Raw genomic sequence first — 144,179 nt, 5'->3', positions numbered from 1 at the left:
AGGGTCCAACCCCATGCTCTGTATGTTCCTGGCTTCTGATTGGCAGAGGATGGGAATGGATGACTCAGTGAGTGTCTGTTCTCTTCGTTCTTTCTGAAGCACCTGGCACTGGCCACAGCTGGAATAATACCAGCCTAGCCACAGAAGGATCCCGGGCTAGACTGACCATTGATCTGAGCTAATATGGCCATTCTTTATGTTCTTCAAATTTTCTGTCCATCACAGGTGTATGCTCTGGACATTCCACTAGAAGCTAACAGGGAAGATGGACTTCTGATTTTCAAGTCACCAAGGTCAGAAATGATAAAGGCAATTCATTCAGGGCATGCGAGGATGGAAAAGAGAGTTTAGAGCCAACAATTTGCTTTGGCCTGATTTCAGTTACACTGGACACACTAGTCTACATATTACACGGGACACTTAAATCTTACCTCTCCTCTGAGAAGCAGAAGGAGTGGGCATACAAAATTCTAATGAGCAAGTGCCATCTGGCATCTCCAAAACCAATGGAGGTTCTGTCCAGTGCAGATGATAGAGAGATTCATCCAACAGGGTCTGACTCAGAAAGTGCTATTTCTGTCCCATGTGATCATTGTATTCAACAGGAAAACTTTACATCACATTTAACCACTGCTAAAGTTTTGTTGCAACTTACAGAAGCAGCAAAATAATAATAATAATAATAATAATAATAATGGAAATTCATTAAGTTGCTCCTGGTGGCTGTGTGTTCAGACACTACAAATCTGAATCCATAAACATGTGTTACAGAGGTAATAGCTGAGTACAGAACTTTGTAGTTACGTGGAAATATTCAAACATATTTGGTTAAAAAATTCAAATTTTTAGTAGTACATCATTTAGTACAATTTCTTTTTGCTTTATAATATAAGGGTGCAAAAAAATGTGGAGCTCGCTCTGACACAGTAGCAGATTATTTAGATAACCATATAAGATAATTGTCTTCATCTGACTGTATAAGCTGCTAGGCTCTTGAAGAAATGCATATTGTCAGCTGTGTCAATCATCTGTCTGTCTAACTTTTAGAATGCAAGTGGAGGTGTTCCAAATTTTTACACAGAATTTTCACCAAATGTTATTTTTATATACACACACACACACACACACACACACACACACACATTTCTATTTTAAAAAAATGAAATTATAGGGTTTCTTTCATTCCTCTTTTCTATCTCTTGTAGTGACCATGCATAAATAAAAGGAGGGGAAGGAGAAAAAGAAAAAGGGAAAGGAAGATAAAGCTCAAAGTTCAGAAGAACCCATATTTCCCTCAAAAACAAATCAGAAATTCACAAAAAAAGTGAATGTCCAATGTCTTTTCCTCAAAATCTACAGAATAAACATCTTGCCATGGTCACAAAACTGCATGAAAGTGCTGCCACGGTTGCACGTTAAACTTTCAAGTGTAGACAAAGCCTCGAGTCACAGCCAGTCCTCTTGGGTACTCTGGACCAATCTTGACAAGTAGGCAAACCTGCCTTTGGTGACAGATGGTTCCTTACACCAGTGTTTCTCAAACTGGGCCACAGACCATAGGCCCGCTTTGAGAAAACTGCTAATTGGCCACTCCAGTTTGTTTATGTAACAGCTCTGAAGCCACAGAGTCTCACAGATCCCATTGGCTCTGGTTTACCTTTTCCAGCCAAGGAGAGGCATGGGAGATTTTTATTCCCTTTTCCCAGAATTCAAGCTGATGGGATGAGTTCACATGCAGGTCTCCTCTTTGTGAGTGGGAGAGAAAAGTGATTAACAGAGTCTTTGTTCTTGATTTTTCACAATGGCTTATTTGGTTTCAGTGGCCTTCTTAGTGGGTAGCACTTAACGCCTTCTGTAAGAAGCCAGCTTTTACAATATGTTTCTTTCCCGTTTGTTGAGTTACATAGTTACAAAGGTTTAGAATGCAAGCACTCAGATCAGGTCTACACTAGACTTGGCAACTCGGCTGGAAGTACGCAACTCCAGCTATCTAGAACATGCGGATGGAGTTGACTTACCTTAAGCCAAGCTGAGCAGTGTCCCCACAGTGGGAGGCTGACAGGAGCTAAAGTTTCTGTCAGCTTCCCTTACTCCTGGCAAGAGCAGGTGTACCAGATGTCGGTGAGGGTGCCCTCTGAGTTTGATTTAGTGAGTCTTAACTAGATACGCTTAATCGAACTCCAGAAGATCGATCATAGCAGCTTTGATCTTCCAGAAGTGAAGACATGGCCTCAATACAGGTTGAGCCTCTAAAATCTGTGACTCCGGTCCAGAAACAACTGTGGTCATATTTTTGAACCAGAGAGCCAGCTTCAGATGGGCAGCTTGGGCTGGGCTGGCAGTGGGGAGCAGAGGGAACACAACCCCAGCAAGGCCAGCACAGTCGGGAGCACAGCCCTGGTCAGGGCAAACAGAAAGAAGCATAGTCCCAGCCTGGGCTGGTGGGGAATGCAGCCCCCACCGGGAGTGAAGAACCTGCAGTCAGGAGTACAGTCCTGGCCGAGACCAGCAGCTGAGTGCACAGCTCCGGCCAAGGCTAGAAGTAGCCAGGCCGGCCCTTGTAAGGGGTTAGAATAGCGAGGGACACAGCCACAGCCAGGGCTGACAAGGTGGGAAGGCTGGAGGCAATGGGGCAGGTGGCACTGAGTGTAGGCCCAGCCAGGAGCAGAACCTACAGTGGAGTAGAACCTCCCCTTGTCTGGCAAACTCAGTGATTTGGGATCACTCAGGTCCCCCAGGTGCCGGACAAGGAAGGTTCGACCTGTATAACCTTATGGCATGGGAGCATGGATGTTATAAGTGATATGAATACATGCAGCATCCTACAAGTATTTCATAAAGTCTAAATGCTAAAAACATCCTTACAAACTCAACTTCTGGTTTAATAATGCTAACACACAAGTGGGCCAGACTGCTTTGCCGCTGTCATTCAGCTGAGGCCTACGGGCCCTGTCATGAACTGGCACCTCGTCTGCCAGCATCACAATCCCGATTTTATATATGAAGAGTTAAGCATCAGAGTTTTAAAACTGGCCTCAAATGTCGGGTCCCCAACTAGTCACATCTTCAGCCAGTGGAGCAAAGCGATCATAAACTTGTCAAACGGCAACATGAGAATCCCTCTGACACAGAGGAATCTCCATGTGGTATTCGGCTGGCATAGTAGCTCAATGCTTTCTCTTCTCATGGCCCTCGTTGTGTGGGCATGGAGAGATCAAGGAGTATGGTGGAACACTGTCACACACTAGCAATCCCTGGCTACTAGAATAGCTTCTGAGAACCCTCAGTGGCTGGAAGCAATTAAGAGATCAGAGCAAGCCCCCAGTCCTGCCCCCAGCCCCACCTCTTCTGCCCATGCCCTGCCTTCCATGGGAGCCAAGCCCCCTCCCCAGAGCACCACGGGGAGGTGGAGCAGTGTGCAGTCCAAGCCGCTCCGGTCCCAGAGCATGTAGAGGGTGGGCACTCGGGAACAGCAACACTCTGTCTCCAGTACACCTATGGTAGGCATTCGGGGGTGGAGAATGGGTGGGGCCAGGCTAGCAGTGCTTCCCCCGGCCTATTATAACTACTGCTCCTAGACTGAAGCTGCTCTAAATTGCTTAGGAGCCTGGCCCTGCAAATCAGGAGTGTATGAAAAGTAGCAGAACGCCACATTTCTTTAATGGACCCTGAATTTAGGACTTACCTGTCAGAGGAGCTGAGCATCCACTTCTCTCATTTACTTAAGTTGAATTTGTAAGTGTTGAGTGCCCTTGCTCATCAGGCCCTGAGGTACAAAAGTTAAGTATCCAAAACTACAGATCACTTTTTAGTGTCTATACAAGATCCAGATTAGAATTCAGGAGTAGAATTTGAAGTAGAGCTATCATAGAATCATAGAATACTAGGACTGGAAAGGACCTCGAGAAGTCATTGAGTCCAGTCCCCTGCCCTCATGGCAGGACCAAATACTGTCTAGACCATCCCTAAAAGACATTTATCTAACCTACTCTTAAATATCTCCACAGATGAAGATTCCACAAACTCCCTGGGCAATTTATTCCAGTGTTTGACTCCACTGACAGGGTACGTCTACACTACAACGTTAATTCGAACTAAGCTAATTCGAACTAACGGATCTAGACTAAAAAACTAGTTCGAATTAGCATTTTGCTAATTCAAACTAGCATGTCCACATTAAGTGGACCCTGAACCGGCTTAAGGATGGCCGGAAGCAGTGCCGGCAGGGAATCAGAGGAGGACTTAGAGCGTGGAGATGCTGTCTCAGGCTAGCCGAGGGCTGTGCTTAAAGGGTCCCGACCCCCACCCCGGACAGACAGTTCTCAGGGGTGTCCCGCTTGCAAAGCAGTCCTGGCTTGGAGTGCCCGGAGTACCCACACTGGGCACATCACAGCATTCGGCCATCAGACTGGCTGCACTTGCCGCAGGCTGCCATCTGGGGACTGCAGGAGAGCTTCCACCCCAAAAGCCCGCAGAGCCAGACCAGTCCTCCCCATCAGGGCGTGTACCCCATTCCTCCCTCACCTCCTTCCACTTACCCTTCCCTAGCCCCTTTTCTTGATGTACAAAATAAAGGACAATTGTGTTCAAAAATGGAATCTGTCTTTATTGAACAAAACTGGGGGAGACTGGGAAAAGGAGGTGGGATAGGGGAAGAGAGAGGCTGGAAGAGGGGAGGGCAACTAAAATGATCAGGGGTTGGGAACAGGTCCCATATGAAGAGAGGCTAAAGAGACTGGGACTTCTCAGCTTAGAAAAGAGGAGACGGAGGGGGGACAGGACAGAGGTCTCTAAAAGCATGAGTTGGGTGGAGAGGGTGCATACAGAAAAGTTCTTCATTAGTTCCCATAAAGAAGGACTAGAGGACACCAAAGGAATGGAATGAGTAACAGGCTTCAAACTAGTAACAGAAAGTTGTTCTTCACAAAGCACAGAGTCAACCTGTGGAACTCCTTGCTGCAGGAGGCTGTGAAGGCTAGAACTAGAACAGAGTTTAAAGGGAAGTGAGATCAAGTCATGGAGGTTGGGTCCATGGAGTGCTATTAGCCAGGGGGTAGGAGTGATGTCCCTGCCCAAGGTTTGTGGAAGGCTGGAGAGGGATGGCACGAGACAAATGGCTTGGTCACTGTCTTTGGTCCATCCCCTCCAGGGTCCCTAGTGTTGGCCACTGTTGGCAGACAGGCTACTGGGCTAGATGGACCTTTGGTCTGACCCAGTACGGCCATTGTAAGCTCAGGGCTCAGGGTCGGGGGTCTTAGTGGACCACCTTGATTTTCATGCACTCCTGCTCCTGGGTGGCCAGGCTGGCAGCTCTCCTGCCCTAGCCGGCCACGTTCCTGTGCCTAGTGCGGAGATCGCGGACGAGGTCCACGATGTCCGCACTAGCCCAGGCGGGTGCCCGCCTCTTGCAGTCCCGGGCAAGCTCCCGGGAGCCGCCAGCCTGGTCCCGGGAAGAGGGGGAGGGCTGGGGGGCATCGGGTGGGTGGCTCGATCTGTGCCAGGTGCAGGGTCTGCTGGCTGGGTGCTGGCAGGCTTGCACCTGGCACGGGCACCGTAGCCAGCGCGTGCCCCTTTAAGGGCTCTGGGGCCGGGAGGGGGGCAGATGAGTTTCCCTGGTGTTGGCCAGAGTGGCCACCAGGGAAACCTGGGGAGGGCTAGCCTCCCACTAGTTCGAATTAAGGGGCTACACAGCCCTTAATTCGAACTAGTAAATTGGGGATTGGTAAATTGAGGATTACCTAGTTCGAACTAAGCGCTCCGTTAGTTCGAATTAAATTCGAACTAACGGAGTGCTAATGTAGAGCCTATGAAAGTTAGTTCGAACTAACTTTGTAGTGTAGACATACCCACAGTTAGGAACTTTTTCCTAATGTCCAACCTAAACCTCCCTTGCTGCAGTTTAAGCCCACTGGTTCTTGTTCTATCCTCAGAGGCCAAGATGAAGTTTTCTCCCTCCTCCTTGTGACACCCTTTTAGATATCTGAAAACTGCAATCATGTCCCCCCTAACTCTTCTCTTTTCTAAACTAAACAAACCTAAATCCTTCAGCCTTCCCTCATAGGTCATGTTCTCTAAACCTTTAATCATTCTTGTTGCTCTTCTCTGGACCTTCTCCAATTTCTCCACATCTTTCTTGAAATGCGGTGCCCAAAACTGAACACAATACTCCAGTTGAGGCCCAACCAGCGCAGAGTAGAGCAGAAGAATGACTTCTTGTGTCTTGCTCATAACACACCTGTTAATGCATCCCGGAATAATGTTTGCTTTCTTTGCAACGGCATCACACTGCTGACTCATTCAACTTGTGGTCCACTATGACCCATAGATCCCTTTCTGTCGTACTCCTTCCTAGACAGTCGCTTCCCATTCTGTATGTATGAAACTGATTGTTCCTTCCTAAGTGGAGCACTTTGCATTTGTCTTTATTAAACTTCATCCTGTTTACCTCAGACCATTTCTCCAACTTGTCCAGGTCATTTTGAATTATGACCATATCCTCCAGATTAGTCGCAACCCCTCCCAGCTTGGTATCATCTGCAAACTTAATAAGCATTCTTTCTATACCAATATCTAAATCGTTGATGAAGATATTGAACAGAGCCAGTCCCAAAACAGACCCCTGCGGAATCCCACTTGTTATGCCTTTCCAGCAGGATTGTGAACCATTCAGAACTACTCTGTGAGTACGATTATCCAGCCAGTTATGCACCCATCTTATAGTAGCCCCATCTAAATTGTATTTACTTAGTTGATTGATAAGAATATCATGTTAGACCGTATCAAACGCCTTACTAAAGTCTAAGTATACCACATCCACCGCTTCTCCCTTATCCACAAGACTCGTTATCCTATCAAAGAAAGCTATCAGATTGGTTTGACATGATTTGTTCTTTACAAATCCATGCTGGCTATGCCAATAATGATTTTTTTTTTTTTTTTGGTTTGCTAGTAGTGCTAAAAAATCCAAAAATCTTTCTGAAGTAAAAAAGTAACAAACAAACAAACAAATGAACACCACCCTTATTTTGGATCAAAACATTTCATTAAATGCAATAAAATCAAAAAATCAAAACGTTCTGTTTCAATGTTGACCATTTACACAGGTTTTCAGTTCTTTCAAAATGTAACTGAAGGAAGTTTTGAAACACGGTGATTTGGAATTGACACGTTTAATCATTTCATTTTGAAAAAGTCTAAAAAAAATGTTTTGATCGGGGGCGATTTTTTTAATGTTATTTTTGGCCAAAACAAATCAGTGACACTGACATGATTTCACAAAAAGTTTCACCAAAACCCAGCTCTACTCGGGTGTTCTTGACTCCCAGTCTTCTGTTATTCTCGCTACACTATTATTTATTAATTATTTTTAATGTGATAGTGCTGAGGGACTCCAAACAGGATTTAGGATCCCACCCCACTATGCACTGTGGAAACAAATCAGTCCCTGTTTCAGAGTCCCTGCCTCAGTCCCTGCCTCAGAGAACCCACACACAGTTTAAGCTCAGAAGAGATGAATACATGGAAAATAATAGGGAGAAAGGACAAAGTGGGAAAACAAAGTAAGAGCACCGTCAGGTACATTAAATAAGTTAGTAGCTGAAGTGGCTGCCATAGTGTGAGATGGCCAATGCTAGATACGACTGATTTGTAGATGTCATAACAAAACTGGTTATAAAAGAGAGATTTAAGTGGCACTCAGTGAATTTTGACAAGGAGTTCTTCTCAAGGATAAGGATGATAGGGAGAAAGAATGAAGATGCTTGCAGAGAAAGTGGCTCATCAAGGCCTATCTGATAGATCAATGGTAGGGAAGGGTAGAGTCAACATTACATTAAAGAGCTAGTTAAATACGTTCAATGCTCTGTATTTAGGTAAGGAGGTGTTATCACCCCATTTTTCAGATGAAGAAAGTGAGCCACAGACAAGATGAGTGAGTTGTCCTGGAACACACAGGAAGTTAAGAGCAGAGATGGGAATAGAACCTTTGTTTTCTGGCTACCAGTCCACTACCATAATCAGTAGACCTCCCCAGAAATGCAGTAATTTGTGACAACTAGTGCTGACCTATTTCATGCATCCCTCCTCTGCTAGCTCTAAAGCTATTAAACCTGAAAATAAGCAAATTGATACTTTGAAAGTTGATAATAAAATGGGAACATCAAGCAGATAATTAGAAATGCACTAGAGACAACTGATTTATTATACCAAGGCATTTTGCATTCCATTTGAAAATGTACTTATGTTTGCTGGTCACGGTATATATTTACTATGCATTAAAAATAGAGCTTTAAAAGAGCTTCCTACCAAACCCAAATTGTTTGGATTTTCTCTCACACCGGCACAGTCGTGCCGACATTGATAAATTCTTACTACAAGTAGCAGTGCTCTCACACTGAACAAGAAAGCTTTTCAGAATGATGGAACTTCAGTCAAAGATATAGCATACCAAGGACATAATTAGCCAGTGCAAACACTTCAGGGTAGTTTGTGAAACTGCCTGAAGTAGGGTACTCTGTTGTTTTAGGGGTTGGGGTAGTCGGTTTTTGTTGTTTTTTTTTTTTTTAAATCACAAGCAAGATATATGTTTACATGGCAGACTTAATTGCTGTTTTCAGAGGACTAATGCTGTGTAAAATCATAGTCATCAATACAGCCATTTATTTCAACTATAATTAACAAATCAAGTCACAGCACGTTTTACTTATTTGCCAATCTGTTGAATATTCACACTGGCCCCTAGTAGCCTATTCATTTAGCAGTAAACACGTAGCCTAGCAACTGAATGTCAATATCAACAGTGGCTGATGAAGTTGTTATTCTCTGGAAGACTGACAGGGTTAAGCCAAATTCTCCTATGCAAAACTTGTATTGTTTAAGACTTACATATGCCCACAAGGATACCTATGTTCCAAAGGCACCATGTCTAGTTCTACTATTAAAATTAAATGAAGTGTGTTGTAGGCAGGAAAAGGCTATGCGCTCTGCCTGCCATACACTGCCTGCCATACACGTTTTGCATGCACCACAGCATCCAGCATTGTGTTTGCAGGATGTATTGACCATTGCTAATTTCCAGAGACAATTAAGGACACTTTTGCATCTGTTCATCATCCTGGAATAAGCGATCATATAAGCATTCATTGTGCACCAGAATATTGACAAGGTCAAAAAAACCACAAATATCTCCTTTGCTATGCAAAGCAGCACTTCAGCTGCAAACATTAAACGTGTGTAGGTATGGATGAATAGTTTTAATGGGATGCAGTGAGAGACAGGAAGACAATGGATGGGTTCAAAAGGGGTGGAGACAGGATTATCAGAGTAGCCAGAGGCTCTGGAATATAATTTAGTTTGCAATAAAGCTGAAAAGGTGAAGGCACTCACTACTCACCCACATAGTGCACTGACTGCACAGCAAGACTGGTTAGATAGCCACAAACGTGGGGCAAAGAGTTTATCAGACCAACAGGAAAATGGATTCCTGTTTTATTTGGCCTGTTTCAGGCACTTTTTTTCCCAAGGGCCTTAAGTATCTAATTGGGTCAAGTCCTACATTGAAAATGTGTTTGTTTCACTTAGGATACATCTACGCAGCACCATAACTCGAAATAAGATCATAGAATCATAGAACCATAGAGCTGGAAGAGACCTCAGAAGGTTATCAAGGCCAGCCCCCTGCTCTAGATACGCAAATTGCGTATCTTATTTTGACGCTATTGCGAAATTGCTTATTTGGTCGTTTGGCACCGGCTATGCAGTGCTAAATTTCAAAATAAAGCCCTATTCCGAAACTTCCCTTACTCCTCGTAGAATGAGGTTTACAGGAACATCGGAATAGCGGGCCCAAAATAAAGGACTTGCTGTGAAGATGCAGGATAGCTATTTCGTGATACTCTGGTATCCTGAAATAGCGTCGCAGTGTAGATGTACCCTTAGATATTAACGATTATGTCAAGCAGTAGCAGGTATGTCTGAAGCAGACAAACCTAGCATGGCAGAAAAGTATTGCTAAAATGAATGTGCTCCTTTACATAACATTTACATCACGGGGATTTGCATCCAACATTAGCACAGTAATATTTGTATTTACACTTCATCGCCCCTTTTAGCTGCACATTTCAAATCATTTCACAAACATGAATTATTATTGGAGTGCTATATGGATAAAAGCATAAAACAAAGTCACATGGTAGAGGAAGTCAGGAATAAGATCCAAGATTATCTGATTCTTAGGCCTTAGGTGAACCACTTACTACTGCTTTTCCAACAGATTTCTTGCAGAAAAAAACATGGTGTTAAAAATATCTTGTATTAAAACTAAAAAGAGCTTGAAATTTTAGTTTCCATTTCACCATTGATGCTATTTGTTCACAGTGTGTGTCTTATTTAGGCATTGATTGCCAAGAGGGCTGTATTTATAAGTATCTACACAGACAGAGCTAGAGCTTTAGATAAATTCCAATGATCACTAAACTATAAGGATCAGATTCAGTTTTGTTGATATTTTCATTTATTTAATATTGTAGATGTATAAAAAGAAATAAAGGTGCTAATTCCAGGCTTCAGGTAGTCTGGAAATTAATTGATCTCCAAAACAAAGACAAAACCAGCCACAAACACGTACCATACTGTATAGTAACCATATCTAACTCATTCACATGCCAAGCCCACCTTCCCCAGATATTTGTTCCTTGGGCAAAATTTTCCTCCCCAAAAATCTCAGTGAAAACAGGAGATTTGCAGAGTGCCTAATGGTGTTTTGGACCAAGGAGTGGGCCAATGCAAAGCCAAGCTCCCACGTTCTAGCTTGACCACTACAGTCATCTCAACAATTGCAATGTATCATTGGAAATGAGGAGGTATCTCACCTAGCATGTTGCAGGCTTCTAGGGCATTATAGGTAAACACCAACAATTAAAACATCTTCCAGAAAATCTCAAACAGCCAGCATAATTGCATAGCACCAGTGTAACAGGCTTGCAGCAAGACACCCCACAGGAGAAGCAGTCTGTTGCATTTGCACCAGTTCAGTTTCAACATGAAGCATTTCAGTAAATTAATCTTAACACGATAAATGCATAAATCAAAACAGCAAGGTCCACATCCTAAAGAGAGACCAAGACTGAAAGAAAGAACTATAACTTTCCGGCCAGAAGAAATGAAAGAAAAAGTTCCTGCCCCAACTGAAATCTGAGCAACAGCCAAGACTTCCAAATTGCAAGCTAAGACAGCAAGCAGTGGTCCCTACCAGAGAGGCAGAAATAATCTTCACTGTGTCTTCTCATTGTTTTCCTCATCTCACCAATGTCATCTCTGGTTTACCAGGAGCTTCAGCCAGCTCATGCTAGTCCATGCCCTTGTCTCTTTGCTCATGTGCACACATGGGGTTTTTGCGGAATACCGCATCCAAGGAACGCGTTTGCGCTTCTGCTTTTTTTCGCGGAAGAGCAAACACACCCTTTCAGGGAGCCTTGTATACCTTGTTTCACAAGGCATAAGAGCTGAGCTGAAAGAGGAGGCTTTTCTGCCATTTGGCCCCATCTAAATGGGGCCTCTTCCGAAAAAAAAAAAAGCAGAAAAAGCGACACAAAATGCAGAGTGCATTTTGCCTAGCTTTTTCTGCAAAAACACTACAGTCTAGACCTAGCCTCATACAAGTTGAGAGATATAAAAACTGGATGCCATTTTGCTTCTGAAGGCACCACCACCATGCTCCCTCACAAACCTTCTAGCAGAATTCCCCAGTCTCTGTAGAACTACCCAGGGAAAAACGGTCATTTTGTGCTCCCTCAGAGGGTCTAGAGGCACCCCCATCTCCTACCTGTCAGATAGGATCTGAAGCTTCAGAGGGGTAGCCGTGTTAGTCTGTAACTGGAAAAACTTCAACAACGAATAGTCTAGCAGCACTTTAAAGACTAACAAAACATGCAGATGGTGCCATGTGCTTTCGTGGGCACAACTACTCGTCGAAAGCTCATGATACCATTTACATGTTTTGTTAGTCTTTAAGGTGCTGCTAGACTATTTGTTGTTTTTTTAAGTTTTTCCAGATAGGATCGGGTCATATATTGGGTCTTATCCACTCTCTCAGTTCAGCCATTGTTTGGATTCACAACATAATAGGGGAGATATTTAAATATTTTCTTTTTCAAATAAACTGAAATGATGGAAACATACATACATTTTCTAAACGAAGCTAAACTGACCATTTCTTGTTTAAGATCAGTAAGCTAGCAATCTCTCTTTAAAGCGTTTTCTGACCAGTTACCTGTTTCAGTGTATGGGACTACATACAGCTCCATGCAACATTTATCCATACAAGAGGTAAACGCCTTTATCAGTTATTCATTTACTCACTTAAAAGAAATTCCATTTAAAAATAGCAGTCTTTCAGATATCATTGCAGCATACATTTGTTCCTTTTGTATAGGTTATTCTATGAAATATTCATTCAAGTGGGTGCTGCTATATTTAGAATGCAGAGACACGTGTTTTATGCACATAGATGCTTTTGTATTCCTGATATGTAGGCAACATTAAAAAAATTCCATGAGTTACACTCCCATTGTGCTTCCATCTCAACCCTTGTATTTTGTCAGGTTCAACCAATAGTACAGAACCAGGTTTTGCTTCAGGGCAAACAACTCCTTCAAAAGAACATCTTTAAAAACCTGGTTGTCCAGTCATCAACAGCTCCTGGATCACATGTGTGTGTGTTTTCAATATCTTCTATGAAGATCTCTCATGTTTAAGTGGAATTGCTATGCTATACAATTTAAATTGTTCAGTTAATTAAAATGTGCCCATAACCTTTAAATAAAGATCTCTGTGTATTTACCAAAAGTTTTAAATGAGTGCAATTTTATTTTAATTTTAGTTCTTCCCTTTATGATTCACAGACCAGACCATCAATGCTCTGGCACCTAGCTAACAGAGCTATCCTAAGCCAAAAATAGGATTATTAACATAACTTTTTGGGAGTGTAATCCTATGACATAGCAGCCTATAAATTAATTGAGCACATAGTAGAAATAAATCAACAGAACATTTAACTATGTAAGTTAAAAGAAGCTGTGGAAATTAACTAATGATAGAACTAGGCGCGGAAAGTAAAAGAAGCTTCTGTAAAGTTAAGACTAATTTGTAGGTTAAATAAAGGCCTGGATGTCCCAAGTGAAGTAATGTTTCCTTTATATAGCCTCTTAGGATTGCCCACTAGAGATGAGCTTTTGACTCAGCTACATTTTTTTTTAAACTGCCATTTTTCTTAACCATAGCTCAGAAAATATAACCGCACAGTGGCAAACAGTAAAATAAATGCAGCAATCAAGAGTGCAAAAGACTGACCAAAATAATTACAGAATAACTGGAAACCTCCTCACTGGAAACAACAAAAGTATCTAGATAAAGAAATCACAGAAAATAGAGATGGAAAGGAACTGGGTTGTCTGGTGCACACTATGCTAGAATATGATAATTTCCTGAGCTTTTTCCACCCCAAAGTTTAATGACTGAAGTCAGAGGTCTTTCAACACCCACTCTATTCTATCAAATGTAAGTGTTAGGGGGAAAGTCAGTCTGAAGAGACGTCCTAAAAGTAATTTTAATCCCACTATTCCTAGTTCATAACACTTTGGACAACTGTAACCAACCTTTTTAATTACTACAACAAGCAAACACATAAAGGGTGTAAATTTTGACCACCCAAAAATACCAAATATCCCACTGGTTACTTATGATCATCTTAAAGCTACAAAGGCTTCAAGACCCCACCAATAAGACAAGAAGAAAAATTTCAGCTTCCAAGCTAAGTAACAGAATGACATTTTGTATGGTTACCTGATCAATGCTGTGATGGTCGATCTTCTGGAGTTCGATTCAGTGGGTCTAGTAAGGACCCACTAAATTGGATGCTGCGGGCATCCCTGTTGACGCAGGAACTTCTACTGCTCACGAGGAGTAAGGGAAGTCAATGGGAGCATTTCTCCCATTGACCTGTTGCTGTGGGGATGGTGCCAAAGCTCAACTTAAGGTACATCAACTACAGCTATGTTTTTTACGCAGTTGGACTTGTGCTCCTTAAGCCAACCTTTGGCTGTAGTATAGACTGGCCTAGTCTGCAGAAGAGTGAGCTCAAAAAGCAGGATAAACAGTGGAGGAGAGAGGAGGTAGTCCTGATGGATTCCACTCCGTAAAGGACTCCGACACTATACTGATAAAGACTGTGGAATAAACTCCTACAGGTAGTAACACCCATCACAAACCTCACAACCATCCACTCCAAGCATAAGGTGTATTTCTTAGACCTTGCCTTCTCTAACAAATACATAGCAACAGGCATATTTTAAAAATAAACACCCTCCCATCAAACAAAAAAAATGAAAGAAAACATTCTACCCAAACAAGACAATTCAGTGTGCACATGCTCCCTCTGGGGAGAGGACAAGTGAACAAACCACACATGACAGATGTTAGTCACATGTCTTAAAGCTAGAGTGACCATATTTCCCATTGACAAAACAGGACACTGCACAAGGGTGGACTTAGCCAACAGGGTCAATGCTGAGGCCCCATGCTCCCTTGCGTTGATGGCCTAAGCCACTTGGCATTGCTCCTTGTCCAAGCTCTGTGCCATCTAGAGCTGAGTACCTGAGTCCCATACCACCTGGGACTGACTGCTCAAGTCCCCTCTACTGGAGTTAGGGCCAGGGTTGACTGCCTAAGTCCCACACTGCCCAGGACTGACAGCTGGAGTCCTGCTACCCCACCCCTTGCGTTCCCCCACCGCACTTTTTTTTTTTTTTTTTTTGGCAAACTGTGCATTTGTTCTATTTGTTCTTGTCATCATCATTTGGCAAGGGCCAATGGGACAAATGCCCATTTTTGCCACAAAAGTCAGGACATCCGGGTCAGGACTTAAAAAGGGGACTGTCCTGGCCCAAACAGGATGCATGGCTTCCCTATTTAGTGAACAGCTGGAATGACAGTGATGACAGTGGAATAAGAACCTCTATAGAAGAGAGGAAAGATTCCAAAGCTCTGAGATTCTCTGGACCTTTTCTTACACACTCAAACATAAGCACATGCCAATCTAAATCTCTGGAGTCCGGTAAATAAAAACTCCAACTTGACACAGCCACAAGCGTTTCCTTCATTACCGAGTGAAGGATGCAGGACATACAGTTCTTAAACCTGCTATGCTTTGTCTACCTGCCCAGAGGCTGCCATTTATAAACCCCATTTTGTCAGGATGCTGTAGAAGACCCAGGAGTATGTATTGATCTCACGTCTGCAAATATATGAGCTTTTCCAATGACTTCAGTAGGATGTGGCCTGAATGTATCACCGATATTTAGTAGCTAAGAGAAGGAAATTGGATTGCATGGTATAAACTGTAGTCAGGCAACTTGTGATTCTTCTTTATCACTAGTTAGGCTATTCAGTGCTTGGGGGCTAAGAATGGGACTATGAGCCCCATATTTGTGAAGGTCACTTTAGGGTAGATGCATTTAAACACCTCGTATCTCAGTTTCCCCATCTGTAGAACAAGGATGACAATTCTTAACTATTTCACAGGCACAGTCAGGGATTAATTTGTTAGAGTATTTTGAAAATGTAAAGTAGTATGGAACAGCTGGGTAGTAATAGCGGGACATAACTGACAGCATAGCCCAGAACAAATAGTGTCACATTTGGCTGAAATTTGAGGCAGTTTCTCACTTAAAAAAAAAATCTAGGAAGAACAAGCAATATGGTTTCTCCAGGCCTGATCTCATTCAAGTCCACTGAATTCAATGGGAGCCTTTCTACAGCAAATTAAAGAAACCATATTTCTAGATAGCACTTATGGTTTTAGACCACAAGAGTATTAGTGGCATCATGTAGAATTCGTTTGTTTGGTTAATGTTGTGCAATACATTGACAATGCAAAGTGCTGCTGTAAATAAGTGCCAAGTATTAGATCATTTGTATAAGCTTGTGTTGTGTGATCTTAGAAGAGGTTAATAAAAGGCCAGTTTGACATGTGATCAAGCCTCAATTTGGTAAAGCCCAAGCAATTTAAGTTTAATGTCATTGGAGCGTGAACTCAAAACAAAGCGTCCCAAAGAGATCTAGGTAAGGTTTAAGGCTGAAGCTGTGGATACCTCCAAGTCAATGTTTATTAAAGTCCGCAGCAAAAGTAATTTAAAATTTCTTATGGGTACTGTCCTGTTGCAATCCGGGTCCCTGCCAGCTTTTTAAATAGCTCCCAGCTGGCTTTTGCCAGAGTTCAGCCAGATCATGCTGGAGCTGCGCACCAGGGTGCACCCCCTTACTTTGACCTCTGATTCAAGTCAGTTGGACCTATGCTTATCTGATCAGAATATCTACATTGTCCTACATTGTCTATTGTACCAAAGATTTCAGCTAAAGTAAATATTAAAGCTGACCCGGCATGGAAACAGGATTGATCAAATAGGCATATAATCGCACGAACGAATGTGTAGAGCAAAAAAGGTGGATTAGGCCACACAGACCATGTCCAGTCCAATGCAGCATTGTTCCTTATAGTAAATGTTCTAGTGTCTCTCCCGTTTGTTTTAATGTTCCAAGTGACAGGGCTTCAGCGCTTTCCTTAGATCAAGCACAGCCTAATGGGTCTCACTGGCATTATGATTTATTCCCTGATACTCATCTTCAGTTTTTCCTTTTCTCAATTTCAACCCTTAAATAAAAAAATATTATTTAGTTTTAAATGCCGTGCCTGCTAAAATGTGTCTGTATATCAGCCTAGCCTGGATGCTTTTAAACAATTCATAAATATAGTGTCCAAGCACAACCTGTAAGAACATTGAAATGCTTTGTACATTTATTTTTCTTTGGCTTGTCATTTATTTCTCTTAGAGCCCATGTCATAAGAATTCTCATGAGAGTTAATCTGAATTAACTAAAGATGTGGATTAGGTAAGCTGCATTAAACCCCCATGTGGACACTCATTTTAGATCAAAGTGGATTCAGTTTGGTTTCATTTACTGATTCAGAATCCTAAAGCCTGCTTTCCTTGTTGCATTTAGTGTACTGTAGCTGTCTATTAAGAGGTTGTAATATCCTTCTAAATATTTCTGCAACGCTACCGGAAAAATTATTTTCACTTTCAACAGCTACAGAGTCATAATCCCCAAATTCAAATGACTCAGCGCGTAACACAAAACTTCAACTTCTACCCTCCCCCCCCCCAAAAAAAGAATGGCTTCTCTGTGCATGGAACACCTCTGTGTTCTATAATACTTCATGAGATGCAAAAGGGTTTTGGGGGTACGTATGGTGTCAGAAACCAACCCTGCCCCCTTATTTCCCTGCTCACTAAACTAAGGCTGGAAAGTGAACCCCTCAAAAGTTTATGTTCTTCAAGATCTGGTAATGGAATATTTCATGGAGGCGATGTGATCCAGTTCATGGAATACTGAACAGAGAAGCCAGAGGCTTTGGATTCTGATTCCAGTTTTGTTATCAGCTCATTGTTTGATCCGAGGCAAATGGCTTTGGCTGAAGTTTCCCAAGGGAAGACTCCAAGGTTGTATGCTTGAACTTGAGACATCAAGGATCTGACACTTTAGGGATGCTCACTCAGCATCCACAACTCTCAGGCTACGTCTAGACTGCAAGCCTCTTTCAAAAGAGACTTTTTCAAAAGATACTTTTGAAAAAGCCTCTTTCAAAAAAGAGCGTCTAGACTGCAACCAATACTTTTGAAAAAGTGAGCCGCTTTTTCGAAAGAGAGCACCCAGGCAGTCTGGATGGTCTCTTTTGAAAAAGCCCTGTTTGCAATACATAGCACCTTTTTTCGAAAAAGCACTTTCAAAAAAAGGCATTATTCCTCATAAAACGAGGTTTTCCGTGGTCAAAAAAACTGCCGCGTACTTTCAATTAACTTTCGAAAGAACGTGGCAGCAGTCTAGATGCAGAGGAAGTTTTTTCGAAAAAAGGCCACTTTTTTTGAAAAAACCCTGTAATCTAGACTCACCCTCATTGACTTCAGCTGGGAATTTGAGATAGGCATTCAAAACCCAGTGATTTGCACATCTGGATCCCTTCAGTTCTTTGGACTATTCCGGCCTTTAGCTGGCTATCAGAACTCTTCCAAGACATTGGGTTCATTCATTGTTCATTCAGAACAAACTCAGTCCTCAGACAGAGGGCCTTACATCTCACTTGGTTGTGCCTACCCTGCCAAGGACAGAATCCAATTCCACAACACCTCTGAAATTAAATGGTAGAGCAGACAACATTCAGAAAGACTAGTCCTCCAAACTAATGCCTACACACACAAAGCTCTTCAGAATCCCTTGGTAGGTTAGGGAGTGGTATACAGATTAGTAACCTTTTATGAAATTTCATAGGACTGCCTGTTTACACAGCAGACTGTAAATGATCTGAAGGAGCTCTTAGGCTCTGCTGGGTAGTTTAAAAAAACACATATTTACACAACACACTACAATAGTTCTTAACGTTCTGATCTGTCAAGTGCATAATAAAAATTCAATGTATGTATTATGACAGAGTCAGGCCAGATAGCTACCAGAAAGCAACAAAAAGCAGGTGTATTAGCCCCAGGTTAAACAAGTGCCTGTTTCCCTGGTAACAAAGCAAGGTCTACCTCAGGTTAATTAAGACACCCGGAGTCAATCAAGAACCTGCATTTACCAGTGGACACAATCTAGAACCTGCTAGAATCAGTTCAGACAGTTTGGCTCCGGGTGTCCCAATCAAACCTATTAAGGACCATCTGGAATTAGTTATAAGCTTCCCCTTTAATTAGTTTAGTTGTGTGCAAAGAGTGGTGGGAGAAGCGTGCTGCTGGGCTATGTCGACACTACAAGGTTTTTGTGCCAAAACAGCCGCTTTTGTGCAAAAACCGACAGAACGTCCACACCTCAAGCGTGTTTTTGCGCAAAAAAAAAAAAGTAAATTGACAGGACAGAGGGCTTTTGCCGGAAGAGTTATTCCTCTCCCCACAAGGAATAACTCCTTTTTGTGCTATAGCTCTTGCTAAAATGGCATGTGTGGCTGCTCCACAGGGGTTTCTTACACAAAAAGAGCCTATCTGAAAAAGCACAGGTGCTCTGATGGCCATTCTGTCCATAAAGTCCAAGAAAAGTAAACCCCTGTTAGATGGGGATAGACTGAGTTAGGAAATTGAGTTTGGTTGCTCCATGTCCAGAGAGGCCAACGGAAACTGAGAGGTTTTTTTCCCTTCCTTTCCCCCTGTGATGCCGACGATGATAGTTGCTAAATCAGACTGTGGCTTCCTCCTGAAGAAAAGGGGTTAGACTGAGGGCATGTCTACACTGGGGGTATGTCTACACTACAAAGTTAATTCGAACTAACGGACATTAGTTCGAATTAACTTTGATAGGCACTACACTAGCGCTCCGCTAGTTCGAACTTAATTCGAACTAGCGGAGCGCTTAGTTCGAACCAGGTAAACCTCATTGTACGAGAACTAAGCCTAGTTCGAAATTACTAGTTCGAATTAAGGGGTGTGTAGCCTCTTAATTCGAACTAGTGGGAGGCTAGCCCTCCCCATCTTTCCCTGGTGGCCACTCTGGCCAACACCAGGGAAACTCTATTGCCCCACTCCCGGCCCCGAACCCCTTAAAGGGGCACGGGCTGGCTACGGTGCCCGTGCCAGGTGCAAGCCTGTCAGCACCCAGCCAGCAGACCCTGCACCTGGCACGGCTCGAGCCAGCCACCCAATGCCCCCCAGCTCTCCCCCTCTTCCCGGGACCAGGCTGGCGGCTCCCGGGAGCTTGTCCAGGACCGCAAGAGGCGGGCACCCTCCTGGTCTAGTGCGGACATCGTGGACCTTGTCCACGACCTCCGCACTAGGCACAGGAAAGTGGCCGTCTAGGGCAGGAGAGCTGCCAGCCTGGCCACCCAGGAGCAGGTGTGCATGAAAATCAAGGTAGTCCACTGAGACCCCCGACCCTGAGCCCTGAGCTTACAATGGCCGTCCTGGGTCAGACCAAAGGTCCATCTAGCCCAATAGCCTGTCTGCTGACAGTGGCCAACACTAGGGACCCTGGAGGGGATGGACCGAAGACAGTGACCAAGCCATTTGTCTCGTGCCATCCCTCTCCAGCCTTCCACAAACTTTGGGCAGGGACACCACTCCTACCCCCTGGTGTCCATGGCTAATAGCACTCCATGGATCCAACCTCCATGACTTGATCTCACTTCTCTTTAAACTCTGTTCTAGTTGTAGCCTTCACAGCCTCCTGCAGCAAGGAGTTCCACAGGTTGACTCTTTGCTTTGTGAAGAACAACTTTCTGTTACTAGTTTGAAGCCTGCTACCCATTCCTTTCCTTTGGTGTCCTCTAGTCCTTCTATTATGGGAACTAATGAAGAACTTTTCTTGATGCACCCTCTTTTCTAAACTGAGAAGTCTCAGTCTCTTTAACCTCTCTTTCATATGGGACCTGTTCCAAACCTCTGATCATTTTAGTTGCCCTCCCCTCTCCCACCCTCTCTCTTCCCCTCTCCCACCTCCTTTTCCCAGTCTCCCCAAGTTTTGTTCAATAAAGAGAGATTCTATTTTTGTCCACACGTTTTCTTTATTTTGTACATCATGAAGGGGGGCTAGGGAAGGGTAAGTGGAAGGATTTACGAGGAATAAGGGGTCTTGCAAAAATGGGTTTTTTTTCTGATATTTGGCCCAGTTTACATGGGGCCTTTTATTGACAAAACCTCTTCCGCAAAAAGAATGGGAAGAAGATATGCAAATGCGAGCGCAATTTGCAGGTCTTCTTCCGCAAAAAACAGCAGTGTAGCTGTAGCTTCAGTGTGCATCTTGCTGCTTTACAGTATTTCCTTCATTGGAAATGAATTCTTTAGGGTCAGAGTCTGACACTGTTTCAAAGGTTCCAGTAGTGGCTCATTCAACATGTAATTCTATTTGTTGCATTGGGTCTACTTATAAAGCATAATTCAATATGACGAAAAATACCAGAATTTGGCCTTAGAGTCCATGGGCTCAGTTCCACTTCCCCTGATCTTCTCCACGGTATCAAAAATGTTAGCCAGTAGAAATGTTAGCAGCTCGATTATTTTCTAGAGGATGCATTTCATAGGTGGAATATGGGGAAATCGGTAATGCCAGAAGAGCCTCATGGGAAACTTTAAAACTTAGAATGGGTCTAACCTGCAGCAGGAAGCATGCATCCCAGAATTGCATTTAGCGCTGCTCAAGCTAATGTACTAAAAATATCCATGCAGCCAAGATAAAAGAGATATAGGTTAGTTGCCCAGCTATATACCCAGAGGCTGTGTCTACAATGAATCATAGAATCATAGAATAATAGGACTGGAAGGGACCTCGAGAGGTCATCGAGTCCAGCCCCCCACCCTCAAGGCAGGACCAAGCTCCGTCTACACCATCCCTGACAGATGTCTATCTAACCTGTTCTTAAATATCTCCAGAGAGGGAGATTCCACCACCTCCCTTGGCAATTTATTCCAATATTTGACCACCCTGACAGTTAGGAATTTTTTCTTAAATGTCCAATCTAAACCTCCCTTGCTGTACTTTAAGCCCATTACTCCTCGTCCTGTCCTCAGAAACCAAGAGGAACAAATTTTCTCCTTCCTCCTTGTGACACCCTTTTAGATATTTGAAAACCGCTATCATGTCCCCCCTTAATCTTCTTTTTTCCAAACTAAACAAGCCCAGTTCATGAAGCCTGGCTTCATGGGTCATGTTCTCTAAACCTTTAATCATTCTTGTCGCTCTTCTCTGTACCCTTTCCAATTTCTCCACATCTTTCTTGAAATGTGGCACCCAGAACTGGACACAGTACTCCAGCTGAGGCCTAACTAGTGCAGAGTAGAACGGCAGAATGACTTCACGAGTTTTGCTTACAACACACCTGTTGATACAACCTAGAATCATATTTGCTTTTTTTGCAACAGCATCACACTGTTGACTCATATTCAACTTGTGGTCCACTATGACCCCTAGATCCCTTTCCGCCATGCTCCTTCCTAGACAGTCGCTTCCCATCTTGTATGTATGGAACTGATTGTTCCTTCCTAAGTGGAGCACTTTGCATTTCTCTTTATTAAACCTCACCCTGTTTACCTCTGACCATTTCTCTAACTTGCTAAGGTCATTTTGAATTATGTCCCTATCCTCCAAAGAAGTTGCAACCCCAACCAGTTTGGTATCATCTGCAAACTTAATAAGCATACTCTCTATCCCAATATCTACGTCATTGATGAAGATATTGAACAGTACGGGTCCCAAAACAGACCTTTGCGGAACTCCACTTGTTATCCCTTTCCAGCAGGATTTAGCACCCTTCCGGAAAAGGGATGCTAATGAGACCAGTCAGAATTGCAAATGCCGCGGGGGATTTAAATATCCCCCGTGGCATTTGCATGAACATGGCTGCCGCTTTTTTCCGGCTCGGGGTTTTGCCGGAGAAAAGCGCCAGTCTAGACGGGGTCTTGTGGAAAATAAGCCCTTTTCCGGAAGATCCCTTATTCCTACTTGCTGGAGTCAGAAGAGACATTTTTCACTTTTGACTCACTATGCATCAGTACTTTGCCATATTTCCAGAAGGATAACTGCATAACAAGCAGTCCAGAAAACTGTTTAGCATCTGCATTTTACTCTAAACATTGGCAAAATAATCACAGAGTCCATTTTCTACTTGAAAATTGTGTGCAGGCAACTCCTCACAAACAAGTACTAGTAAACTTTACTGAAGCATCTGATAGAGGCAACTTAATTCAACAGTCCACAGGTGCAGAGGTGGGGAAGAAAATTTTGTCTCTCAAAGTAACCCCTTCAAATTAAGGTCTATATTTTCAGCTGCAGCCTCCAGCTTTATGTTTACAAAATTGCTTATGAAAAAAAGCACATTTGCATGCACAAATGCAAATTCTGCACGTACAGCTTGGCCCCTGAACAAAATTTCCATGTATAAATTTAGAAGCTAGTGTGAGACCAGATTAATAATTTGACTGCAAGAGCTTTATATAAGTATTTACAAAAAAGCAATACTTGGAGCAGAGCCACTATTAAAAATGTATTTGCTAAAATAAGTTAAGAAAAAACGCCTGTTTTAATAGCATTTGCAGTCCTTTCTAAACATTTTCTATTAACATTGTTTAGGGTTGTTTTGAATCATAAAGCTTTTCATACAAAAGTTTTGAAACACATACATGTGAGAGTGCTTGTAGCAGTAATAAGCTGTGACCTGTCCCTTCCTGGGCACACACCTTGCTCAACACATGTCTCTGGGTCACTTTTTACCCCACAAATCTTCCTCTAAGGCCACTAGTTTGTAAGTATTACATGATACTGATTGGTTTTCCCACCTCTATTTTGAAGGTCCTTCAGACCTCTTAAAAAAACCACAAAACCCTGACTACAACTCTGACATCTGGATTTGAAAAACCACTGAACTGTTATATAATCAAATATACAATAGCTTACAGTAACCCTTCTTACTCCCAGAGGAAAACCCATATCTTATAAATGCCTGTCAGTGCTTCTTTTTCTCTGCACAGTCTAACTCCTCAACTTCGCCTGTGTACCTATTACCTCTTGCTTCAGACACCAACCAACAAAACTTCAAATTCACAGCCTTCAAAGTTCCAAACTAGCAATCTGGGTGGACGTTCCATCCCTGAATCCAAGCTTCTGTGTTTCTGTGTGCTCAGCAGCCTAAGTTCCTTTTGGTCTTTGTCCCACAACATACATCCTCATGCAATTTCACTCAGCACTTAACTTAGAATACCAGATATCAAAAAATCCTGACTAACAATCACTTCTGCTCAAAAGCTCTCTCTCCAATCTGCAGTTTCCCTCCTGTTAGAAATCAGGTGATCCACCATCCCATACAACATCAAAACAACGTTTGGGACCAAATTCTTTTACATAAATTTGCTAAAGCAGCAAGCTGCAAGGTGAACAGTAGATTATACTGCATAGCAATACATCTTGTGACATAAAGCAAATTTTCCTTACAGGCATTTTATAGATCACCATAAGAATGCATGGAATTTATAGTCGGAAACATTTCAGCCACAAAGTTAGAAGACCAATAGGAGCTGACCACTACTAGAGCACATCAGGGGAAATCGACCTGTTCCTCAAAAGGATACGCTGAGAATTGAGGGGAAGGATTAGTATTATTCCTATGAACTTCAGCAAGAATGGCAGATAAGCCAGTAACCCTGGAAAGTTGAAGAGTCAGAAATGAACCAAACATCTCTTGAAAGTACATTCCATTAAAAAAAAAAAACCACCTAAGACATTCAGCTCTGCTTGGAACTCAGAAGTTCTGGGTTTGAGTCTCAGTTCTGCAACCGATTTCCTGTGTGACCTTGGACATAGAATCATAGAACACTAGAACTGGAACGGACCTTGAGAGGTCATCGAGTCCAGTCCCCTGGCCTCATGGCAGGACCCTGTTCCATCTAGACCAGTGTTTCTGAAAGTGCTCCACAAAGCTACTTTGAGAAACACATTAACTGGCCACCCTGGTTTGTTTATTTACTGGCGCCACGGCCACAGAGCCTCGTGGTTCTCATTGGCTCCGTTTCACTCTTTGCAGCCAACTGGAGTAGCGGGAAGTGGTGGCCTGGTCCACACCACTTCCCACAGCTCCCCTTGGCTGCAAAGGATGAAATGGAGCCAATGGGAGCTGCAAGGCTCCGTAGCCACGGCACTAGTAAATAAACAAACCAGAGCGGCCAGTTAATGTGTTTCTCAAAGTGGCTTTGCAGAGCACTTTCAGAAACACTGGTCTAGACCATCCCTGATAGAGGTCTATTTAACCTACTCTTGAATATCTCTACAGATGGAGATTCCACAACCTCCCTAGGCAATTTATTCCAGTGTTTAACCACCCTGATGGTAGGAAGTTTTTCCTAATGGCCAACATAAACCTCCTTTCCTGCAGTTTAAGCCCACTGCTTTTTGTCCTATTCTCAGAGAGACCAAGGAGAACAATTTTTCTTCCTCCTCCTTGTGGCACCCTTTTAGATACTTGAAAACCACTATCATGTCCCCTCTCAGTCTTCTCCTTTCCAAACTAAACAAGCCCAATTCTTTCAGTCTTCCTTCATAGGTCATGTTCTCTAGAGCTTGAATCATTCTTGTTGCTCTTCTCTCAACCTTCTCCAATTTCTCCACATCTTTCTTGAAATGGGGTGCCCAGAACTGAACACAATACTCCAACTGAGGCCTAATCAGTGCAGAGTAGAGCGGAAAAATGACTTCTCGCATCTTGCTTACAACACTCCTGTTAATGCATCCCAGAATCATGTTTGCTTTTTTTGCAACAGTGTCATACTGTTGACTCATATTTAGCTTGTGGTCCACTATGACCACTAGATCCCTTTCTGCAGGACTCCTTCCTAGACGGTCGCTTCCCATTCTGTATGTGCGAGACTGATTGTTCCTTCCTAAGTGGAGAACTTTGTATTTGTTCTTATTAAACTTCATCCTAGACTTCAAGTCACTTTATCTCTCTCTGCGTTAGCTTCCCAACAATAATGGGAACAATAATGCCCCCCTACTTCACAGGAGGAAAAAATTATTGTCTGAGAGACACCCGGATGCCATAAAAACATAAAGACCTAGATAGAAAGAACTGCAGTTTGTGGATGTAGTAGAACTCCAATTAGTTCCAAGTTCCAATGTATTCATGCTACAAAATGTTTCTTGCTATGCTGTTGCAACAACTGGATTCAGAATTCCATGTCGTTCTTATACTGGATGCCGGCACAGTCAGATACTTTGCCTGCTAGACTCCCCTCTTCATTATGTCTGTACTGTTCTGTGATTTAGATTGGTTTGTGCTGAGATTGTTAAGAATATACACACCCTATTTGAGTGTGATGGCTTTTCCCCCTCAATAACAGAGCTCCTTCAACATGTGCCATCTGCTGTGCCAGTGAGACCTGGCATAACAGCAGTGTACAAAAGAACATCACTGACATTTAATGAATATTCATGATTTATGAATATTCATTAAGTTGGCGTGTCTAGGACCAGGCCACCAGATTCACAACTGGAAAGCGGCTATTGTATTTTAATGAAATACCAGATGATTATTAAACACTTACACTTACTAGGATTTAACTGCTATGTGAGGGATGAATATATAGTTCCAAATTTTAAGGTCTACTCTCTGCTGATGAGAGCTGTGCGCGCACACTGGAGCTAAATAAATGCTGTATGTGAACATCCAAACCAGCGTAGATTCACGTAATATAGGACCCTTCAGCATTTCCCTGGGACATAACCAGAGGAGGTTAGCAAAGCAATTAATATATCCATCTTCAGAGAAAGGACCACATTCTTATATGTATTTGTACAGCACCTAACAAAACTGAGTCTGGGTTCTTCTGATACTAAACATTATATTGCAATAATAATGGCATAACAATCTGTCAAATGTAAACAGTGCATTTTCTTTAGATTAGTTACTAGAAAGTATCTAATTAAATGTCCCTTTAAAAAGCTATAAACTATTTTAGAGTTGTACCGCCCTTAAAAGTACTTTAAGCCATTAATGGCTTCCATAATATGGGTTGAATGTTCAGCCTTGAAAACTAGACATACAAGCCATGTTATTGTTAATGTGAATTGTGCCCCAATTTTCACGCTTGGCACTGAAAGTTTACCCCTTGCAAAATATTTACATAATTTGCAAGCAGATTTGTAGTATCTGTTGCATGTTAATTTCACTTCAGTAACTATCTTTTGAAAAAGTTCAACAGCTGTGCTATGAAATTTAACCTTGATGTTTGTTAGAAAGGTACTGGATCTGAAGTTGTCAAACTAGGGGGCTACATTAGTAAATAGATACATGATAAATCTGAAAGAACATCTCAGTTCAGTTAAGTAATAGCTGTACTGTACAGCACAATCCCGTACTGCCAGTGGATGGAACATGATAGGCCTTCGATTGTTTAACATATCAAATTTGTCTGAGTCTGTGCTGCAGTGCTACCATACATATGGCTTACCTCTGACTCAACATTTTTATCATGAATTGATAACCACTTAGTTTTCAATTGATAACTGAATTGATAATGCACTTATTTTAAATCAATATTTTATTAACAAAACCCATCAGCTCTTCTCCCCAATTAGACACACACACAAAATGGGCTGGTTTTCAAATCCCCAGCATCCCCCAGGACTTCATCCCATTACCCAGCCAACATGCATTGTTTGTGATAGGGAGGTGGACTCATGCTAGAGATTGAGAATTTCACACAGCTGATGCTATGCATGAGAATCTGGCAATCTATGTTTCAGGCATCTGTCAAGCATTGGCATCTGTCCGCTGGGCAGATATCATAGGTTGTTTGGGTGGAAATGGATCTTACATGTGCATCCTAAGAAGAAATACGGACGGCCCGTCTGGCCCTTTCTTTCCAGACAGACGCCCTTTCTTTTGCTGCAGAGGAAAAGAACTTTGTACCCACGCATGCACATCCAGATGTTTTCAGCTGCTCCAGAACACTAGCACCCGTATAGCTCTGAAAAAGCAGCAGGATGGAAGAAGTGTTCTGGGTATTGATATGCAAATGAGCACACTAAGCCCTTTCCCAAAGGAAACTCCACACTGACCTTTTTAAATATGAAGTTTCACCCAAAGCACTTGGGGCCCAACTGAAGCCCTACCATGGTTAAAACGCCTATGGAGCTACATAGGAGTTGCATGTAAAGAAGAGAGGTGCGCGAGAGAGTCGGAGCCCACAGCAATTTTAAGGATTAAAAATAAAGTGCTTACTTTTCAGGGCACTCATAGAATCATAAAACACTAGAACTGGAAGTGACCTCAAGAGGTCAAGTTCCGTCCCCTGCCCTCACGGCAGGACAGTACTGTCTAGACCATCCCTGATAGATGTCTATCTAACCTGCTCTTAAATATCTCCAGAGATGGAGCTTCCCGAGGCAACTTATTCCAGTGTTTAGCCACCCAGACAGCAGGAAGTTTTTCCTAATGTCCAACCTAAACCTCCCTTGCTGCAGTTTGAACCCATTGCTTCTTGTCCTCTCCTCAGAAGCCAAGGAGAACAATTTTTCTCCCTCCTCCTTGTGACACCCTTTTAGAGGCCTGAAAACCGCTATCATGTCCCCTCTCAGTCTTCTCCTTTCCAAACTAAACAAGCCCAATTCTTTCAGCCTTCCTTCATAGATCATGTTCTCTAGACCTTGAATCATTCTTGTTGCTCTTCTCTGGACTCACAGCAAAACAGTCCAAGATTTTGGTACACATACGCCACACAGCTGATTGAAGTATTGAGTTGCAATGAGCAAGTGTTTCCAAGTCAATGCCGGAAGGTGGGCAGGACACACTGGCAGGGCAAAAGCTGTGGTTTCGTCACTTTGGACCAGTTCAGTAGGTGGATGGGGGTGCTCGCTCAAACACTATGTTTATTTAGAGGTCTATGTACTAAATTTTGACCACTTAGGTTCTGGTTCCTCCCATTTTCTGTATTTCAAGTTGTCATGGTGAAAGATAAACCTTACAGCTGTCTGCATGCCTTGCAGCCCAGCATCTTCCAACCACCCTGCGAATGAATCATGTAAATAATCTCTTTCTGAATAGCAAAGGTAGAGAAAGGATTTCCTCAGATCAACTTATCCTGCATGCTTATTTGGGCTCCTTTAAGCAGTCATTTGTACAGTGTTGTAAGTTAATGCATCTGAGCATTGCACGTATTACTAAGATAGTTGGTGATTTACAAGCTTGCTCTTCAAATAAAGACTTAAATGGGTATTGTGGGATGCTGCCAAGAGTCCATCCAAATGAGATGGAAATGTACATAGTTAACTTGATACCACGCAACACAAATGAAATTTGTGCACAAGTTAGGGGTCAGATGTGTGCATAGCTAGGCTGGAAATGAAATACAGGCATGGAAAAGGACTTGGTTTCTATAAACAGAGTTCACAGTAAGCAACGTTTTACATTGCATAACGCATATATCTGATACACACCTCTATACTATCTTCTAGACACACACAAGGCTCCCCATCTCTTAGAGCTTGTGCCCACACCAACAACCAAGTTCACAGCAAGCTGTGTGAACCTACCCCATGCTACCTTACCATGCACCGTGTCCTTGTGGACCTTGCTGCTGTGCACTGCCAGTTATCTAGCGTGCTGTGATCTACTCTGCTTTGAATGGGAATAGACTGAAGTGCACGAGGAAAGGTTTTGTGCATGGCAATCTGGTCCATAGAGACACTAAAGTCTGCAGCAGACATGTCTTTGCTGAATCAAATCTCAGTTCCTAAATCCTTCATTTCTGCCTCGAGTCCCCCTTCTGTTTCCTACTCAGTTCTCCAGCCCTTGCTTTTCCTTATATCACCACCACCCACCTCCTCACAAGCTTCATGCTTTCTACCTTCTTGCCCCTATGCCTGGAACAATCACAATTAAGAAACTACTGCCTCCTCCTAACCCCCTTCTCATCATTCCAAATTCTCAGTCCTGAATTGTTGTCCTGTTTCTAGTCCTATTTCACTGGCAAGCTCTTTAGGGCCGGGAATGAATTTTTACCTTCGCCCCTATCCTGTAAAGGTTTAAGCATATGAGGGACCTCATTGAAGTTGCAAGCTTTTCACTTACGTGAAGTTCAGTGCATGTATTGTATGCCTGGATGACATCAGGCCCATGCTTATAACGTGCCACGTAAGCCTATGTTGCTGTTGCAGACAATTATTCAGCAAATAAAATATTAAATAATAAAATAAAATCTGCCACTCCGTGCACACATGCTCCCCAGCTTTATGCAAGATTTACAAACACCCCAACAGAATGATAGCATTGAAAACATGCTAGCCTTTTCCCCAAAGTAAACACAGTTTTCACATTGCTGCTATTTAATACAGGGGGAAAATGTTCACTGCATTGAAAAACAAAAAAACAAAAACCACCCATCTTCTTCCTCCTCCCTTGTACCTCACACTACCCCTTTTAACTTTTACTTGGAGTGTTTGAGGATCAAGAGATCTTCCCCACTCATCATGAAATAAATCTGACATCACACTCAAAGCTTTTCAGCACTTATCCTGATTATCCAGATAGTAAGATGTTCTGAAGTGGGATCTGACAAGGATTAGCTGTTGTTTTCTAGTTTCTCCTGTGTGCTACGTGCTGAACTGTGGCATGCATTGCCTTTTATCGCTCAGGGCAGACAAGAATGATTTTCTCCCGCCTTGAGTTCAGGCTTCTGCAATATAAATATCTCAGTTGTTGCCTTCCATTGCAAAGAATGTGGAGCCCTATTCGTAAACAAAAAAAACCCTAAACCTTTCATTACCATGACAATACTGTGCACTTCATAGCCCCCAGTTGGATACAGTATGTGCTTTAGCAACTCTCTCTTTCTAGGGAGCGATAGGGAGGTTCTTCTTTACAAATATATTCACCTCATCTGAAATTATTGGTGTTACTTTAACCATGTGCATCCAGATCCTTAGTTTGTGTAAACAGAGCTACGCTGCAACCAGATGAGCATTTGGCCCAAGAGCATGTTACTCATATTGCCTTCAACATCTCCTGCCTCAATGCAACATTCTAATACAGGTTGGACCTCCAAAAAATTGGACTCCCTCATCTGGCAACATCCGTGGTCCAATAGGACCACGGATGTCTCTAGACCAGAGCGTTCTGGCTGGGAGCCCCAGTGGCAAGAGGGCTGGTGGCTCGGAGCCATGCAGAACTGGAGCTGGGACCAGGGCGGTGGCACAGACAGGGCCGCAACAGCCCTGGTAGTGGGGCCAGGGACGTGGCATCCACGGAAGCCACAATAGTGGGGCCAGGACCATGGAAGCCCAGCAGGGGGCAGTGGCTAGGGCCAGCAGTGGGGAAGGGAGGTAAGAAGGGGAGGGGAGTGGTAGCAGGGGAACACCCCTGGTCTGGCAAATTCCCTCCTTCGGGACCGGTCAGGTCCTGACGGTGCCAGACCAGAGAGGTTCAACCTGTACCTGGAAGCCAAATAAGAGTCAGAGTGACACACTTCAGCAAATAAACTCACCCTTAATCCGCGGTTGCATAGTCAGACCTTTAACCTTATTTAAACTTCTCTTTTGTGGGTTTACTTCTTATGCTAGAAGACAAAAGGGGAAAAGAATGACAGATTCAGGGAGCTGTATCTACAAGTCACACTTTCTACTGCCACCAGCTAGCCAATCCGAAAATGGACTAGGAACTCCCACGGGATCTAAGAACTCCTTCAAACCCCTGCCCATACCAACTGCAAGGCACTCTTCTTTGACCCTGCCTCTAACAACATGTACACAGCACAGCAGATGTAAAGTCCATCCATTTCATTTAACTTCAATAAATTGGTTTTTCCCTAAGAGAGAAAAAGGAGAAAGAGTCGCTCTGCTTTTCCTGGAAGGAGTTCACGTACCACAGTGACGAGGCTGGTATGAGACCGTGGGGACAAGAGACATCATAGAAAACACGCTGGAAGATCCTGCACACCTAGTCTCATCTGAACGGGTCCTTTACAATTTCATCTTAGATGTATGTGATTTTTAAAAACATATTCAAGGCAAATACTCTTATGGAAATGCTGAAGGAGTTGGAACAGGTTTGTCTGTTCAGGATACTTCATTTTCTCCTCTCACCTCACCCACCTTCCCTTCAGTATCCCTCATCCCTTTTTTTCCTAAGGTCAGCCTTGCATGATTGCCCTTCTCCCTCTCTAGTCCTCCTCTTCCCTCATCTAAACAGGGTCTTTAATACTGCTTAGATGGTCTGTGTCACTTTCAAAATCACATTTTTAACTGTGAGGCTATAATCCTTTGGAATCATCCCACAGTCAATATGGCACCATTCTTCATCACTTGGCATCCTTAAAACAAGACAATACCTCTTTAAGCCACATGCTCCAGCTCAGCCACAAGTTCCTGGGTTCAATGCAGGAGTCATGGGCGAAATTCCATGCCCTCTTTCATACAGGTGTACCCCAGAGTCCCTGAGACTGCTCTGGAGAGTGAGTCACACAGGACATAAATAACCATAATGTCTCTTTTCAGCTTTAAAACCTATAAACTCTCAAAATTAGGGCCCCTCTCTGCCACCTGATGTGGACACGCAAGTGCAACAATTGCAGAAAAGGAAACATGCACGTGTAAGGTGACCATATGTGCCTATGCTGAACACAGGACACCTGGTAAAATTACTTGTATTTAAGCAAGTTCAATGGTTATCAGAACAATGCAGTACAAATGTTCAAACAACATGTTGACTGAGCCCCTGTTAAAGAAATACCACATAGCTGGATTCTTTTTTATTTAACTTCTTATCTTTAAGGCTTTAGGGTTCACACGGGGAGAGGTCACAAACACACAATGTGCATTTCCAAGAGCAGGGGAGGGAAAGCTATGAAAGTTTCTACAGAATCCACACTTACAATTTTAGAAAAAAATTACAGTCAACATTCAAAAAAAAAAACCAGTGAATTTGGCTGCTTCTATTTTTGGATGCCCAACTTCAGACATTTTAAGGGGGTCTGATTTTCAGAAATTAAAGTGTCTCAAATCGAACAACCAAATCACAAACTAGTTTTGAAAATCTTGGCCTACAGAGTTCTAATTTGGAACCTTGCATATGTAAATATTGATAGTAATTTAAAGAGGGTAATACTGAGTCATGTACAATTGCATTATACCGCTCAGTAAAAATGTAGAAAATGAATACTTTGTTATATTCATAACTCTGAACATAGTAGGTTGATACTTCTCTGCATTATCTACATCGTTATTTAAGCAAAACCTTAAAAAACAAGAAAATTAGGTTTTACAGGATGTGTTACATAAAAAAAATTTTTTTTTTAATAAAATGCAAAGGATTCTGGGATACAGAGTCAAAGAGGGTGATTTTGAGGTCATGGGTTTAAAAAAAAAAAAAAGCTTGGGAATCTCCACCGAAGTACGTTTTCCGTCTTCCAATTACTTCAGGAGGGTATAATTAGCCTGCAGCTATATACATGGGTAGAATCTAAATAATCCAGGAATCTGTGAGGTCAAAATATATTGACCATAAATGCAGATACAAATAAGTGTCAACAAAATGATGCGGTTGGACAGTTGTCACTGATGTTTAGAGATAAAGTGGTTTTGAGAAATTTATTGTATTCTCTCCACTCAGTTGTCTCCAGGGACAGTGAGTCTAGATAGTGCTAGGTCAATGCTTGGTCAAGCCATAATGCCTCATGGTTCTTCACACAGCTCTGAAATAGCAGCTTTTACTCCAGAGTAAAATATGCAATTAGCATGGAGGAGATACATGGGGTTTCTTTTATTTATATCTCAATACAGGAGGTTTTCACTATTCTTTATTGCCCTGTCTTCCAAGTAGTCCAATGAGAGTTTTGGACTTCAAAAGTTGGTTAATTTTGGTTGGAAAAAATGTGTATGTGCAGATATGCCTTCAGAGTCTATTTATCACAATATTTATATATTTTAGTCTCTTTACATTTTGTCCATCACAAGATCAAGTTGCAGTATGTACATTAAGTAATAAATTTAATTCAAGTACAAATATATATTCACCAAGCCCTAAAGAAGCCCCCTGAAAAATAGTTCTCAGCCACTAACATGACCTTCATCTCAAATGTCATCATAAATCCCCCAATACTCCTTGAACACTCATATCAATGAGCAGGTCCTGAAAAAAATCACTTTGGATAGATGAAGATGGTTCAAGATAAGTTCCAGGCAAGTAATTCTCCCACAAGCATCCTATGGCTACTCTCAACTCAAAGCCTGAGTGTGCGCATTCACTCCCTACAGTTGGATTCCCTGGCAAAGTTTCAAAAGAAACAGACCCACCATTTATGAGCGCTGGAAGAGGGACAAAAACAACTTTTTAGGGTCTAACATCAACATGGTTGAGGATGGTATTTTAGACTTCTGTTTCTGGTTAGTTCTCAGTGGTGGCATGAAGTCTGACACCCAGCAGCAACACCCTGGGCCAATATTAATTGACATCTATAGGATTTTTTCTACTGATTTCATTGGGTGCCAGATCAGAACCTATACTGGCTCCTATGGAATAGAAGCAACAATAAAGTCATGAATTTAAGAGCAGCCATATTGGGTCAGACCAAAGGTCCATCCAGCCCAGTATCCTTTCTTCTGACAGGGGCCAATGCCAGATACTCCAGAAGGAAGGAACAGAACAGATAATCATCCAGTGTTTCATCCCCTGAAAAAAATTAGGAATAGGGGTTCTTTCGAAAAAGGGTTTTTTTTTTCCAAAAGTCTAGATTGCACTTTCACTTTCGAAAAATCCTTTTTCAAAAAAGCACTCAGATGTGAATATGCAAATGAAGCATAAGATATTTAAATCCGCGCTTCATTTGCACTTTCTATTTGCTTCATTTACATTCCTCTTTCGACAGAGGAATGTAGTTTAGACATACCCTAGGTAATTAAAGATGCTCTCGTTAAGAGCAGAATGGGATTTTTATTTATCCTGTTGGCCTGGCCAGTTACATCACCAATACTCCCCATAATTTCAGTAAAAATAAAATCTCCATGTCCTATCCTGAGCCCTGTTGTATACTTCCAAAATATTTGTTGTATTTCATCCCAAAGCTGACTACACAAGAGTAAGGCTGTGTCTAGACTGGCCAGTTTTTCCAAAAAAATCAGCTGCTTTTCCGGAAAAACTTGCCAGTTGTCTACACTGGCCACTTGAATTTCCGCAAAAGCACTGACTTCCTACTGTAAGAAATTAGTGCTTCTTGCGGAAATACTATTCTGCTCCCGTTCAGGCAAAAGTCCCTTTTGCGCAAAGCTTTTGCACAAAAGGGCCAGTGTAGACAGCTCAGATTTGTTTTCCGCAAAAAAGCCCTGATCGCAAAAATGGCGATCAGGGCTTTTTTGCGGAAAAGCACGTCTAGATTGGCACAGACGCTTTTTCGCAAAAAGTGCTTTTCCATTAAAAGCATTTCCGGAAAATCATGCCAATCTAGACGCAGCCTATGTGTTCCTTCTGCATTTGTATGTTCAGTTTTTTAATATCCTTTTAGTATGAAAAGTGTTGCATACATTCAAGATCATAACTTTATTTAAGAAGTATTTTTTGTAATTTTTTAAAAAGACAACCTTGCCCGGGCATTTCTGGAAGAGCAAATACTCACCTTAGCCGTACTTGGGTGGATGGAATAACTCAGAAAATGTATTCTCTGAGCACAGAAATGTTGCCTCTTTCCAAGTTCCATTTACTGGGTTGTTGAGTGATTATTAATTATGTAACAGTGACATTTTTGTAAAAGGTCATCTGCAGATGCTAGTGAATTGGAAATAAGAGAATGTCTTCCACAAAAATGAACGTGTCAAGCCTGCTCACTGGTTGGTTTGTGGGACATAGGAGATGAGATATAATCATGCAGTCATTACAACAGTGGAAAGTGGAAGGCAGCTTGGATGAAAGTGATTATGAAATCATAGAGTTCATGATTCTAAGGAGTAATAGAAGGGAGAACAGCAAAATAGAGACAATGGATTTCAGGAAGGCAGATTTTGGTAAACTCAGCTGGTAGTTAAGGTCTCATGGGAAGCAAGATTGAGGGGAAAGGCAACTGAAAAGAGTTGGCAGTTATTAAGGGCCCAAAAGCAAGCTATTCCACTGCATAGGGAAAAAAATATGGCAAAAGACTGCCTTGGCTTAACCAGGAGATCTTGCATGATCTAAAAATAAAAAAGGAGTCATATAAAAAATGGAAACTAGGACAAATTACAAAGGATGAATATAGGCAACTAACACAGGAATTCAGGGGCAAGATTAGAGAGGCAAAGGCACAGAATGAGCTCAAACTAGCTACAGGCATAAAGGGAAACAAGAAGACATTCCATAAATACATTAGAAGTAAGAGGAAGAATAGGGACAGGGTAGGCCCACTGGTCAGTGAGGAGGGAGAAACAGTAACAGGAAATGGCAGACATGCTTAATGACTTCTTTGTTTCGGTCTTCACTGAGAAGTCTGATGAAGGAATGCCTAACATAATGAATGCTAGTGGGAAGGGGGTAGGTTTAGAGGATAAAATAAAAAAAGAACAAGTTAAAAATCACTTAGAAAAGTTAGATGTCTGCAAGTCACCAGGGCCTGATGAAATGCACCCTAGAATACTCAAGGAGCTGATAGAGGAGGTATACTAGCCTTTAGCTGTCATTTTTGGAAAATCATGGAAGACAGGAGAGATTCCAGAAGACTGGAAAAGGTCAAATATAGTACCCATCTATAAAAAAGGAAATAAGAACAACTCAGGAAACTACAGACCAGTCAGTTTAACTTCTGTGCCAGGAAAGATAATGGAGCAAGCAATTAAGGAAATCATCTGCAAACACCTGGAAGACAATAAGGTGTTAGGGAACAGCCAGCATGGATTTGTAAAGAACAAATCACGTCAAACCAATCTGATAGCTTTCTTTGATAAGATAACGAGTCTTGTGGATAAGGGAGAAGCGGTGGACGTGGTATACCTAGACTTTAGTAAGGCCTTTGATACGGTCTCTCATGATATTTTTATAAATAAATAAACTAGGCAAATGCAACTTAGATGGGGCTACTATAAGGTGGGTGCATAACTGGCTGGATAACCATTCTCAAAGACTAGTTATTAACGGTTTACAATCCTGCTGGAAAGGTATAACAAGTGGGGTTCTGCAGGGGTCTGTTTTAGGACCAGTTCTTTTCAATATCTTCATCAATGATTTAGATATTGGCATAGAGAATACACTTAAGTTTGCAGATGATAGCAACCTGGGAAGGATTGCAACTGCCTTCGAGGATAGGGTCATAATTCAAAATGATCTGAACAAATTGGAGAAATGGTCTGAGGTAAACAGGATGAAGTTTAATAAGGACAAATATAAAGTACTCCACTTAGGAAGGAGCAATCAGTTTCACACATACAGAATGGGAAGCGACTGTCTAGGAAGGAGTACGGCAGAAAGGGATCTAGGGGTTATAGTGGATCATGCACTAAATATGAGTCAACAGTTGCAAAAAAAGCAAACATGATTCTGGGAGGCATTAACAGGTATGTTGTGAGCAAGACACGAGAAGTCATTCTTCCACTCTACTCTGTGTTGATTAGACCTCAGTTGGTGTATTGTGTGCAGTTCTGGGTACCACATTTCAAGAAAGATGTGGAGAAATTGGAGAAGGTCCAGAGAAGAGCAACAAGAATGATTCAAGGTCTAGAGAACATGACCTATGAAGGAAGACTGAAAGAATTGGGCTTGTTTAGTTTGGAAAGGAGAAGACTGAGGGGACATAATAGCGGTCTTCAGGTATCTAAGGGTATGTCTACACTACCCTCCTATTTCGAACTAGCGGGGTAATGTAGGCATACCGCAATAGCAAATGAAGCCCGGGATTTGAATTTCCCGGGCTTCATTTGCATAAGCCGGGCGCCGCCATTTTTAAATCCCGGCTGGTTCGAACCCCGTGCCGCGTGTAGCATTCCACGAGGAGTAACGGTAGTTCGAACTAGGTTTCCTAGTTCGAACTACCGTTACTCCTCGTGGAATGCTACACGCGGCACGGGGTTCAAACCAGCCGGGATTTAAAAATGGCGGCGCCCGGCTTATGCAAATGAAGCCCGGGAAATTCAAATCCCGGGCTTCATTTGCTATTGCGGTATGCCTACATTACCCCGCTAGTTCGAAATAGCGGGGTAGTGTAGACATACCCTAAAAGACTGTCAGTAGTAGGAGGGAGAAAAATTGTTCTCCTTGGCCTCTGAGAATAGAACAAGAAGCAATGGGCTCAAACTGCAGCAAGGGAGGTTTAGGTTGGCCATTAGGAAAAACTTCCTACCTGTCAGGGTGGTTAAACACTGGAATAAGTTGCATAGGGAGGCTGTGGAATCTTCATCTCTGGAGATATTTAAGAGCTGGTTAGATAAATGCCATCAGGGACAGACAAGAGTCAGGGTTAGAGAGCAGGAGACAAGGGACGGTTGACAATCGCAGCAGGCCAAAGTCTGTGTGGTTGCTCAGACAATTCTGTAAGGCAACCCCTGAGGGCTATGTAGGACACTTGGACGATAAGAGGGTTGCAGGCTACTGTCACTCTGTGTCTTGTGGCACTAACTCTCCATAGTGCTGGTTGGCTGGGGTTCTGCCTCCTACCCCTGGGACACTCTGGGAACATCAGCCCTCCCAGGCTCTGCAGACCTGGCTTCCAGTCCACAAGCCCCAAATCCACTTTTTAAGACATTCTAGAGTACTCAAGACTCTAACTGCTGCTAGGATGTCATCAGCTCCTCCAGAGAACCAATAACGACACTAATGACACCTGCTCCGAAATGTGCAGCGAGTACTCCGATTGTTCAGCACAAACGTTAGCTCTCCAGTCAAGATAGTACTGAATCTGAACCCCAGAGAGCTTTGGGAGCTGCATTGCTGGATTTAATCCATATTTCACAGCTGGTGCCCATCTTTATAATGAACCAGATCTGTAGACTTTAGTGCCAGAACTGAACTTTAAGCCCATCTTAGTTCCCAACCCGCCATGGCCCAGGTGTGCTAGAAAATGAATGTCTCTATTACTGAACTAGCTGTACCTCTGACCCCTTTCTCTGATCTCTTCAAGTGGATCCTCTCAGGTGTCCAGCCTTGTGCCTTTCGGGTGGAATGGCACTTTGCTCATTCAGATACGAGTCCCCTGGGATCAACTGGTTCCCCCAACAAGTCCAACAGGGTGTTTTGCTTTCCTTTAGGAGACTGCAATCAGAAGTAAGTGCAGTGACAAGACAGCCCCTCAAGCTGGAGTACAGTTTAACACTGACAGTAGAAAGAAGAGACAAAAATAAGAGAGTCCTGTGCAAGTCTATCTTGCTTTGAGGCTTGCCATCCCTAGGTAGACCTCCCATCGCTCTCTCCCAAACCCAAACAATTGGTTCTTGACTAGGCAGTCACTCTTATCCAGACCCACCAAAAGGACAACTGCCCTGGGGCCTGGTGATCCACCACCGCACCACTGTGCGACACACTCAAGGCAGTGCTAAGGGCTGGAGCGCTCAGTAGTGCTGAGGGCTGGCTCCGCCCTTCCCCTTCCAGGAGCATGGCGCCTCCCCCATACATATTGTCCAGGGGCCCAGCCTGGCTGCTGGCTCCCATGTTTTTATCCAGTCTTTTGTCTCAGTTTCCCAAGCCATTTGGAGACACCGCTCAAAATCAGTCCAGGGCTCTTAGCAGGGCATTTGAGGTAGACGTCAAAGTAAATAGGTCTTCCCTTTCCCTTGACGTGTTGGTAGATAGATGGCTAGATGGAGCCATTGTACTCTTTCCTGTCTATATGCAGTCAGATGCTTATTGAATTAAACGCATGCATTCATACAGTAAACCCTCTGCCAACAGACATACTGTACATACACTAATTATAGCCTACAGAACAGCACCATACTCTTGGGTTCTCTGGTGAAAATTTTCCAAGGGTCACATTTTGTTCTATGTCAGAGCAAAAACAGCTTTTGAAACCTGTAAAATGTTTCACAAAAGGGAATTGGGTTTTGGTCAACCCTAATATGAAATGCCATAAAAGCCAGACAAGTTCACACTAGAAATAAGATGCACATTTTTACACTTACCAAGTGTTGTTACCAGAGCCGTTACTGGCCCTGCACTTCTGGGGCCCCAGAAACGGACGTCCACAACTGTCCTATGGACCAGAGAGACCCAGGGAGTCACGGGGGCCTGCCCCAGGCCCTGAGCCCCGCTCAGGGTGTCCCTGCTTGTCACAGATTCTCTATCATTGGAAGTTTCAATCAAGATTGGATGTTTTTCTAAAGGCTATGCTCTAGCTCAACCACAGTGACTGGACTTGAAACAAAAATCTGGCCTGTATTATGCAGGAAGTCAGACTATATATATATATCTATATATATATATATATATATAGATATATATATAGACACACAAACTGGACAAACAGAATTCATTCTGTTACATGCTTCAGATAAGAAAACACCGAAGGTTTAACTGCATATTTAATTGTGTGGTGCAGTCCAAATGATGACTTTTATCCATGTCATGAACCTAATACCTGAGCAGTCTGCAATATTGGGAATAACTTTATAAATAACACAGTCAAATAGATTCTGGGAGAATGACAATAGCTTCACACACACATTCATTCTTTAGAATAAGTTGTAACTTTCCAAGATTTTTCCATTATTGGTAGGATCTGACCTACGTGCAGTCATGCCAAATACCAGAATTAACCTTCCAAATCTAAAGAAGATCATGAAATCAAATATCCATCAGGTAATAATCTGCTGTTTCTCTCAAGCACTGTTCCACCGTACATAGGACTGACTGCCATACAGAGCATATTGTAGGATCCAGGCCAGTATAAAGGTCAGACATTTTCTCATGGTGACAGAGTCAGAAACAAAACTCAGATCTCCTGATGCACATCCTGGACTTTAAACACAGGGATTTACTCTTTATTTTTTTTTTCATAAACACATCAATCTGATATATGGTTATTTAGCAAATGTATATCATGAAAATGAAATCACTAAGGTAGAACAATCAATTTCATTGTTTGTTTGTTCCTGTTAATAAATTTTACTTTGCCCCAAGCTCTCTTCGTTTTCTGTTAAATGATGTTTTCAGACATGACAGAATTGCACAAGAGGGATAAAGTCTGTGTTCCTTAAGCTGATTACACTTATGGGAAAGTATGTGCACCAGGCAATTAAAGAACTTCAGTGTTCAGTTTATACAACATTAGCTCACCTCTATCATCTTTGTTAAAGATATCTACAGTTTCCAGCCATCTCTATGTGTCACAACAGCAGGATCAAAGATTAACTTGTCTAGCTTACAGCGTTAGGGTTTTTGTGGGGGGTGTTTTTTTTATTTGAAGGAGAAAAAAACCCCACCACCTCTGAACTTTTACACTCCTGTGTGTTTTAGCTGCAAGTCCTAGATGGAGTCTCCCATAAATAATTCAAGTTCCTCGGTTTCTTATTTTAGCCTGAGCTGTCTAGTAGTACAGGACTTAAAAGAACCTTAGCCCAAGAGTCTATTAAATCCTCTAAGTCAAAGGGGAAACGTAAGAGATTTAATAGAGGATTGTAAAAGAAATATTTTATGAAAATGATGCTAGTTAGTGTGATTAAATGACCTTATTTAGCTCTCTGACTTGTTTTATAATACAAGTTAAAAACTAAAATCTACTCTACATTTGAGGGAGTTTGTGAGCAAATGAGCAAGCCTGTTTGACTGTCTGTTCCTTCAAGAACTCCTCCTAAAAGGTAAGACCTGGATCCAGCAAATTTGCTATGCAGCTTCCTCCTATCATAACTTAAAGCAATATAAGGGCTTGGTTGTGGGGGGAGGGGCTGAAGTGCCCCCCCCCCCCCACACACACACACAATGTATATGGGGAAACATAAAACCATACAGAAGAGACACCATCACTAGGCAAGGTGAAAGAAACTGGCTGGGGATGCACCCCCCCTCACCCTCCATCTAGGACTACCCTAGCCCTGACCCTCCCACCCCTCACAGGCCCCCAGAAGAGAAGGGGGGGCTGCAGCTTCCCCTCCCCCCCTTCCATATTCATACAGGAGTTTTGCTGGCTGTTCCCCTTCATCGGGGAGCGAGGGGAAAGTGCACAGTTTGCAGCATTCCTTAATCTGACTGGGGAGCACAGGGGCAGACAAACCGGGACCTGCCCCAGACAGGGACATGCCCCCCTCCTCCAGCCGTGCCCACTGGAGCAGCAGCAGCCCCAGAAAAGTGCTTCACACCTGGCCCCAAGCTACTGTAGTGAGAGAGGCCTGGGGTTGTCCTCTCTCCCCAGGGCAGCCTGTATCCTGAACCACTCACCCCAGCCCCGGAGCACTGCTTTAAATGAAGAAAAACAAAAATTGAGTTACTGACCCAAGCAATGCCAGGTAAATCTTCTAATTAAACTATAATTAGACAGACGAGGTTTTGAAAAACACCACAGACCATTTTGCAATGTTTCTTCCTTGGGATGGTTCCCAACAACAGCAAAGAGCAAAAGGATACAAAAAAGGCGGGGGGTTGTATTTGTATTACGTAGAGACTATTTCTTCACAAACGATCTCAGAAAACAAATAAAGAACAGTTTTTCTTCCCTTTCATATTACATCATCTTCAGGATTGGGCCAGTTGATCCAGTTTATTCCAAGGAGGAAATTAGTCACATTTCATCATCACAGGCTGATTCAGCTTTTGTTTTTATGTTTGAAAGAAAATACGCCTCATGCAATTTCTAGCCACATCTCTTGAAAGAACTTGATCCTGTTGCTGTTGAAATCCATAGGGCAATTTGCCTTACCTTTACTGGTAGCCAGATGAGGCCCTATAAGAGAGGGTTCTGATACATTTTTAACTATTTTAAGTCTGATATCTGCAAACCTGAATCTTATGGAGTAGTCCTGGGACCCTGACTTAAGTGATCTTTTGGGTACTGCTTAGAGTGGCATTTCTGGGTTCCAGAAGGACCTGTATCCAACCCTCTTCAGAAGCCATGATATATGGGCTGATGATGTATGTAGAAGAAATAGGGCACACGTCCGCCAACAAAACATAATATCTGTGTCTAGACTGGCAAGTTTTTTCAGAAAATCAGCCGCTTTTCCGGAAAAACTTGCCAACTGTCTACACTGGCCGCTTGATTTTCTGCAAAAGCAATGACAATCTACTGTGCGAAATCAGCCGCTTTTCTGGAAAAGCTTTGCTGCTCCCGTTCGGGCGAAAGTCCTTTTTCCGAAAAACTGTTGCCCAAAAGGGCCAGTGTAGACAGCAGAGATTTCTTTTCTGCAAAAAAGCCCCAATGGTGAAAATGGCGATTGGGGCTTTTTTGCGGAAAAGTGTGTCTAGACTGGCCACGGACACTTTTCCGCAAAAAGTGCTTTTGCGGAAAAGCGTCCTGCCAATCTAGACGCGCTTTTCCGAAAATGCTTTTAACGGAAAACTTTTCCGTTAAAAGCATTTCCGGAAATTCATGCCAGTGTAGACGTAGCCAATGATAAAAAGTCCTCTGGATAGGCAATGTACCATCCCGTGGTAACTGGGGAAGAGAAAAGTCTTTAATTGCTCTGCAGAAACCCATCTGGTAGATTCAGCAGCTGGTGAGGTGGCCTCCAGAAAGAGACCTTGATAGCAGAGATGGCGGTCATTACACTATGTCATCTGCAAATGCTTCCTTCTCACTACTCATCCTACTTTTCCAGATCATTAATGAATATATTAAACATAGATCCCAGTACAGAATCTCAAGGCCCCTCTTTTTAACTTTTTTCCATGATGAAAATCGACCACACTTTTTGCTTTTGGTCTCATGGCCAGTTTTGGATCCATGATACTATTATATGTCTAATTCATTACAAGTCAGTTTTTTTAGTAGCTCCTTGTATGCTACCTTGTCAAATGCTCTTTGGAAGCCCAAAATGCATTATGTCAGCTGCTCCTCCTTTATCCACTACTTTATTGACACATTCAAATAATTCCAGGAGATTCGTTGTTATTTTGCTTTTCATTATCATTTCAACCAATTTGTCATATACAGATATAAGGCTTAAGGGTGTAAAATTCTCAGGATCACCTCTGGGCCTTTATTAAGTTTAGGTTCAACATTTGCTACCCTCCAATCACCTGGAACAGGGGCTATTTTAAAAGCCGATTACTTATTTTTGTGTGCAGCTCAGAAACTTCATATTTAAACTGCCTCAGAAATCTTGAAGGCATACTATCGCAGGCTGGTGTCATATTGCTCTTTAAATTATCAATTTGCTCCAGCACCTTTTCTTCTGATACGCTCAGTCACCCAGGGGAACTCACTTTTGTTGTCAAAAGAAGAACAGGCCTGGTTTAGGTATCTACCCAATACCCACTGCAGCAAATACAGGTGCAAAAACAAAATCATGTATCTGATCATCAATGCCTTTATCTATTTAATTAATCCCTTTAAGCCCTCATGGCCCAGCAATTCTTTTGTCGACTACCTGCTTAGGATATACTTCAAGAATCTTTTGCGCTGTGTTTTTACACATTTAGATATTTGTTCTTTTTAACTCAGTGTGACTAATTCTCTTGTTTTTTGTTGTTCATAAGTTTCAGAGGGGTTGCCATGTTAGTCTGGAACAACAAATAGTCCTGCAGCACCTTAGAGGCTATCATGAGCTTTCGTGGACACAATCCACTTCAACAGATGAACGGAGTTAAGGTGTCCAGTTTCCAAAAAAATAACAGAGAAAGAGAGGGGACTGGGGGGAGGGAGGTGGAAAGAGAAGAAAAAAAGAAAGAAAATCATCTGCCAACTCTGTCCACGCATCTATACAAGCAACATCATCACAGGACCTAACCTCATAAACCACCATATCAGAGGCTCATTTAACTGCACATCCACTGGTGTGATCTATGCCATCAAGTGCCAGCAATGCCCTTCTGTCATGTATAGTGGCCAAACTGAACAGTCTCTATGAGAAAGGCTTAATGGACACAAACCAGATTGTTGAAAAGGTAACACAAAGAAACCTGTTGGGGAACATTTTAACTTGCCCAGACACTTATTAATGGATCTCAAAGTTACCGTGTTATTGCAAGCCAATTTAAAAAACCAGCTTGAAAGGGAGACTGCAGATCTTAATGTCATTTACAAGTTTGATACCTGCAACAGCGGTCTAAACAAAGGCCTTGTGTGGATGGCCGTCTACATTCCACATACTAATGACATAAAAAACCAAGCACAAAGTACTTAAGAGCACTGAGCACCCATTCTATCAGCTTTCTTTAGCACAGACACTGACAATTTCCCCCCTTTTTTTCTTTCTTTTTTCTTCTCTTCCAACTCCCGCCCCCATCCTCTCTCTTTCTCTGCTATTTATTTGGAAACAGGACCCCTTTGCTCCAATCATCAGAAGTAGGTTGTGCCCATGAAAGTTCATGATAACCAACTACCTTTTTTGTTATTCTCTATGGTGCTGCAAGACGATTTGTTGTTTTTAACAGTGATAGAAATGTAGCCGTGTTAGTCTGGTGTAGCTGAAACAAAAAACAGAAAACAGGACTATGTAGCACTTTAAAGACTAACAAAATGGTTTATTAGGTGATGAGCTTTTGTGGGCCAGACCCACTTCCTCGGATCAAATAGTGGAAGAAAATTGTCACAACCATATATACCAAAGGATACAATTTTAAAAAATGAACACACATGAAAAGGACAAATCAAATTTCAGAACAGAAGGGGGGTTGGGGGGGGGGGAAGCTCACAGACATTTACCTTTTTTTAAATTGTATCCTTTGGTATATATGGTTGTGACAAAAGCTCATCACCTAATAAACCATCTTGTTAGTCTTTCAAGTGCTACATAGTCCTGTTTTCTGTTTTTGGTTGTTTTTAACAGTTTTTCTCCTCTTATTGATTGCCTGCTGTACTTTATACTCCTGTTTATTGGCGTCCAGATTTCGTAGGACTTCTGGTCAGTCTTGAATAGCCTTCTGCTCCTTGCCTTTTTGTTTAGCAGTACACAACTTCTGAGATTTTTTTTAAATGCCACCTCTAAGAAGTTGCTTTTAACTTTAGGACCTTTTTAATTCACCTCGTTTTACTGACATGCTCCTTTTTGGTACTCTACCTGCCCTTTCCAATGTTTAATCTAATTATATTGCAATCACTCACTTAGTGCCACAGTTATCATGACTTCCTGAATTTATTTCTCTGTGTTACTGAAGACTAAGTCAAGAATAGCCTATATTTTTTGTGTGCACTAGAATTAGCTTTTTATGAGAAATTGTTTCTCTACTTTTGGCCCTGTTGTGCCACTTGACCTGTGGTGAGTAGGTGCAGTCCCTCATTAGAGACATTCTTTTAGATTTTGCTGCCTTTCCTCTCTCAGTATTGTACTCTGAATTTCCTTTAAAAAAAATCAGAAGCTAGTAGTACAGTGCTACTAAAATATTTACATTCTAACAGCTTGGGATTTATAGCCATATAGATTTAAGCATGTGATCCTGTTCGGTGGGACTTTTTAATCACACTACTAGATTTTATGGAATCCTTTAGATACGGCACTTTTTCCTACTCTGCCTTTCAAGGCCTCCGCTGCCCTCCTTTTTGCCATCATTCCATCAAATTTATGTAATGCCTATTATATCAAAGTCTTCATCCATTGCAAGGCATTCTAGCTCACCGATTTTTGCCTTTAAGCTTCTTGCAAGTGTGTATAGACAACTATAGCTTTTATTCTTGACTAAGTGCGTGTTTTCCTTTAATTTCTTGATCTAACATTTGCACAGGATCTTTCTTTAATAGAAGTCTCATTTGTATGCTCGTCAGCTCCAACTGGCTTCCCTTAGTTGTGTGTATAAACATTCCCTCCCCCAAATCTTATTTATTTTACTTGCCAGCAGCCTGGTTCCATTTTGATTAATATGGAGACTTTCCCCTCTGTATCAGCTCCCGTCAAAATATTCTCCTGTGCCTAATAAACTTAGATCCTCTCTAATATATGATCTTTTCAACTACACACAAAGGCCCTAAACTTCTCTTCAGCTAGCTGGATCTCTGCAGTAAAATGAACACGTTTCAGAGAAAGCTGCCACAGAGGCCTTAGACCTAGAAGCACTTCTAGAATCTTTCTCCTACATCACCGATATACACCACGATCACAAGTTCCTTCCCGGCACTCATCAACTTCACACCAGGCTGTTCTCAGTCACCAAACATCCATCTGTAGGTTTCTGATGATGAAGTCCCCCACCAAAATAGCCTCTCCTTGGCATCCCACTGTATTCTATTTCCTGGAGCAACCTTCTCGCATGAGGAATTGTCAGCCTCCACTATCCCAGTTGGAAGAAGGATCCCCTCTAAAAGGCCATGTCCTCCATTCTATCTAACTGTCCTTCCATCATTAGACTGGTTTCCCCAACTGGAGGATTGGAGAAATCTGTTCCGAGGTGGACCCAGTTCATGATGTCCCTCTAGGTCATGTTTAAACATCTTTTTCTCTGTTGCTGCCTGCTCCTCAACTTCTCTGGCCTCATGATACTGCCCCTGGGTGCTGAGGGCTGAGAGCTGCTTGCACGTGTAGGCTACTTGACCACAAACCAAGTTGTCACATGCTCTGGATAACAATCTAGGTAGCACTCACCCTGATCAGTCTGCTGCTATCTTCCGGCATAGTTCGGCTGGCTTTAAACTCCAAAATGGAGATTAATCGAATTTACCCACAGTCTGTTAATTATTTAGAGAACAGGTTTTATTATTATACTTTGAATCCTTCAGTCTGCCAGCCTATTCAGTTACATTTAGAGCCAAACTTCCCCCCTCGGTGCCTAACATCTACTCATTCCAAGTTCCCCTTGCGTACTCCATCTGTTGTCTTCTCCCTCACTCTGGGGCCTCTCCTCACTAAGACAGACTTCTCACTGCCTAGCTCTGTTGCTACCCAGAAAAAAACCCAAAAGCTTCAACTCCTCCCACCCACTTCAGGTGCTGATGATTAGTTTCCTGACATCTGGTTTTCAAGAGCATCGCAAAAAACGTAGAGTCCCCATGTCCTTTGGATTAAATGTTCACTTCCACAAGTTGAATTTCTGGAAGGAAATACATGAAGACATTAGTTCTGGGGGTGGACATAAGAGGATGAATGACTGAAGAAAAGTGAAGGAAGGATATTTATTTAAAACAAGAAAAAACACCAAACATGTGCCTATCACCATACTAATTACAGTGGGTATATTTTGAATCCCTTTCCACTCCATTTGTCATCTTAGAGTACACGTATTCAAGAACACGGATTGTACCTTCCTCTGTGCTTGGAAAGCACATACCACATATTGGATGTTATTGCCACTGAAACAGTAAAAAAAATAATGACAATAGAATTATAGGATACTAGACCAGGAAGGGACCTCGAGAGGTCATCAAAACTAGTTTCCTGCCCACACAGCAGGATCAAGCACCATCTAGATCATCCCTCATAGATGTCTGTCTAACCTGCTCTTAAATATATCCAATCATGGAGATTACACAACCTCCCTAGGCAATTTATTTCAGTATTTAACCACCCTGTCAGTTAAGAAGTTTTTCTTAATGTCCAACCTACACCTCCTCTGTTGCAATTTAAACCCATTGATTCTTGTCCTAAAATAAAAATGGGTTAAATCAGCCATGCTTTGGTCCACTGTATCCAAATCACAATTTGGCAAGAGCAATGTCAGAAAGAACCATCCTCCAACATTAGACCTGCCGTTCCTTTTTACAAGGGGAGGTCAATTGCTTCCCAACAGATAAGCAAGAAAAATCTTGATTATGAAGTCAATGGGATTGATGATGATGGGTGATCACTCATTGATGAGTATGACCATCTTTCATGGGAGCCACGGACCCTCAGATGGCTGATAAGGTCAATTCTTGAACCACAAGTTCTATTACAGTGAGGACAAATGTTTCCAGGTACAGCAGGAGGCTGTTGACCATGACTAGAAGCCAGTCTCCCCTTCCTCCTGCACCTCTTCTTCTCCTCAGTATGTCAATGGGCAAATTCAAAATGCAGAGAGCCGCTGCGTACAGCTTGTCTCCATTTTGAGTGATCCTGAGCTAGAGTCTCCCAACTGTCAATGTCAGTGTTCCACTTTTTTAAGTTATCTTTAGCAAGTCCTTATAATGCTTCCATTGTCCTCCCATGTTATGGTATCCTTTCAGCTGAGAAAACAGGATAGCTCAGGGTCTTAAAGTAAATCACATGCTTAAGTGCTTTCTTGGATCAGGCTCTATCAGGTCTACATGCAGCAAGACTAGTTTTTTTAAAAAAAATAGAACATGTTTTCTTCAAAAGGTGAAGATCTAGTTTAGCATCTAATATGTCATCTACTAGGAGACAATCCTATATTTCATAGGTAATTAAAATAATTTCCTAAGGGTCGCTATAAAAGTTGAAATCAGCTTGAAACATCTGGAGGCTTCTGGTAGGTTCTACTTGGGCCGTTAACGCTAAAAAACTTTCCCTTTCAGTTTGCTGACTTTCAGATGAAAGCTGCAATATGTATATAACTTATAGATGAGGTTGACATCATTTTGTTGTTGTTGGAGCTGGCCAATGCATGATAAACATGTTTTGATATTTGCCATAGCATTGGGCACATTATAGATCTAAAAATGAATGGGTCTGAGGACTTTTAAAATCAAAACTTCCTGAAACGTTACAACATTTACATAATCCATGAACAAGCCAAAATCTGAAAAGCCCTTACTTTGCCAGGAGATGAACTGGGTGGTCTAATAAAACTTTCCCATCTCTCACGAATAGGTATCCGCTCCTTAGTAGCATATGCTCAATGAATCATGGGCAAAATTAAGATTCCAACATTATGGGAAATCTCAGGGCCCAGCCTCATCGGAAAACTACAATTATCTTTTAACACAGCTGTAATGTTTAGTCAAGAGCTATTTGAAAATCTGATGTTGCCTGATATCATATTGAGCTGTCCAAAAAGAGCAAATAAGATTTAAACTGGGGTGTGATCATTTCTGTTTCACTTTCTACTAACTCAAAATGCAGAATGTACTCTGTTTGATTGATCATTATAATCACTGATTGATCAGATGCCCAGCACAGTAAATAGGAAGTTTAACGTATTTTAAAGGTATAGGTAAATATTTTTCCAATCACAATAAACATGAAAGAACAGTGGGAAATTATTGCTCAAAGGTCTACAGAAATGATCTTATAGTCACCACTCTCTCATATGAGTAAAAGGTCACAGTAAAGGGACTTTAATATAATTTCATTTTTCTTGAAGAATCTACCATGATGCCCTACTAGACACATTACATAACCGGTCACGGAGTTATGTGCCTTTAGATCACACTTAATGTCTCATCAAAATTGCATCCCAAAGGAAAGACAATCATGATTTATTAAATATGAATACATGATGTTAAAACTGATTTTAGTGTAGTTGTGAAATATTTATTGTTCTGTAGCTAAGATGATGCATAGGTCATATAAAGATCACATATGACAGGTAGTGTATTTTTATTACACTTGTGTCAGATACATCCATAATAACCTACTTTAAATGTCCTTGTCTCCTTGTTTTAGAAGGCATTTAAATCACAGTGTACAGAGGAGATGTTACATACCAAATAATTTAGAAGCCAAAGGAAAAAGAATTTCCAAGTTTCTCTTTGGAGATCTTGGTTCGGTATCTAAATTCAGGTGGCAGGACTAATTAATGATCTCCATTTCCATTTAGTCTGAAATATCGTATCAGCTATTGGTGCTCCCCTCCCCCTTCTCAATCTACCGTGTATATTCAGCCCTAGTAGACTGTGGAACTGTTTCAACGCTGAAAGTATTTGGTGGTTTCAGCTGACTTCTATGACTATTTTAAGCCACTGCACCAGTCAACATGATCGTCAGAATCCTAATCCGGGATGCAAGGGAATGCAAGAGAGATCAGAGCTGAGGAACATGGCTACAGCTGTGTGGGAAGCTTGCATATGCCTTACTCAGTGAAAAGGGAAAAACAACAACAGGAAATTTGGAAATGGCAGCGGTGCTTAACGACTTCTTTGTTTTGGTTTTCACCAAGATGTTTGATGGGAACGGGATACCTAACATAGTGAATGCTAGTGGGAATGGGGTAGATTTAGAAGTTAAAATAAAAATTTTAAAAACCACAAAATAAAAATTACTGAGACAAGTTAGACATCTTCAAGTCACCAGGGCATGATGAAATGCATCCTAGAATAATCTAGGAGCTGATAGAGGAGGTATCTTAGCCATTAACTATCATCTGTAAAAACTCATGAAAGTCAGAAGAAATACCAGAAGACTGGAAAAGGGCAAATCTAGTGCCCATCTTTAAAAAGAGAAATGAGAACAACCCAGGAAACTACAGACCAGTCAGTTTAACTTCTGTGCCAGGAAAGATAATGGAGCAAGTAATTAAGGAATCCATCTGTAAACACCATAAGATGATAGGTAACAGCCAGCATGGATTTGTAAAGAAGAAATCATATCAAATCAATATGATAGCTTTCTTTGATAGGATTACAAGTCTTGCGGATAAGGGAGAAGCGGTAGACCTCGTATACCTAGACTTAGTAAATCATTTGATACAGTCTCACATGACCTTCTTATCAATAAGCTAGGGAAATAAAACCTCGAGAGGGCTAATACAAGGTGGGCACATAACTGGCTAGATAACTATTTTCAGAGAGTAATTATTAACAGTTCACAGTCATGCTGGAAGGGCATAACAAGTGGAGTTCCGCAGGGGTGTTTTGGGACCAGTTCTGTTCAATATCTTCATCAACGATTTAGATATTGGCCTAGAGAGGATGCTTATTAAGTTTGCAGAAGACACCAAGCTGAGAAAAACATCCCACATGCAGATGGAGTACAAGCTGTCAGGAACAGTATCCCTGATGATGCCACAGTACAACTGGTGGCTGAACTCTGTGAATTTATCCTCACATACAACTATTTCAGATTTGGTGACAACATATACCTCCAGACCAGTGGCACTGCTATGGGCACCCGCATGGCCCCACAATACGCCAACATTTTTATGGCTGACCTGGAACAACGCTTCCTCAGCTCTCGTCCACTTACACCCCTTCTCTACCTATGCTACATCGATGACCTCTTCATCATCTGGACCCATGGGAAGGAGACTCTGGAAGAATTTCACCAGCATGGACCAATCTACACGGGAGGTCCATTTCCTGGACACCACGGTACAAATAAGTGACGGTCACATCAATACCACCCTATACTGAAAACCTACTGACCGCTATACTTACCTGCATGCCTCCAGCTTCCATCCCGGACACACCACACGATCCATTGTTTACAGCCAAGCACTGAGGTACAACCGCATATGCTCCAAACCCTCAGACAGAGACCTACACCTACAAGATCTTCAACAAACATTCTGTAAACTGCGATACCCACACGAGGAAGTGAGGAGACAGATTGACAGAGCCAGACGTGTACCCAGAAGCCTCCTGCTACGGGACAAGCCCAAGAAAGAAACCAACAGAACACCACTGGCCATCACCTACAGTCCCCAGCTAAAACCTCTCCAACGCATCATTAGTGATCTACAACCCATCCTGGACAATGATCCCTCGCTTTCACAGGCCTTGGGAGGTAGGCCAGTCCTTGTCCACAGACAACCCGCCAACCTGAAGCATATTCTCACCAGCAACTACACACTGCACCATAATAACTTGAACTCAGGAACCAATCCTTGCAACAAACCTCGGTGCCAACTCTGCCCACATATATACACCAGCAACACCATCACAGGACCTAACCAGATCAGCCATACTGTCACTGGTACATTCTCCTGCACATCCACCAACGTAATATATGCCATCATGTGCCAACAATGCCCCACTGCTATATACATCGGCCAAACAGGACAGTCCCTACGTAAAAGAATCAATGGACACAAATCTGATATTAGGAATGGCAACATACAAAAACCTGTAGGGGAACACTTCAATCTTCCTGGACACACAATTGCAGATCTAAAAGTAGCCATCCTGCAGCAAAAAAACTTCAGGACCAGACTTCAAAGAGAAACTGCTGAGCTACAGTTCATCTTTAAGTTTGACACAATCAACTCTGGATTAAACAAAGACTGTGAATGGCTTGCTAACTACAAAAGCAGCTTCTGTTCTCTTGGAATTCACACCTCCAGATCAGCTGCTAGAAGTGGGCCTCATCCTCCTTGATTGGATCCACCTGGTCATCTCCAGCCTGATCCTGGCCTGCATATTTATTCCTGCCTCTGGAAATTTCCACTACATGCATCTGACGAAGTGGGTCTTTGCCCATGAAAGCTTATGCTCCTACACTTCAGTTAGTCTCTAAGGTGCCACAGGACTCCTCGTCGCTTTTGCAGATTCAGACTAACACGGCTACCCCTCTGATACATGGCTACCCCTCTGATACTTGACACCAAGCTGAAAGGGGTTGCAAGTGCTTTGGAAGATAGGGTCAAAATTCAAAATGATCTGGACAAACTAGATAAATGGCCTGAGAAAAATAGGATGAAGTTTAATAGGACAAAGGCAAAGTAATCCACTTAGGAAAGATCAGTTTCACACATACAGAATGGGAAGTGACTGTTTAGGAAGGTGAAACAAAATACAGGACTATGTAGCACTTTAAAGACTAACAAGATGGTTTATTAGATGATGAGCTTTCGTGGGCCAGACCCACTTCCTCAGTGGGTCTGGCCCACGAAAGCTCATCATCTAATAAACCATCTTGTTAGTCTTTAAAGTGCTACATAGTCCTGTATTTTGTTTCAGCTACACCAGACTAACACGGCTACATCTCTATCACTGTCTAGGAAGGAGTACTGCTGAAAGGGATCTAGGGGTCATAGTGGACGACAAGCTAAATATGAGCCAACAGTGTAACACTTGCAAAAAAACCAAACATGATTCTGGGATGCATTAACAGGGTGTTGTGAGCAAGACATGAGAGATCATTCTTCTGCTCTACTCTGCGCTGATTAGGCCTCAAATGGAGTATTATGTCCACATTTCAATAAATATGTGGAGAAATTGGAGAAGATCCAGAGAAGAGCTACAAAAATGATTAAAAGTCTAGAAAACGAGAGCAATGAGGGAAGACTGAAAGAATTGGGCTTGTTTAGATTGGAAAAAAGAAGACTGAAAGGGGACATCATAGCAGTTTAAGTATCTAAAAGGGTGTTACAAAGAGGAGGGAGAAAATATGTTCTCCTTGGCCTCTGATGATAGGACAAGAAAAGTGGGTTTAAATTGCAACAGGGAGGCTTAGGTTGGATATTAGGAAAAACTTCCTAACTGTCAGGGGGGTTAAACACTGAGATAAATTGCCTAGGCAAGTTGTGGAATCTCCATCACTGGAGATAATTAAGAGCAGGTTGGATAGACATATCAGGGATGATCTAGATGGCGCTTGGTCCTGCCATGTGGGCAGGGAGCTGTTGACTTCATGATCTCTTGAGGTCCCTTCCAATTCTAGTAGTCTATGATTCTGCTCTTGGCAATAGCTGGAAACATGCATTCCTCTATTTCAAAATTACCGAATTTGCCTTACCCTTTTTTCTACTATCCGGAAGCAGACTTAGTGCCATTGATTGAAAGCAAGATACTGCTCTCCTATTTATCCACCAAATAGCTAGAGCACAAGCAAAGCAGTGAAGTAGTAGAGAGTTCTTAGCCCTGCCCCATCAACATGTTTCAGTCTTGACCTAGGTGGTGACAGCAAAATTTAGATTCAACTCCTGGCTTCTGATGGGACTGCCAACAAGAGTGACTGAGGCCTTGTCTACACTACGCGGTGACTCAACACTGTAGTGATCAATCCACCAGCCATCGATTTATTGTGTCTGCTGTAGATGCGATAAATCGATCTCCGAGACCACTCCACCAAAAGGAGAAAAGTATCCGGCATTGATGGGAAAGCAGCCCATGCTGATCTCAGTGCTCTCAAAAAGCTGCAGTAAGTATGTCAGCTTCAGCTACACTATTTGCATAGCTGAAGTAACTCAAGAGTTGCAGGTAAGTGTAGACAAGATCTAATTGTGATAATGCCATATACATTGTCTCCTCTATAATAAAAAAATCTTCAGTGCCTACAGAAAGCACAATAATGGAGTGATTCATTCCCTGGAATATTTTATCTGCATAACAAATTCCCTGGAATATTTTATCTGCATAACAAAAAACCACAGTCAAAACTAATAAACCACAGAAAAAGAGGATGTTCTTGTCCGCATTGACTAGGTCTCTGTATTCGGGGGGGGGGGGGGAGGAACAACTCCTTTGATACAAGCTTACCTTCTGATGGCCATCATCAGGAAGTAGGATAACACAAACTGTGTATCAGTGATGATAACAGTACTTAGTACATACGCTTGCACTGTACACATCAAGGAGTTAAACTTCACAATGCACAGTAATTCCATAGACTTCAAATGGAGAATAAGCCAGGTTGGACTCCACTGAAACCAATGGCTTATTCCCTTTTGAAAACCTTGGGATGCAGAGCGGGCCCTTGCTCCGCATACGCAATGGTGTAACACTGCAGAATTTTACTAACAATGGATGAGCCTCCAAGAGTTTAGAGAATTTGGGGGGTTGATTAATCAGATTAAAGCTTTTTCTTACTGTGAAACTAATCCTGAGCTTGCATTGTTGGGTAAATTTTCAAGGTACCACTTGTTCATGCCCAGTAGTTAATTACTGTATTGTACAGTATCAATGACTGGAAACACAGTCAAAATATTTAAATGGCTTGTAAGCATCAGTGCAAATTCTTTCACCCTGAAGACAGCCAATATGCAAACTTGGGTTATTTATTAATTTTTGGCATCCCTGATTGATATCTTGATTAATTGCCAGAAGGCATTAGACCAGGTGTTAACTATGTGCAGATTGGAGGCACTGTTCTGTGAACTTCATGCTGTATTAGGAGGCACAACTATGCCCAGTTGGAGCAATAAGCCTTTGTTTGATCTGGCAGAATTAGCAATTCCCCGGGGCCAATGCCATAAAGAGGTTTCTGTTAAAAGCAGCAGCGTTCAATGTAGAAAAATTGCCCCTCCAAAATTAGCATAGTACAATGAAGAATGCATAATGTAGGCAAATGACATCTGCTCAGCTGAAACAATAGCTAGAAGATGGCTTTTGCTGAAGTGCTTGTCTCATGTAAATTAGCTTAATAACTGCTTTGAGATAAGAAAAAAAAAACAGTGGAAACCCAAACCCTTAAAATCAATTTATGGATCCATCCTGCAATTCTTGTATGCTCCAATCTCCACTAGTATCAAAGAATGTAGGTTTCGACATTTAATCTGTAGCCTTCATAATCTAGGTCACTAGGCAGCGATGGGGTGAGTATAAAACGGCAGCAAAAAATTTCATCTACCATAGCCAAAATAGCTGCAAAGTATTCAGAACCAAAAGTTAGTTATAGCAATGTAAATCCAGAGTAATTTCACTGATATTGACAAATCTACAAATGCTAACCTACATGGATATGTTGCTATCACCTTCCCAGCTATAGAAAACAAATTCTGCATTAACCATTCTCTGAGATTTCTGACTCCATGTACTTTCACCTGGTTTCTCTCCATTTCTTAGAGCATAAACTGGCAATGTTGATCTCACACTACAGTATGTCACACTCATTTTCTCCCACTAATTTTACTGAAGAGAAAATCCATTGATTTGACAGGGATTATTCCCAGTTTACTCTAGTGTGAGTGGAAAAATCAGGCCCACTGGAGTTAAAACTCTTTAAAATGACATCCGAATTAGACTCCGTATTTCTCTGTGTTTCTTCCACAGAAAAAAATATGCTGGTATTGCTTAACAGATTAGAAATACTAATCAAAATCTGGCCCTGGAATGCAAACCCAACTAAAAGATTGCAATGCACAAAACACCTAACAACTTAATGTTAGAAAAATAATTAGCAATTAGCTCTGTTTCGGTTCATCTGGTGCCAATTTTGGATCTTCAAACCCAGATCCTAAATAATTATAAATGTATCTTGTTAGGACCTCAAAGCAGAATCTGTGGGAGGATTGGGGGGGAGGGCGGTGTGCTTAATTTAACATTGACAAGCACAAGGGTGATCTTTTTTTTTTGTCACGAACCAAATGTGTTGATAGAAAAAATAAATTAAAGCCCTGATGCTTGGACTGTAGAAAGCACCTGATGACAGCGCATGAGGCAACCAGTCAGTGAAAGGAGACAGAACAATCAGTTAAGGGTGAAGTGGGAAGTGAAGGAGAGAATGAAGCATTGGTTTGATTTACAAAGCCTCCCCCGAAAAAAGAATGAGAAGTCCAAAAGCAAACATGATGTTCTGGATTTCTCAGAGCCGGCCCCACGATATTGCAACTGTGGATCATCACATTAGCAATGCGGGAACAGAAAAAACCTGCTATAAAAGGGGAGGGGGGACTTGACAGCAACTGAGGCAATTAAAACCTAAAATAAGAGGTGGTTGTGAAATCTTCTTTGCATTAAGGGCACAGCCAAGAAAAATGTTTACTTTGAAGCACATCAAGCATAGTTGCTTAAATAATAAATTGAAACCAAGGAATTACTCATCACTTATTTGGATATGAAAAAAAAACCATGATGAGGGGACAAAAGGCTTAGCTCTGAGGAGTCCAGCTGCATTTAGAGAGAACTTAGCTTCTACTGCTGGAATTTAAGTTATAGCTGCATAATACAGATATATGTTTCCCACCCACAGCATCAAAAGAAAGGTGCCTCTTAAAGGGATAAAAATAAAAGATAGACAAAAATATGTCTCCTTTAAATCACATACCCTTACCCATAGGACTCTAGACATTCCTCCCCTTTCTACATAAGTATCAGCCATCTGGAAATCTTTATTACTAAAGCAGACTCTATGACACTTATTTTGGATGGCACTTTGGATTATTGACTGTTCCAGATTTGAAAATGCATCCTCTGAATTACAGCTGCTGGGTGGTAGAATTACTACTATGAAATCATGTTTCACTGTGACTATTTAATACCAACTAAAATTCAACATAAAAAAGGCTATAGTTAGCACAATTTCTGAGCTCCTTGAAAACCAGACCTACTCTAAAAATCTCATGAACTTTGAAGTCCCTGAAGTTACACATTTCTATCAATTTGTTGACCTAATAGAAACCACAATTCCAGCATGGTGGATGTGACCTTAAAGAACTCAGTTTATATGGTAAACTGCTATAGAGCTCTCTGAGAAAATCTTTGGGCAGGCTCAAGCCAGAGCCTGTGGATTTTGTAGTCAGCCAACTTACAAGTTGTAGTAGCTTTGATCCTCTTGCCCTGCATTCTATTTGGGAGCCCCCAGAAGGAGTTTAGCTCACAGAGCCCAATTTACAGTTCTCTTGTCTCTATCCCTGGCAGTGCTCCCTAGGATGGACACACACACACACACACACACACACACACACACACACACACACACACACACACGTTTGAAACAGCTCTCTTGGGTCTTTGCTCTTACCAAGCCTGCAGTATCTGACTTCCTCAAACAGGGGATTGATGGAAGAGGTTATCAACTGCCTCAAGCTGAACTCCCCTTACTACTGAAGCTTACTAGCACTCCCTGACAGTATCTCTGTTCCTGAGAAAACTTCCCTTTTCTATGGCCAATCTCACCCTTCTCCAGGTAGTGCACATTCTGCAGGTGCATCTAATCAGCTCTGCCTGAATGCAAGTATTATTAGTAGCCTTTCCACCAGAGGTATGGGAACGTGTCCAATTGTAGGTTACCATTCCAACAAGTATTGGATACAGGGAAATTGATATAGCTCTGTGGATTTTAATCTACTCCAATTTACATCAGCTGGGACTCTGGCAATGCATTCCAAAACAAAATTTTCCAGCTTTATCTTATTCTGTTCTCCCATAAGCATTGCTTCACCTGATGTCATTTAATTTTAGTAGACAGTGAGTTCTGTATAATCCAGTCTTGAGAGAGAGCTAGTCCACAACCCTGTGGGTTAGTGCTACATTGAGAAGGGGCCCAATCCCACAAACATTTCTGGGCTTAGTGCTTGCTACTATGAGTAGATGAATTCACTGGGGCACAGCTGACTTCAATGGGCCAACTCAAAAGCAGTATGTCTTGTGGGAAGTGTCTAAAGGTTAGGGTTCATGGTGGATATGAGAGGAATCTCCAGATATGTTACTACCCATGTCTTTGGGCAAGCATATGAAAATTATTAGCAATCTACTTTACCTACCCATTCACTGAAGTGCATCACTTTTAGGTTTGTCAAGACATATGGAAAAAATGATTACTATAAATACAAGATGAAAACAGAAAATAATGGGAACAATATTGTTACAGTCACATTGCCTTCAATATAAATGAGACTATTGTTCTTAGTAAGTCTCTCTAATAATTTACTACCCTTGGAAATTTTCAAATGCATTTTTTATCTACCAAGTTTTCCCTTTGTTCTTAATATTTAACTAGAGCTCATGCTTTGATAGCATTCATGCAGAAGTAGTTCTAGTCCTGGAAGTAGGTGTATAACTGAATTCAGGACTGCTGTGAGCCTGAAAGAGACAAAATGATCTTTAGAAAGCTTCATACAGAATAAAGTCTTGCCTAGCTCACTCCAATATATCTTTAAGCAGGGAAATACAATGATACTATTTATACCAATGGATGTTGGTCTATCGGTTCTATGGCTTTGTCAGACTAATGCCCACAAAACAGGAGAGAAGTGAGAAGAGGATCTGCACGAACATGAGATGGCACTGTTACATAGACATACTAGTTCTTTTTCTTTGCTTGCAAGCAGAGTAGAATCTTCGAAGAAATGCTGCATTCTTGGTTGATTACTGATGAAATCTGTCCTTGGGGAAACTTGCAAAAAGCAACGGAGGATGTTTTCTTCCCTAGTGTCTCAATCTAGCATCAATTCTTGGGTCAGAGTGGCTTCCTGTGACAGAGATTGGCTCAGATTTCTAAAAGAGGCAATTGCATGGGAACACCTCTGTTCAGGGGCCGGTTACCACGTGGCAGTAAAAATAGACCCAAAAGTCACATCCCTGAATTCTCCTCTAACTCTAAGACCCACCAGAAGTACATTTCTTTTAAGAGACAATTTGTGAAAGTTTGGCCTTTGATTTGTCATCACTGAATGAATAGATGGAGTTTCTGCCTGTCTTAAGGCATCTCCGATTGCTAATGGAATATGGGAACCAGCTCCCCTAGAAAGGGACGACTGGGGCTGCAACTCTTTCTCCTAAAGAATCCTGTGACACACAGCAGGAGTTTGAAAGGAAGCCGACACTCATAAGAGCATAAGAGCGGCCATCCTAGGTCAGATGGACTGATCTATGTTGCTCAGTATCCTGCCTTCTGACCATGGCCAGTGCCAGAGGCTTCAGAGGGAACAAGGTAATTATTGAATGATCCATCCCTTGTCATTCAGCCTCAGCTTCTGGCAGTCGGAGGTTTAGGGACACCCAGAGCATAGGGTCAGGGCCATTCCGAGGGGGGAGGGTGACAGTGCCTGGGGCAACCCCTTTCTAGCGCCCAGGCTTGGGGCAACTCCCACACCACAGGCCCAGCCCCCACCCCACTTCTGCTCCACCCCTCTCCCCAAATCCTACTCCTGCTCTCCTCCCTCGCCCAAAGCCTCGTCCCCCGAGCGATGCGAGCCGGGGGGTTACCATGAGGCCTAGCGTGGGACAGCAGCAGGGATCAGGCCCCCTGCACTCACCATGGCAACAGCACCCAGAGCAACCCAGCAGCCTGCACTGTTCCATCCTGCCGCCCATTTTCCAGCCCGCCGCAGCAGCGGGAAGCGGGGGGACCTAGGGCCAGGGTGCTCCACTTCCTGCAGCCATGGGGAAGTGGAGCACAGCGGGCTGAAAGATGGCAGTGGAGCGGAGCAGGCTGCCAGGTGGTTGCACACCCTCCTCCCCAGCTCCCGCCGCCATGTTTTGTGGAGGGCCAACCCCCGCTCCTGCCCCATGCGAGGACCCCCAGCTAATTGTCCTGGGCTGCCATGGGTTCTGCTAGTCCTGTCCATAAGATAGTTGAGGCAGCCACTGAGAGGCCCCCCCAAAGTGCAGGGCTTGGGGTGGCAGCCTCAAACCAATCTATGGAGGGGATGGCTCTGCATAGGCCTCATCCCAGTCCCTCTTGACTAATAGCTATTGATGGACCTGTCCTCTGTGAACCTATCTAGTTATTTTTGGGACCCACTCATGTTTTTGGCCTTCCCAACATCCCCTGGCCAACATGTTCCACAGGCTGACTTGGCATTGTGGGGAGTAATACTTCCTTTTGCTTGCTTTAAACCTTCTGCCTATAAATTTCATTGTGTGACACCTCCTCCCCAGCATCCTTGTGACGGGGTAAACAACACTTCCATATTCCATATCCCTGCACCATGCATGGTTACACAGACCTCTCATATCTCCCCTTAGTAATCGCTTTTTTAACCAATCCCAGTCTTTTTTAATCTCTCTTTATATGGAAGTTGTTCCATATCTCTAGATCGTTTTTCTTGCCCTTCTCTGTACCTTTTCCAAATCCAATATATTTTCAGGTGGGGCAACAGAACTTCATGCAATATTCTAGGTGCAGGCCATATTGTGACTCCTTGGCACCCCCATATTCACCGCTGTCATATAATTATGATATATGTTGTATAAGGTATGTCTTCTGAGATCATTCTAAAAGTCCTGTTCTGCTTAAAATCTTATTCGATTGTATGTGAAGTTAGGCTCTGTAGGTGCTATTGAAACATGCTGAGAGGTTGAGAACAGCCACGAACAGCCTTTCAGGGACAAGATACAAAAGCCAAACCACATTAAGAGCTTAGTGAGGAAATGCACACAAGCAGAAGGATTTCCCAGAACCTGTGTACAACAGAAACCTCTCAGCAATAGCATGACATCTGGGGAACTATTTGACCCTGGTCATAGCAAAAGAGAGTTGAAAGAAGTTATAAAAGGGAGAGATGACATCATGACTGCACCTCACTCTCCATCTAACAACACAGTTGAAAGTACCAACGGCAAAAGCCTGAACAGGGGCTAAAGAGATTTCTAGTCCATGTATGGAAACTTGCTGAGCTGTGTGCATCATCAGTTAGGGTGAGAGATTATTGATTTGGATCAGATCTAGTATTGTAAGCTTGGTTTGCATTTTGTTTTTATTTCTTATGATAATTTACTTTGATCTGTTTTCTATCACTTATAATCACTTTTCTATCACTTATAAAAGCTCTCTTTCTGTACTTAATAAATCTATTTTATAGTTTACCTAAAACACTGTGGTCATTTGAAGTGCAAAGAGGATAAATCTCAGCTCATGAATAATTAGTACATGTCCATTTTTCTTTATAGAAGTGAACTGGGAAATAAATTCATACCAGTCAGGTTTTGAACACTGCAGGTGAGTTAAGAACATAAGAATGGCTCTACTGGGTCAGAACAAAGATCCATCTAGCCCACTATCCTGTCTGCCGACAGTGGCCAATACTAGATACCCCAGAGGGAGTGAACACAACAGGTAATCATCATATTATCTCTCTCCCATCATCCATTTCCAGAAAAACAAAGGCTAAGAACCCCATTCCTACACATCCTGGCTAATAGCCATTGATGGACCTAACCTCCATAAATCTATCTAGCTCTTTTTTAAATCCTTTTAAAGTCCTAGTCCTCACAACATCCTCTGGCAAGGAGTTCCACAGGTTGACTGTGTGTAGAAAAGCTTCCATTTATTTGTTTTAAACCTGCTACCTATTAATTTCATTTGGTGACCCTCCTAGTTCTTATATTATGGGAACATATAACTTTTCCTAATTCACTTTTTCCACACCAATCATGATCTTATAGACCTCTAACATATTCCCCTTATACTCCTTTTTTCTAAGCTGGGAAAGTTCAAGTCTTTTTAATCTCTCTTCATATGGGAAGTGTTCCAAACCCCGAATCATTTTTGTTGCCCTTCTCTGAACCTTTTCCAATACCAATATATCTTTTTTGAGATGAGGCGACCACATCTGTACACAGTATTCAAGACATGGGCGTACCATGATTTTATATAGAAGCAATAGAATATTCTATGTCTTATTCTCTATCCCTTTTTTAATGATTCTTAACATTCTGCTTGCTTTTGTGACTGCCGCTACATACTGAGTGGATGTTTTCAGAGAACTATCCACAATGACTCCAATATCTCTCTCGAGTAGTTGTAGCTAAATTAGTCCCCATTATATTGTATGTATAGTTGGGATTATTTTTTCCAATGTACATTACTTTATATTTATCAACATTGAATTTCATTTGCCATTTTCTTGTCCAATCAGTTAGTTTGGTGAGATCTTTTTGAAGCTCTTCACTGTCTGCTTTGGTCTTTGGTCTTGGACTTAATATGGGCCCATCATGTCCCAACACTAGCAATATTCCAGGTCTCTCCCCAGCCCCACCTGATACCCTCTTGTACTCCCCCAGGTGCATTCACCAGCCCTGCCTACTGTCCAGTGTCTTCCCGCCATCCATCCATTGGCTTGGTGGACACAAGGCCCAATGAACCTGACAGTGAACACATTAAGTTTGTCAAAATTAATGGGGGGAGGAATATGGGAGGCCAGGACCTTATTTAGACCCCATCATGTTGTATGTAATGTTGGGATTATGTTTTCCACAGTGGTTTACTCTGCATTTATCAACACTGGATTTTATCTGCCCTTTGTTGCTAATCACCCAGTTTGTGAAATCCTTTTGTAACTTTTCACAGTTGGCTTTAGACTACGGATGTAAGTGACTAGTCGTGTCGCTACTCAACTATTTGCTCCCACCCACTGCCTGCTGCCTCTGTATCAGAGGCAGCAAGGGGGAGGGAGCAGGAGCCAGTGCCGGGGGGAAGCCGGCTCAAAAGCCAGTTCCTCTGAGCACCATTTCCATGGGGAGGGGGAACAAGAGAGACAGAGACACAGCCTGAGACCCAGTGCGAGCTGGGACTGAGCAGTCCTGGCTTGCGCCTGGTCCCAAACTACTGTGGCTCTGCTTTTTAAATGTAGTAAGAGCCAGGCAGCATGAGCTTGTCCTGATTGACTATGACAGATGTGAAGTGCTCCTTGCTTGCCCTTGTGCTGGTCAGTATAGGCTGTGATGACTGTCTCGGGGGGAACTGAAGTTCCATGAAACATTCATTCAAGCCGACAAGGAGGCCAGGAAGTGGTGTCAGGAAAGATGTTCTAAGTGCAAATCCAACTCCATGGATCTTGTCTTCATCCTCTGCTTAGCCACTGATAGAACCTTCCCCAGCCACGTTTGAGTTACGAAGTGCTGCAAGAGCAATATTGTCACGGACAGGTTCTCTGGAGACATGAGCTGTTCTTCTCTCAGGTCTTCATGCATCGCCTCCCTCCACGAGGGTATCGACATTCCATGCACCTAGCAAGAGTCTTTTTTTCTTTATTGCTTCTTGACCACAGTAAGATAATCTGCCAGCTGTAGTAGTTGCTGTAGTAGCCTGGTGTTATGGGGCAGGCAGTGATTGGTGCACCTTGTCTAGTTCTCTCCCATAAAAAGGACTGAGAAGTGCTTTCCTAAAAAGGGCTGTTCAGTTGCCTAGGATGCTGCCAAACTTTTATGCTGTCTCAGGCATGGGTCTGACCATCCACTAGACCCAAACTTCCTATCGACAGGATTGTGGCTATAATTGCCAGTGGTCATCGCCATTTGTTGCTTCATGGCGGCCCCATGCCGCAAGATCTGGGTTAATGCTATAATGTTCAGGAGGAGGAGATTTGATAAAACGATGTTAATGGGATGAGATGTCTGAGAAAAACTCAGAAGGTGACAGCACAGTAATTGCTAAGGACTTCAGAATCTGATCTGAAAGGAGAACAAAAACCATTTATGCTATTAGAAGAAAAGCACTGTGGAGAATAAACAAAATAGACCATGCGAAGTACACAGTGACATTAATACTAAGTAATATTTGCATTTATTATTTGGGATTGGATAGGCTAAAATAGATTCTGAGACTGAAAATACAGTGAAACTTTTTGAACACGCTTTTCAAATAGTATCCCTCTGAGCCTCAAGATGTCTGGGTCTGGCCTGCAGCGGCCTTCGGACTTTGGATTGGGCTTCTGTGGACTTTGGATTGGGCCCTACTACCTCTGTTTCAGGAGGAACATTATGGTGCACTGGAAGGATCTGGAATGTAAATATACAGGAGTTAGGATAAAGGTGTTTCACTATATTCTAAATAATCAAATATTTCCTTTGATGATTGAAGCGTTAATATTTGTGAGTCATCTGAATGTCATAGCCCAGTGTTAATAAAAGATAACTGCACCTCCACTTAAAGTGATACAATTTCTGAAAGCACCTTATCAGGTGTGTGACATTTGGCAAAATCTTTAAAGCTTTTAGATAGACAAATGTTCTCCATCTCTTTTGGCTTATCTTATATTTACCCTATTAGGTATACAACTGAATTGCTGCTTCTTCAAAGCAAGGACTTCACAGCTGATTAGCAGTGTTCAGCTGGCTAAGCTTATTAAAGATGATGAATGCCTTCAAGTATGTGCGTTTTTTCCCCCTCATTGGTTCTGTTTCTTGTTTATTATGCTATCTTTTTATATTAAAAGAGATCTCCTGCAAAGCAGAGATCTTCATAATCAGTATCAAACATGATCAACACCTGTTACAGGAGTGCTGCAATAAATCACAACACACTAGCTTGTGGTCAGTTAAGAGACGGAAGAATGTCTGTGGACAACAGAAGTGGTGCTTTGTGTTAACTCAACGAGCCTATGGATCCTCCAAGATTCAGTTAAAAATCAGAAAAATGAGTATAGAAGGGGCTTCATATGTCTTCTCTCTCTGTCATTCTCTATGGCATTTGTGATGTTTACAAGTCAACATACAATTTTCCAAACAGCCAGTTCTAAAAATTCTGCTTGTGTTTGAAAAGTCCAACTATAATCTTTCTGCTTCAGACTTTTCACTCTCCGTTTGGAAAACAGGGGAGGGTTTTGGATGCTCTGTTAGGCACAGTAAGGACCCAGAAATGCAGTGCTGTCTAGTGGAGCGAGTATGAGTTGAGAACAAGGACCTTGTCTGAATTTTCCAACCCCGTGTCTTCCTTCAGCTCACTGTGTGAGTTGACTTAATCACTGACTTTAGTTTTTCCATCTATACAGTATGGAAAATGGTACTTACCAATCTAGTGCAACAGGATGAGAAATAATGCATATAACATATTTCCATTAGTAAAACATCTGATGTATATAATTAACCCAGTGCTAAAAAGAAAAACCTCTTTGTCTTAAGTAATAAAGCAGGCAGCTATACCTCTGAGTCACCCAGAACACGGAGAAAAAAAAATACATTTTTTTGCTCAGAATTAGTGTTTCAAATCTGGTGTTTCAAATTTAAGAAGTACATTTAAAATGTAAGTATTTTACATGGCAGAAGTATGGGCTGTTAAGAGGCTAAATACGCAGCATGACCAATGTATAAAACTGGTACATGAGTTAGTTCTGAGGTTGAAGTACGAATACATATAAAGGATATGTTAAAATGCAGTTTTAGCTATACAGCTATAGGCTCTTATGAGATCAGAAGTGTTGTGGTTTTTATCACGCTAGCCTTCAGTTGAACAGGTGTGAAGAGATTCATCCCAAGATGACTGACCTTCTCTAGTGCTAAGATCATACACGGTCTAACCTCCTGCCTGAGTTTAAACTCATAAATCTGTTTTGCTGAAAGTGCAGCCCACACAAAGGGCTCACGACAGCACCGCTTCCGCCTTGCCTGGCAGCTGCCCGGGGTTGCTGCAGCTATTGAAAGAGCTCACGGCTCCAGCCTCTGCTGGAGTAGCACCATGACTGAGAGCTGTCATGAGCCATTTAAATAGCATCCTGCTGCCTGAGCCACTGCCTGGAAATTCAGTGGCATGGGCAGCAGGATATAAATTGAAAGCAGCCAGATGCCATCTGCAAGCTGGATCAAAGTGTTAGGTGGGTGCATCTTGCCCAGCCCTGGATTAGAGTATACCCTGGAATGTGGAAGACTATGGTTCAACCCCCTTCCACCCCTCACCCCATCGCATGATGAAAAGTAGGGATTTCACACTGCTCAAGTGAGTGCCCTAACCACTTGTTTAGAGAATCATTTTCACTTGGTCTCTGGTCCAACTATTTAATTAATGATGGCACTTTCATATTTATTCACTTCCATCCATGGATCTCAGTGCCCTTTGCAAATATTAAGCCCCATAAGTGTTGGCGACTCAAGTGCTGTAATTCACAGGGTGCCCTATACCTCTGAAAGCCCGTTCCAGAAGGATCCAAAATCAGAGGCCATTTTTGAAAATGTCAGTATAAGTAAGTTGGTCACACAGTGATTTAGGGGCAAAACAGAATCTAGGAGTCTAGTGATTAGAAAAGGGGCCTGGTATTCCCAACAAACTCTCTTACTATATCTTATAGGTAAACCTGTCAAGGCCAAAGTTTTCCAATCCATATACTGATTTTGAGTGGCCAGTATGAGTCAATGTTATCAGTGGACAAGTATGTCGTAAATTGAGGCAGCCACTAAGGCCTGGCATGTTCAGAAGTGTTGACGGTAGAGTTTTGCTACTAGATATTTATAATGTTCCCAGACGCTGGATTTTTGGCCTTAATCATAGCATTATAACTATGATGCTAAAATAAGTGCCATCAGAGACCACTGAAGAAAAATTGAATGGGTTTTGCAGATTCATTGAGTACTCATTAGCATCAGTTTAAACATTCAGCTGTGATTAATTCCCCAGCATAATACTAGCTTAATTCTTAGAGTGCAAAGATAGCATCTATTTATTTTTAGCCATAATTTGACAACGACAACTGCAAGATTTATCTCCCTGCCAAAATCAGTTTACATATGAACCAAACGGGGCATTTGTGCTACCCAACCATATGAAAAATGAAAGTTGGCAAGTAATCTTTGTCCCTAGTTTCTTAACTTTCCTGACTCTATCAATCCATCTTGGAGGGGTAGCCCTCTGAGCTCAATCAGACCTCTCAAGCTAAGCAGGGTTAAGCCAGGTCAGTGCTGGGATGGGAGACAAAGGGCATATCTACACTGCAAACAGAAATATGGATGCAGAATATGAAAGCATACCTTAGCTAGCTTTGCTTACAATAGCAGTGAAACTGCAGCATCACATGGCCGTCACTCAAGTATGTAACCATGGTCCCAGGTTGGCTGGCACTTTGGCTCAATCAAAGCTTGCACGAGCAGGACTCCACATGGTGTTGCTGCCATTACACCTGCGTAAGAAAAAGCCAGGATGCTGCAGCAAGTGGTAGTGGTGATCCATTGGAAAGCGGTACCAAATAGAGAGCGTATTCTTCGTTTCCTGTGAGGAAGTATTACCTGCTGCGTTCTACCCAACTACCCAACTGGTAGCGTTGTGTCGGCGGCAGGTGATCAGATTCTGGTATGGAACTGGTTTCCTCAAAGCTGCGTGGGGACTACATTGATGGGAAGAACTGAAATGCCAGCAGGAAGTTCACTGCTCATGCTGCGGAGATGCATATTGACTATGCTCCATAGCACTAAGATCCCTGGAGAATCAGGCTGAATCTCCCATTAGTGCAGTGTACGATTTCCCCCACTTTTCAGTTCTATCCACGATTCTCTTCTCAACTTAATTCACATACACCCGTTTGGAACATAGGCCTCCTCCAGCTTCACGGGGAGTGGCGCTTTCCCGGTACACACACACCACAGGTAGCATGGCAGAACAAATTGGGTGGTGTGGGGAGGAGAAACAAGGAAACTTGAATCTTGGGTGTTTTCGCAGGACATCTGAGATGTGCTTCAATTAGCCTTGTTCCTACCTAGAAACCACTGTATGTAAAGCCCTTTGGGGGCTTTGAAAGATGCACATTAAAAGTGTGGGGTAGTCAAGGGAACGCCCTTACGTCAATACTTCACTTTGATTTCTGTCAGTCACCTCAGTCTGTGCTACCCTTAGCCTTGGGCCTGGTTGGACTAAGCCCATTGTCGCTGTAATGATGCATCTGCAATGGAAAAGAAAACAATACAGCTTCATTCTAACCCTTTGTCTCTCTCACCTATCACAGCACAGCACTTATCAGTCACCCCCGCCCAGTGAGCTATGAGCTGTACAGACACCTCAGCCTAGAGGTGAAAGTAAGGGCATGCACCCTGGTGCACAGCTTTAGCAAAAGCTGGCGAAGCTCTGGCAAAAGCCAGCAGGGAGCTATTGAAAGCTGGCAGGGATCCAGGTTGCAAAAGGACTGTACCTGCAAGAAATTTTAAATTACTTTCGCCGTGGCCTCAGCATTATATAAATTAGAAGCTCCTTGAGACTTCAAACCAAATACCTCCTGACAACGTAAATGTTCACTGAAATTAACGAGATGATTTGGGGGTTGCCAGTGATGAAACGAAAATCCCACCAATTAAAACATGCCAAACTGCGAGAGCGGTGAATTACGATCATCACAGAGGCAGACGCTACTTAAAACTTGTCTTCTCTTTCATCGATATAAAGGAGGGAGTCTTGAACCCCTGCTTTTGATAGCACAATTAATAATGATAATAATGAAAAAACCCTTCACACTTATTCAGTGCCTCTCTGTCCAAGCGTCTCAAAAAAAAAATCAAATCGCCTGCATTCTGTGAGCTTGATAAGCACATACCAACTTTACGCAGCACACTGCAACAGAGAGACACTGGGACACATCAAGTCACTTGCAAAGCTCGTTAGCAACCCAAGCATCCTGGCTGCCAGTCCTCAGCTTTAACCATTAGACAGTGCTACAATGTTACCTGCCCATCTACTGAAACCACACAAAGAACTTTACATGTACAAAGACCAACAAATTCAAAAATCAGGGTCTGAGTCCACATGTTTAGACACCTAAAAAACTGGCCTGATTTCACAGAAGTGCAGCGCATCCAGCAACTCCCATAGACTCACAGGAACTCAGCCCTTTTGTAAATCTCTCCCCTCCCCCAATGGTACTACAACAGTCCTAGCTAATCCCTTCAATGAGCATTTCTAGCTATCCTTGTGAACTGCTTCTACAATATTTTCCCATGGCTGGATGGTATGGCGTATACCTAGGTGGCTTGATTATGGAATCATTTTCTGAGGGTTTTAACCCCTTCCAAGCCCTCTTCTCCTACAGCTTTTTAAAAAATATACAAGGGAGAGAATAAGGCAGCCTGGGTACCCCTGACAAGAAGCAATGGGCTTAAACTGCAGCAAGGGAGGTTTAGGTTGGACATTAGGAAAAAATTCCTAACTGTCAGGGTGGTCAAACACTGGAATAAATTGCTCAGGGAGATTGTGGAATCTCCATCACTGGAGATATTTAAGAGTAGGTTGGATAGGCATCTATCAGGGATGATCTGGATGCTGCTTAGTCCTGCCGTGAGGGCAGGAGACTGGACTTGATGACCTCTTGAGGTCCCTTCTAGTAGTCTATGATCTCCATAGCTGCAGCTGTAAATCTCCTAGCCCAGGTCAACAGATTCAGGCCGGTGGGATCTGTGGTACGGCTCTAAAAATAGCCGCGTGGACATTTCTTTGAGACTGCAGCTCGGGCTGGATTTGGGGCTATGAAGTGGAGGGAAGGGGTGGGCTTTAGAGCTGTCTGTGAAGGCCTGTCTACACAGCTATATTGAAAGCCCTAGCACAAGTCTTTCTAGCCCAAGTCGTCAGCACAGCAGATGTACCCTTGGGGATTCCTAGGCTGCCCTTCTACGTACCATCCCCCTCTTCTGTGAGGAAGCAGCATCCAGGTGAATGACTTAAACCCTAATTGTGGGCAGTTTTGAGTGAAGCGTTTGCATGTGAGTCAAGACTAAAGCTCAGGCATTTAGGACCCTGGATCCTGGCTGGAGTCAGTCGATGAGATCAGAATCTCAGCTTTCATTTAAAAAAAAAAAAATCTAGTCTCCCCTGGCTGTGAAGAAAAGCTTGAAAAATGTGACATAAGTGTTACCAAGGTCTGCCTATCCCTGCATCCTGAAAAAACAGCTCTGAGAAGCGTGACTCACCCTGTATCTTAACTCTGACACTTACTTCTCTAGGGAAGTGGGGGAGGAGTTCCCAACAATGCCATCCCAGCATAGGACTCTGTGTATGTGAAGAGTGATAGGGCATGGGGCGGGGGGACATGTTTCAGCTCAGAGTGTCCTTCACCCACGGCATCCTCTGCACAGGTGGGCAGGGACCAAGTCTGCCCTCTTCCAGAATAGACCCAAGTCTACCAGAAGATGATAAAGGGTCCAAGGAGGAAGGAAGGACAAACCTGCTAAAAAATTATAAACTGCAAGTCACCCAGCACCCAGCTCTTCTGTGGATGCCCTTGCTACTGCCAAGTCAAAAAGCAAGTGGATTTTGGGGTGGGTTATGGCCATAGCGCAGGAGTGAAGCTTTGGGGAGCTTCACATGCCGTTCTGCCAGGGCCTCATATTGCGTTGCGTGTGTGCACAATGTCATTAGAAACAACAGCGAGTCCTGTGGTACCTTAGAGACCCAACACATTTTTTTATATATAGGTATCATGAGCTTTCATGGACAAAACCCACTCTCAGATGAACTTGAGCACAGAAAAAAAGAGAGGACCCTCAGAATATATAATAGAATAAGAAGAGAGAGTGGAAAAAAACTCCTGTCAATCGTAGTGCCAGTGCTAATGAGGCTGAGTGGGCTGGAAGTGCTTTTGAGGTCAGTGAGGTGTTGACTGTAAGGAAACCTTACTTTATAATGGGCCATCAAATTCAAGTCTTCATTCGATCCCAGGGAAACAGTGTCAAATTTGTATGTGAAGGTCAATTCTGCACACTTTCTCCCTCTGAAGTTGGCTTGTGAAATTTCTTAGTAGAAGAATGGCTACTTTTAAATCCATGATTGAGGGACCAGGCAGGTTAAAATGTTCCCCTACAGTTTCATGTATGTTACCTTTTCTGATATCTGACTTGTGTCCATTTATCCTTGTCAGAGGCTGTCCAATATGGCCAATATACATGGCAGGGGGCATTGCTGGCACTTGATAGCGTAGATCACAGTAGAGGATGTGCAGTCTTACGAGTCCTTGCTGTTGTGGCTTGTGTGGTTAGGTCCTGTGATAGTGTCGCTTGGATAAATGTGCAGACAGAGTTGGCAGTGGGTTTTATTGTAGGGGTAGTTCCTGGATGAGTGTATCTGAGTTGTGTTGTGAGGCTGCTGAAAAGAATTTGCTTCAGGTTAGGGGGTTGTCTGTAGGCAAGGATTGGCCTGTCTCCCAAGGCCATGAGAATAAGGGATTGGTTTCCAGGATCATTTTCCAGGGTATAGATTGTCAATGATGTGCTGAAGGGGTTTAAGCTGGGAGCTGTAGGTGATGACTAGTCTGTTATTTTCCTTGTTGAGCCCATCTTGATGAAACAGATTCCTAGGTATTCATCTGGCTCTGTCAATCTGTTTCTTCACTTAGCCAGGTGAGTATCTAAATTTTAAGAATGCCTGATAGAGACCTTGTGTTTGTCTCTGTCTATGTGATTGGAGCAAATCCGGTTGTATCTTACAGTCTGCCTGTCAACAATCAATCTGGTAATGTGTCCTGGATGAAAGCTAGAGGCACGTAGGTAAGAATAGCGGTCAGTAGGCTTCCGGCATAAAGATGGCGTTAATGTGGCCATCATTTAATTGTACGGTACTGTCAGGAAAGTGGATCTCTTGTCATCAGAGGAATTCCAAGGATTTACACTGTCATGAGCAATCACAACCCCTAGGAAAACTCCCAGAAGGATACTGATGGAGAAGCCATCATGTCTCACCCTGAATGTCCTCAGTGCAAGCATAAAGCTTTTGACCTACTTATTTTGCTTCAGAGGACAGGAACAAACTCATACATGCTTTCTACGTGTGTTAACTTGTTGGTGGATTTGTCAGTATTCTTGCTCAAGTTACCCAGGATTGTTTTTCATATCAGACTAGCTCGCCGACATTTTGCCAGCAATTTCAGGATGGGTTTATTTTGGCCATTAGCAGAGCTGAGCAAATAATTTATAATATAAAATTAATGTCTCTTATGACTTGCCCACAAATCGGTTTGATGTTTTCTCCTATTTACTCATTTTTCTAAGTTACTCAATTATTTCTGTAAAAAATACATCTATGTCTGTAGACTGGTCATGCATAAGCTGATTGTTACGAGCATTCATTATTCAATGCCTGTCAGTCACTTTGATTAAACATACAAGTCACATTTCTATTCTCTGAACATAACTCTAGAAAGTAGGTTCCAGTGCATATGTTCATGTTCACAAATACAAAGTTTCCTCTCTGTGCATACTCTCTAAAAAATGTAACCCCATGTCTGTGAGCATTTATGCCATTAAACTCAATTTAATGTGAAAATGGATCCATTTTTGAGCCAAAGAGAAGGTGATATTTACAAAAATGGGTGAAACTTTGAGGAAAATGAGGTCAAAGTTTAAGGAAAGGTGGCTATGCCAAAAACAATCAAGAAGTCATATTTCTACATATTCTTTAAGCATCTGGCCTTCACCACTATCAGATTCAAGATAAAAGGCCACAGCAATCTGGTCAGACGCCTTCATCAGAAACTTTGGTAAGTGTATTCTGTCTTCTTCCGGTCCATTCCATTTCAAATTTCACTTAACATTTGTGCTCCCCTTTTATGCGGTGACATTCCACCCTAGTAGAGGCATCATTTTCATTTTGGATGAAATTATATCGCTACAAGATATAAATACAGATATGTGGATATATAGTTTGTAAAGTCCTTTGAGATCCTTCAAGATTCCAAGATACATAAATGGAGGATACAATTATATAATTATTATTTTGTTCTAGCCCAGCCACAATAAATTATATATTATAGTTTAATAAACAGAGGATGTTCCTTGGAGAGGAAGGCTAGTAATGTTTACACCTTTTAGCCAAAAATTGATCAGTATTATTTTTAGTAGTTGTTTTTAATTCATCAGTTGTACAGAATTTAAGTATAAATGTAATTTCTATGCAAGCTGAGCCTTAATTTATAGCAATTTAAAAGTTGAATACATCCTTTTAAGTAGATTACTTGCAAGATGGCACCTGCAAAAAGTTTCCCCAAAGGTCAGCTTACTAACCAATGTAAATGAGCTAACTCACTCAAATTATTGCACTAGGATTTCTAGTGCATAATTAAGTTTTAAGAAGATTGTTCAAGTTGTTGACTGGGGATATGCAATGGACCCAGTTTTCTCTGCATGATAGCCAGAGTAGTTGTTACTTAGGGCACGTCTACACTGCAGGGCAGAAGTTGAATTAAGATACGTAACTTCAGCTATGTCAATTGCGTAGTTGAAGTCGAAACAGCTTAATTCGTTTTTTGGCTCTGCCTATACAGCAGGAAATCGAAGGAAGAGCACTCTTCTTTCGACTTCCCTTAGTCCTCATGAAATGAGGGTTTCAGGAGTTAGAGTAAGAAGTCCTCCAGCTCATCATTATTTCAAAATAAAGGCTTGCTGTGTAGACACACATAACGATATTTTGAAATAGCGTCAGTTATTCCAAAATAACGCTGCTGTGTAGATGTGTCCTTACTTCCTCCTGGTAGAATTTCATTAATACTCATGCTTAAGGTTATAGGTCAATGGCCTAATCCTACAAGATGCTGAGCACCCCCTAAAAGATTCTGTGAGCTATACACTCCCAGCTAACTCTGAAGGGGCTGAGGATGCTCTGTCATCTGCAGGATTATGCACTTATCCTCGGGAAAGGTAGGATTTCTTCCCACGGAATCATTTCTGGATTCTTTCCATTTTAAAACTCTCTCAGACAACAAACTTACTGCCCTTTGTAACTGGCCCAGTTGCCATTAATATATATGGTGCAAAATAGCTGCAAAAATATGACTAGATGAGCTGACTGGACACGAGATGTCGGTGGATATGAAACAAAGGTTTACAGTTCCCCTGGGCTTGAAGTTACATATTTCTATAGCTCCAGTAAATCAAATCCTTCAGCCCTGTCACCACACTTAGTATGAATTATTTTGGAGCTTGGAAACTAATTAAGAAAACAGAATCAGGATTCCCGGGTCCTATTTCTTACTTTGTCACAATTTTAGGCCCTAATTCATCAAGGGTCTCCCTGAAAGCAAGCCCATGCATCTGTGCAGAACCCCAGTCAAAACAGCTGTAGAGCCACAGAGATTTCCTTAAGGGACGAGGCCCTTACTCTGTGACCTTTAGTCATCCTAAGAAGTGCACAACCATATTAAAGTGACTGTCTACACAGCACCCTAAACTCGAAATAAGATACACAATTTGTGCTACACACATTGTTCATCTTGTTTCAAAACTATTCTGAAATAGCTTATTTTGAAATTTGGCGAATCAACACAGCGCCAAATTTCAAAAGAATGCACTATTCCAAGCCAACCCTCATGCCTCATGCAACGAGGTTTACCGGGGTAGTGAAATAGCGCCCCTGTTATTTCAAAAAATATTCTGAAATAATGGGCGTCTTGTGTAGACATGGGGTAGCTATTTTGGGATACCTCCGGTATCTCAAAATAGCCACGCAGTGTAGACGTACCCATAGAGAATTCAGCAACAAGATGTGTTTGTTTTCTCCATAGAATGAAAATATGAGATGCAACAGCCTGGTTGGGCAGAATTGTGAAGTCATCTAGAAAGTCTCCACTGGTGATGAGTCAGCATCATGCGGAACTACATAAATCAGAGAACTCTCCAGGAATCTTGGAAGGGAGCTGAATGAGAAGAAAGTTGCAGTGATTTTCTCGGTGATCCTTCTGGTCCAAGTGAGAGAGAGTAGAAAATACGGGAGGGTTAATAGTTAGTTGCATGACTGGTGTGAAGTTGGAGGTTTAGATATTGTGGAACACTGAGTCACATTCCAATGGAAGAGGGATCTGTATCAATAGGATAGCCTGCATCTCACAGATGGGAGGAGTTAATCTTATTTGGAGAGTAACTGCATTGGCCAGGAGGACATTAAACTAACAAAAGATATGAAAGGTGGTAAGAAGACAAATTGAGTGCAATCTCAAACTCAGTATGTCACAACAAACTCAAGTGATGTGGCAAAGAATATGACAAAAAGAAATGTTAGTATTTTATATCAAGGGTAGGCATCTGTGTAACCAAGAGGAATTGAAAATTCTCACCGATCAAAAAAAATTAGATACAACTGGCACTACTGAAACCTGCCAGTATAATTTATGAAGGGATGTGATATATCTAGTTATAACCTGTTCAGATAAGTTAGGGTGGTTATCAAGTTTGGGAGGTGGCGTGCTATATTAAAAGAAGGACCATAAGTGATTTAAAAAATTAATCGCACTCAAACAATAAAGAATACCATTTATTTAAAATTTCTGGATATTTTCTACTTTTCAGATATACTGATTTAACACAAAACACAAAGTGTATAGAGCTTGCTTTATATTTATTTTTTATTACAAATATGTGCACTGTGACATACAAAAGAAATAATACTTTTTCAATTTACATAATACAGCTATTGTAGTGAAATCTACATCTAACTCAGATCTGTCATGAAAGTTGAATTTATAAATGTAGAAATATATACAAAAATAACTGCTTTCAAAAATAAACAAACGTAAAACTTAAGTGACCACAAATCCACTCAGTCCTACCTTTTGTTTAGCCAATCACACAAACAGACAAGTTTGGTTACAATTTGTAGGAGATAATGCCGCCCACTTCTTGTTTACAGTGTCCATACCTCATCCCTCTCAGATTTTGAAAGGAGTTCAGATTCTTAAACCTTGGGTCAAGTGCTGTAGTTATTTTTAGAAATCTCACATTGTTCCTGTGATGAATACTACCCTTTTTCTGGACATTCCAGCCATTCAGTTAACTAAGGGTACGTCTAGACTACAGGGTTTTGTCGACAGAAGTTTTGTCGACAGATACTGTCGACAAAGAGCGTCTACACTACATTCAGTTCTGTCGACAAAGCAAGCTGCTTTGTCGACATGGCAGTGTAGACGCAAGGACAGTTTACATGAAATAACACCTGTCGACAGAACTCTGTCGACAGAAGGCGTTATGCCTCGTAAAATGAGGTTTACCAGCGTCGACAAAACTGCTGAGTTCTGTCGATGTTATGTGAGTTGACGTTCTGTCGACGTTATGTCAGGAAGTGAGTTGGCAGCAGCCAGGAGAGACAAAGGAAACTGTGTATGGCCTTTTGAATGGGAAGCAGTAGCCCTTCCTGTTCCTGTTGTGTGGTCAAAACAGAGCCTGGGAGGACATGAAAGGAGCCAGGGAGTAAGGCATGGAGAATCTAGTGACATCAATGTCTAAGGAAGGCCTAAATCTTGAAACTACAGATATGTGAGTAGAACTGGGATTGTTTAGTCAAACATGATCAGGTTTTTTTCTTTATTTTGGGGTTTGTTGGACTTTTCTGTGCTGAGCACATGTAATTATCTCCTTACACTGTCACTTTCCAAACTGAATCCCAGGAAAATAATTCTCTGTATTTTTTTAATCCTCCCACCTCCCCAGTTGTTTCAGAATACCTAGCATCCAAGCAATGTTTCACCAAGCGGGGTCTCTCTTTTTTGTTCTTGTTAATGAAATCACCCTTTTAAGATCATTATCTGATTCCTGTGTCCTAGAAAGTGGGAGGTTCGGTGTGCACTTGCCCAAGACTGAAAAGCCAAACTACTAAGAGAAAGTAAAGTTTCACACTCTCTTGTTAAAGGGTTAAAAGTGCTTGAGGATACCTCAAAAGAAGGAATTCCCATGTGTGCTTTCCTGGGTTTTCATATTTGGGTGGTGGCAACAATACCAGTCCAAAGCCCAGGAATCTGTGACTTTGGGGAAGCATATCTTCTGGAATGATGGGTGAAATATGAAGGGGGCATGTGAATGTTTTCAGCATATCTGGCATGTAAAGACCTTGCAATGCTGACTATAAACGTGCCATGCAAATGGCTGTTCTTACTTTCAGGTGACATTGTAAGTAAGAAGCAAGTTGTAAACAAACTTATTTGTCTTAGCAATTTACTGAACAGGAAGTGGGATTGAGTGGACTTGTAGGCTCTAAAGTTTTACATTGTTTTCTTTTTGAGTGCAGTTATGTAACAAAATATCTACATTTGCAAGTTACACTTTCACAACAGAGATACTACAGAACTTGTTTGAAATACAATGAAAAAAACAATTTCTTTGTTTATCGTTTTTACAGTGCAAATATTTGTAATAAAAATATAAAGTGAGCACTGTGCACTTTATATTTTGTGTTGTAATAGAAATCAATATATTTGAAAAAGTAGAAAAGCCTCCAAAATATGTACTAAATTTTGATTAGCTTTCTATTATTTAAGAATGTGATTGCTATCAATTTTTTAAAATGTGATTTTTTTAAAATTAATCGAATGAGGTAAGTAATTAAAAATACATTTGTTTTCGTTAATGATCATTCAAAACCATGGGATCTTGAATGCATCTGGATCAATGTGCAATTAACTAAAGCCCAGGAAGGGTCCTGGGGGGGCCTCTATTAAAGACCATTTGCAACAAACTCAAGAACAGGGTGAGATGAGTTTCTCCTTAAGCACACATCTACAGGCTTCCTCCGACTTGCAACGCGATCGGTTATTGGGATAGCATTGCAAGTCGGGGGTGTCGTATCTCGAGCCCGCATTTACGACAGGTGTTGTGAGCCCTCGTAAACGCGGAGCCGAGGACATAAGTTGGGGGATTTTGGCCCCTTCCGCACTTACAGAAAAGGTCGTAAGTGCAGGGGACTATAAATCAGGCCGTCGTAAAGCAGGGGCCTCCTGTATAATACATAAAAGAAAAAATGTATTAAGGGGGACTTGAGTGTGGGAGATGCAGTTTGAAGATCCCATCAAGACAGAAATCTAAGACATCGTTAGAGTTTCTAAAAATTACAGATGATAATTTTCTGACACAAAATATACTACCCCCAAGATGAGGTCACTATTTTTGACTCATGATGACGGATGAAGATGAATTAATTACCGGACTGGAAGCAGGTGGTTTCCTAAGAGCCATTGATCATGACCTGATTAGACTCAATATGGGCAAATAGAGTACAGTCTCAACCAGAAATAGATATATCTATTTATATCTATATCTATTTATCTACGTGCCTAACGTAGTGAATACAAGCAGAGAGAGGGTAAGTTTAGAAGATAGGATACACAAAGAACAAGTTAAAAATCACTTAGGAAAGTTAGATGTCAGCAAGTCACCAGGTCCTGATGAAATGCATCCCAGGATACTCAAGGAGCTGATAGAGGAGGTATCTCAGCCTTTAGCTATGATCTTTGAAAAATCATGGAAGACAGGGGAGATTCCAGAAGACTGGAAAAGGGCAAATATTGTGCCCATCTATAAAAAGGGGAATAAGAACAACCCAGGAAGCTATAGACTGGTCAGTTTAACGTCTGTCCCAGGGAAGATAATTGAGCAGGTAATTAAGGAAATCATATGCAAACACTTGGAAGGTAATAAAGTGATAGGGAATAGCCAGCATGGGTTTGTGAAGAACAAGTCATGCCAAACTAATCTGATAGCTTTCTTTGATAGGATAACGAGCCTTGTGGATAAGGGAGAAGCGGTGGATGTTATATACCTAGACTTTAGTAAGGCATTTGATACGGTCTCGCATGATATTCTTATTGATAAACTAGGCAAATATAACTTAGATAGGGCCACGATAAGGTGGGTGCATAATTGGCTGGATAACCGTAGTCAGAGAGTTGTTGTTAACGGTGCTAAATCCTGCTGGAAAGGGATAACAAGTGGAGTTCCGCAAGGGTCTGTTTTGGGACCCATACTGTTCAATATCTTCATCAATGATGTAGATATTGGGATAGAGAGTACGCTTATTAAGTTTGCAGATGATACCAAACTGGGTGGAGTTGCAACTTCTTTGGAGGATAGGGACATAATTCAAAATGACCTTAGCAAGTTAGAGAAATGGTCAGAGGTAAACAGGATGAAGTTTAATAAAGAGAAATGCAAAGTGCTCCACTTAGGAAGGAACAATCAGTTCCATACATACAAGATGGGAAGCGACTGTCTAGGAAGGAGCATGGCAGAAAGGGATCTAGGGGTCATAGTGGACCACAAGTTGAATATGAGTCAACAGTGTGATGCTGTTGCAAAAAAAGCAAATATGATTCTAGGTTGTATCAACAGGTGTGTTGTAAGCAAAACTCGTGAAGTCATTCTGCCGCTCTACTCTGCACTAGTTAGGCCTCAGCTGGAGTACTGTGTCCAGTTCTGGGCGCCACATTTCAAGAAAGATGTGGAGAAATTGGAAAGGGTACAGAGAAGAGCGACAAGAATGATTAAAGGTCTAGAGAACATGACCTATGAAGCCAGGCTTCATGAACTGGGCTTGTTTAGTTTGGAAAAAAGAAGATTAAGGGGGGACATGAGAGCGGTTTTCAAATACAGGCAGTCCCCGACTTACGCGGATCCGACTTACGTCGGATCCGCACTTACGAACGGGGCTCTCTCGCCCCGGAAGTCGGGGCGAGAAAGCCCCGTTCATAAGCTGCTCCAGTGCCCCTGGTCTGCTGGAGACCGTCCCCAGCAGACCACAGGCACCCAGACTGGAGCGGCAGCAGCGGCGGTTCCCCGCGCCTCTGAGACTTTGCTCTGGCAAAGCCTCAGAGGCGCGGGACCCCCCCGCGGCTGCGGCTTCAGTCCGGGAGCCTGTGGTCTGCTGGGGACGGTCCCCAGCAGACCACAGGCACCCGGATTGAAGCGGCAGCAGCGGCGGTTCCCCGCGCCTCTGAGGCTTTGCCAGAGCAAAGCCTCAGAGGTGCGGCACCCCGCTGCCGCTGCGGCTCTGCTCCCCGTGTCCCTGGTCTGCTGGGGTGGGGGGGCGCAGCTAGTGTGCTCCCCCCCCTCCCCCAGCAGACCAGGCTTTTGTTTTGGACTCTGGGGCAGAGCAGCTGGGGCGCTGCCGATTGGTCCTGCAGCGCCCGCTCTGGGCACTACTGGACCAACCCGGCAGCACCCCAGCTGCTCTGCCCCAGGTCCTGATTCAGCCGCTGCTGGTCAGTTTCAGCAGCCGCTGAATCAGGACGCCTGGGGCAGAGCAGATGGGGTGCTGCTGGGTTGGTCCAGTAGCACCAGGAGCGGCGCTACTGGAGCAACCCAGCAGCACCCCAGCTGCTCTGCCCCAGGCGTCCCCAAGTCAGCTTCTGCTGAAACTGACCAGCGCTGACTACAGGAAGCCCCAGGCAGAGTTGCTCTGCCCCGGGCTTCCTGGAATCAGCTGCTGATCAGTTTCAGCAGCAGCTGACTTGGGGACGCCTGGGGTTCTTAAGTTGATTCTGTATGTAAGTCAGAACTGGCGGTCAGTTTCAGCAGTGTCTGAATCTGGACGCCAGTTCCGACTTACATACAGATTCAACTTAAGAACAAACCTACAGTCCCTATCTTGTACGTAACCCGGGGACTGCCTGTATCTAAAAGGGTGTCACAAGGAGGAAGGAGAAAATTTGTTCCTCTTGGTTTCTGAGGACAGGACAAGGAGTAATGGGCTTAAAGTGCAGCAAGGGAGGTTTAGATTGGACATTAGGAAAAAATTCCTGTCAGGGTGATCAAATATTGGAATAAATTGCCAAGGGAGGTGGTGGAATCTCCCTCTCTGGAGATATTTAAGAACAGGTTAGATAGACATCTGTCAGGGATGGTGTAGACGGAGCTTGGTCTTGCCTTGAGGGCGGGAGGCTGGACTCGATGACCTCTCGAGGTCCCTTCCAGTCCTATGATTCTGTGATTCTATATCTATATCTCTCTCTCACACACACACACACACACACACACACACACACACACACACACACACAGATTCTAAAGAGCTAATTTCCCAAAGCTATATAAAATTATAAGTGACACTGAAGGGGATGAAACAAAACAAATTACTGTATACAGAAAAAAGTGAATGAAAATGAAAGTTCTTTAAGAACGGATAGTGACCAAAATGCCACAATCAAGGACGAGGACACCTTTAGTTAAAAGTCCATCCTAGTTCAGTGGGAAAATGATAGCAGCAGTTAGAAATGAAAAAAGTGCTATACAAAAATTGGGAAAATGGAAAATAGAACAGAATCATAGAATACTAGAACTGGAAAGGACCTCAAGAGGTCATCAGTTCCAGTTTCCTGCCCGCACAGCAGGACAAAGCACCATCTAGATCAGCCCTGATAGATGTCTACCTAACTAGAAGTGACCGGTTGTGGAAAACTGATAACTGATATATCAGGGAATAATCCATGGCTGACAGGGATAAGGTCAATAAGAAGGCATTTTTAAGTATATCAAGAAGAGAAAAAGTGCTAGCAATGATAAAGGCCCATTACTAGGGGAGATGGTAGAATTGTAAACAATGATGCAGAAAAGGCAGAAGAATTCAATAAATATTTCTGTTCTGTATTTGGAAAGGAGGAGGAGGATGGACCTGAATCACATAAAGATGGAGAAGTACTTTCCAGTCCATGAGTAACCAAGAAGGATGTTAAACAACATCTACTAAGGACAAACATTTCTAAATCAGTTGGCCAGCATCCAAGAATACTTAAAGAGTGCTTGGGCCTGGTAGTGTTTCTTTTCAATAAGTCCTAGAATACCACACAAATTCCAAAAGATTGACAGAATACTAATGTGCCAATATTCAAAAGGGACAATCAGAATGCCCTGTGTACCTATAGAGCAGTTAGCCAGACATCAATCTCAGAGAAAATAATGGAAAATGTGACGCGGGACTCAATAAAGAATAGGAATGTAATTAATGCCAGTTAGCCCAGTTGTATGGAAAAATAGGGTCTTGTCAAATAAATCTGATTTCATTCTTTGAGGAGATTACAAGTTGGGGTGATAAAGGCAACTGAATAGACGTAATATACTTAGCTGTGGTAAGGTATTTGACTTAGCATTTGACATGGTACTGTGATTTAGAAAACAGCACTAAACAAGATCAATAAAGCACATAGTAAGTGGACTACGTTGTCAATGAGTCATGTGCATTTTTCTAATTTGAATATGCCTGGCTTTAACTTTTAGCCATTGATTCTTATTATGTTTTTCTCTATTAGAGTCATGCTCAGGTAGGAATTTTTAAGCAAGCCACAGAGAAACAACAGGAATATCCTTTAAAAAAACAACACTTTTTTCCTGGAATTCAAACAGAGTATCTATTCTAGCAACTAGGTATGTGGATGTTTAACTGGTTAACCAATAAGCCTCACCCTTAAGGTTACTGGTTAAGGTTAACCGGTGGGGACTGGAGCAGCTCTCTTCCTGCCATGGGCAGAGGGCTGCTCCAGCCCTGTGGGGTGCCCACTGAAGATAAGGCTCATCAAGACATTGTGAGGCGGGGGATGGAGAGCATTGAGTGGGCAGAGTGGGGAAAGCCCCCCAACCCCAACTGGAGCAGGATAAAAACAGTCTGATGGGCTAGACGCAGCCCTCAGACTACAGTTTGCCCACCCCAGATCTAAGAAGACTGTCTCTCACTCCATGGTAAAACTGTTATAGTACTCCCAGAACTCACATTTGTTACTGGCTTGGTGAAATCTAATTATAGAGCACCCCACCAGTTTGGGATATCTGCCCTGTTTTGGAAAGTCTGCCTTGAGGTCATGAGCCTCTCCAGATAGCGTGACACCATCCTCAAGCCACTGACCACACAACCAAGTTCCTTCAGAAACTCCACAACATTAACAGCCTCGCTTAGAACACCACCCTTTCCACTATAGAGATCCCTATATATATATATATCAGTATCCATCACCAACATATCATTGATGCCTGCCTCAAATATCTACAAATATGGACAATGTTCTGAGATCCTCCCCAAACACGTCACCAGACTCATCCATTTCATCCCCACCCAAAATACCTTTACATTTAACAACACACACTTTGCCCAAACCATAGGAACTGCCATGATTAGTGTGATGGCTCCCAGATATGCCAACCACGTCACGGTCCGTCATGAAGAAGAATTTCTGGACAAATGCACCATGAAACCAATGAAATACCTTAGATACAACCGATGATATTTTCATTATCTGGATGGACAACCTAAACTCCCTCATAGATTTCCATCACAACTTCAGCAACCACCACCGTCCATTAAATGCTCTCTAGAACATTTCCACACCAGCATCAACATCCTGGACACCACAATCAACTTCAGCAATGAAATCCTACATACAACTATATCAAAGAAATTCTCGGATCCCCATAACTACCTTCACAGATCCAGTAACCACCCCAAACACACCAGGAAATTCTGGTATCTGTAGTGAGGCACTCAGCTACCACAGTGTGCGCTCAGAGAAAAGAGCCCACCTTAACACATTTAAACAAACAAGGACACTCCAGCTGAGAAGTAGATTGTAATCTGCTTCAATACAGGAAAAAAGTATCTTTGACCACACACACCTAGTTTTCATCTATCACTCTGTCCACATCATCATTAAACAACTACAATCCATATTTTCCGGCAATCACATACTAAGAGAAATATTTTCTGAACACTACTCTGGCTTTTACACAACCCCTCAACCTCACCAAGCTCCTTATCAAAAGCAAGCTCCATAGGCCAGGACACTACAACTCAAAGCTGTGCCAGCCCCAGCCAGAATAACACACACGGACATCTGTCCGCTGCTACAAGGATCAATACCTTCCACAACACAACTTTCAAGATCCATGTGTCCATAACATACTTATCACAACAGGTGGAGTATTTCCTCCAGCACACTAACTGCCGCCACAACAATTGTCCAAGTGAAATGAGACAATCGTTGTGATCTCAACCAAACTCACACAGAAAATGACAAAAGTCAAACACACGATAACACCTATGCATGAACATAAGAACGGCCATACTGAGTCAAACCAAAGGTCCATCTAGTTCAGTATCCTGTCTGCTGACAGTGGCCAAAGCCAGATGCCCTAGAAAGAGGGAGCACAACAGATAATCCTCATGTGATCCCTCTCCTGTCACATTTACAGACAAACAGAGGCTAGGGACACCATTCCTACACATCCTGGCTAATAGCCATTGAGAGACCTAACCTCCATGAATCTCTCTCGCTCTTTTTGAACCCTGTTAAAGTCCTAGTCTTCACCACATCCTCTGGCAAGGAGTTCCACAGGTTGACTGTGCACTGAATGAAGAAAAACTTCCTTTTGTTTGTTTTAAACCTACTGCCTATTAATTTCATGTGGTCACCCCTAGTTCTTATATTGTGGGAATAAGTAAATAACTTTTCCTTATTCACTTTTTCCATACCAGTCATGATTTTATAGACCTCTATCATATCCCTCCTTAGTCTCTTCTTTTCTAAGTCCAAGTCTTTTAATCTCTCTTCATATGGGACCCAGTCCAAACTGCAGTGCTTTCTCTGTTTTACCTCATGGCCCCTTCCTGCTCATATGGACCCCACAACGAACGGGCTCCACAAACATTAATGATTTTAATTTTACAATACCCCTGTGAGGTAGGAAAGTAATATCTTCATTTTACAGCTGGAGAAACTGAGGCACTGAAAAATTAAAGGCAAGTCTACACTTCAGCAGTGCAGCTGAGCCATGGTAACATTTTGAAGAAGATACTCGAAGCTGATGGGAGAGAGTGCACCATCAGCGTAGTTAATCCACCTTCTCAGGAGGCAGCAGCTATGTTTTTGGAGAAGCTCTCCTGCTGACATAGCGCTGTCTAAACGCAGGGTGATTAGTTCGGTATGACTACATCGCTTGGCGATGTGAATTCACACCCCTGAGCCATGTAGTTATGCAAATATAGAACTGTCGTGTAGACCAGATCTCAGTGGCTTGGCCCAAGTCACACAGGAAGCATCAGAGCCAGGAACTGAACCCAGACTTCCTGAGTCCAGTCCAGCACTGGAAGCTCAAGCTCATGCTTCCACCTCGTATGTTCTTGTCCATGTGAAGTTGGTCAAATACAGAAAATGATGTGCAAATACAAGCAGTAAGATCGGTTCACTGATATTAGTGGAGTCGTCATTAATTCTGTAGAATTACTCAAATGGTTGCTCAGAACAATGTTCACCAATAACAAAGTTTCATGAACCTTAACAAGTTATTCATTTGATAATTCCTACCACAATGTGCATTATTTCACTGCTTTTTGTACTTAAATGGTTTCAGTCACACAGTCAGGGAGCAACAAATACATTGTAATGCTGGTGACCAGGCACCTACCATAAACAGCAAATACCAGAATCAAGAGCTCGCCAACAATCCCTCGATGGGAATTTGCTCACAAGCTCTTTGGCAAATATTTGTAAATTAGAAACAAATAGAAACCAGGACTGGATTATGAAAGATTTGCAAATGGAAAAAAGCTAGAACTGGCAACAAATCATTTTACAACCTTTAGATGCACAAAGAGAGATTTGTGTTTTCATGACCTTTATTCAGCTACTGCTCTTAGAAAGTAGTTTGCAGTTGCTACTTTGTGTTCAATATGCTCAAGGAATGGCACCATTGTTCTTGTCTCCATATGAATTTTTCAGCATAATCATACATTAATGGGGGGGAGGTTCTATCTAGTTCCTGAAGCTGGTCATTTTTCACTTGACAGTTTTATATCCTCTGGTATTAATTCCAATGGGATAGGATCTAGCTATCCTGATAGATTGAGCATTTCATCTACATATCACTCTAAAAACTTGGTCCTAGATTTGTTCCTGGAAACAGAATATTTCTGATCTAATCCTCAGGCCCCTGCTATTGCAATTACATGACCGTTGAAGGCAATGTTGATCATTTTAGAACAGGAACATTACAAGATGATGTCCATATAATCTCCGTCTGGTGCTGGCAGACTGTCTGGCTATTGGGCAGTAATCAGAAATCTTTCCTGATCTCCCCACTTGTGGCTTTCAGATAATCTCTTCACTTCTCCAAACTCACCCTCAGAAGCTCTTCACAGACTAGGACATACCAGCCCAAAGTTGAACCAGATCAGCAGACACAAAAACAGTAGATGTGTTTCCACTGCTGTGATGATCAACACCCCCACAACACACCTTTCAAGATCCAGGGATCCTACACATTCCTGTCACAACATGGGCTGTATCTCATCCCACCTAAATGCCCGAACAACAACAACTATCTGGGTGAAACCAAACAATGACGACACTCACAAATGAACTCACCCAGCACAAGGATGAAACACCATATCATCTGTGGGCGAACACTATTCACAAAGTGGTCACTCAATATCTGAGGGTATGTCTACACTACCCTCCTAGTTCGAACTAGCGGGGTAATGTATGCATACCGCACTTGCTAATGAAGCCCGGGATTTGAATTTCCCGGGCTTCATTAGCATAAGCGGGGAGCCGCCATTTTTAAATCCCCGCTGCTTCGAACCCCGTGTAGCGCGGCTACACGGGGCTCGAACTAGGTAGTTCGGACTAGGGTGCCTATTCCGAACTACCGGTACTCCTCGTTTCACGAGGAGTACCGGTAGTTCGGAATAGGACCCTAGTCCGAACTACCTAGTTCGAGCCCCGTGTAGCCGCGCTACACGGGGTTCGAAGCAGCGGGGATTTAAAAATGGCGGCTCCCCGCTTATGCTAATGAAGCCCGGGAAATTCAAATCCCGGGCTTCATTAGCAAGTGCGGTATGCATACATTACCCCGCTAGTTCGAACTAGCGGGGTAGTGTAGACATACCCTGACATATTAGTCCTCATCTTCAATGCAGAGGTACCCTATATCTCATGAGCCATACATGCTCCACCAGAGCATTTCAGAAGGCTCATGGTCTGCTTCAACACAATATATTAACAGCCGATTCACTTGTGTTTTGTCATCTTCTCTACATCATTTTCACACAGACTCTACATATTTTAATAGGTCACATATTTGGCCCCCACAAAGTTGCATCTAGGTTGACTTAGCCCACCTGTATAATAAACTCAGACACCACTCCTCAAAGGAATCCTGCATAACACTTTCAAAAGACGAGCCTGCAATTCATTACTTTGCTAGCCATTAAAAGTCATAAAATGAACAGAGATACTAGATTTGTGGTGTATTATTATACAAATCTGTCATCCACTAAGCCTCTCTTTTTGTCGGATGGCTGTGGAGAGTTTAAAGAGTCCCTGTGGATGGTCCCTTATAATACGTGCTAACACTTCCACTAAATAATCTCTTGCACTTTACATTCTGTTGTGATGCTTTGGGAGTACCTTCCCAGACCTGAAGAAGAGCTCTATGTGGCTCAAAAGCTTGTGTCTCTCACCAAGAGAAGTTGGTCCAATAAAAAAAAAAATATTACCTCTCCTACCTTTCCTCTCTAATATTCTGAGATCGACAGAGGCTGCAACTACAATGCATACTCAATAGAGCAGTGATTATGAAAGTGATTGTTTTCAGGGAGAGTGAAACTCAGTTTGAGAGAAATTTTCTCTAGGGTTACAACTACATCTCCTGGGGTATGTCTACACAGCAAAGTTATTTTGAAATAACTTCACCAGCGACTACACAGCCAAACCGCTCTTTTGAAATTAAATTGAAATAGTGGAGGGCTTATTTCGAAATTGGTAAACCTCATTCCACGAGGAATAGCACCAATTTCAAAATAGCTATTTTGAAATAAGTGCTGTGTAGACACTTATTTCGAAATAGGGGGCCTCCAGCCCTTCCCAGGGTGCCCTGGTGGCCACTCTGGGCACAACCAAGAAAACTCCTCTCCCTCCCCCTCTCCCCGGAGCCCTTAAAGGGGTAGACTCTGGCCACAGTGCCTGTGCCAGCTCCAAGCCTGCCAGCCCAGAGCCAGCAGTCGCTGCACCTGACCCAGGGGCCCCGGCATGATCCAGGCAGCCAGTGCCAGGCAGCCAGTGCCAGCCAGCCCTCCACCGCTTCCCCGGACCAGTCTGCCAGCTCCCAGGAGCCTGACAGGGGCCGTAAAAGGTGAGCGCCTGCCTGGACTAGTGCAGAGATCAGGGACCTAATTCACGTTTGGGGGGAGGCCTCCAACATCCATGATCTCCACACTAAACAGAGGAACGCAACCGTCTACAGAGGGATGGCTGCCCGGCTGGCCACCAAAGGCCACATGCCAACCCAGGAGCAGGTTTGCATGAAAATAAAGGAGCTGCGACAGGCCACAGGGGTCAGCCAGGGCCACAGGGGGCCGGTCCTAACCTGGGGCAGACCCAGATCCCTGCCCCTATTTTGATGCCATGGACTGCATCCTGGGGGGCAGGACAGTCCCCCCCCCCCATTCCCTTTGCTGCCTCCCGCTTCTCCAGCCCTTGCCGCCTCCCCAGCTACTGCTCCTCCTCCCACTCCTTCTCCCTCTCCTGCTTCTTCCTCCCCACCCTCCCCACGCCCACAGGTATGCCGAGGCCCCCGCACTGGTGGTGCTGGGAGGCAGTTGGGCTGGCGAGAACCCCAGCCCTGATCCCTGAGCTTCTCCTCCCCTTTCCTCCCCCTGCCAGCTTCCTCCTCCCAGGTTTCCCCCTCCCCTCTCCCATCCTCCCTCCTCCCCCTCCCACCTTCTTTCCCCAGTCTCACCCCCCCTCCCACCCCAATTTTGTTCAATAAAGAGGCTTTTTTGTAATGAACACGTGTCTTTTATTGTACAGCAGGAAGGGGGGTAAGGGAGGGGTAAGTGGAAGGACGTGAGGGAGGAATGAGGCACAAGCCCCCAGTGGGGCACACCAGGGAGACAGTTACTGCCTGCAGAACATGCTGCCAGGCTCACAGCAACACGTCCAGGAGAAGCACCGGAGTGCCCGGAGGCAGCTCCAGCTCCGACGCCAGCTCCGGCTCCATGTTGCAGGGTGCTGTGGTGTCCTGAGTGAAGGCAACCAGAGCACGCCGAGAAAAAAAATGCTTTGCTGTCCCTCAGTGAGGTAGGCAAGCAATCAGGGAAAGCTTAGAACCAGCTGTCCGGGGGTGTCCCTTTAAGCACAGGTCTCAGATAGCCTCAGGCAGCAGCCACACAAGCTAACCCTGACCTGATGCCCTGCCAGACCTGGTTCTGGCCGGCCTTAAATGTGATTCAGCATCCTATCAGTGTGGACGCGCTATTTCGAAATAGAAAAATGCTATTTTGAAATGCATTTTGTGTCTAGATACGTTGAAATAAGCTATTTCAAAATAACGCTGTAGTGTAGACATACCCTTGGAGTACCCCACTGTCTCATAAGCAGTTGAGCTGTTGGCTTAATCAAATCTTGCTTCGTGCACAAATTGTGAATGAGAAATTTTCCACTAGTAACGATGCACACACACACACAGGGAATGGGGAAATCCATATGTTTCCCATAATGACAAATGTGAACCAACATTCCAGATCCAAAAACTCCCACAACTTTGGCACAGCCACCCAATATCTGACCTGAATGTTTCTATTAACATTTTAGATTAAAGACATACATGCACACACACTCTAAGCCCTCATTGTTATCACTGTTTAGTACCACAGATAATCTTGAAAAGACAACATTTAGTGTTTTCCCGACAGAAGAACATGTTGTTGTATTGGAGAAGATTATGCTGTTATGTCTGCAAACTAGTAACCGGGCACTGGCTCAGACTTAGCAAAGTCCCCCAATCCTTTGCACCAATTCTGAGGTGCATTTTAACATATTTCTGCAACTGGTAGCTAATCCACTGCACTTTATGAGGATTCTAGGCACCAACAATACCAGCTGACCCACGTAGGAATCTGTCTATTGCCCAGTCAGTAGGATCCATGCTAAACTTGTCTCAGCTAGAAATCTCTCGCTGTATGTAACATATGCATTTATATGCCGATTTCTAATGTACTCTGATACTACAGAGAGGTACAGACAGAAAGGCAGGTGTATATGGCTTCCTCCATCTATGGCTCTCAAACTACTTTTCAAACCACAAACCTCCCAGACTCCCTGTGAAGTAAGCTCTAGGTTCTACTGTTTGTAGTTACATATTTCACAGACTTCTTCAATGCCTCAGGGAGCCCTTTACAGAGCTGGGATAGTGTGAAAACTGGGCTTCTGGAATCTGTCTCTGGACCGTGAAAATGCGACAAGACGGCCCAATCTCCTGTTCAGTTTAGCCTCATGAAAGGTCTCCGAGGCGCTAAAAAAAAAAAAAAAAAAGTCTACTGAGATTCAGGCTTTATATGGGTTTGCTCTGCATACCCTGTTTCAGCTTTATTGGAGTTCCCCCAGGAGCCAAGAATATTGCCTTGCTGAGCTAGTTTTACAGACCAGGAAACTTAAGCGCAGAGGATTGAATGGATTTGCTCAAGGTCACAAAGGGGATCTGAGGCAGAGACTGGAATCAAATCCAGTTCCCCACCACCACTGCGCTCTGCCACCGACAGCCGCCTCAGTGCCCATTCATTTCCATATCTCACAAGCATCTCTGTGTCATCTCCTGGGACTTTTCTTAGTCTTGAAATACCCTGCTAAAAAAATCTAGTTACCAAGCATCATTCATCACCTCAGACAAACCATGCATGAGACACACATACCCCCTCGCTAGCAAATATTGAGGGCCAAATCCTTACACGCTACAAATAGGTGTATCTCTACCCATTTCGTTTCAGCAGTGCTCATTCACACCAGTTGAGGGTCTGGCCCTCTGCATATACATAGAAACAGCAGACACCCAGGGCATACACATGAACTAAACTCAGTCAGTAGGTCTACAATGGAGTGGTGGAGGTATAAGTTCCAGCTAGAGGAGACATACCTGTACTAGCTCTGACTGAGCTAAAGATACAAGTATCCATAGCAGTGCATGTGGTGGGAGCAGCTAGCTGCCTTGAGTACATACCTAAGGTCCCAGAGAGGATCATATTCTAAGCAGCTACCCTCTCCTGATACACACACCACTGTGTTTTACCCTTCAACGTTTAGCATGCTATTGGTCAATGCTAACACAGGTATGTTTCCTCTAGTAGAATTAACACCTTCCAGCTTTTGTGTAGACATAACCTAGATCCCTGCTTGGCCCTTAACCCATAATCTGTATCCCTCCTTGCCCCTTCCCATTCCTAGTCTGTATTATATCCTCCCTGTCTGTCAAGTCCATTATTTAGAAAGTAACCATTCTGGGGCAAGGACCCAGTCTCTGAGCGTATCCTATGACAAACCGAGAACAAACAAAGGCATTATACAATTACACACCGGGAATCCCATTGGGCAGCTCAGAAAGCACAGGAATAGTTTCAGACAGAGGTTGACTAAAATGCTGCAATAGCAAGAAAGCAAATGGAAACATTCTGTTTTGAAAATATGATCTCTTGGCATTTTCCCATGGCTGGACTTATTTTTCTAAAGGGTGTTTGTCTCAAAAGAAGTTAAGCTTTCCGAACTTTTCCCAAGACTAAAGGAAGCCTATCAGTGCAGCTTTCCAGATGCTAGTAGCCCCAGTGAATTTTTTAATTCTACCCCTAGCCTGTCTGACCTCTTCCCTCAACTCAGCCAGTTTGTCCTGAACTGAATTCACTCTAGTCTGTAGAGATCAGAGGTACTCCATGGTCAAAGCTACTGTCAGAAACACTGCACTGGGTTTTTAAATATGCTAAGAAATAAAGGAGGGATTCCTTGTACTGGAAAAGTGAATATAAAGTACTGTTCTCAGACTTTTCACTGCCCTTGGAAGAAGTATACAGTCACGCAATGTCACAGTTCACCTTCATTCTCAGCTACCAAACAGAAAGCCTCAGCACTTCTATTTGTTTAGCACAAAGAAAACTAGAGAAAATGGATCATATTCATCCCAGGTGTAACTCCACTGAAATGTGCTGCTGAAATAGAAATAAAACTGAACAAGTAACTCACCAGAAACACAGTAGGCTGACAATAACTCTTTTACCTTTGCATACTGTTTTTTTTCATTATTGCCTTGAGTTCCCAACACTGTTCAGAAGAACTTGCAACATAAAGAAACAAGACAGACAAAGAGTAGAAGATAAGAAGTATTATGATCCGCTCGCTATATACAAGAACCTGAGGATTTCAAACACGGGAGTTACAAATTGACCAGCCAACCACATATCTCATTTGGAACTGGCAGTAGACAATCAGGCAGTAGCGCGCACACACACACACACACACACACACACACACACACCACAGTATTGTGTTAAATGTAAACTACTAAAAATAAAGGGAAAGTTTAAAAACGGTTTGCACATTTCATTTAAATTAAGATGGTTAAAAGCAGCATTTTCTTCTGCATAGTAAAGCTTCAAAGCTGTACGTCAGCTGTGTATGTCAACGTTCCGTTTTAAACTTTTGAAAGAACAACCATAACATTGTGTTCAGAGTTACAAACAAATAACCGCCATTCCCAAGTTGTTCTACTGTATGTGAAAATGAGGCAAAAGAAGACTATAGCTATGTCTACACAGCCGGTGCCAGCAAACCTCTCAGTTTAGGTCGGCACCCTACAGCACTACAAATAGCTGTTTAGAATTATGGCTCACCAAAGCCAGGATGTCTGCATAGCTATATCTAGCCCTGTAGCACAACCTCAATGAGTCTGACAGCGTCAGGCCACACGCTGTGTAGATAGATCTTAAGTGACTTGCCCCAGGTCACACAGGAAATGTTTGAGGCAAGTATCTGCACCATATGATTGGATCTGAAACTGTATTTCTGTGCTGTGATTGAATGACCTAATGATCCACCCAAACTAAATTTGGCTTCACCAAATGAATGGAAGTTGCATCAGAAAAAAACTGATAAGCAATTGCAGCATTGCTAGTGACACAAGATTGAATCTGACCACTAATGGAAAACACATTATTATGCAGAACCACATAAACTTCTCGGAGACCTTGGGAACAGGGTTGGGCAATAAACAACCCACAGGCCACCAGTGTTAGCTTCCAGACGCTTTATTTACCTGTGTGTCTGCTAGGATGGCTGGCCATAGCTCCCATTGGCTGCAGATCGCTGTTCCCAGACAATGGGAGCTGCAGGAAGCAATATCCTGGTTTGTGTCACCTCCTGCAGCTCCCATTAGCTGAGAACATCAATCCATAGCCAATGGGAGTTGCGAGTGGCCATACCTGAGGACATGCAGGTAAATAAAGTATCTGGTGGCCCACCAGTGGCTAACCTGGTAAACTGCATCAAGCCTGCAGGCCGCATATTGCCCACCCATGGCTTAGAACCACTGACACTTAGCCAGAACTCAGCTAATCATTTAACCAGCACCCTTCTCAAGGTGCTAACTTTGGTCTCCAGAATCTCAACTTAAATTTTTTCAAAAAGTTTATGAAGAAATCCTAAAAACATGAACTGAGCATACGCGATGCAGTCTGTAGAATCTGGAACCATCGCTCTGAGATGTGTGATCTATCCCATTATAATCAGGGACATATTAAGACAGATGACTACTGGTAATTACATTTAAATGTCAACGCTGTTACCTATTCCATTACACGTGCAGAAAGGAACAATTGGCTCGCAATTGGGGAGTGTATTTGGGTGGCATTTGGGAACCACCATGACTTGTTAGTCCCCCAATTTAGAAGGAGCCACACCCAAGGAGTCTAGAAGGGCCCATGTCTCTGTGGGATCCCTCAAATTAGTAAGATTTCCCTTTGGACGTCTACAACTGATGAGTGCGTAGATGAGAAATTAGGCCAGTTCTGGCAGTGGGTGCACGAGGACTCTATCTCCATTGGTGCTAATACCAGCAGTGCTGATGCAAGCCCGGGCACACACTGTATGTCAGGCTCTCTGATCCTCTTCATGGAGATGTTGTTGATCTCAAAGTGTCAGGCACCATTTTGGTGTTATTCCTCCAGGTTACCTGATACTTCACCTACTTCTCCCACGTGTCAGTATTTTACCAAGGTGTTCTTAAGGACATCCCAGTAATGCTTCCTGTGCCCACCACAAGACCTCGTTCTGGTCGTCAGCTGAGTGTAGAAAATCTGTTTAGAAACCAAGGTATGTTGTCATCCCCAAAAAAACACCACAAAAAGAGGGTTTAAGGGACACTCAGATAAATCTTATCCTCCAGCAAAGCCTTAGCGACAAGCTATGTAGCCAAGATCCACCAGAGGATTGTCTCCAGGAATGGTTCTTTCTGAAAACTGCTATCCTGGAAACCCTTGGTTATACTCAGTGAAGGAACCAGAACTGGTTTGATACTAACGATAAGGAGATCCAGGACCTAGATTATATTAAAGGGCATTCAAAGCATGGAAAAGCCACTCTTCATCTCAGCAGAAGAAACATGATTATAAGCTTGGCAAGGCCGAAGTACAATGAAGAATTATAGTCCTTTAAAACAACTAGTGGAGAGACAAAGCAAAGGAAATACAGGCCTATGCTGACTCCGCCAATAGTCGTAAGTTCTTCAGTGCTGTTAGGGCAAGTTATGGACCGTCAAAACAGGGTGTCACTCTCTTGCGATCAGCAGATGGGACATCGCTTACTGAGACCAAAGATGGCATCAACAGCCAGTGGCAAGAACACTTCAGCCATCTGTTCAACTGAGACGCAACCATTGACGACAACATTTTCAATGGGATCGCCAGCTGACCTGTCCATGTCGATATGGATCGTGAAACCTCCATCTGCGAGATCCAAGCAGCTGAAAAAGTCAAAGGCAAAGCCCATAGGCATATTCAAACCAGATAGCTGACCTCAGGGAGGTCAGAGGGTGCACACCAACATGCACCGTGTTGCTCTTCTAATTAAAGCAATCAGAGCTTGTACTGAAGATTTGTATTGAAAGACCACATAACTTTCATAACAGAAGCCAGCACCTGCAGCTCGTTCCCCATCTCTGCAGTTCAGAGCCAGCCTTCCAAGGTGGAGGTGACCCTAAGGACCGCCATGCCTCTAGCCTTGCACAAAGTACCCAGTCCCTTACCAATGCACAGTGAGCAGCGGCTCGTTTTGGCAATTCCTTCAGATGGAGCTTCTTTTGCAGATGACAGAGTAGGAGTAACGCCGCCCCATTTCTCCCCCAGTCTGACCCCTTCATTTAGTAGGTGTTGCGCCATTCCCATTCCTATTGCAAATAATGGTTAGTTCAGTCATTTCAACCCCATCCTGTTCTCTGCTTCTGAGATCCACGTTAGCAAGAGACCCTTGCTGCATTAAATGCTATTTGTAAACAAGTTTCCCTTTCCACAACGACTAACGAGCCTCAGGTATTTGCCTTGACCATGGGCTCCTTGGCGCTACATATATAAAAGACCCAGGGCTGGCCTGAGCCAACTAACTCAGGCTCACCGGGTTTGGCTTGCAGGGCAATAAACAGTGTAGGCCAGGCTCTGAGACCTGGCATGGGGGCTGGGCCCAATAGCCCAGGCTTCACCCCAAGCCTGGAGCTCTGCACAACAATCTGATAGCCCCTCAGCCCAAGGCCTGCAAGCCTAAGTCAGCTGACCCGGCCTTTTGCCGCAGAATGAGCAACATAACGCTGATGCTTGCTGACTCCTCCGGAGAGAATGTGCAGAGCAAAGCAGAGTAAAGCAGACTGCAGAATGTAGTCGTGGCAGGGCTTGGGCAGCTGAGAGTGGGCAGACGGTTGCAGGGAAGAGAGGAAGGTGATGGTGCAAGTTGTAGGCGCTAAAACCATAAAATAAAGTCCCTCTGAATTAGCACACAATGTCCTGTCACCTTGCTGTGGACAGGCTGCCAGGGAGAGTAGCAAAGTTGAGATAGTTATGTGAGGAGTAAACTCAGTGACCTTTGCAAGCTCTGGGTATGGCTGGATTGCTTCCAAAGAGGGGTCTGAGTCACCAATTTCAGATCCCGAATCAAGTCTCAATCCGAACATCCCTAGGAACGAGGACTGTGAGGAGTCAGTGTTCTGACTCAGTCCATGACAGACCGAGGTCTGAGTCGTCACGTTCAAATGTGGATGGGAACGTCCCCAAAGCTCCAGCAGGAGAGTCAGATCTGGTGTTGCAGACGGAGCCCATTTCTAATCGCCTCAAGAAAAAGTAACAGCGCCAGTACAACCCAGGTAAGCCGTGCTGCCCCAGGCACTCTGCCCAATGCCAGCTTTCTACAGTAGGATTTGCAAGCAATGCCAAATATCCATGAGCCTAGTTTAGTGCAGGAAGCCATATGCTTGCGCTAATGTGTCTGAGGTGACGGTCCCCGACTTACAGGATGGAGACACGGATAGTCATAAATACTGTGCATATTGTATCAGCACACCTAGGATGTGTCTAAATCTCAAGTTAGCACATGTCTGGGTGATTCTCCAATACCATCACTCAGGGGAACAGACAGCCTTGCCAGGCACCTGAGCAAGGCTGGGGGGGAGGGGAGAGAAGACACCTCTGTGCTCCCCTCCCAGAAGGGGTGGGGCCTCAGGTGGAAGGAGTGGGGCTGAGAACAGCAGGCCCTTAGCGCCCCCCAGATTGTGCCAGGCCCCCCTGCCATCAGCACAGCCTGGAGCATGCCCCACCCCCAATTCCCCAGGCAGTCACAAGAGTCACCCAGAGTGCACTGTATTGCACTCCAATGGTGATTTATAAGAACCAGGCCTCCTGGCACTGCTGATGCTTGGAACACCGGGCCCCAGAGAAATTACCTCCTTTGTCGTCCCCCCTCTGCCCCTCAGGGGCCTTCCATCACTGTAAAGAACATTAGAGTCTCTAGCAAGGGACAGGTCACCCAAAGAACAGTACACACCCAACCCACACCTAACTCCATTGTTTTTTTCATTTCAAATTGCAAAGCCAAGCACTCCAAAGTTAGGAAATGCCCCAAATAAGTCCACCTGCCTTCATTTAGCCCAGTTGTGCATAATGCTTTGTGATACAATTTTCAATGTCTCATTATTCATCACTACAGATAGATGAAATTTAGCAGCAAAAGGTAATTTCACTAATAAATCCAGTTTCAGCACAATCAAAACTGTTCACGAATTTGAGAGAAATTTGGGGAATAGTTTCCACCAAATTTATAAAATAGGAGTTTAAAGGAAAAAATCAGAACATTTGATAGTGGCATTTCGTTTAGAAAATGTTTATTTGCTCAACCCAAAGAAAATCTTTCAGATTTTTGTTTCAACCAGAAAAAGATGAAAAAAAATCAGTTTCTGTTCCAACAGTTCCCATCCACCTACCTGGAAAAAAAATCAATTATTCATTCAGTTCTATTCATAACTGAAACACAACTACCGCTTGATTGGAATGCAAACGCTATTTAACAGTGCACAGCAGCACTGTATCACAGTTTACAGAGGGAGAGAAGAAACTTATATGTAACTGAAAATACAGGGGGAGTTTATAGCATGCAGTCAGAACAGAACTATCTAAACTGCAATATGAATGGAAGCTGGTGATTGTACCCCTCACTCCTACAAATGCACTAAAAAAAATTACAAATTTAGTTGCAAATGATTAACAAGCATTAGAGGTCAGTTCCTCAATTTTACATCTGACAAGATATTTGGCATTGAACCCTTTAATCCTATGAATTACATCATTTCAGTAGCTTCAGAAGGGTAGCCGGGTTAGTCTGTAACAGGAAAAACTTAAACAACAACAAATAGTATAGTAGCATTTTAAAGACTAACAAAGCATGTAGATGGCATCATGAGCTTTCGTGGGCAGATGACTGCATAGATAAAGAAGAACATCCCAAATGTGCAAAAGAATGAATGTAATTATTATTTTATTATTTGTAGTATAGTAATGCCAAGGAGCATAACACTACTACAAGAGGTACTATACAAACACAGAATAAAACAGCCCCTACCCCACAGAGCTCATAATCTAAAGCCAGGCCTATACTATAGTGGAAGGTCGAATTAAGACATGCAACTCCAGCTATGTAAATTATGTAGCTGGAGTTCACGTACCTTAATTCAAGTTTCCACGCAGTCTCCACAGCGAGAAATTGATGGGCACAAACATTCCTATTGGCTTCCTTACTCCTCACGAGGAGCAGGAGTACCAGCGCTGACAAAGATGCCCTCTGAGTTTGATTTAGCAGGTCTTTACTAGACCCGCTAAATCAAACTCCAGAAGATCAATCACAGCATCATCAATTGTCCCTGTAGTGAAGACATGGCCTTAATCTATGACAAAAGACAATGGAAAGAGAAAGACTTACCAATGGGAGAGCAATTGGTCACTATGATAACAGTGGTTTCAAGAGCCTAACCACTGTCAAGATTCTTGTAGGTATCATGGAGAAGGAGAGTTTTAAGGAAGGATTTGAAGAGAGATAATGAGTTTGTTTGGTGGCTGTTCACAGGGTGAACATTACAAGGCCAAATTGGTCTCAAAATTGAAAGATTATATCTGGATCCGAAGGAGAATTTTTCTACAAATTCAAATAAATTGCCCAAAACATATGGTCTTCACTTAAATGTTGTAAAACTACAGATAGTAAATACAGTTTCAACAGTCTCCACATACACATTTTGTAGGGGGAAAAATCTGAAAGACGTAGAGCTAAATTTAACTTCTCTGGACTCTGCTGGCAAAGATCTAGTGTCTTTGACTAGGAGATTGAATATTCACAGCTTTGCCAACCCAAAATATTCAATCATCATTCAATCCGACCCTAAAATAATCATGAGATTGGCTTAAAATCATGATACTTCAACAATTATTAATAGTAGATCTTCTTATTTGCTTTTTGGTATACGAGTCTTTAGGGTGAACTCTGCTCCCATTTTCAAGCTTGACCCACAACTATGAGAGCTAGAAAACTGCTTGTTTAAATTAATGCTGAGATTTTCATGTAATAAAATCAATTCAGGAGCTGGCCCTTTAAGAAAAAAAACAAAAAATGTTGTGAGACTAATAATTAATATAATGGGTGTTGCCAACATTGTAAAGTAACCTCACAAAAAAAGTTGTTATATTTTCTAGTACGTTGTTCTCTTTGGTTTATATGCCTCCAGAAAAGGGACTTCTCCAACTTCCCTAAAGAGACTGTGCACCAGTTATGTTGATTTCGCTGTCAGGAAGATTTTGTTCTGGTTTCTGGTTATTCTCCATAGGACTGGTCCTAGAATTTCTGGAGCTTGAAATTAACACCCTTTTGTTTTCACCTTTTTGTTTGTTTGTTTGTTTGTTTACTTCCTTGAACCTGCACCAATTTCATTGGGGATGTCTACACAGCTTCTGAGGGGTTCTTAATTAACTTATACTCCCTCTGCTGGCTATACAATGGTGTCGCAAAAAGCACTGAAATGTAATCTCTACAAATTGGTGTGGATTGTCTTAGATCTCTTGGCAAGTATGAGGGCTGAGTAATAGTTTGGGTGATGGGCTTTTTTTTTTGTTTGTTCTAGTCTTACCTCTCTAAGCAGAAAATTAAACTCCAGGAGAGCTTCCTCATCAGATTTTAACAAGTTCAAGTAAGGTCAAATGTTTAGACTGAAGCAACTGCAGATTGTCATTGATGTACCTCTGTATTTAATTATGTGTCCTGAACAAAACAAGGAGAATTCATGGTTCTTGAAGTATCAGCATAATGTATAACAGCAGACAGCTGCTCATCCTTCCCAGACACCTTGATAGCAGCAGCAGCTATGGATTGCACATATTCCAGCCTTGGTGTATATACAGAGTGTTGCATATTGGCTAATCTGGCATTATATAGATGAGTTCACTCTGTACCTAGGAGATGTTGTGTGGGAGACATGTTAAGGGTGTATCTGAAACATCTGAGAAGGCATGAGGATATTAGAGACTCCCAGGACTTGGGAGTGGAAAACAGCCCTTGGTTACCTCCTCCTTTACCTGATTCTTCAAGGCAAGACATTTCTGAGTGTGTTTCTAGCCTGACTTCACCATCCCACTTCTCCCGAGAGGCTATTCCTGAGTCTAACATTGATTCCACAATTAACAAGCTTTCTCTGATATTCAGCTTGAATATCTCTTTGTTTCATCATATTTCCCCAAGACACACCAGTTCCTCCCCACTAGATATTCATGTGGCAAAGTGTTTGTCCCACACTAGACCACATTCAGCAACATATTACCCAAATTTTGCTCATGTCCATGCCTTCTCCTCTCCCTGTAAGCCTTCTGACCTAATGCATTCTTCTTTGGTTCCCTCCTCTTTCTCCATTTAATTATAATCTGATACCCTACCGTGAGATGCTGTGATTCTCTAGAATTCCAATTAACAAATGAGGCCTGCCTGGCTCATTCCTAGTACAACACATTTCTGATTCAGCCAGTGCTTCCAGGACATTTTGAATGAAACTAAGTGAACAGTGAAGGAAAAGGTTTCTATGGGTATTTGTCTGAGTTTGAAGGTGAATTCCTGGTTCAACATGTCCCTGACTTCTCATTCACTTTCTGTGACTATCTGAACACTCACGCTTCATCCTTTTGAATATTCTTATGTAGAGAGCTTAAACATACAAATGTTCACCTGCAGCGAATTCCAGGGTGTTTTTAATATGCAGTGTTGGTTAGTTACATAAATCACATGGTATGGTTTCTGTTCTCTCACTGGATACCGTAATTAATTAACACAACATAAATTGTCAACTGTGAAAATTACAAATGTACAATTTGAAATTCATGCTGAAATTTATGTGGGTTAGTCGCTTGAAAAAGTTACATAAGTTACCACAGAGATTGCCTGTGGCCAATGATCTACAGACCAATAAATTAGTCACTGAAGAAATTAGGGAATATTTTCACATGATTAACATGAGAATTTCACAATTTGATCTCTTCCCCCCCTCCCAAGCAAAGTGAGTCTGCCTTAACGATCACATTTCAATTAGTTAGAAGGGCTGAGAATAAAAGTCAAGAAAATAATGCAACAAAACATGCTAGATGGTCTTTATACAACCTGTGTCTGTAGCTTGGGTTTGGATGCTGTATAAAGGGTGTAAAAACAACACAACTACTGAAGGCTTTTAAAGACAAAGAGTTTATGTACAGAACCTCTCCATAAAGACTAAATCAATAATAAATGCAACTTCTCATCTTTAACCATAGCATTATCGGTTCCTGATCCTACAAAAAAAAGGTGTAACTAGATAAGATTACTTTCACAGGTAACATTACACAGATGCTTAATTCTTTGCAGGGCCAGAGCCAAGTCCATGTCTTTGAGTGCCTAGAACTATGTGGCCTTGATCTGTTAGTTTCTCTGGGTGTGACTGTAATTATTACTCACATACCTACTGGGTGTGGTTCACTGTCCTATGAAGTGGCACTTAGACCACTTACAGAGAGAGAGGATCTTGGGATGTATTAGGCGAGGTATTTCCAGTAGGGATAAGGAGGTGTTAGTGCCATTATACAAGGCATTGGTGAGACCCCATTTGGAATACTGTGTGCAGTTCTGGAACCTGTCTTATGAAAGGAGACTCAAGGAGCTTGGCTTGTTTACTTTAACCAAAAGGAGGCTGAGGGGGGACAGGATTGCACTTTTTAAATATATTAGAGGGATAAATACCAAGGAGGGAGAGGAATTATTTAAGTTTAATACCAATGTGGACACAAGAACAAATGGATATAAGCTGGCTAGTAGGAAGTTTAGACTTGAGATTAGACGAAGGTTTCTAACCATTAGAGGAGTGAAGTTCTGGAACGGCCTTCCAAGGGAAGTAGTGGGGGCAAAAGATCTATCTGGTTTCAAGATTAAACTAGATGGGTTTATGAAGGGGATGGTTTGATGAGATAACATGATCTTGGTAACTAATTGACCATTCATTATCAGTGGGAAATAGGTCAATGGAGGGATGATAGGAGTTACTATAAAGAACTTTCTGGGTGTCTGGCTGGTGAGTCTTGCCCACATGCTCAGGGTTTAGCTGATTACCATATTTGGGGTCAGGAAGGAATTTTCCTCCAGGGTAGATTGGCAGAGGCCCTGGAGGTTTTTCGCCTTCCTCTGTAGCATGGGGTACAGATCACAGCTAGAGGATTCTCTGCATCTTGGGGTCTTCAAAGTATTTGAAGGCTTCAATATCTGAGATATAGGTGAGAGGATTATTCTAGGAGGGGTGGGTGAGATTTTGTGGCCTGCACTGTGCAGGGGGTCAGACTAGATGATCATAATGGTCCCTTCTGACCTTAAAGTCTATGAGGAAGAGTTTCCTTTACAGACTTAGTTGACAACCAGCTGGCTTTTAGGTCAAGCTGAAGGGGCTCGTAAACTAAGCTCCAGAGGTCCCAGGTTTGGTTTTACCTATCAGCGGGTATCTAATCACTAAAGCCATAAGAGAAAACAAGTCAATGGAACTAGCAAGGGCTGTGAATATTACTGCACCAATCACTTGCTTATATTGGTATTCCTTTCTCCCACCCTTCAGCTATATTTTGACTTAACTTATCATAGAATCATAGAATCATAGGACTGGAAGGGACCTCGAGAGGTCATCGAGTCCAGCCCTCCACCCTCAAGGCAAGACCAAGCTCTGTCTACACCATCCCTGACTGATGTCTATCTAACCTGTTCTTAAATATCTCCAGAGAGGGAGATTCCACCACCTCCCTTGGCAATTTATTCCAATATTTGACCACCCTGACAGTTAGGAATTTTTTCCTAATGTCCAATCTAAACCTCCCTTGCTGCACTTTAAGCCCATTACTCCTTGTCCTGTCCTCAGAAACCAAGAGGAACAAATTTTCTCCTTCCTCCTTGTGACACCCTTTTAGATATTTGAAAACTGCTATCATGTCCCCCCCTTAATCTTCTTTTTTCCAAACTAAACAAGCCCAGTTCATGAAGCCTGGCTTCATAGGTCATGTTCTCTAGACCTTTAATCATTCTTGTCGCTCTTCTCTGTACCCTTTCCAATTTCTCCACATCTTTCTTGAAATGTGGCGCCCAGAACTGGACACAGTACTCCAGCTGAGGCCTAACTAGTGCAGAGTAGAGCAGCAGAATGACTTCACGAGTTTTGCTTACAACACACCTGTTGATACAACCTAGAATCATATTTGCTTTTTTTGCAACAGCATCACACTGTTGACTCATATTCAACTTGTGGTCCACTATGACCCCTAGATCCCTTTCCGCCATGCTCCTTCCTAGACAGTCGCTTCCCATCTTGTATGTATGGAACTGATTGTTCCTTCCTAAGTGGAGCACTTTGCATTTCTCTTTATTAAACTTCATCTTGTTTACCTCTGACCATTTCTCTAACTTGCTAAGGTCATTTTGAATTATGTCCCTATCCTCCAAAGAAGTTGCAACACCACCCAGTTTGGTATCATCTGCAAACTTAATAAGCGTACTCTCTATCCCAATATCTACATCATAGATGAAGATATTGAACAGTACGGGTCCCAAAACAGACCCTTGTGGAACTCCACTTGTTATCCCTTTCCAGCAGGATTTAGCACCGTTAACAACAACTCTCTGACTACGGTTATCCAGCCAATTATGCACCCACCTTATCGTGGCCCTATCTAAATTATATTTGCCTAGTTTATCAATAAGAATATCATGCGAGACCGTATCAAATGCCCTACTAAAGTCTAGGTATATGACATCCCCGCTTCTCCCTTATCCACAAGGCTCGTTATCCTATCAAAGAAAGCTATCAGATTAGTTTGGCATGACTTGTTCTTCACAAACCCATGCTGGCTATTCCCTATCACTTTATTACCTTTGAAGTGTTTGCATAGGATTTCCTTAATTACCTGCTCCATTATCTTCCTTGGGACAGACGTTAAACTGACCGGTCTGTAGTTTCCTGGGTTGTTCTTATTCCCCTTTTTATAGATGGGCACAATATTTGCCCTTTTCCAGTCTTCTGGTATCTCCCCTGTCTTCCATGATTTTTCAAAGACCATAGCTAAAGGCTCAGATACCTCCTCTATCAGCTCCTTGAGTATCCTGGGATGCATTTCATCAGGACCTGGTGACTTGCTGACATCTAACTTTCCTAAGTGATTTTTAACTTGTTCTTTGTGTATCCTATCTTCTAAACTTACCCTCTCTCTGCTTGTATTCACTACGTTAGGCACACCTCCAGACTTCTCGGTGAAGACCGAAACAAAGAAGTAATTGAGCATCTCCGCCATTTCCAAGTTTCCTGTTACTGCTTCTCCCTCCTCACTGAGCAGTGGGCCTACCCTGTCCTTGGTCTTCCTCTTGCTTTTAATGTATTTATAAAAGGTCTTCTTGTTTCCCTTTATGCCTGTAGCTAGTTTGATCTCATTTTATGCCTTTGCCTTTCTAATCTTGCCCCTGCATTCCCATGTTGCTTGCCTATATTCATCCTTTACTTAACTTATAGCTAGTTCATCTGCTCAGAGCACTGTGCGTTCCTTTAGGAACCACACTTAGCACATTTTGGGTGCTATCTTACAAATGTATCATAGAATTCTAGGGCTGGAAGAGACCTCAGAAAACAGATCACTGGGGATAAGCACCATAAGGTTTTCTGTGTTACACCATTCTGACCACAGCACCGAGTAGCCTTTAAACAGTGTTCACATATACCCCACAGTACATCACGCAGCTGTATTTTTGTCAGGAAGAATTGATGATATTCTAAAGTGCAAAAGAGTTAATACAATGCCTTGTTTGCTTATGTCAACAGAGCCCGAAGATAAGACGCTTCCAGAGTCCGACAATGTACGCTTTGGGTGGTGTCTAGTACGTTTGTTATGCTATAGACAAAAACAAGGCTAGCTGCTTCCTTCTGTTGAAGTGGCATTCCCTAGTTTCTCACCAGCACTAAAATACCACTTGATAGCATACCAACTTCAATTCACTTGATGACAATACTTGTTTTCTAATATTTCCAGCCATGCCATTATTAGTGGGAAAATACACATGAACTTTAACCCAATTATATGGCGGACCATCTCCACGACACAGCATGCTGCCCCCGCCAGGTACTGGCATATGCCTGGGGACATCCGCACCTGTAACTTTGTGGTTCTCCTGAACATCTGTACACACATACCATGATGACAGCTGCTAAATATCTATCTCTAAGGGCACAGGAATAGGAAGGGTTCCATGAAGTGCACAGAAAGCAAGAAGAAAGAAAATACAAGGAGAGTTTGAAATTCTTCATACTGCATAACGTAGAGAAGACGAATAAGCAAAAATACATGTATATAAAATAATCACTTATATAAAATGTCATGCATGCCCTCCTATTTGCCCTTTAAACCAAGACTGGGTGTCTTTCTGAGAAAGAGAGACAACAGCTCAAAAAATGGTGGGTTTGGTGCAGAAATTACAAGGTGAGGAAGTCAGAACAAATTATCACAAAGGTCCCTTTTGACCTTAAAGCCTGTTATTCAGCCTTCCCATATAACTACTAGAGCAAGAGGGCAGAATGGTATTTGAAAGGCAACACACTTAAAAGGAAAAGATTAACATGATTTTAAAAACCCACAAAGTTAACCAGTGGAATTCATTGCCACAAGAAATTAAAGGAACCAGCTGGCCACTGTTCCAGTATCACCAGCCTTGAGCAATCAAAACCTATATGAGTAAAGCCCACCAGAACCACCAGACTGGTATACATATTGTAAGACTAAATATAATCATACCTATGGGTTCTTTTTAATTTAAAGAACCCATTGTGATGAAGAAAGCACTAAAGGTTCTGAAGTCATCATTCTTCATGATCAGGCTATTTGTTCACTGTCTGGAATGGAAAATAAACTTCCCTATGCCTATCATCAGATTTCTGACACCTTCCTCAGAGGTGTTTAGTGCTGGCTACTGTTGGAGATAGGACGTTGCCCTGAATGGTTTCAGCTAGCTGGCAATTTCAGTTTTTGTTTTAATGGTCTGTCTTATTCTATTTAAAAAATGGTGAGTAGCTTGTGTGAAAGGAAGATTAAAGAATTTAAAATAATGCAATTGAAAGATGGAATCAGATTCCAGGAATCCAGCTAGTGTAAGATTGTTACCCAGAACATATCTGAGTAATTCTCACCACATGGCTATTGCCACACACTTGCAAAGGTTGGAGATTTAATTAGACAATCAGATAGGTGCCTTCAGGCCAGCCCTTTTTCTTACACTGCATTATTAAAACAACAGGAGCAGCACTGTGCAAGGCAGCGATTTACTTTGGATAGCCTCGTGTTCCCTTATCTTGTTTCCAGATTAATTTCCTGAGCAAAGCATGTAAAACCACGCTGGTTAGACAACATGTGGCAGCAGCCACGTGCCCAATGCAGACTTGAAAAGGAGAAAAGGAAACCGGCCTGGAGATTAGCTTGTTTTGTTCTGCTTTCCTACTTCTCTGGCTTCCCACTTCCAACCATGCCTGCATTAATGCATAGGCATAATAAATATGTTCCAACAGCCCCAGCTCAGCCTCGACACAGACTCTCAGCTTCCTTTCTTTTTTTTTTTAATGCTCTGATGGATGAAGAGAGTGGCTTGAAAAGTGTAGCTGACATCTGTCTCACACAATACCTCCAAGAGGTGTGAACTTACCTTAACTTTGAAGCCTGCTGCCATCCCAAGGAGGGGCAGAGTCCAGGAATGAGGGTAAAGCCATGAGGACAGCATGTAGAATGTGCCAATGATCTCCCTCTCCAGTCCCCTCAGGAATGTTAACACCTTTTTGCGTGTGAGAAGGAAAAGGGTGAGGGGAAGGACCAAAAATCTATTTGTGAGCCATTGCTAGAAGGTACATCAAGAAGAGACCACAATTGAGATCACTGAAAGAACGGAAGTAGGAGGTTTGGTGTGACATCAACCCAACTAAAATAGCAGATGACTATCCATCAATATCACCTCATCACTTGGTTGTCTAGAGAGCAAGGTCTTGTGGCGAAGGCCCCGGCCTGGGATTCAAAAGGTCTGAGTGTTACCGCATTCTCTACAACAGACTTTCTGCATGAACACGAGCAAACCACAGGCCATCTGTGCCTCATCACTCTCTGGAAAATGGAGCTAATAATACCTAAGCCTGATTCTCTACTGCCCTCGCTTGGCATTGTCATTTACACCTGTGCAATGTGAGGATAAACTGTGGCCCTATCAGAAGGGTGCCAATTATTTTGCACAGGAGTAAATTACATCACCAGGCAGTGGGATATCAGGCGGCACGTTCTCACCTGCGAGGATGTGCACAGCTCCGTTTCACCTAGCTCTTTTCACTCCTCCACTCTGTGTTTCTTTTGCTACCCTCTCTATGGAGAGCACCCTCCTTTTTCTTTTTCTAAGCAGCTGGGGGTATCCCCACTCCTTCCTTCCAATCCCCCCTCTGAACCCACTTTCCTTGGCTAGTTTCCCCACTCCTTCTCCCTAGCTCTGCCCTCTCCAAGAGCCTGACTTTCCTAAAGGGAGTCCAATGATACTATTTCATAATACAATGTTTAAAAGCCTCTGTGCCATGGTCTGGAATCCAATATGGAACAGCGACAAATTGCAAGACTCCAAATCCGTGCATTTGGATCTCATTATATTTAGACTCTGAACAATTTAGAGGCAAGGAGCATAAGCAAAATCATGGCCCCATTGAAGCTGACAGGAAGTTTACCCATCCTTCAGTGGGGCCAGGATTTCACCCTGTGTCTTGTTTGTAAATATGGTACCATGGACTCTGATTAGACTCTTCCTAACCATGTGTGCCACCAGTGAGCAGGGGGCTATGGAGAAAGCAAGGTACAGCAGAGACTCTCTTGGCAGTGGCTGAGAAAGCGGATGGACAATAACTGAGCTGAATGAGCTTAAGAAACGCCATACGTGTAGTGCACTAAGCCCAGAATGGAGAAAACCGATGGCTGGGATAAAGACAGCCAGCATGAAAAAGGAGAAAGCAAACTGGCCTATGCAATTACATCTGACCCAGCAAAGAGAGACCCCCCCCTTAAGATTCCACAGTAGGACACTCACTCAGCAGTAGACTGACTGAGGCTATACTTGACATAAGTTCTATCCTGCCCAACACCTGTTGACTGAAGAAAACACCTGGCTCTGTATAGAATGAGAACCGCTCCAATGTGCATCATAAACCTCATACTGTCAACAGTCAAAGCCCAACGAGCAGGGTTTTGGAACGGGAGACCTACCTGGGTTCTATTCCTGCTATGGCCATGAATGTCCTGAGCTGCTCTAGCGTGTAGCACAATGATAGCACCGAAGCCCTAGACAGCCATTCATTTGTTACAATATTTGCCAGCGCCTGGAGGCTTTCATTGACAACTCAATGTATATAAAGAAACCAATAATGTTTGTGCTCCTTTCAATAGGACCTCTACCTTCAGCCACATGATGAAGGCGCCCCCTGAGAATGGGGGGAAAACATGCCATCTAATCTTGTTCTTTGTGCCTTTGAGTTTGCAACTATCTGATTTAGCTGATGGGGAGAGGTGTTCCCTTCCCCTCCCCTTCCTTTGTGCTGGCCAGAAACAGTTTGCCAATGATCCATTTTTTCCTGCGATGATTTCTCAACATTTTCAGTGCAGTTCTTTCTCCTGTATCGTGCTAACATATGATCACCTTCACATGTAGGCTTCTCCAGTTAATATCTTATCAGGCATGGAAGCCCCTGCTGTTTTGCATTTTGCACCTTGAATGTCATAACAAGCCAGAACAAACGGGAGCTTAACCTTAAAACAGCCTTTGGAAATACGGAGTCTGAAACGCAGAGCTGCAGCAGAGACATAACAGAGATAATTTTGCTGCTGGCATTCTGTCTGGGCAGGAATAACAGTGGACAAAGGATAAAAACTGTATACCTACGTCTCAAGTGCTTGACTTTTCAACCAGCACTCCCTCCCCCATCAGATAGCACCATCGTTCATGCCATGGAAAACATATGAAAGGAAATATTCAAAGATGCAAAGAGAGAGAGCAGTTAGGCAACAGCAATGAATTTCTCCCCCCACATTCCTTATAAAAGAGCGGCACCCCCATCAAGATTGGGCTTTCCTTGGACTGGGCACCATGCAAACACATCAGCTGAGCTATTTCAAGCCACTACGAATTTAGGCATAGAACATCCTTCCTTTTCATGGGAGTTGGGCACCTAAATCCTCTAGTCATTTTTGAAAATTCCAGACACATAAAGGCCTGGTCTATACTTAAAAGGTAGGTCAATATCGCTATGGTGCTCAGGAGATTGAAAAATCCCCATCCCTGAGTGCTGTCAACTCCATGCCCCCAGAAGAGGCAGGGCCTCAGGTGGAAGGGGTGGGGCTAGAACTAGGCCCTCAGAGCCTCTCCAAGCCCTCTGTCCTCCCCCACTCTGAGCCTTCAGCAATTTAAAGGGCCCAGGGACACTTGCTTTTGTATCCCCAGATCCCCTTCCCCCTCCCATCAGTGAGCCTGTCCATAAGTATGCCTGCAGCATAGATACAGCTGGGTCAACAGAATAATGCTTCTATCAGTCTAGCTGCCTGGGGAGGTGGAGTTCCTACAAACTACGGACAAACCCCTCCCATTGCTGTAGAAAGCAGCTACACCCCCATTCTTCACCTATCAGACTGTAGGGCAGTGGTTCTTACATTTTTTAAGACCGAGGAACACCAAACTTTTTATGAGGAGCACCAAGGATATTTGGTGGAGCAAAAAAAAAAAAAAAACCCTGGGGAGTTATTGAACAGAAGAGAAAAAAGTGTCAGGGGGAAAGTTATTGAGCAAAAAAAAAAGTTTGCCTGCCCCTTTAAGGGCAGCCATTTTGAACTCTGTTCTCCATGGAACACAGTTTAAGAAACACTGGTGTAGGGGAAGCTCAGGACCTTAGCCTGGCAGCTGGGTGGTGGTATAGGGGATGAGATAACAGATTGCAGGCTATTAGAGAGACAAGGCGGAACGCACCTGCCAGGGCTCAGCAAATTGGTAAGTTTGGCCACCCCTGGTCTGCCCTACAGGAGCATTGTGATAGCAGTGAAGCTATGTCACTGAGCCACCCATAATGTAGACAAAGAGACAGCATCTATGCAAGGAGCATTCATTCTTAATAGACAAGCACTCAGAAATATGCTTCCAGAGGTGAAAGCCACCAGCCCTGGGTTCTGCAGCAGGTCTGAGTGACAGATAAGCTACTGAAGTGAGATCTGGTGACTCCCAATCGGTGGCCTCTCCACACTGTTTCTCTCATGCGCTTAACTTGAAAGTCGATTTCTGAAGACTGCTCATGAATTTCGCAACTAGAACTATTGCAAGCACAGTAGAATGTCACCTTAAAGTGACAGGTGACCTACATACAATAGCTATATCCCAGGGGTGGATACTTCTGAGATTCCTTAGAAAAATGTGCAGTTGGAGAACATTTTTCTTGCTTTATTTTATTATAGTTGCTTTCTCTTCCTTGGACACTTTGTTCAAACTCTTTGGAGTGTCCTGTGAATGCCCCCCTCCCCAAATGACAAAATGATCATATCTATGGTAATATCTTTAATTGGCTCAACTTCTGTTGGTGAGAGAGATGAACTTTCAAACTGCAGCACTCGTCTTCGTGTTTGGGAAAGACACTCGGAGAGTGAAAGCTAAATACAATATCAGACAAGTAGTTTAGCACAAGTAACTAGCACATATTTCAAAGGACCATTCACTGTGGAGTGGCCTGTTATGACTACAGAGGTGTTAAGACAAAAATGGGGGTGAGTGGTTGACAGATTGTTATAAGCCATGAATCCAGTGTCTTTTACCTCATCCATCTTTCAGAGGGATAACCGTGTTAATCTGCATCTTCAAAATCAGAAGTCCTGTGGCACTTTAAAGACTAATAGATTTATTTGAGCATGACCTTTTGTGAGTAAAAATTACTTCATCAGATGCCTCCGATGAAATGGTTTTTACCCATGAAAGTTTATGCCCAAATAAATCTGTGAGTGTTTACGGTGCTACGGTACTCCTCGTTGCTTATCCACTTTGTGTCTCTAATATCCTGGAGCTGATATGGCCACAACACCACCGTATAACCTTGGTAACATTCAGGGTCTGAAAAGACTCTGGACACATTTGTGTTTCCCTTTGCTATTATACAGAAGAGCTAGTGTGCCAAGTCTATTTGTCTTTCTCCAATTAAATCAGTTAATTAGTGAGGTGCAGTTGCACTTACTAACACAAGCACTAGAAGATGTTTCATGCCTCAGTCTTTCAGAGGTAGAGAAGAAAGGGCCTGTAAAATGTTCACTGTGGGCTTCATCTGCTTCTCTCAGACTATATGCAAAATGTGTTACTTAACCTGTGACATAAAACTTACAGTCTGTTTGTATGTTGAGTCTTGGGTAACTCCCAGCAATCAAACACTTGGTTTAGCAATTATTCTGCCACCCAGTTAAATCTTGAATTAGGACATGGTACCAGTCAATACATCTGGAAATGTATTAGAAAAAGCCAGAAGATATTTATTCCTTCTTGAAGACTTTGTGACCAGCTCAATCCTGTGACATTGGGACTAACCTGATAACTTTGTTAAATGTAAGTGTAGCAGCACTGGTGTAGAGCGGAGGACTGGGACGCAGGCTCCTGGACTCTAGTCGCCATTGATTAAATGTCTCACTGTGCAATCTTACATCTGAGTCACATTCTCTCTGCAACCTACCCTCCCATACAATGGTCATAATCGGATACGGACTTTTGCTGAAGTGAATATCAAGCTGTTTTATCCAGGTGATAAATATTGACAGAGAAAAAATAAATAAATGTCAATATTCCCGAGAGCAGGAAGTCAGTAAAAACCATCCTATGTGAGAGCTCACTCGCCCAAGTTAGAATGATGGCTCCTGATCATAGACTCATAGAATACTAGGACGGGAAGGGACCTCGAGAGGTCATCGAGTCCAGTCCCCTGCCCCCATGGAACACAGCGCTGCTAAAAGGGAGCATTCATTTCCTATCTCCCCAGAGCTGAAGTTAAATGAAGTACAAGGCAACGATGGAGATTTATCTGCAGGAACAGTACAGCAGTGCCTTTTTATCTCATCTAGGCTAGCCAGCAAACAAAACCAGTTTTGCTTTTAAGCCCTTTGCTCATATTTCCTTCAGTCCAGCAGGGGCTCCTCATGAAAAATATACAACTGACACCACTGTATATTGCACCTTCTGGGAGCATTGGGGTGCAGCTACAGTGATAGCTCGACATAAGCTACGTAATTTGAGCTACACAAATTGCGTACCTTATTTCAAGCTTATTTCGAGATAGTCTATTTTGAAATTTAGTGCTGTGTAAACAGCACCAAATTTCAAAATAGAGCACTATTCCGAGAAGTCCCCTAATCCTCGTGGATTGAGGTTTACTAGGATGTCAGAATAGAGCACCTGTTATTTTGATTATATTTCGAAATAACAGGCGCGATGTCAAGATACGAAAAATTGCTTCTAATTAAAGTTTGAATTCTAGAAGCCTCTGCTGATTGGCTGAGCCTTGGTAGGGGGAGGGACTTTCAGGCAGTCCAGGGCTTTATAAAGCAGTGGGCAAGTGACTAAGGAGCTTGCGAACAGGTGAGTGCTAACAGGGAGTTTAGAGAGGGAGTTCTCCAGGTAGAGGAGAAGCAGATACAGGATTCTTGAGGGAAGTGTGTGTTGTGTTTGGGGCTTTCTTGCTGTGTCCTGAGCTTGTGTTTCTGAGTGAGAGTTGGTTGGTGTGTGTGTGTGTGTGTGTGTGTGTGTGTGTGTGTGTGTGTGTGTGTGTGTGGTTGTTGTTGTTGTTGTTGTTGTTTTCCCTGTGTTTGTGAGTGAGGCTTTTTTTTTCCCCTTCTCCTTTCCCCTCCCTCTCCCCCTCATGGAGTGTGTGCTGTGAGTGGCAGGTGGAAACTGTTGGCTTCTAATTAAAGTTCCTCATACAATGAGGTTTACCAGTTATTTTGAGAGAAGGGTTTTTTCTCGAAATAACCGTGTCTTAACAGCATCTGTTATTTCGAAATAGCACCATAATTTGAATATGCAAATGAAGCTCAGGATATTTAAATCCCAGCTTTATTTGCTATTTTGAATTTGTTCATTTGCACCCTTCTCTCAAAAGGGGGTGCAAGTGTAGACATACCCTATCCTTGCTCTTACCCAAGGGCTTCATCTCAGAGTCCTAACATAGTCGTCTTTCCCCTCTCCCCAAATCTCCAATAGGTCTCCACACAGAGCTGTCCATGCTACTGCTGCTCACTCTCTCTCTCACTCTCTCTCACCCCATCCCCATCCTCATCCCCATCCCCTCACACCTGATCTGCACTCCTTGAGAACTCCAGAGGCACTGAGCTTACTCTGGTCCTGACTCCTTTTATAGGGTCTCCCTGGCCCCTAACTGGCTGCTACCCTTGCAGCCACTCTAGCCTGCCTGGAGGACATTTCTATTGTCTTTTTCTGGGGCAGAGTGTGGCAAGGCCATAAGCCTCCCTCAGGGAACTTTGATACCTGGTCGACTGCACCTCATCTTAATTTAAAATGAAACAAGCACAGAAACAGTTTCCTTATCTGTCAATTTTTTTAAAATGTTCCCTTTATTTGTAGTAGTTTAGGTTTAACACAGTACCGTATTTGCTGTTTTTTCCCTTTGTCTCTGTTGCTGCCTGATAGCATACTTTGGGTTCCAAATGAGGTATGTGGTTGACTGAGCAATCCATAACTCTGGTGTTCATACTCTAGGGCTACGTCTACACTGGCATGATTTTCCAGAAATGCTTTTAACGGAAAAGTTTTCCGTTAAAAGCATTTTCGGAAAAGCGTGTCTAGATTGGCAGGACGCTTTTCCGGAAAAGCGTGTCTAGATTGGCAGGACGCTTTTCCGGAAAAGCGTTTTTTGCAGAAAAGCATCCGTGGCCAATCTAGACGCACTTTTCCGCAAAAAAGCCCCGATCGCCATTTTCGCGATTGGGGCTCTTTTGCAGAAAACACTACTGTGCTGTCTACACTGGCCCTTTTGCGCAAAAGTCTTTCGGAAAAAGATTTTTGCCCGAACAGGAGCAGCATAGTATTTCCGGAAAATCACTGACGATCTTACATGAGATCGTCAGTGCTTTTGCGGAAATTCAAGCGGCCAGTGTAGACAGCTGGCATGTTTTTCTGGAAAAGCGGCTGATTTTCCGGAAAAACTTTCCCGTCTAGACACAGCCTAGTGGTATCTCCATTTTACTGCTGGAAAACTGACACACAAAAAGATTAAGTGTCCTGCCCAGCATCACGCAAGAAGTCAATATAAAAGTGGGTAGGTAAACCGAAATCTCCCAGTCCAGTCCTTCAATCAAAAGACCATCCTTGCCCTCAAGATACTAGGCAAGTGCAAATGCTAAATACTACTGAGAATATTGAAGAGGCGCATATAATATTCCCTCCCCAAATTGCTCCTGAGCTCGAGAGTAACTTTCCCTTCATCTGCAATTTGTCCCCCTCTGTGGGCCGTGAGTATACATTAGCGGATTGCTTTATCATTGCTGTGTTTTTGGTAAGTCTCCAATACAGGAGCTTTGTCGGGCTCCCGTGTTTGCCAGCAAGAGCATGGTCAGCTCTTGTCAGCTGGTTTGGTGTCAGGATGTGGGGGTCTCTGAAGTTATGAAGGATGCTAAAGCTTTCTTCATTTTACAATCCTGTGGTTCCTTCCACCAAAGATCTGAAAGTGAATGAATGAATGAAGGTCCCAAAACCCTTAGGAGATGAGTAAATCTGATTATTCCCATTTTAGAGATGGAAAAACTAAGGGTTTAATTCTCAGTGTCCAAGTCCTGTTTTGTAGCCATTTCTACTATCTGTCAGCAGAGCCCACAGGATTGCCGGGCTCCTGAGCATTGTGAGGATGGGGGGCCGGCTTCATGCTCCTGGAAAAGGTGAGGCCTCAGACAGAAGATGTTGGGTTAGGACAGCCATCCCCAGCACTGTCTAGATGATACAGCACCGCCCTCCCCACTGCCCCTGGCCCTCAAAGCTGGCTGGAGTGTGCCATGCGGGGCTCTAGAGTGCACAGCGCAGTAGCCATGAAGGCAGCCCCCTCAGCCCCTTTAGAATCTCTAGGCCCCGCAGCAACTGCCCCCTTGGCGCTGCCCCCTGTTGGCAGGCCTGCCACCCGAGGACAACTTTTGAAGTGCAACATGTCAGGCTGCTGAACTCCACAGGTTACCATTCTCACCAAACCTGCCTTCCTCCAACTCCTCAGACCCATGCCCGTTTTACTCATTCCTTTGGAAACATAAGAGCAGCCTCTATGCCATCAGAACAACAGACCCTCTAAGCTTAGACTCCCATCTCCAACAGTGGCCAGTAGCAGATTCTTCAGAGGAGAGCAGAAAAAGAAAAGATTTGGATTGGTCAATTATAATAATACGCCTTTAGGGAGAGCGGCTCAAAAACATATTGCTCCAATTATGCAGACAAAAACGTTCATTTCACTATACAGGAAATAATCATTGTGAATTGCACTGCTCTTACTGCTTGCCTCTTTTTAGGCAGCCAGCACATACAATGTCTCTCACACCACGCTTGATTCTCATCACACCAGTGACAGACAGGAGCCATTCCAGTGGAGTGGAAGACAAGTGTAAATGGGGTCGGAATCAGGCCCACTCCCTGGTTTAGTTGGGATTGGTTCTGCTTCGGGCTGGGGGCTGGACTTGATGACCTCCTACGGTCTCTTCCAGCCCTAGGATTCTACGAGTCTGTGATTCTTTTTTGTTCCCGTGTAGGCCTTTTCCCCCTGCATAAACCCCATTACTTCAAGTTCATGGGGAATGGCTGTAATATTTCTATGGTATCCTCAATGGTGTGGCAAAACGTAATTACAGAGCCCAGAGAAGCGAAATAACAGTGTTGAATCGGTGGGTGGTCTAATGTCTTGAACAGCTTCTGCGCGCTTGCGTTCTGGGTGGGAGACCCCCACTTCGCACCCTAGGTAATTTAACTGCTCTCTGCACCACTGGCCTTTTTGTCTGGGACATCTCGGCACCAGCATTGCATCGATATACCTGATTTCTTTCAGATGGTCAACCAATAAATTTGCTCTTTATGAGTTTGCCATTCGTATCCACCAGGTTTCCTCCACTCAGTTGAAGGCGTGACTTTTATGCAGAAACAGATTGAAGCCTGCAGGAAGACTTTATCAAAGGCAGCAACTTCACCTCCACAGACTTTGGCCCCAGGTAAAACTAACTTCAGCTTCTTCCCAAGGCTTGCTTTTAGAGTAAAGGAGCCATTTTTCATGTATCGAGTGAGGAAATACTTTGCCCCAGCACATCTGGCCTACGCGAATGATGCACCAGTAAACAACTGTGTGATTAGTTTTAATTGAAGGCTTCGGGGCAGCTGAAATGGGTGAATTAGAAAGTTATATATTATAATATATCATAAACATGTTTATCCCTCTGGATACCTTAGGTCCCCAGAACCATTGCATCTGAACAACTTTAAGTGCAATCTTAACTGTATTGAGACGACACCTGTGTAGAACAGAGGAGTGCTTCTATCCTCTTTTTACAGATGAGGAACCGAGGCACAAAAACTAAATGACTTGACCAAGGTCACACAAGAAATCGGTGGCAAAACAGGAGCTAAACCCAGGTCTCCCAAATCCCATGTGAATGCCCTAACCACTGAGTCATCCTTCCTGTGTTATATGCCTCCACCCATAAAGATGACTAATATCTCTTGGGGTGGCTAGTACTATGTGGATATTTTTTTCTGCTTCAAACACTAGGCGAGCCAAATTCAGACCTAGTATAATCAAACATCCCACACTCTGTTGCATTCATTTACACGAATGTTTAAGTCAAGCCTAGTGATAGAAATGTAGCCGTGTTAGTCTGGGGTAGCTGAAGCAAAATGCAGGACTATGTAGCACTTTAAAGACTAATAAGATGGTTTATTAGATGATGAGCTTTCGTGGGCCAGACCCACTTCCTCAGATCAAATAGTGGAAGAAAATAGTCACAGCCATATATACCAAAGGATACAATTAAAAAAAAAAATGAACACATATGAAAAGGACAAATCACATTTCAGAACAGGAGGGGGATACAGGGGGGAGGGGGGGAAGGAAGGAAGGTAAGTGTCTGTGAATTGATATTAGAGGTGGGGAGAGTGGGATGTTTAGCCTGGATCTGTTGTTGGAACAGTAGATTTTGTGGCATTATCTACCTAATACGGTATCTAATGTATGAAGCCCCTGGTCACCATGATATTTTGGTGCAAACAATGGTATAACAAAACTCTAGCGCCAGTTTCTCATCTTTTACTTACCCATGAAAAATCCTCAACGATTCAGTTATTTTCTTCGAACTGACCTTTCTTACATGATATGTAGGCATAAGTGTGTCAAAGGGAGCCTGCAATTACTCAAGACAAGGGGCTGGATTTACCCACTTGCCAGTGGACCAAAGATTACGGACAGGGAGCAGAAAGGCCCCCAGGAACACAGCCACAACACTGCACGCCACCCCCCTGAGGAAACAGTGGTGACGCATAGTTCCAAGAGTAATTTGGCCCCCCTCCCACTGTGACTTAGACCTTCAGATAGAGTTTAAAGCTGGCCTCCACTGGCAGACCCCTCTTGGAAGCTCAGCGACCACATCATAGGGTATGTCTAGACTACATCCCTCTGTCGCCAGCGGGATGCAAATTAGACATACCAAAATTGCTAATGAAGCGGGGATTTAAATATCCCACGCTTCATTAGCATAAAAACGGCCACCGCTTTTTGTCACCACGGAGCTTTGGCGATGAAAAGTGGCCACCTAGACACAGATCTGTCGCTCACTAAAGCCTTTGATGACAGATTCCTTATGCCTCGTAAAATATGCCTACAAGACATTGCCCAGATAAAGAAATTGAGGGTTTTAGTTATTAATCTTCAAGATCAAAAATCCCCTTTGGTACAGCACAGTGGGTAACAAGGGAAAGTATTCAGTGGAAAATGTATCAGGAGCCAGTGAGCTGCGCTTTGTCGGCATGGTAATACAAGGTCACTTCCTCTCCCATTGAAATCAAAATTCCCTGCCTCCCCCAAAGATCAGACCTTGTTAAGTTTACTCCTGTAATTCACTCAGTTTGTACCTGTGAGTGCCCCCTTTAAGTCAGCCACATAACTAGGGAAAGCAAGATTCAGCCCTTCAAAAGCTGCCAATGCCTAACAGTGGTGAAAAGCCTCTGGATGTTTTCAGGGATGTGAGTGGATTTCTTGAGTGCTAGGGGGCTGTGCCCACTGCTCACCAACCTCCCTCTCTCTGGGGGTTGGTGTCTGGCTGGGAGGAGGGGGCAGGAGTGGGCTGGGGGTGCAGGGTCTCGGCAGGCCGGGCTACCCTGGGCCTCCCCCCCCCCCTCACATCTGTCGGGAGAGCCAGGTTTGCCCCAGCTCTGCCTGATTTTACCCCCCCCCCCCCCCGAGCCACTGGAAAGACTTGGTTCTTCCCCCAGCTAGGGCTGCCAGATGTTTCAACAACAATACCGGACACACTTGATGTGACATCACAATCGACGTTGCATGTTATTTAGAAAATCCCCGACATTTCTATTTCCTCAATTTGTTTCCCGAACGGAAACCTCAAATACTGGACTGTCCGGTTCAAAACCAGACACCTGGCAACCCTACCCCCAGCTGCCAGGGAGGGCCAGGCCAAGGTTGCAGCATGACAGCTCTGGCTTTTCCCTCACCCTGAGGCTCCCCCAGCCCTTTCCCCTCCGTTGCTGGGTCAGGCCCAGCCCTTCACCCCTGGTTCTCCCTCCCTCCCCCCCCATCCCAGCCACAGGGGAGGGCCTGGCCGTAAGGACACTCTGGCTCTTCTGGACACTTTCTTCCCCCCCCTCCCTCCCAGCCATGTTCCAGCCCCTGCCCTTTCTCCCCCGCCCCCACTCCTGCCACACCCGGCTCAGCTCTGCCCCCAGCAGGGAGGCAGGGGGAGGAGAAAGCCCTGAGGCGCCACGCTGGATCTGGCTTATGGGGAAGTGCACACTGCTCCCCTCCCCACAGCAGCACACACACTTCCCCGCACGCTGGATCCAGTGCGACACCTTGGGGCCTATTCCACCTCCCTCCCCCACAAGTAGCCAGCACTGGCACTGTAATCCTGGAGCACTGGGCGGGTGGTGGGGAACCCCAAGCCTTGGCCACAGCTTCCTCTCCTGACTCTGCGGAGGCTGGGGTGATGCAGAGTGACGTTATGACATCACTCCGTCATCCCGCAGGAAAAATGTTTTATATAGAGAAATATTTGCATGAAAACAGCATCCATCTTACTTAAGAGTCCATTGGCTCCCTGCACCTGCTCGTGTTATTCCTCATCTCAGTTCATGTTAGCGATGCCGGGGTTAGACTGAGAGTAAGCCTGGGTCTTGAGAGATCTAGATACACTCTCCTGCTATGCCACAGATTCCCTGTATGACCTCGGGCAAGTTTCTTAACCTCTGTGTGCCTCAGTTCCCCTTCTGTAAAATAGGGATAACAGCACTTCCCCTACCTCGCGTGGGTGTGATGAGGATACTCACATTACAGACTGTGTGCCGCTCAGATACCATACTAATGAAAAAACCACATGAAGTGCCAAAAATAAAGCACTACTCCCTGCCTGTGATCTGGAAACTACGACCTGCCAGATGATCTCATTCCTTTCCCTGCCCGTGGAAGACAGTTTGTTCAGTACTGCAATCCGTAATATTTTGACCAGTCAACCAGTAGGTATCCTTCCACATTCCTTGAGGACAGAGCAGAGCAAATAATTCACACACTTATTTATCTGATGAATTCTACCTCCTTTTCTGCTCTGGGGCAGTTTGCAGTACCTCTTCCTTGGTTGTATTTATGTAGGGAAACCCTACAGTTTGCTCAGCAAAGGTCTGGCTGCAAATATAGGCTAGGAGCATCCCAAGGAATCAATTCTCTTCCCTTAATTGAGGGAGCCCACAGGCACGCCTGATGCAAAGACTCTCAAATGGAAGCTTTGAATTCACTAGATAAACGGTTCACTGCAAACTGCGGCGTGTCAGCGGAAGACGTTGGTACAGAGATGCCACTCATTAACCCACCGCCCGATAAGCCCCATGTCGATTCCCTTCCGTCAGAGAAGCAGGGGACATATTCTGACCCAACGAGCTCAAAAAGGGCCCTATAGGTCTTTTCCATCTCAGTCCATTCTCCTCACAGGAGAAGTGTTGTGCACGCTCCTGATTCAGACAAACACCCCTTGTTAAAACAACAGAGCGAGAAATGCACATGCCAGTCCATCAGCAGAACAGATTTTAGAAGGCGAGTGCGGCAGCAGGGTCTGTGAAACGCTGGTGAGTCTTTCTAACCCGTTCCAGAAATGTTCTCTCCCTCCCTGCTATGCACCCCCCTCTAATTCCAGTTTAAAAGCTTTTTGACTCAGAGGCAAAGAGATAACGGGATTTAGAAACAGATACAAATAGTAAAATGAGGGCTTTGTACACAGTCCGATAACTACAGTGGATGGGGTTGACCAAACACAGGCTCTACTAATCCACCAAAAAATGCCCTTAAGACCTGTTCAGAGTCAGACTTAAACTCATAAAATCCAGGAAATTCAAAGATAAGCCTGGATAGCTGGGCTGATGTTCTGTCCTCGGTTCACCTTATTGAGCAAAGGCTGATTAATTCATTCATTAATTCCCCATTTGGCTCTCACTGCAATCTCCACAATCAGATTGGACAGGAAGAAAAGAGATAGAATCATAGAATACTAGGACTGAAAGTGGCCTTGAGGGGTCATCAAGTCCAGGCCCTGCCCCCACGGCAGGACCCAATACTGTCTAGACCATCCCTGATAGACATTTACAGCTGGTCCCCAAGAGGCAAATGGTCAACTTACAACCGTTCGCATTTATGACCGAAGCTGTCGTAAATGGCAGATCCCAAGTTACGAACACGATCCGCACTTACAAACAGAGTGGTCGTGTGTAACTCTACGGGGGTCCGAGTTATGACCGATTGCTTGGTCCGTAACCAGTTCATAAGTTGAGGAGAGGCTGTATCTAACCGGCTCTTAAATATCTCCAGAGATGAAGATTCCACAACCTCCCTGGGCAATTTATTCCAGTGTTTCACCACCCTGACAGTTAGGAACTTTTTCCTAATGTCCAACCTAAACCTCCCTTGCTGCAGTTTAAACCCATTGCTTCTTGTTCTATCCTCAGAGGCCAGGAAGAACAATTTTTCTCCCTCCTTGTGACACCCTTTTAGATACCTGAAAACTGCTATCATGTCCCCTCTCAGTCTTCTCTTTTCTAAACTAAACAAGCCCAGTTCTTTCAGCCTTTCTTCACAGATCATGTTTTCTAGACCTTTAATCATTCTTGTTGCTCTTCTCTGGACCTTCTCCAATTTCTCCACATCTTTCTTGAAATGTGGTGCCCAGAACTGGACACAGTACTCCAACTGAGGCCTAACCAGCGCAGAGTAGAGCGGAAGAATGACTTCTCGTGTCTTGCTCACAACACTCCTGTTAATCATTTTTTCTTTTCTAGTTGTGATAGAGTCACACAGTATCATTTGCTCCTTGTCCTGGTACTGGTTTATCACCCCTACAGAACAGTTCCTTTCAAATCTCTAAAGCTAACAAGCATCCGCCTTGTTAGTATTTGGATAAGAGACTTCTAAGGAAACTCCAAGCTATTACGGGACATGAGGTTGGTTATCAACAGGCAGCGGCATGTCCCCTGCACCAGTACTGAACCAACGTCCCAGCGTTGTGCTTCACCATGAATTGAACCGAGAACTTCCAGAGCCAAGAGCCTGAGACTAAGAGCCATGATTCAAAAGGTATTTAGGCACCAAATTTCCATCCACCTCCATGGAGGAGAGCCACCTAAATACTCTTACGAATTTGGCCCTCGGTCCCCTGGTTAGAAACTGCAGATCAGGCACACAGAACACATACAGACTCATGAGTTAGACCAGCCTGGTGTTCTTAGAGGACACGCCGCTGCTAGAACTGCCATATTTTGGATGAAATATTAAACCACTTGTATCTAATTGAGGCACTTATACCCCCATTACCATGGTATTTGAGTGCCTCACAATCTGTAATGTGTTTATTTTCAACCAGGCCCACCGATGGGGGGTGCAAAGGGGCAGTTACCCCGGGCCCAGAGATTCAAAGGGGCCCACTACTCCTTTAAATTGCTGTCAGAGTGCCATGCCACACACTCCAGGTGGCTCTGGGGACCAGCATCATGGCCCAGGCAGTACCGCCTGCCCCACCCCTTCCGCCAAAGGCCCCGCCCCTTCTGGAAACATGGAGCTAGACCTACCACACAACTTGCCCAGGACTCCCAGAAAGCTTTTGGGCCCCCTCTCTTCAATACATGGGGGTCACCCCTCTTCCCTATTTCACAGAGAAGTACAAAAAGACACAGAGAAACTGCCTGAACTGTGATCTTACAGGAAATGTGTTGGCAGAACAAGGGACTTGGTCCAGGTCTCCAAAGCTTCAGGCTCCTACCTTAACCATCCTTCTTTTCTGGTAATTGAAGTTCCTAGGATAGTTCAGGATTAGCAAATTAGCAGCACAACCTCTTCACCCCGTTGGCCAAATTCCAATTTGGGCAGTACCATTCTACTTGGTGGCAGTTTCAAATGGACACACTGATTCTTTGCTTCTGGTCCAAAACTATTTTGCAGTGCAGTTTGTTTCAGCCTGGTGAGGACTACATTTCAGTGAAGCAACCTGATGGGCAAAATAAATTAGGTCCCCACAACGTTAGAAACCCACAGCTCCATCTGCGACCCACCAAGACAACTGCCTTCCACTCAATGCCCAGAGGTGCAGACACTCACGTGCAGCTCCCAAAGCCCAGCACAAAGCAGACCAAGGCTAAGCAAAAAGAATCCTCCATCAAGAGTATTTGCCTCTGGAATGAGCTTCCAGCTGAGATTAGATGAATCCACAGCGGGACCATGCTTAGAAACCAGCAAAAATGTCCTGTTTGGTAAAGCTTTTCCACCATAACCAAAATGACACTCACAGCCTCAACCATTCCCTCGTCTCCATTGCCGGAATAAACACAACAAAAAACAAACGTGCTTTGAGCAGCTCATGCTATCACCTCAGAAGGAAGAGCGGCCATAGATCTTGCTACTGCCAAGCTACAGTGATGTGCAGCAGCACAGATAAAACTTACACTGCTGTCCGGATTCACCACTCGTGAAATGGGCACAATTCCATGGAAATTAGCAGAGTTGCACCTGCATACACCAGCTGTCGATTTAACCCCTGGCTCTTATAATGCACTTCAGAAAGGAAGATGCTATTTTTAGGTACCTTAGTATTGCTGTGTAGACATTTTCATAACCCCCAATTATGTGGGGGAGGGGAGGAATTGCAAGCTCTGTAGTATTAACCGGATTGGATACATATATAATTAGAGAACGTTTCAACATGTAGACTCTTGACACTAGCAGCTCGATCAGCAATTTCTACTTTTGTGATCCATTTTGCTGTTATTTTAAAGCTGTTTCTGTCAATTATGCCTAGATATGCTCGGAGTGCCCATGGCCACTGTACACACAACAGTAAAATGTACAAGTAACACATAAGTAACATCCTTATGCTATGTAAAGAGAACTTTACATTGTTGTTATATAGAACCCATCACATGTGAGGAGGTAAACTGCTCAGACAACATCCCTGCCTCAAAATGCTTTTAAAGCCTTCGATGGGCTCATGTCTTCAGGTGGGAAGGGGTTCAGATGAGGGCGTACTCCAAACTCAGGCTGTCTAGACTACAGGCTTCTTTCAGAAAAAGCTTTTTTTGGAAGAGATCTTCTGGAAAAACTTCTGAAAGAGAGCCTCTACACTGCATAAGTGCATCAAAAAAGCGATCTGTGTTTTCGAAAGAGAGCGTCCAGACTGAATGGACGTTCTCTCACATGTAAGCTGTGATTGCTATGGTCAGAATGGCCACCAGGGCACCTGTGCTTTTTCCTCTTCCCTCTTCTTCTGAAAGAACTCTCTCTTCCCCATCCACACTATTCTTTTTGCAAAAGAACTCTTTCGCATAAAGGTTTCTTCCTTGTAAAATGAGGATTACCAATGCCGGAAACCCCCCTCTGTTCTTTCGATTTTCTTGCAGAAGAACATAATCTCAGTGTGGACATTCCTCAAGTTTTGTCAGAAAAATGGCTGTTTTTCCAACAAAACTCTGTAGTGTAGACGTACCGCCAGAGAGCAAAGGTTACTGTTCATATTCTCTCTCATGTTGTCTTTCTCATCGCCACCCCCGGACTCCTGGACCAAAGGCACAAGTTCCTGCAAGGTGTTGGTTAGCCAGAAGTGCAGAGCCATGGGTCCTTTAAGTAGATGTCCCTCCTTTCCGGTAGATCACTACTATGCACAAGTATCTTAGAAGGAGCTCTAAGATGTTCTATAAGATGTTCCATAAGTTGGCAGTGCCAGGATGTGTGAGGCCCTAAAACAAACTAGAATTGGCTAATGGCAAAGAAAAACACAGAGATTGCCTTTGTGGGACAGGGAGGACAAAGGGGGTATGTCTACACTACAAAGTTAGTTCGAACTAATGGACGTTAGTTCGAACTAACTTTCATAGGCGCTACACTAGCGCTCCGTTAGTTCGAACTTAATTCGAACTAACGGAGCGCTTAGTTCGAACTAGGTAATCCTCATTCCACGAGGATTAAGACTAGTTCGAATTTACTAGTTCGAATTAAGGGCTGTGTAGACCCTTAATTCGAACTAGTGGGAGGCTAGCCCTCCCCAGGTTTCCCTGGTGGCCACTCTGGCCAACACCAGGGAAACTCGTCTGCCCCCCTCCTGGCCCCGGACCTCTTAAAGGGGCACGGGCTGGCTACGGTGCCCGTGCCAGGTGCAAGCCTGCCAGCACCCAGCTAGCAGACCCTGCACCTGGCATGGATCGAGCCACCCACCCGATGCCCCCCAGCCCTCCCCCTCTTCCCGGGACCAGGCTGGCGGCTCCCGGGAGCTTGCCCGGGACCGCAAGAGGCAGGCACCCTCCTGGGCTAGTGCGGACATCGTGGACCTTGTCCACGATCTCCGCACTAGGCACAGGAAAGTGGCCAGGTAGGGCAGGAGAGCTGCCAGCCTGGCCACCCAGGAGCAGGTGTGCATGAAAATCAAGGTGGTCCACTGAGACCCCCGACCCTGAGCCCTGAGCTTACAATGGCCGTACTGGGCCAGACCAAAGGTCCATCTAGCCCAGTAGCCTGTCTGCCAACAGCGGCCAACCCTAGGGACCCTGGAGGGGATGGACCGAAGACAGTGACCAAGCCATTTGTCTCGTGCCATCCCTCTCCAGCCTTCCACAAACTTTGGGAAGGGACACCACTCCTACCCCCTGGCTAAGACTACTCCATGGACCCAACCTCCATGACTTGATCTCACTTCCCTTTAAACTCTGTTCTAGTTCTAGCCTTCACAGCCTCCTGCAGCAAGGAGTTCCACAGGTTGACTCTTTGCTTTGTGAAGAACAACTTTCTGTTACTAGTTTGAAGCCTGCTACCCATTCCTTTCCTTTGGTGTCCTCTAGTCCTTCTTTATGGGAACTAATGAAGAACTTTTCTGTATGCACCCTCTCCACCCAACTCCTGCTTTTAGAGACCTCTATCCTGTCCCCCCTCTGTCTCCTCTTTTCTAAGCTGAAAAGTCCCAGTCTCTTTAGCCTCTCTTCATATGGGACCTGTTCCCAACCCCTGATCATTTTAGTTGCCCTCCCCTCTCCCAGCCTCTCTCTTCCCCTCTCCCACCTCCTTTTCCCAGTCTCCCCCAGTTTTGTTCAATAAAGACAGATTCCATTTTTGAACACAATTGTCCTTTATTTTGTACATCAGGAAGGGGGGCTAGGGAAGGGTAAGTGGAAGGAGGTGAGGGAGGAATGGGGTACGAGCCCCCGATGGGGAGGACTGGGCTGGCTCTGCGGACTTCTGGGGGTGGAAGCTCTCCTGCAGCCCCCCAATTGCCTCCTCTCCCCAGATGGCAGCCTGCGGCAAGTGCAGCCGGGCTGATGGCCGAGTGCTGTGATGTGCCCAGTGTGGGTACTCAGGGCACTCCAAGCCAGGACTGCTTTGCAAGCGGGGCATCCCTGAGAACTGTCTGTCCGGGGTGGGGGTCGGGACCCTTTAAGCGCAGCCCTTGGCTAGCCCGAGACAGCAGCTCCACGCTCTAAGTCCTCCTCTGATGCCCTGCCGGCACTGCTTCCGGCCATCCTTAAGCCCGGTTCAGGGTCCACTTAATGTGGACATGCTAGTTCGAATTAGCAAAACGCTAATTCGAACTAGTTTTTAGTTCTAGACGCATTAGTTCGAATTAGCTTAGTTCAAATTAACTAATTCGAACTAACTTAGTTCGAATTAGCGCTGTAGTGTAGACGTACCCAGGGAGAGTATTTCCTTTTAGTGTCAAAATAATCCCTATATCACCAAAGTTAGAAAAAGAATTCAACCAACTTTCTTAACTCATTTTTAAAAATCATGCAGATCTAGGATTTGCATTTCATTTCTGAGTGTTACTGAAGGGAATAGTCCGTATTGCCTCAATTGCCTGCACATAAAGGGTTTGGGGGGGTTGTTTGGTTTTTTGCTAGGGGAGGGGCATTCTTTCCTACTTGGTGATAAGCAACTGGATTGAATCGCCAGATTCTGATTTTAAAAAGGTTTTGTGGGCCCAGTTTTCTCGTGCCAGTTTCTAGCCCCATGAGAATCTTGAAGGCAGGAGAATGGGCAGAACAATAGAAAGAGACAAGCATGCTGCTATAGTGAAACAATATGGCTACTATAATAATCTTCTAAACAAAGCGCTAATAACGATATTATAGCAGGACTCTCAGGCTAGGTCTAGACTACAGGCTTCTTGCGCAGGAAGCTTTCGGTGGAAGAGATCTTCCACAAAATCTTCTAGCATAAGAGCAAGTCCACACTGCAAAAGTGCATCGAAAAGCACTGCGCTTTTTGTGAAAGAGCGTCCAGACTGCATGGATGCTCTCTCGAAAGGAAACTCTGATTGCTATTTGCAGAACGGCCACCAGGGCACCTGCGCTTTTTTCGATTAGCTCTTTTGGGGCAAAAAAAAAAAAACCCTTGTTCCCCGTCCACACACACCTTTTCTGTGCAAGAGCTCTTTCTACGAGGAAAAACTCCTTTTTGCGCAAGAGGAATACCTGCACCAGAAAAACCCCTCTGTTCTTTCGTTTTACTTGTACAAAAACATGCTTGAGGTGTGGATACTCCACGAGTTTTTGCGCAAAAACGGCTGGTTTTTCACAAAAACTCTGTAGTGTAGACATAGCCTCAGTGCTCAATGCCATGAAGATAGTACAGAAGAGAACAATAGTAGCTATCATTGAATATGGAGCCATAAACAAATATAATACACGAGACCCTAGTGCTGGCTGATTTAAAATGGGATTCTTGCCTTCACACCAATGAGATACATTTACACCTGGTTTAACTGGGTGCCACTCAGTTGAAGACAATGGAGCTGTAGTCTCAGGAAACTGCCAGGAAAAATTATAGGCTTTGCTCACGAATACTCTGCATCTTGTGCAGCCATGTACAACAGTACAAAATGGTGTGAAATATCTGCATGCCACACCAGTCACATTCCCCTCCCAGCCACACGATGTGCACACACTGATCATGACAACATGCTGCCTGGTGATCACTGTGCATAGGCACAGCCTACACGTAGGTGCAGAGAAGGGGGGGAAAGGCACATTTTCACCAGCAACTGGCAAAGCACGACAACATCCAGCCAGGGCAGTTAAAAACCAGGCAGGTGGCAACTTACTAGCATCCCTTGGCACAGGAAACATACCTCGGTAATAAGTGGTGAGGCCAGAGCACCACTGGACTCCGGATATTCTCAGTCATGCAACCCACCCTTAGGATGATAGGCACCTAGGCGGAATACAGAGGCCTTGAAGTTTCTCTGCCCTTCCCTAGAGACTGGACCAGTCCCTGATTCATCTCAAAATGAGGGACAAGCAAAGGTGGTTTGGCTTTCTCTGTGGACGCTGAGCTGACTGGAGCTGAAATTTTATCCCGCTGCCTTCTCTTCAGCCATTTTACAAGCACGTACACACCATATACGCAGTGCTACGGGGAAGCACTCGAGAGTCAGGAAGTGCCGACAAAAAGGCAAGGCGGACCATTTTAACTCTACCCCCTCGTGCAAACACATTATGCTATTGTCACCGAAGAGAAGAGCAGGTGATGGCTACCACAGAACACAACCACCTGAGTTCTTATAGAGAACCACACACTCTGTGGTCCTGTCTCCATAAACATTAGCTAGTCATTATATATGTTTACATACACAAACATGCCGTCTAAAACGGCTGAAGTGAAGATCAAGCAAAATACACAAACCCACGCCCATCTAAAACACAAACACAGAGCCCCATGAGTCATTAATAACCACCTCATAAATTGCAGGGTTTTACAAAATATCATGCTGGGGATGATTCACTCGAATGGACCTGAAATGCACATACATAACTCCCATTAGTAGTGATAAGAGTGGTTGGCTTGCCTTCACTCGGGACTGGAATCCCAAGGCCTGGATTTACAGATATGCCGAGGGCCCACGGCCCCACTCAGCTAGAATCGGGGGAGTGGTGGGTTCACTGCACTTCTGAAAAATCCAATCCAAAGTTTAGCTGGAGAGGACTAATACCTGGTTACTGTATGCAGGCTGAGTAATGAAGGCAGGCCTGCTATGGGTCTCTTCATGGGGTAACTACAACAGACCCAGGTTGCTGACAGGCAGGACTGAACCCTCATTTGGGGCTAAAGCCATGAGCCTCTACCATCAGCTAAAAGCCAGCTGGCAGGTAGCTAAGGCTGTAGAGCAGACTGCACCTCCCCTTTCCATGGTCTGAGGGCCTCTGGGCTACCATGGTCTAAGGCAGGGGTGGGGAAATCTACAGCCCGGATTAGGCCCAGGAATGCCTATCCCCCTCCCCTCCAGCCTGGATCAAGGCAAGCTGTAAGCAATGCAGGGAAACTCTGTCCCTTCTGTGGCTTGCAGGCTCCAGCCCCATCACTTCCATTGGCCAGGAAACCCAGCCAATGGGAGCGAGGGGGTGGAGCCTGCAAACCAGAGCCACCTGTACCCCCCCCCCAGCTGTGCCAGGTAGGCACCCCCATCCCCCCCTCCTACCTAGACACTGCACCCCCAGCCTACCTCTGCAGCCTTCCTCCTGCCCAGACCCTGCACTCCCACCTGGCTACTAAACCCTACCTTGCCCAGACTCTGCACCCCTGGCCTGCTCCTCAGCAGGCCCACAAAATCTACAACCCCCAGAAGAGTTCATCTGGCCATGGGGGAAACCCTCAGGGTTAGAGTGTGAGGGGAATCCTGGCACCCCAAGTTATATGAGTGAGGTGTCTCTTTTTTTTCCTGCTTATCAGTTGGGGGCCACATCTGTGAGGTGTTTTTTTGTGGGTGTTTTTTTGGTTTGTTTGGGGTTTTTTGCTTTTCACTGTGGGTGGCCCCCAGTTGATTTTTCCATGGGTCAGTGGCCCCAAGCCATAAAAAGCTCCCCAGCCCCAGCATCAGGGGTTCAAGAATCCATCTCTCCCTCCATATCACAGGGATGTGAGAGCCACCTTCTGGCCTCTGCTGCAGCCTCTGGGCTGCAGGTAACACCTACGATTCCTGAATCACCCCTCCTGGAGGGAATGACTAGTTGAGCTACACCATTCAAGCTCCGCTGGCCCTTCCCCCAGTCCTCTCACATTGCCTCACCAGCCTCGAGACTCTCCCCCTACACTTGTCCTGGGATATTGTGAGCCCCTCGGCAATTATTTTCTTGGCACTAAGAGAACACGGTCTTAGCCACCCGGATTCTGGGCTCAGTGTAAAAGCCACTCCCTGCAATGGGTCAGGATTAACACATTTCCCCAGATGCCAATGAAACCAAAATCACAGGCAATGAGCTCAAACCTGCACACTCTCCTTAAGAAAAATACTCACAGGATGCAGGATCGGGCCCCTCTGACCGATGTAAGTTCTACACAGGGTGCTGCCTTGCTTAGACGTATGCATAAGTTTGCTCTTCTGCAGCGTCTTCTTTCCCCTCTGATGAGTGAAGTCACCTCCATAGCACTGTCTATCATATTTTTCCCTGCAACATGGTATTGAACAGGTCTCCTCGAAACCTAGAGGCAAACCTACCAGGCTAAGTCTGCTTGCCAGCTGGAAGGAAGGTGCAATCAGCAGCAGCTAATTACAAATTGGCCATTTTAGGGCTGCAGCTGCTTCTCCCTGCCAGATTTTAAAAGCCTCCGAAAGGCATGCTGGGGGAAAGAGGGCAGCCCTACAGTAAGTGGGAAGCAGGCAGTCGCTAAGAAAAGCTTTGCAGCGGTGTGTATCACCATCACACTACAGTCTTACAAGTGTATGCACACAGCCCCCCTATGAAGCGTGCCTGGGTCACAGGTGGATATTTCATTACATCAGTTCAATCTGCGGCTGGATGGTGCAAGGTGTGGAGTCCCCTGAACTTCCCCCAGGTGCCTAGGAGCAAGCCCTTAACTGGGAGAAGCAGCCTAGGTCAGGCCATGTGGAATGTACCTGAGACTTGGAAGCTCTAGGCTTTTGTCCTGGGCCTTCTGCTAGAGCGTGAGACCTAGGGGCGATCACATCACTTCTCTGTGCACCTCTTGCCCTTTCTACCCCGTGTCTGCATTACTGTGTTTAAATTGTAAATGCTCCGGGGGTATCATGATTATGTGCAGTGCCATAGGAACCTGATGGCACTACCATCAGACAGATACCTCAGTATAACAGCTGGGCCTTAAGCCGGCACCTGTCTCTCCACTGAGCTCATGGCAGGATTCAACCCTACAACTAACAAAGCACACATGATAATAAGAAATATGTAAACTGAGCCTTCAAACCTCCTGCATATGGGCCTTCCCTGGAAGACAATGGGAGTTTGGTGAATGAGATCAGGCCCTAGACTTCATACTGAAAATGGGGGAGCCCCGAACCTGAGGCTACAGCTCATGTTTCACAAAGATTTTAAAATATGGCACATTACACAGAGTGGTTATGTGAATCCAGGTAATCACACCAATTAGGTAATTTGATATAATTGTGCTAATTACTGAAGTACCCAACAGTGCACTAAATGTTACTCCAGAAGTTACACTGGAAGACAATGAAAGAGCCTAATTCTGTTTTCACTTATGTTGGTGTCACACACACACACACACACACACACACCTAGTGGGTGTGGGTCACTGTCTCATGTAGTGGTATATAGATCACTTACAGAGAGCCTTAGCTGAGAGCCAACTGGCTTTTAGCTCAAGCAATAGAAGCTCATGCACTAAGCTCCAGATGTCCCAGGTTTGGTGCAATTGTAAAAGTCCAGGAAAATCCATGGTTTGAATAGAGATCTTGACCAGTCAGATAATTAAAGACCCTGTGGTACTTTGCACCGGGCAGATGCTCTTTCCTGGTCAAACCCCAAGGCACATAAGAAAATTGCCCAAGTATTGAACTTTTACTTCTTCATTTTAAAGTGATAGCTAACATTATTGTACTCTGTTAAACAGTTGCTTATTCCAATCCAAAAGGTGGATGCATTTGAACAGTGGACCGAGTGTGTGTGTGTGTCTGTGTGTGTGTGTATGTGCACGCGTGCGCTTACCTGAACTCATGTGTATCCCTGGAGTTCCTCCAAGCTGACACCAACTTTAATGAGAGCAAAAATTGCTCTCAGAGAAAAATCTTTTGCTTTATGACAGAATCTTGAAGCATTTTTGCAAAGTGTTTCACATCCCTTTGGGCAGAAAGCCACTGTCCAAACTTAAGTTATCATTAATAATAGTAAATGTGTGAAGTATAAAGGCAGGGATTTTCAAAGGATCAGTCAAGTGCCGGGCACCTCACTTCCTTTAGTGCCTTTGCAAAATCCCAGCCTAAAGCCTCAGTGCAACGACACAATTATGCTTTTTTTCTTTTAACAATTACTACAGATCTGTAGCCAGTTGCAGCAAATGATGTATATTTTAACCTTTGTTTTTCAGGATGTCAGTTCTGACTTTCATTTTGACAGATTATTCCTGTGGGAGCAGGCTATATGACAAACACATCATTAACTTCCATTGTTGACTTCCCCTCTCTCACACGTGGCAAAACAATGCAGGTGAATCTTGGAAGATTTCTGAACAATTATCCATTACCAGTGGAAATGCACAGCATGCAAAGCTGATCAATCTTGTGTTCTGTGGCTGCATGACATCATGGCACACCTTTCACCGAACACCCATTAACACCAGTAGGAGTTTCACGCAGGGAACTTAGTGTTTACTTCTGTTTGACTATTGTAAATGATAAAGGGGCATGGAGTTCCAGGTCCGGAACCTCATTGCACCCATCGGGCTGAGTAATAATTTTTAGCATGTACAGGACCTAAGCCAAAAGCACACTGAAGTCAATGCAAACAACTCCTGTTGATTGCAGTGGGCTTTGGATCTGACCTATTGTGCAATTCTGCCAACATTAATTCATCTTTGCTAGGTGCTATTCCCATGTTATAGAGAGAGCAACCTGAAACAGAAAGGCAAAGACCAACATTTCCAAACGTGGGCTCTCATTTTGGGTGTTTGACTTGAGAGACCCGGGGTCTGCTGCTGAGAAGTGTTGAGCCCTTACAACTCCCGCTAATGTGAACGGCGTGTGCTCAGCACTTGTAAAAACTAAGCCCATAGTGCCTCAAACTGGCACTCAAGGTCAGAGCCCACTTTTGGAAGTGCTGGTCTCAGTGATCCCTGGATTGAGGCGTTCTCAGAGCCAGCATTAGATTTCAGGATTTATTAGCCCCCAACTTTGGGCTAAGACCAGGAAACCACTCCACCCCTAACAGCAAAAGAAAGACGTTGGGTAAAACATTAGAAAAATTTCTTATATGACTGGGGAGCCCCAATCTCTTTTTCAAAAATGAGCTAGCCTCAAAGGCACATAGGTGCTTAATTCCCACTGATTTTAATTCAGATCCCTAAATAGCTTTGACGATCTGGCCCCAAGTCATTTTTGTACATCTTCATTACAGAAGCCGCTCCGTTCACAACTGACTTGTGACCAGTCCTTAAGAAAGGCTTGAAGACAGATTTGAGGGCACACAAACACGTGAGCTGAAAATACTGTCCGGACCCAGAGGTGCCTGTCAAGCTGCAGAAGCAAAAATACATGATTTTTCCGGTCAAGATGGGGCCTGACCCCAGACTTTGCTGCAGTAACTGACATTTAATATCTCAGATCACTCTTTCCCTCCCCCACCCCGATTTATCTAGAGAGTTATAAATTACATTAACCAAGCTCCCCAGGAGGTGACATGCATAAAAGCTCATCCAGTTTTTAATCTTTTTATTTACTTAATCTGTACACAAATGCAAAATACTTCAAACAGCAAATCTAAGTGGAACTTGTTTGGTTTTAAATTACTATGGAACAGAACCTAAAAAGGAACTTTATTAAATAAACATAAAAAATGGATTTAAAGGATGTACATATTGTAATGTATTCTACAACAGTCGTTTTTTCACTCTACATTCCATGTGCGTACGGTATAGAAAAGACATTGAATAGAACACACAGAATCCATTTTGTACCCTGAAAGAATCGGTAGGCCTTGTGAGGGATTGCTCAGAACAACTACATGACATATGATGGCTTTGCCATCGCATAAAAATTATAACTAATATGTTGGCCTCTTTGGTTCCAAAATTTATGTATAATACATTTTTTGCTGCTATAAAAATAACTTTTTTTTTTCAAATGGCAGTTTTTTTCACTAATCATGCAACTAAATCAGTGCAAACATTAAAAGCAATCATTCGCTTTAAAAAAGAAGCAAAAGATTTAATTTCAAGTATAAAAAAATATAAAAAAGTCATATCATAAGTCCAGTTTTGTCTAGTATGGGTCAACACTTTAAATTGCATAGCTCATGCGGCACTTGTTTACCTAGATAGTGAGCAAAGATAAGTGCACTACCAAGTACCACTTTTCAAGGCATTGAAATCTGCAAGTGCTATAATACGTGCATTCAAGCAGTTTGCAAGTGCTATGCTGTATCTTTATTTTCTGATCTGTATGGCCATCCTTGACACTTCCTGGTAAAGAAAACGAAAGCACTCTCCTCTCTCCTCCTTTGCAAGACTCGTTAAAGTGTTCTTCACCTATTATTAAATGCACAGCATTTTTTTTTTCAGAATGTCTCCACCGCTTTACTGTAATTCCTCTTAGGCTTCATTGGTTTACGTGTGGTAACGTTTGTTTTTGTTTTCTTTTCTCCCACATTACATGTCCTTGCGGAGTCTCCTGCCGAAACACGGATTGCAACTTTGATTTTTGTTCTTAGAACAGCAAGATGCTAATTGTCAGCACAATCCAGATAGAACAGAAAAGCCCCTTTTCAACAGCACAACAGAAAGAGCTGGCCATGGATTTCTAGCCATCAGTTAAAGCATCAAATAATGCCAGCTACACACGGGGTTTAGAAGAATACAGCAACAGTCTCAGAATTACAGTCGCTGCTTATGTGGATCTCTCCCTTTCTCTCCGATGTTATCATATGGTATCCCTGACTGGCAGTGCTGTTGGAAAATAAGGATATAGGCGGTGTTTATATTAAATTAAATTAAGAGGAAGTGATCACCTGTCTCAGCAGATGGTCTGCAGCTTCCCTTTGGACCTAAGAGATGATGGTCATTTTTAGGTTTGGTGATTTTGACACCTGTGTGCAAGAATACATTATGTTCTTTCTGTGTGTGTGTGTGTGTGTGTGTGTGTGTGTGTGTGTGTGTGTGTGTGTGTGTGTGTGTGTGTGTGTGTGTGTGTGTGTGTGTGTGGGTTTTGTATGAGCACACAGAGCTCACTTCAGTCTGACTTCCCTGGCAGGTGGAGGACCAACTGCTTAGCCATTCACTTGTACTGGCAGGCATTTTAGTTACATTGTCACTGGTGACTGACTTCCTGTTGCTTGTATCTCTTTCATGTGTATGTGTGTGCATGTGTGTGTGCGTGCGTGTAAAATATTTCATAGCATTAGTTTATAAGTGGTAGAATATTTTAAATGTCCAAGATCCACAAACGGCCACTGTCCTGACACCAAAATGTGAAACTTTTTTTTGGGGGGGGGGGGAGGCCAGACTTTTCCGCAGTGACTCAACACCGATGCCTGGATACACAGTGAAACTTCCTCCAATACCATCTAGTTCGGGACTGTTCTCTTTCTGCTCCGCCCCTCCCCCGAAACACCCCGTAAATCAAGCGCAACCACATTCTTCCACAATCATATTGGGAACGTCCCTTTTCACAATGTTGTATTCGTCGTCGAAGTACAGCATGGACATTGTGCTAAGTTTGGTCGGGATGCAACAGGAGTTTACGGTGCCTGGATTCAGGCCTCGCATGCGGTACTGATTCACGACAGCCGTGTGAAAAGAGGAAGCTGACCCTGGGACTCCAGCCAAGTAGGCTGGGCAGCTGCCTTCACAATAATTCCCATAGTAACCTGATGGCGCTATGATCCAGTCATTCCACCCAATGAGTCTAAAGTCAATGTAAAACTGTTGCCTGCAACACAGATTGGTCCTGCCATCACATTCCAGGCCTCTTTTCCGGATCCTGTGTTTGTTATCAGTGAGCCGGGCTTGCACCACTAAAAAAGGTCGGTGGGATTCCTCCGTAGGGTCCACGTAAATTGGCAGCACTGAATACTCTTCGCACCCCTCACACTGAACATCCAGGTTCAGTCTCCTTTCTCCTTTCTCAAACAGAGCCTGGATCGCCTCTGTCATGGGAAAAGTGTGCCAACCGCTCCTTTTGAGATCAACTTTCTTTTCAACCATATTCCACTTGTTGCTAGTGTCCAAGTCTTGGAAATAGACTTTGACTTTGACTTTTCGCCTGCTGCCTTTCTCTAAGACATACGGAAGCAGTTTCAAATAAAGCCACAGGCTGGCTTGAACAACAAACAAGTTCTGGTTCCCTTCATTTGAGATGAAGAAATAGAGGCGGACTCTAGAGGAGGCCAGATCATCTGCAAGATAAGGAGAGATCAAGCAACATTAAATCAAGAAGAAAACGGGCAATTCTGGATTCAGAAACAATAATTGATCTGAAGAGCTGGGAGAGTGTATTTGGCAGAAATAATGCACTGAAATAGATATCCAGAATTTGCAGTAGAAATACATTAAAAAGTTACTTTCCCCAGCAAAAATCTAGCCAGGCTATTGCTGAATAGATTAGATCCACAGAAAGCAATGCAAATTCTTCAGAAGAACGGCTGTTTAGAGAGATTCAAGCCAGTTATGAGAGTACCCTGAAAAATCACAGGATTCGTACCTTGATAGCTACTGATTAATTTAAGCAAAGGGTCTCTCTGGTTTTCACAGTAAAGGCTTTTTAATAGCCAGAGAAGCTTCAATGGCTAATAAAGTATTTTTTAAGATTATTTAGCATATGTGAAAATTGAAACAGATTGCTTCCTTTGGAGCTCTGGATGCTCTCTCGAAAGATGTCCACTTACACTAATGGTTAAACTAATCCCATGCCTGCTCTTCTTAAGTAGCAGGGTATTTTGATCTCTGCTTTTTTACCCCCCATAAAGATAAATTCTGAAAAGCAGCCAAATGAAGTAGCCGTGATTGTCTTAACTGCTTTCTCGTTGACTGTTCTTAATGTCAGAATTAAATGAGAAACTGTCACTGGTATTCCACCCAGTGTCTAGCTTTAATACATTGTTTGCAACCAGAAAAGCTCACTGCATGAAAGTTACCAGAACTACAAGCATCTGCTGGAATTTTGTGCTACAAGCATCATACAGCTGTGCTTTAGGTGATAAATGTCCACACTAGTCTTTATAACATTCCTGTAACCCCAGTGTTCTAATACATTCCCCTGATTGCTATGTAAAATTATTGGATGGACAGGTATTCCAAATCTGTTACAATCAGTTCGATTTTTCTGTATATTGTCAAGCTCAGATTTTTATCCCTTTTAGTTTTCTAGGAACCTTTATTCTTTTTTGGCCGCCTATGCATCTTTCTGTTCTGTACAGTACAGAATCTTAGTGTGTCATGCCAGACCCTTTCAAAAATATGTCTTGTAGGGCCAGGGCCTATAGTGTTTCTGGTACCTTATGTATATTATGTTCCTATGTACTTTCTATAAATACAGACTTGGAAGGTGTTGCAAAAATAAATGATTATTAATCAAGTACTAAATAGAACTGCAACCCCAGCAGTGATGTCATAGCATTAGATTTTTTAAAATGGTAAAAAAAAACCCAACCCTAATAGACAAAAATCAATGCTAAAAAAATCCTATTACATGTCAACACACAACTTTTCTATAAACTGATCACAGTGAACGGAAGTCAACAGTTTAGTGTCATCAGTTCATATGTATACTCACACATTATCTAGGTCATATGAGCACTTAAGAGATACATTATTCATATGTAATTTATAGACCTATAAACATTTATGTGAATATAAACAGCCAAGCATGTATCCATTTTGCTTATACACAACAGATACTGAAACTGCATGTGTTTTTGATAGGCAGACAGACAGCCAGTATATAAACATGGATCAATTTTGTAGATGGATGGGTAAATATATACTCCAGAAAAATAGAAAAAAAATTAGTGATACAGCAAATTGTTGGAGGCACTGAGGGAGACAACAGAAAGACAGAAGTGTTCCTATGGTAGATCGACAACATAGATAGATTTGTAAAGGATCTAGTGAATGAATACAAGGATGGATCCTGTGAGTTGGATAGACAGCTACAGTGAATGGAGCAGAAAGATGAACAGATGCAGTGGCTGGATGAACAGGACTGATATGGGTGATGGACAGGTATGATGGATGGACAGACACAGTGAACAGGTAAATGGAGGATGGACAGCCAGAACAGATGTACCGACTTCGTATATAAAAGGCTGCACACAGTAGAAGATGGACAGATAAAGTGGAAAGATGAAGCGACAGAGTGAGCGGATAGATGGAAAGCATGTGGATGGAGGGATGGATGAGGTGGCCGGGTGGAGAGAGGAGGTGACGGATGGAGAGAGGAGGTGGATGTGTACAGGAGATGGATGCAGCAGAGGAGGGATGATGGAACAGACAAGGCTGCAAGGCATGATAGTGGGGTGTGGATGGATGGAGCTGGGAGGACTATAAGGTACTTGGAGGGGCAAGGTGAATCAATCTAGCAGTGGGGCTAGAGGGTGTGGATGGATGGATGGACGAGTACAACAAAGGGAGTTAAAGGAAATGGTGGCTAGATGGGTGTGTGTAGCAGGAGTTGGAGGGTATAGAGTGGGATGGATGAGGGTTGCAGAGGTTGTTGAAATGCAAGTGGAAATGGATAGGTGTGCCAGGCAGAGGTGATGGATGGGTGAATGGGTGTAGCAGAGGGGTTGGATGGCTGTAAAAGAGAAGATGGGAAATGAGGTAGCAGAAGGGGCTGAATGGCATGTGAGATGGGGAGAAGAGGCTGGACAGATATACAGATGGATGTAACCGCTTGGTAGAGGAGTGGATGCAATGGTGTACTAGAGGGATGGATGGTCTTGGGACGGCAGATGTGATGATGTAGCAGAGAGGTGGATACCATGGGGTGGGCGGACAGAATATTGTAACAGGCGGATGGATGACATGGGGTGTCCAGACGGTATGGTGTAGCAAAGGGTGGATGGCACAGTGCGAGCGGATGGCATAGGAGGTGTGAGTGGAATGATTTAGCATGGACGGATGGGCGGATGGACAGGTGGGCAAAGCAGAGGAGTGGCTGTTTGGGATGAATGACTAGGTGAAGAAGAGGAGCAACCAGCATGGTGGGATGGGTGAAGCAGAGGTGTAGATGGAGACATGGACAGGTGTGGGGGGGTGAAGCAGATGGGTGGCTACCATAGGATGGATGTTAGAAGCAGAGGGGTGAATGGATGGGTGAAGCAGAGAGTTATCTGCCATGGAGTAGATGGATGCAGCATCTGGCATGAAGAGATGGAAGGATGGACAGATGGGTGAAGCAGAGGGGTGGCTGGCATGGGATGGGATGGACAAATGGATGGAGAAGTAGAGGAGAGGATGCATGGATGGACAGATGGCAGAAGCTGAAGGTAGCCGGCCATGGCTGGGTGGATAGATGAATGGACGGGGCAGAGGGGTGGAAGGGATGCAGTGGCTGTTGTGGGGCAGGTCAATGGAAGGCTGAAACAGAGGGGGGGGATGGAGAGAGGGGTACACTAAGGAGTGGTTCACATGGGGTGGCTGAGACAGATGGACAGAGATGAGAGGAGAAGAGAGGAGGTGGGCAGATGAGAGAGTTGGCTGACTGGGACAGAGATGGATGGGTGGTGAGGCAGAGGGGTGGTTGCTGTGCTTTGAATGGGTGCGTGGGCAGCTAGCCTGGATGGACAGATGAGTGGGGGAGGCAGAGGACTGGCTGATGTGGGATGGCCAGCTGGCTGGCTGAAGCAGAGGTGTAGCTGGCATGGGGCAGACAGGAGGGTGGGTGAAACAGAGGTGGATGGATCAGTGGGGAAGCAGGGATGTGTCTCACCTGGGTTGGATGGATGGATGAGTGGATGAGACAGGCCTGGGCAGGCTGGCGGGATAGAGGAGTGAAGCAGAGGGGTGGTTGGCATGGGGTAGACAGAGGAGTGGGAGAAGCAGAGGTATGGCCAGGGTGGGCAGGTGGCTAGCTGGAAGGTGTAGAGAGAAGTGGCTGGATGAAGCAGAGGGATGGATGGCATGGTGTGGATGGACAGATCAGCGAGACAGACAATTGGCTGGAGGGTGGACCGACGGGTGGAGGAAGCGGAAGGATGGTAGGCCTGGGGCGGGCGGATGGAGGAGGGTACTGGACGTGTGCGTGGGGCAGGGGGCCGGAAGGATGGATTGGTGGGGCATGATGTGGACAGACCAGAGGTGGAAGGAAAGGGGCAGCTGCAATGGGACAGATGGACAGGTGTGGAGGGGTGGCTGGCACGGAGTAGACGGACGGCTCAGTGAGGCGGACGATTGGCTGGGGGGTGGGCAGATGGGACGTGAAGCAGAAGGGTGGCTGACCTGGGGCGGATGGATGGATGGGTGGGTGGGAGAAGCAGAGCTGTGGGGGGGGGGCGGCTTGGTGGGGGATGTGGACAGACTGGAGAGCGAAAGAGAAGGGGTGGCTTGCACAGGGTCGGTGGGCAGATGGATGATGCAGAGGGGGGGGCTGGCTGGGACGGATGGACAGGTGTGAGGGGGTGGCTGGCACACAGTGGGCGGATGGTTGGAGAAGTGCATGAAGCAGAGGGGGGTCTGGAATGGACATATACAATGGGTGGCTGGGTGGCATAGAAAGGGATGGGTGAAGCAGAGGGGTGACTGGCGGAGATGGATGGACAGACAGGTGGGTGGGTGGGTGGGACACCTGGGCGGTGAGGCAGGAGGGTGGGTGAGGCAGGGGGGCGGCTGGGATGGACAGACAGGTGGGTGGGACACCTGGGAGGTGAGGCGGGGGGGGGGGGGTGAGGCAGGGGGGCGGCTGGGATGGACAGACAGGTGGGTGGGACACCTGGGAGGTGAGGCAGGAGGGATGGCTGAGGCAGGGGGGCAGCTGGGATGGACAGACAGGTGGGTGGGTGAGGCAGGGGGCGGCTGGGATGGACAGACAGGTGGGTGGGTGAGGCAGGGGGCGGCTGGGATGGACAGACAGGTGGGTGGGATACCTGGGAGGTGAGGCAGGGGGGCGGGTGAGGCAGGGGGGCAGCTGGGATGGACAGACAGGTGGGTGGGTGGGTGAGGCAGGGGGGCGGCGGACACGGGGTGGATGAAGTGGAGGGTGACTGGGACAGTTGGATGGAGGATGTGCCAGGGTCGGGAAGGATTCATGGAAGGAGGTGGCAGAGGGGCGAATGGAATAGGGGTGATGTGGAGGGTGACTGGGACTAATGGCTGGTGGGGGAGGGGGAGGGGTGGCATGGACAGATGGCCGGGTGGCTGGCATGGGGACGACAGGTGGAAGGAGTAACAGAGTCTGGTACAGACCAGGGCACGTACGGGCTGTGCAGGGGTGGCTGGCATGGAGCAGACAGTGGAAGGCGATGGCCCTGAGGGGAGGCTGGTGCAGACCGAGGCGTTGGTGGGTGGCATGGGGCAGACATGGGAGGAGCGACACGGAGGGGAGGCTGGTATGGACCGAGGTGGGGATGGGTGGCATGGAGCAGACATGGAAGAGGTGCCATGGAGGGGAGGAGGATACGGACTGAGGCAGGGGTACAAGCAGGGGTGGTTGGCATGCGGTCACTGGTGGAAGGGGTGACACGGAAGGGAGGCTGGTTTGGACGTGGACGGGATGGCATGGAAGGAAGGCTGGTACGGATTGAGGCAGATGTGGAAGGAGTGGTACGAAGGGGAAGCCAGTACAGCTGGGGCGAGTGGCCTGGGGCAGATGTGGAAGGGGTGGCACAGAGGGGAGGCTGGGGCAGGTGGCATGGAGCAGAGGTGGAAAGGGTGACAGGGAGGGGAGGCCGGTACTGCCGGGGTGGGTGGCATGGGGCAGATGTGGCAGGGGTGACAGGGAAGGGAGGCCAGTACCGCCGGGGTGGGTGGCAGGGGTGGTACAGAGGAGAGGCCGGGGCAGGTGGCATGGGACAGACATGGCAGGAGTGACATGGAGGGGAGGCTGGTACCGCCGGAGCGGGCGGCAGAGGTGGTACGGAGGGGAGGCTGGGGCAGTTGGCATGGGGCAGACGTGGAAGGGGTGGCTGGGGCAGGGCAGGTGGGGCAGGTGGCATGGGACAGACATGGAAAGGGTGACAGGGAGGGGAGGCCAGTCCCACCGGGGCGAGTGGCAGGGGACAGATGTGGCAGGGGTGGCACGCAGGGGAGGCCAGGGCAGGTGGCAGGGGACAGACTGGAAGGGGTGACAGGGAGGGGAGGCCGGTCCCGCCGGGCGGGTGGCAGGGGACAGACTGGAAGGGGTGACAGGGAGGGGAGGCCGGTCCCGCCGGGCGGGTGGCAGGGGACAGACTGGAAGGGGTGACAGGGAGGGGAGGCCGGTCCCGCCCGGCGGGTGGCAGGGGACAGACTGGACGCGGTGACAGGGAGGGGAGGCCGGTCCCGCCCGGCGGGTGGCAGGGGACAGACTGGACGCGGTGACAGGGAGGGGAGGCCGGTCCCCCGGGCGGGTGGCAGGGGACACACTGGACGCGGTGACAGGGAGGGGAGGCCGGTCCCCCGGGCGGGTGGCAGGGGACACACTGGACGCGGTGACAGGGAGGGGAGGCCGGTCCCCCGGGCGGGTGGCAGGGGACACACTGGACGCGGTCGTGCGGAGGGGGCAGGGGCCGCGCGGGACGGGGGACGCGGCGCCCACCTGTCTCGGCGAAGCTGATGATCTCGGACACCTGCTCGTGCGGCGGGGGCCCGGCGCTGGCCTGCCCGTCCAGGCTGGGGATCTCCACGCGGCCGTCCTCCCGCACCTTGCCGGCGTGCAGCTTGCGCAGCGCTGTGACCATGGCCGCCTTGGGCACCGCGTGCGTGATGTTGGGCCGCTCCCGCATCTGCAGCCGGCTCAGGATGTGCCGCTTCACCGCCTCCAGGAAATCCCCGTCCACCTTGCCCGGCTCCTCGGGCCGCCGGAACCCGCAGGACGTGCAGCTGTCCTGGGGCGCGCTCCCCGCGGCGGGCGGAGGCGTCGGGGAGCCCTCGGCGCCCAGCGCCAGCCAACAGGTCACCAGCGCGGCCAGCAGCCCGCTCCACGCCGCCCCGTCCATGGCGGGCACCGGGCGCTGCAGCGGGGCTCAGTCCCGGCCGCCAGCCGCTCCGCTCAGGCCGCTCCGGGGCAGCAGCGCCCGGGGCAGGGGGGCGGGGGCCGCCAAGCTGGGGGGGAGGGCGGGAGCCAAAATGGGAGGAGCAGGGCGCTACGGTCTAAACTAGGGACAGCAGGCTGGGCAGAGGGGTGCCAGGCGAGCCCCGGGGGGGGGGGGGACACGAGGCTGGGCAGAGGGGTGCCAGGCGAGCCCCAGGGGGGGGGGACACGAGGCTGGGCAGAGGGGTGCCAGGCGAGCCCCAGGGGGGGGGGGACACGAGGCTGGGCAGAGGGGTGCCAGGCGAGCCCAGCGGGAGGGTCCACAAGGCTGGGCAGAGGGGTGCCAGGCGAGCCCAGCTGGGGGGGTCCACAAGGCTGGGCAGAGGGGTGCCAGGCGAGCCCAGCTGGGGGGGTCCACAAGGCTGGGCAGAGGGGTGCCAGGCGAGCCCAGCTGGGGGGGTCCACAAGGCTGGGCAGAGGGGTGCCAGGCGAGCCCAGCTGGGGGGGTCCACAAGGCTGGGCAGAGGGGTGCCAGGCGAGCCCAGCTGGGGGGGTCCACGAGGCTGGGCAGAGGGGTGCCAGGCGAGCCCAGCTGGGGGGGGGTCCACAAGGCTGGGCAGAGGGGTGCCAGGCGAGCCCAGCTGGGGGGGTCCACGAGGCTGGGCAGAAGGGTGCCAGGCGAGCCCAGCTGGGGGGGTCCACGAGGCTGGGCAGAGGGGTGCCAGGCGAGCCCAGCTGGGGGGGTCCACAAGGCTGGGCAGAGGGGTGCCAGGCGAGCCCAGCTGGGGGGGTCCACAAGGCTGGGCAGAGGGGTGCCAGGCGAGCCCAGCTGGGGGGGGTCCACGAGGCTGGGCAGAGGGGTGCCAGGTGAGCCCAGCTGGGGGGTCCAC

The 144,179-nt window shown here is 44.3% G+C and overlaps 1 protein-coding gene and 1 long non-coding RNA gene across 2 annotated transcripts; both read right to left on the bottom strand.

Moving 5' to 3' along the window:
- Nucleotides 1-64,591: 64,591 nt before the first annotated feature.
- On the bottom strand, nt 64,592-131,444 carry LOC142830280 (uncharacterized). Its single transcript, XR_012905428.1, has 3 exons — nt 130,438-131,444; nt 67,752-67,900; nt 64,592-64,793 (listed from the first exon to the last, which is right to left on the bottom strand). It is a non-coding gene; the product is annotated as an uncharacterized LOC142830280 (long non-coding RNA).
- A 2,380-nt stretch (nt 131,445-133,824) lies between these two features.
- Nucleotides 133,825-143,401, bottom strand: INHBB (inhibin subunit beta B). Its single transcript, XM_075933072.1, has 2 exons — nt 142,855-143,401; nt 133,825-136,519 (listed from the first exon to the last, which is right to left on the bottom strand). The coding sequence occupies exons 1-2, from the start codon at nt 143,252-143,254 to the stop codon at nt 135,744-135,746; spliced, it is 1,176 nt and encodes a 391-aa protein (XP_075789187.1). The 5' UTR covers nt 143,255-143,401; the 3' UTR covers nt 133,825-135,743.
- Nucleotides 143,402-144,179: the final 778 nt, after the last annotated feature.

This window comes from Pelodiscus sinensis, chromosome 7 (assembly GCF_049634645.1).
Source record: "Pelodiscus sinensis isolate JC-2024 chromosome 7, ASM4963464v1, whole genome shotgun sequence".
Taxonomy (NCBI): Eukaryota; Metazoa; Chordata; order Testudines; family Trionychidae; genus Pelodiscus; species Pelodiscus sinensis.
This window is presented reverse-complemented; position numbering and strand designations above follow the sequence as displayed.

What these genes read in the sequence shown, in the direction of transcription:
- INHBB (XM_075933072.1), bottom strand. Translation starts at nt 143,254, where the DNA reads ATGGACGGGGCGGCGTGGAGCGGGCTGCTGGCCGCGCTGGTGACCTGT. An exon ending in CATCAGCTTCGCCGAGACAG is followed by an intron (nt 136,520 to 142,854) that starts GTGGGCGCCGCG and finishes CTTATCTTGCAG; the next exon opens with ATGATCTGGCCTCCTCTAGA.